Source organism: Calonectris borealis, chromosome 4, assembly GCF_964195595.1.
Source record: "Calonectris borealis chromosome 4, bCalBor7.hap1.2, whole genome shotgun sequence".
Classification (NCBI taxonomy): domain Eukaryota; kingdom Metazoa; phylum Chordata; class Aves; order Procellariiformes; family Procellariidae; genus Calonectris; species Calonectris borealis.
Genome location: NC_134315.1, coordinates 43,428,150 through 43,538,188, shown reverse-complemented (window position 1 = coordinate 43,538,188; position 110,039 = coordinate 43,428,150). Strand labels below are relative to the sequence as shown.

Here is a 110,039-nt window from a genome sequence, read left to right as displayed (position 1 = left end):
TTGTGCATTGCATATTTTGTAAGTGCTATGAGTTTCCACTAGAAACATCCAAGAGTTTTGCAGAAGTGTTTGAATAGCCATGACTGAATAACTCTCCTCCTGTTCTCTTAGAGGCAATTTACTTTTAATTGTATCTAATATACTCAATTGAGAAAATAAGCAATCTCAGGAACAGCACTTAAAAAATAGGTAAATACCATTTATAAAAGTCCACTCAAGACCTTGCATAATTTATCTTTTTTTTTTTTTCATGTATCAATGCAGTCTTAACTTCCCCCATTCTGCCTTTCATAGTACATAGTATCATCCCTTCTCCCATTCACTATATATTTATACAAGCTGCAAAATAAGATCCATGGCCAATCATTTCAAGAATTAATTTATCCTGTAACAATTTGTTTGGAAATTATTACAATTGCTGGTGAAAAAAAGAAGAGTATTTTTGAGAAGTATTTATCAGCAGACGTAGCTGGGGTTTAGCCCATAAACATGAAGAAAACTGCTCTCAGCATTAAGACTAACAGCAAAAAGCTCTAAACAGCCAACATTTCCTTCATGTTATGATGGAGCAAGTGCCAGGGTTTTCCTGCTCTCGTACATCACTAATCACAGTCTCAGGTTTTGAACCTCCACAAATGGTATGGACAACTCCAAATTGTCGCCCACTTTGGCCCTGTGATGCAGCCTTCTGGAAAGTTACTGCATCTACTCATATTTACATTTAGGACACTGTATTTACGGTGTCTTAAAGTTTGTTTTGTTGGGGAAAGGGAAGAAAGTGGGATGTTGGGAGAAGATGACAAGAAGGGGCCAAAGTCAGAAAGAAGGCGGGGGCGAATAAAGATGGAAAGATTCTACCTAATGATTTGGACTCATTAGGGTAAGAAAATTCAGCTAAAGGACTATACTGCAGGAGTAGTAAAACATGGCTAATAAGCAACATGAGTTGGTCCTTCACTTCCCTTCTCATGAGAAGCTCTAAGAACTTATACAAGCAAAGTCTTTGTTTTATAAACACAGTAATTACCCCCCAGGAAATAGCAGACCTGAGAGACATGGAAGTGAAATACTTCTATGATTCCTCCTAATATCTACTTTGAAATCCATAACATTTATGAAGAGACCAAAAGCTGTTTGAAGCAGGAAACTGAAGGCATATCCACAAGCATTAAACCGTTTTTATAGCCTCACCTATTTTAGCATATGTTCATTATGTGACCATGAGTATGTTTTCAAGGTTAGCCCTAATGAGGCACAGATTTACTGAGTACAGGAATACCAACTTAATGTAGCACATCTACCTACAGAAAGCAGCAAGTCAAGGGACCGTGTAGTCACCCCCGATAATTGCAAATAGCTGTGATCCTAAACATAAGGACATACACTGGCAAAACTTCAGCTGATGATTTGCCAGCAATGAGTGTTGAACACAGTCCATAATAAATGGCCACTGTGATAGTGATAGTGACAATCACTCATATCTCATAGACTGTTCACCTCCTTTATCTTCACCAGTATTACAGGAAATGTCAAAACCAATATTCTTTACAGCTGTTACCCATTTTGCAGCCTGAAACACATACAGTAATACTTGGAGAGCTTTCAAGGAACTAAATTCCCAGCATTCAATTTTCTCTATCAGATTGTCCTAAATAAATCTAGTTTCATATCGCATCTCCTCGCAGGAATACTTTGCTGTCATTTCATCCTGCTCATGTACCTAACTGAGCAGCTGAAGGCTTCATCTTCTTGTAACATACGGAAGCCCTTACTGTTGTATGTCCTTCCAATGATTGAGCATTAAAGTAGTAAATCATAATAATACCCAATCAGCTGGCCTAATGAGGTAGGAAGTAGGTTATTAAAGATAAGAAGAGGTATTTTTAGATGATTGCTTACACCATTTTTTAATTTATCTATCACAGTGAATATTTTCCTTCAAAAATTATCACAAGTGATTAGCATCCTTGGACAGAATTAACTGTTGCTCACGCCAGACTATGTCAGATCAAGTAATGTTTGATTATAGAAAATGCATACCTTATTTCAACAGTTTTACTTTTTAATCATTCCTCATAGGTTTGGATTTTCAAGAGCACAGTTCATGATGAGATTCTACTGGAAGTCAAACATTTTTCTAGCTCCCCGTAAGAGGTCTGGTAACCGCTCCTGCCCGACCACACACCATTAATAATGTGGCTTACAGAAACCCAGGATGGCACAAGCTACTGTCTCTGAACTCTGGAAGGGAATTTTGTTATGAATCTTATATACTTACTTTATAGAAAAGACTATTAAATATTTACTGCCAAGGGGGTAAAAAAGAGCAATTTAGAGGATCAGTCGAGGTGTGTATTTTACCACACTATGACTATATTGGCTATGAAAATGCAAAAGTGATGAACAACTCTCCTGATTCAAAGCCACATGATGCAGGTTCATACAGCTGTAGGGTGCTACAGGAGCCTGTTTTGAGTTTCTTTTTCCCAGAACAGGAAAAATTCACATATATATTTTAAGTACACTTTTTTGGTTTTATCCTCACTTGCCTAAATCTTCTCTCTAAGGTTATGTATCGTTTCTATACTGAACATACAGAATATACTGTATTCTGCACATTGCAGTGGTAGATTATCCCCAGCCTGCTGTGGACAAGCTCCCCTTTCTGTCAGAGTTCAGCCTTTCTTTATCCAGTTTCTACATATCATGTTCTTTTTTCTTGACAAAAGAAACACTGTCTCCCTCTCCCCATCCAAGTTCTTTCAACAGACGCGAAACTCATACACCATCGCTTGAGCAGGGTCCTTATTTTTTTTTTTAGGGAACCTATACATTTGCCAAAAATATCAGTTCTGAAGAGCACTGAAAATTACACAGAAAAAAATAACGAGTAAAATTTAGGAATGAAGTACACCTGTCCATGTTTGAAATTTTTTTGAAGAAAAGCTAGAGATTAAATTTTCAGAGAGTTATTTAACTGAAACACTGAATATTCTGAAAAGATTCAAGCTAGTATTTCCCTCCTAATTTTCACAGTTTACCTGCTAAACTGGAGAAGATGTGTAAGTGCAGACCACGCATTTATCAAAGACCCTGCTATTTTCCCAAAACCAGATAGCTGGCTTCTCCTCCCTGCTGACTCTCTGCAGCAAGAGGTTCATTAGGCATGACTTTTTAAGCTGTACCTGCAGCTCCAACCCAATCTTAACTAGAATAGTAGGGTCTGTTGCTTTTATGTCTTTTCCTTCTTCTACACAGTTATTCCCTTCATGTTTTTCTCTCTTCCTAGTAGACAAAAGGAGAAAGAATGCTTCTCTCTTTCCATCTTACAGGAAAAAGAAAGTAATCTTTATTGTCTCCAGCCATAGCCTTTTGCATAATATGGCCCACAGACTGAAGATTTTGAAGCAAAATTGCCTGAATCTGGACTTCAGTGACTATCATTGCACAATACCACACTGCATCATGTATTTCAGATCATAATTATTTTAGGCAACCTATACAAGCGGGTAACATTTCTGCAGTGTGCAGTGTTTACATAGCAGAATTCATTTCTCTTTACTTCATCAAATCATTGTTGAATTTGAGGATGCCTTTCATAAACAATTATTCTGCATTAATAGTAACAAGTAACACATTTGCTTTACAGACCCCTCAGTGAAGCACTCCTGTCAACATGAGTTGTCTCTCGCGTACTTTAAAATGTTTTGAAAAAAATATGGTATGCCATCTGGCTCCCAAACGCTCATTAAATCCATTGGAATATGAGCGTTTAAGGAAGCTAACATCACATGATGCCCACCACTTCAAAAAAAAGAAAGAAAGAAAGGAAGAAGAAGAAAGAAAGAGAGAACGAAAGAATGTATTTATAGATGATACAAACAAAAAAAAAGGAAGTGGTTAAAATTGAGTTTATAATTTAATTTCCTACAACTAAGAACATGCCAGCCATTTCAAAGAATAAAGACAGGTGACAGCTCTTGTTCCCAGGAGTTTATGGTCCAAGTTTATTTTCCAAGTGACATGAAGAATAGAAAAAAACCTAGCAGGGGAATGGGATGCTAAAGCCATAGACTATTCAGGTTTCTCAGGGGAAGGATGTCCCTATGAACTGAGATTCAGAGGGCATGCTCCAAGTTTCTTTTAAGGCTTGCCAAATCACTTAGTTTTTCCCCTCCAAATGTTAGTTCTCCAGTCTTTAATTGAGGCTAATGGTTGTCAACTTCCGCTGTTGACACAGCCCTAGGGAAGGATCTCCTACTCTACAGTTACTGTTTTTCTGTGGAAGCACTTTTAGGCCTTAATGTAGAAAGAGGACTGCACCTGAAAAAACTGCATTACCAGATACAGGCCTTAAACCCCATTTGGAAAGGCATCATCTTTTATTAGGGGAGTCGCTCAATTCATTTTTCATGGGAAACTTAAAAATAAATAAATTAGGGAAGGATGGGGGAGTTTCCAAAAAAATCTGAGTGTTTAATTTAAAAAAACAGGTTTGACATTAACTCTGTATTCCCTGTAATTTTTCAAATAAGATTTATCCTATTTACTAAAAACTGCTAGACTTTCATTTGCTGGAATAAGCAAGTGCTTTACAAAACAGAGGCTTTTTGTGGTAACGTGCATTTAGATTCAAAAGCTGTTAAAAATATGTAAATAAAAAATCTGATAAGTACATGTTAAGCAATTCTACTTATGACACATTGGTCGTTGCCTGATGACAATGACGTAAGAGAAAAGAACAAGCTGCAATCCTGCAGAAAATAGCCCAGGGAATAAAGGGAAGGAGAACAAAAGATAACCACATGGGATAAGAAGGAAAAAAACAGTAAGGCCTCATCCAGTAGACAGCAGGACACCATCTCCTGGATAACATGGACTAACGGTAGGTGTATTTTGTCCATTGTAAGAACCTGGTAATGTTGTGCCGACTGACCTTATCCAGCCTCTCTGCATTTTCTCAACTCAATGCATAGCTATTTTTAGCAGCAGAACTCTGCAAAATGTTTTATAACCCATTTTGGCTGTAACGCTGCACCCAGTTGCAACATCCTTCATAGCTTTAACTAATCTAGGCTTGGTATTTTGTTAGGCAGCTGAGGAAAAAGGATACACTGGGAAATAAATAAGGCACTGAGCTCCACTATTTGGCTGTAAAAGGAAGGCTTTTGCTCTCAGACTTCTGTACCTGCCACACTCAGAAATGATGATGACAAAGACAAGTCCGTCAATGAAGGGTGGAGGCTGTAAACAAATACACTTGCTGCCATGCTCTTGTGTTTTGCCATCTGGAACTTTACAACACAGCAGGAGGTTTCAAAACAAGATTCTTGTAAGTCAATAAATCTGTTATGCTGACAAGAGGGTCATTCTGGTTTTGATAAGACAGACTGCTCCCTGAGGGATGAGAAAACCCATGTAAGTGGAATTAGTGTGCACTGTCTGTGCTGGCAAATTTATGAGAACGCGAGACAAGCCATTGCTAGCTAGCAGTTCCTAATGAGCCTCCCTTGGCATGTGCAGGGCAGCCATGCAGAGATTCATTTGATGATAAAATGGATATGCTATAAAGAGCAGGATGCAGTAGGTATTCCACTCATGGTAACTCAAAAAGCAGCACACATTTGAAGATCTTTATACCAGCTGAGAAATCACAGCTGTCACTAATTCTAACTATTTCTGTGTACTTTATCTGCCTAGCAAGTAAATTAGTAGTTCATTTCTTCTGTCAAAAGTAAAAAACATACAGGACAGTATGCTACCTAATGGTATCAGCATTCCAAGTATTTCCAAACTTGGGAGAGTTACACTCGTGTAAATGACAAATGCAAAACAAAGCCCAGTTCTACCATCTGACTAAAGCTCTCTCACAGTAACACTACTGTTTGCATCTCTCATGCCTCTAAATATAATTGTTTCATAAGTAAGAATTTTCTGGGTTTATCTGTAACATATATATGCATTATGCAAAGCACACACAAGTTGATAGAAGAATTTTTAGGTAAAACAAATGTATCATCAGCCTGGATCACAGCTCCATCTATAGCTCTCTTTCCTATAATAAAATCAGCTCTGTTTTCTATCATAATATCTATTTATTCTGCTACAGCATGTTTCAGTTCTTTCAGAAGAACACCCACATTAACACATAAATGGCAACTGCAGTCATGCAAATACTAATGGCATAGTATTCACCCATGTATCCTCCTTTGGAGGACAAGGCGTTGTAATGCTACAGGTCCCAATTTCTTTTTACAGCATCATTTGAAAGGCATGTCTTTTTTGCAGACATTAACAAACACAAGTTACACGTTTGCCTTAATTTTCATACCTGTACCACATCCTGTCACCATAAATTTTTTAGTTAATAGTGTGCAGCCATTCAATTTCTAGGCACAGTAATTTTGTCAAATTATTGCAGTCCTTCCTGCCGCTGCTATCTAGCATTGGTACCAGTACCAAGCCCAGAATTAGTGCTCACCCTCACTGATACACTTCCAGTTCTAGTTTGCCTGTAAGGCAAGGAATCAGAGTTACCCCACTCCTTCCTTTCCCCAAAGCGAATGCTTTGCTTTTTAAAAAGAGCAAAGAAAGGAAGAAAGAAAAGCATATGCACTAGTGCCACACCCTCCAACCCTTTGAACATATTACCCTGAACTAGAGAGCTTTCCACATCTGTTTTAGAAAAAGACGCCCCTCTCCCACCTTCCACTTTTGAACATTCGTTGTTCAAATTGTCAGCACAGATAACTTCCGACTTACTTTTCCTTCACAGCTGGGGTAAGTAGTTCTCCCAGGTACCACAGATGTTGCCTTCCTGCCACCAAAACCAAACCTATGCACCTATACTACATATGCCTGATCCAATGTCTAGCTTACACCTAGCATTTTATTTCCTTTCCTCAAAGAGAAAGCATTTGCTCTTTTAATTTCTAACTCTGCATCTACAGATTTCTCATCCTAGACTTCAGCAGTTTTCCAGCAGTAGTGAGAGGAGACTCCACGTGACTAACCTTGGACAAGCATTAGCAGATCAATTTTTTTTGTCAGCATTGCCAGGATTTCTTGGAACAAATCTCGATCCATGTGCTGAGCTGCCCAATTACAGCAACTGAAGGCCTTTGCTCTGTACTTGTTTTCAGTGGAGACATGCACTGGTCCCAGTGTCTATGTCAGCAGACTTGTTTAAAATACCCACTTGGTGAAGTCTCTGGGATTATTTGCTTAAGCATGGTCCAAGGCATAATTTAAGTCCCTGATTCAGCAAAACTCACAAGCACCTGAAACTCCCACTGAGGTCAGTAGTGCATGCACCAAAGGACTATACCAAATCACAGCCATGGTGACTAATGCACAATGTGGGAGGAAGGGAGAGAGAGTATTCTAGGCCAACTCAGTGAACCATGACCATTAAATCTCAAACTAGAAAACAGAAAACGTTACCCAAGCTCTCCAAAGTGCTGTACTTTCCCCTCATATCTACGTGTTACAGCACCCAAGAAATCAATTTCAGGTTTAAAATACCAATTTCATTTATTTTTGTTGGATTAGAAAAGTATAAATAACTTCTATTTGTAAGTAACGTTGCTTTTTTTTACCTAGAACCACGCCACTTTATTTGCAGGATGGTCTAGTGGGGAAAAAAACCCTATGATTCAGCAAAACACCTCATCACACATTTAACTTTTAAGATCATGTTTAAATCCATTCCTGTTCTGTAAAGTGCTCAACAACATTTTTTTTGCTTTTTTGTTTAGTAAGATCCAATGCACTTAATCCTTTGTGAAATGAAGGCCTAGGAGGTTAAATGGTGCTTGTGAGAAAGACAGAGAAGGAGGTGGTTGGGCATAGCATCAGGCTACATTATAATTAGCCACTAGACATGCTAGTTCTAGCTATAAAAAAGTAATTTAAAGTTATAAGCAAGACATTACATTCATGCCTCAGGGACCTCTTTTATATTTGGAATCACTATTTCAGCATCTAATATCTCTTCCAAAAGCATTCTGATGTGTTACTAAATATAGCAGAAAGATAACATAAGCCAGCTAGAAGCTATTGTAGATTTGTCAATAGCGCTTTTAGTTATAAGAACATGGGCTTTCTATTTGTGTTTTTTCCAATGCCAGACACACTGACAGCTTTAGGAAAAAATATCAACCAGAAGTTGACCAGAATCTAGTATTTGCCCTTGAAAAAAATACTATTTCATTAAAAAACATTGCTTTTGACTGAGAAAATCATGCAGACAGATACATGCAGACAGATGTTCAGACACACACAAACAGCTAGGAAGAGTCCCAGCCTCTGCTTGCATTATCTGATGATGAAGTCCAAAAAGCTCAAAAGTATGTGTTTGCTAATTTTTCCCCAAACTAGCTCCTGTACTTGACAGAAGATACTTCTTGTATTGGTGAGTTTAGCCATTACTGAATAAAAACAGGGCTGTGGGCTAATTAAATCACAGTTGCACGAGTCTGCTCTGTTACTGTCAGCTGTGAGAGTGTGATACTTCACAGTCAAAACCAAACCTGTTACGCAGATCAGCAAAAGTACTAACAGAGCAGACAAAAAAATTCCCACATCATCTCGTTCATCAGCAACACACTTAGGCAGAGTCCACACAACAAAGGTTTGCCAACATAAATATATTACAGAGCAAAGACAGACACATCCTACTGATTGATCTTTTTCCACCAGCGTGACCTCTGAAGAGGTGCAACTGCCCTGGGAGCAGACAGCTTTCACAGCTTGGTTGAGCTGTCTGAGGCTGTTGTGCCGCTCCGATGGCAGTTCCGGCCATCAGCCTAGACTGTGCCTGCGCTTGGGGGCACCGGCAACACAGCTGCCACCGCAGAGGCCCCGCAGACATTTAGCTAGCTAAGTTCTGTTGTGGTCCTCATCTCCCAGACATCCAAACACTTGGTCACATCCAGTAACCTCACCAACCTACTGCGGGACAGGAGCATTAGCATCATTTACTAAGGGATAGCTTAGTGTCAAAAAAAGAAATAGCTGTGGTTGGACCAGACAATGTTTCACTGTTCTCTTTAATTACAGGGCTGTTTCTCCTCCCACCCATTCCCCACGGGCACATTCACTGCTGACATGTCAATCTTCACTAAGAGAAATGCAGCAACTTTCCCAGACTCAGAAACTGATGTTCAAGCCTGACTGATCCTGTGCTGTGGAGAACAGTTGAGAAATGTTACCCACAGAATTTTGTATTTTAATTTATATTTTTATATTTTTATTTAATTTTTCTTGGATCATCGAAGTGTTCACTAACACTGCCAAGTCAGAGAAACCAAAGTACAAGAGCACTGTTGGGTTTTGCAGTTATGGCCAAATTTTATCTGACACCAGGTTAACGTGGATTTCCTTATCAAGAAGTATTCTAGGTAAGAAAAAGAACAAATGAGAAATACTGTCTGCCGTTTTCTTGAGCGCAGCTGTAGCACACCTCCAAATAGCCATAAGGTTGTGACATGCACAACAACAAAAAATGCTTTTACAAGTATATTAATGACAAAAGGAGAGCCAAGGAGAATCTCCATCCTCTATTGGATGCGGGGGGGGGAGAACGTTGCCAGCAAGGATGAGGATAAGGCTGAGGTACTCAATGCCTTCTTTGCGTCAGTCTTTAATAGTCAGACCAGTTATCCTCAGGGTACTCAGCCCCCTGAGCTGGAAGACAGGGACGGCGAGCAGGATAAACCCCCCATAATCCAAGGGGAAGCAGTTAACGACCTGCTATGCCACCTGGACGTTCACAAGTCTATGGGGCCGGATGGGATCCACCCGAGGGTACTGAGGGAGCTGGCGGAGGAGCTTGCCAAGCCGCTCTCCATCATTTACCAGCAGTCCTGGTTAACTGGGGAGGTCCCGGACGACTGGAGGCTTGCCAATGTGACGCCCATCTATAAGAAGGGCCAGAAGGAGGATCCGGGGAACTACAGGCCGGTCAGCCTGACCTCGGTGCCGGGGAAGATCATGGAGCGGTTCGTTTTGAGGGTGCTCACGAGCCATGTGCGGGACAACCAGGGGATCAGGCCCAGCCAGCACAGGCTCATGGAAGGCAGGTCCTGCTTGACCAACCTGATCTCCTTCTATGACCAGGTGACCCGCCTAGTGGGGGAGGGAAAGGCTGTGGATGTGGTCTACCTGGACTTCAGTAAAGCCTTTGACACTGTCTCCCACAGCATTCTCCTAGAGAAGCTGGCGGCTCACAGCCTAGACAGGTGCACTCTTCGCTGGGTAAAAAACTGGCTGGACGGCCGAGCCCAGATTGTTGTGGTGAACGGAGTTAAATCCAGTTGGCGGCCGGTCACGAGCGGTGTTCCCCAGGGCTCAGTTTTGGGGCTGGTCCTGTTCAATATCTTCATCAATGATCTGGACGAGGGGATCGAGTGCTCCCTCAGTAAGTTTGCAGACGACACCAAGTTGGGTGGGAGTGTTGATCTGCTGGAGGGTAGGAAGGCTCTGCAGAGGGACCTGGACAGGCTGGATCGATGGGCCGAGGCCAACTGTATGAGGTTCAACAAGGCCAAGTGCCAGGTCCTGCACTTCGGCCACAACAACCCCATGCAACGCTACAGGCTTGGGGAAGAATGGCTGGAAAGCTGCCCAGAGGAAAAGGACCTGGGGGTGCTGGTTGACAGCCGGCTGAACATGAGCCGGCAGTGTGCCCAGGTGGCCAAGAAGGCCAACGGCATCCTGGCCTGTATCAGAAATAGTGTGGCCAGCAGGAGCAGGGAGGTGATCGTGCCCCTGTACTCGGCACTGGTGAGGCCGCACCTCGAATCCTGTGTTCAGTTTTGGGCCCCTCACTACAAGAAGGACATGGAGGTGCTGGAGCGTGTCCAGAGGAGGGCAACGAAGCTGGTGAAGGGCCTGGAGCACAAGTCTTATGAGGAGCGGCTGAGGGAACTGGGACTGTTTATTCTGGAGAAGAGGAGGCTGACGGGAGACCTCATCGCGCTCTACAACTACCTGAAAGGAGGTTGTAGCGAGGTGGGTGTTGGTCTCTTCTCCCAAGAAACTAGCAATAGGACGAGAGGAAATGGCCTCAAGTTGCGCCAAGGGAGGTTTAAGCTGGACATGAGAAGAAATTTCTTTACTGAAAGAGTGGTCAGGCCTTGGACCAGGCTGCCCAGGGAAGTGGTGGAGTCACCATCCCTGGAGGTATTTAAAAGACGTGTAGATGAGGCGCTTAGGGACATGGTGTAGTGGGCATGGTGGTGTTGGGTTGACGGTTGGACTCGATGATCTTAGAGGTCTTTTCCAACCTTAATGATTCTATGATTCTAACTGGACCACTAAAAGCTGGTCCTGATCCAGTCTCTGGTTCTTCAGACAGAATTCAAAGGTCATCTCATTCTTGCTCTCTTTCTATTTACTGGAGACATTTTCAACAGAAACACTCCACCTTTCTGAGAATTATGTCTAGCAGTCTGTGGCAGAAATCACCAATTCAGTATTAAGGAATATGAATTTGGTGCAAGTAGTCAAGAATACTGAATGTCTAGGCAGGATAAGTACCCATTTTTTTAAGAGTTTTAAAATGTTTATCTCTTTGCATGTGTTCTTATCCTCCATGGAAAGGCTGATCTTTACAAAGCCCAGTAGTATTTTATTTTAAAAAGTTATTAAATTTTATCCTTGTAAAAAAGCTATAGTGTGTATCAGAGATCCTAAATTATTGAATGCAGAGAATTTCAGTGATATGCAGGGGAAAAGAGTTACTTGTGTACTATAAACTTAGAAGTTGGACAGAGGCATAGAGTATACCTTTGATAAGGAGCAAAAAAAAAAAAAAAAGCAGATTTTCCTGATCTGTGTGTATTCAAAAGACACACTGAGATTGCCTACCAAAGAGGAGTGGAGGAAAATTCTTTGAACTGTAAACTTTTTAGAGCTAGCATTCTTCACTTATTGAGAAGTTCAGCCAGCTGAAATAAGAAATTTGACCTAGGGCACGTCCCTTGTTGTGGAGAACAAAGTCAATGACCACTTTAAAGTCATTCTGCTGCTGACTCATCTTCTCTCCCAAGCATCCACGGATATACTATGAGAAAATACGGCAGCAACTAACCACAAAAGATTTTGGGCTAGCAGCTGTTAGCAAACCAAACCCTACACTGCAATTGTGGATCTGAAAATTTATAGGTTTGATTGAAAAGTGAACAAGTCTCCCATGCTTTACAGTGCTGCTAAATGGCATCATCTTTGATCTAGTGCCTCAGCCGTACCAGTGGGACAAACATTTTTTGAGAAAAGGATAACACAGCCCAAATAGCTCTGTATTTTCCAAATATGAAAATCATCCAGCTCAGTTTCTTTCAGACATATTCATTCCTCTAGGGCAGATGAGATATTTTCTTTCACTATTTAACAGTAGGGGGCATATTCAGTGTATGCCAGCAAAGTTTAATGAAATCAATGAAGTGGCACTGATTTGCAGTAATTGAGAGTCCAACCATGTGTTCTAATGCCAAAGAATCTGGATATTTTAAAAGCTTATTTTGCCTTCCTTTCTGGGAAGGGGTGTGTGTGGGGGAAATCAGAGTCCATTTGCTTTGTGGAATGGGGTTCCATCTAAGATAGCAGGGACGACAAAACACCTGTACAGATATTTTAAAATCCTCACATTTTTCTTTCTGCCTTTGCAATTAAAGTGTATTTTTTCATGCTGTGCTGGCCAAATTTCCACTCTCTAACTCCTGTACAGGCTGTTCCCACCACTCTGAAATTAGAATGTAGCTAGTGTTTGGACACATCTTGTGAATTGGTTTTGATCTAAATGACTACTAGATGCAAACATCAGAAGGCCTTTGGGTTCTGCATGCTAGAACCCAACAGAACCGTTTGGTGAACAGAACCATAATACAGGCACTAGAGTTGGCTCCAGAGTGCAGCCGAGTGCTATTCATTTACATGTGCTAAGAGGAATTTTTACAAGCTAGTTATAACTGTGAATAATTGAAATCTGGGGCTAACATTACTGTGTTTAAATTTACTCCACTGAGTATGAATGGCAGAGAAGTTAAGAACTGATTTTGCCACTTCTCTTTTCAGCAAAATAATACAGCTGACAAGAGAGAATACAGTGGAAGGAACAGATAAATAGTAATTTCTGACATCTACTAATATATTCAGTGTAACCGCTATGATTTGATAGGCATGCATGAAATGCTCATTATGGTACATTTTGAATGGCTTTTGCACATTGCAGATTGGATATAGAAAATTCATTTTTTATTTGTTCCTTTTATCAGGCTGATTCTGATCAAAGTGCTCTTCAGCTGTTAAAATGGATCAGCTAAGTCTCTCACCCACAGAAATCAGCTTCTAGGAGACTTCTTTAGGGGAAGGGTTTAGATGTTCCAGCTGTTGACTGTATTTGGAGGCAGGTCTAATCCATCAGAATCTATCTGCAAATTCATGAAAACCAGTCAGCCTTCACTTTCAAAACAAGTTTTACATCCCATATCTAGCAAGAACAGGCATTGTCAGTTTGGCAAATGAGGAAACTGAGGCTGAAAAAGGTGAGACCTCAGGTTTTCAAGAGCAGCTGCTAACTTCAAGACTCTCTACAAATTTGTCTCCTAGAAAGTAAGAGTAATTTGGATAACACTGTGGAAGGAGAATGCATTGCATCCGTACCATTTCCCAAGAGAGCCCTCTAATACTAGTGTTACTGCATAGACTATGTGGAAAGTGGACACTACCCCTGTTTATTAACGCAAACCTGCAACTCCTGTTGTGTTTTTTATTTAACTCAGTACTCAGTGTGAGAGATATATATTCTCAAAGCACACCCATCGTATCAAGCCTTTCAGGTAATTCAGGAATACAGATGCCTAGTTTTGGATTTCAGATGTGTTTTGATATGAGAACAACGATGCAGCTTGGGCCTACTGCAACAGCAGTTGTTCTAGACACAAGCAGCAAACATATACAACCTTAAGAGACTAGGTAAAGACTGAGGGCTGCATTTTCAGCCCTAAACATTCAAGTTCCTCTTAGGTCCTTTCACAGAGCTGGACTCTGGTAACTGAGGTAAGATCACAAATAAGTTAGATAAGATTCAGCTCCCATATACAGGTCTTCCAAATCCTTTTCTCTTTCCCATTTTTTCCCCACATTTAATGTCCACGTCCTCACCATCCACCATCACCATTCTCAGCTCTTTTGTTTCTATATACAAATATTTCAAGTATGCCAGCTTATGAATGATTAAGTCATTCAAAAGAATTATGACACTGGTTTTGCTCAAGTCAAACTTCAAATCTGCTGTAAGATTTACCATTAACCATTTATTGAAGTGCAGGGAAAGAGCACCTGAGAGTGATTTGAGAAGTATCATATTGCAGATTCGTGATAAGAATCCAAAGGTGATGGGTGCTTTGGCACGTCCTACACAAACCAGTGGCATCGTTATTTATTGTGCAAAACGTATGAAAGACTATACCGTAGGAGTTTTAGTAATGCCAGACACAAATCTTTTTACCTAGACAAGTGCATTCTTGTGTTTCATTAAAGTCAATATACATCTTTAAACACATTTGCTTAAAGCTACTGGAAAGAACAATCCAGTTAAAACATTTTGCCAGCCCTGTGAAAAAAGCCAGAATGCTCAGAAGCCCTGTTTTTAAGCCTATGCAAAACTATCATAATTGTCCTTACTGCTATAAGGCAGAGGTAGTGAAGTGAACATGAACAGGATTTCAGGCACCTTTGGCAAGCCAAAGGCTAAACACATATTAGAATTACTTGATAATTACAATATCAAAAAACCCCAACCCAAAGAAATAGTCTTACTTCTACCGCACAGCCATGATGTTTGTGTGTACTTTTCTCCTATGGACGCACTGATGTCAGATCACAATTCTGAAAAACAAATAAAGCTGCTTTTCTATATTCTCTGTTCTGCATTTCTACAAATCATGTTGCCTCCCCCCCTTAATTAAGGAAAGTTAGACTAGATACTCCTTCTTTACAGAGAGGACTTAATGCTGCGCCATTCACTTCTAGCAGAATCTAGGTCTTGGTCAGTTTTAACTAACAAGCAGTCTACCTCAGAGTAGCTGAAACATTTACAGAGTTTACACATCTTTGCAAAAACTTTTAGGATTAACTTTCTACCATTTTCCCAGCAGCCACGTGTATATAGTAGACATGTAACGGCGTTCAAATCAAGAAGATCTCCTAGTTAGGCAGTTCCTGTCTGACTGCTGTGCACAGGAATCTTCTTCAGGGCAAATGAGTCTCTTACCACCAAACATTTTTGCCCTCAGTGAAAGTTCAGGTAGATGCTTCACCCTCAGGGTTGGGGACTATCTCTCAATATACACACAGCAGATCCACTACGCTAGACACTTCTTCCTCTAGGGAGAGCACTTTGTAACTATTATGCACCTGATACGCTGTTGACAAGACCAAACCAGTCAGTCATGATCAGATTGAGATGGAAGTTACCTACCTCTTCTGACGTTACTTGCAGAAATAAGGAGACGGAAAAGATCAGCCAGATCCTCAGTTCTCTCTACAATTTTTGCATTATATTCATCATTCCAAACTTCTTACATGATGGAATCTAAAGACTTTTTCTCTATGAGCAGAAATATCCTCCTATGAATTCTGAAATTAAGTTCTGGTAATTTTATTGTCAAATTCTTTACAAGTAATTTATGTTTAATATTTGCATACACATTTTGATTTAGCTGTTTGCTAAGAAAATATTTATTGGGATTGGAAGTTTAACATAGTAAATCAAACACGTAACATTCACTGGACTTCAAACATAGATATAAAATACCTTACAAAATTTTTTATGGAATTACACAAAGCAAATGCACAGGGTTTGTCTGTTTCTACACTGAATTAATCCCAAGCCAAAACCAAAAAACAACCCCTAAAAGATCACAAAAAAGGCATGATAAACTGCATTTTTGTCATTGTTGCACTGCTATGTAATAAGCCCTTTTTACAAACATTTACTTAATGTTAAAAAAAATCAATTAAAAATGTATTCCATCTAACAGAACTATTGGATTAACAGCTGATTTTTAACTGACTTTACACCATGAAATTCTATTAATAGAGGTACCTTAGTCACTTAGTTTAAAATATGGAGAATAGAGATAGAAAAAAATTAACCTTTAGTAGTCTTTAATATAAAACATACTAAATTTTCCAAAATAAGAATATTATGACACACTAGTGCCAATTTATGCTGACAAAAGCCGATACCAGCTTCTTTCTAACTAAAATTCATTTCACAAAACCTTTATATATTACATGAATATTCAAGTAAACTATTTAAAAATATTTAAAAACACAAAAACTGAATTATACAGTGTTTCAGAGAAATGGTTAATTTGGGAATGCTGTCATGTCCAACTATATATATTTATAGATATATTTTTTCTTACTTTTAAGACCATCATGATACTACCTGATATTGCAAGAAATCCTTGTCATTAACATTTGATATTTTTCAATGTATAACTTCAAAAAAAAAATTATAAGGATTTAACACATCACTGTGTACTTTTTCATCACTGTTTCTGTATACTGTGCGACACTGAATCACACTACTGGCTTCCCTTTGTAAAGTGCTGAGTAACAGCCAAATTACATCAGATTTAACTGGCGATGACGGTGCTCAGTGCCTTGCAAAAAATCACCATTAAACCATGAAACAATAAAATAAAAAAAACCAAGTTCAGCTGAGTAGCGTGTGTGTTCACCAGTGTCAAATCTCTAACAAAACCCTGAAAGACTAACAACATTTTTCTTGCAGGCTGCATTCTTTATATCCAACAGCTGCAAGGACATTAAAATATTTTATTAATGATTCAAACACTGGACACCTTCTCTGGTTGAAGGTGAGTTGCTCACTAGTTTTGGTCATGTGGCTTTTGGGAAACTTTCAGAGCAAAATAACCCAGCAACAGGAAATTGGAATGGAAAACGCCAACCATGCACAGTTACATTACTGGAAGAATTGAGTAACACATGCAAGACAAAGAAAAGGTCAGAACATACCAAAGTAGCAATGGTTAAGAAGTTAGTAAAGTTTTCACAGTGTTTCATACAGCCTTTTACTTTAACACAAGTGCATCACTTACCACCACTATTGCTCAGACATTTTAAAACATCTCTTGGCCATGCAGATCAGTTTGAGAAGAAAACATAGCAAATTACACTTCTTAGGCATTTTTAGACATTAAGTACAACTTATAATTTTATTTTTATATTTAGTCTTATCAAACAGATGTTTTCAAGATACAATCATTCTAAGTGTTGGGCTTTAACATTCCTTCCAATTTTGTTGGAGCCTGAGCGCTAAATGCCCAAAGAACTGGCCAAATATACAAAGCTAAGCTTTGTTCAAACAGCCAAGTTATTACATAAACAGAAGGTACAGGGAATTTCTTATTGGCACTCCTAAATTTCTTCCTTCCTAACCTTGAGATGATCCTAACCTTGAGATGGTTGAATTTTACTCAGTTGTTCACATACATCTTTGCCTCCTGGAAACATTACTCTACTTGGGTGATTTATGAAGAAGTAGAACTAGACTCAAGAACACCACTGACTTTTTTTTTTTTCTCTGTCCAAAGAATAAAATATACATTTTTTCCCCACTTGGCAAATTCTATTTGACGCCACATCACCACCACTCAACATTAACTCATAAAACAGAGACTTACTCCACTGTTAGACACAGCAGGGGAAAAATGTCCAGAGGATAAACGGGAGGCTCTTTATCAGATATAATTGCTTGCTCATAAGGAGAGAATCCAGCTTCCCCTTAGTTATTCTTTCATAAATTAATAATTTGTTAAAATCATAGTCACAAGAATTTTAGCTATTACACAAAATTCAAGTTTAAAAAAACAAGAATAAATTAGTTACAGCCTTGTAAACAATTGTTCATTTATGTAACATACTTGGGGAAAAAAAAGTTCCTCTATATAATAAATCAGACAGTACAAGGCACACATCACACTTAAGAATCCAAAGTGATAAAACCAGCAGATGCCTTCATCTTCTTTGTTCGCTGGTGTAATTGTGCTATAGACACTGTAAAAATATGTAGATTTTTGTTTACGTTACAGTCATTTGAAAAGATTTCATGACTGTGCTTTTTCTGGTAAAATATTTGTGCTATTTTACAGTACAGTATGATTTGAAGGTCTTGGAATGAATCTTCTCAAATGTTCTCTACAAAGCTGCCAGGGAAAAGGCCAGTTTTTCCATTTCGTTGCAGAGTGCCTTTGAACCAGCCATCCTCACGTTTTTTGTGTACAAAAACAATGTCACCTTCCTTAAGTTCAAGTTCTGCTTCACTCTGAGGAGGATAGGATACCACAACCCTGTACCTGTGTAATTAGAAAAAAAACCACTTTAGTTTAGATTCTTTTTTTTTTTAAACCAATGCTTTTAAAAATATTCCTCTGCGTGTTAAAACTTATCAAAACAGGAAACTCCCTAGAACTGTTTGCTGAGTAATTAACAACTTAAAAGTTAAGTACATCTTGAACAGAAAATAACAACAGCAATGTAATGAATTTAAGTCAAATGTATACATCTCCTATCAAGTTTTTTTCACGAAGATCCCTGTAAAAATACATAACATGGTTAACTAACAAGAGAAAATTTTAAACATATTTTTGGATATAAATTTGCAGACTCTTCCAGCCAAAAATAATCAAAGTATTCACAGCAGTAACTGGGCATAATTTTACAACTGTATGTTTAATATGATGTTATCCCAGGGAAGGCTCTTATAGAATCATTAAGGTTGCAAAAGACCTCTAAGATCATCGAGTCCAACCGTCAACCCAACACCACCATACCCACTACACCATGTCCCTAAGCACCTCATCTACACGTTTTTTAAATACTTCCAGGGATGGTGACTCAACCACTTCCCTGGGCAGCCTGGTCCAAGGCCTGACCACTCTTTCAGTAAAGAAATTTCTCCTCATGTCCAGTCTAAACCTCCCTTGGCGCAACTTGAGGCCATTTCCTCTTGTCCTATCGCTAGTTTCTTGGGAGAAGAGACCAACACCCACCTCGCTACAACCTCCTTTCAGGTAGTTGTAGAGCGCGATGAGGTCTCCCCTCAGCCTCCTCTTCTCCAGGCTAAACAGTCCCAGTTCCCTCAGCCGCTCCTCATAAGACTTGTGCTCCAGGCCCTTCACCAGCTTCGTTGCCCTTCTCTGGACACGCTCCAGCACCTCCATGTCCTTCTTGGAGTGAGGGGCCCAAAACTGAACACAGGATTCGAGGTGCGGCCTCACCAGTGCCGAGTACAGGGGCACGATCACCTCCCTGCTCCTGCTGGCCACACTATTTCTGATACAGGCCAGGATGCCGTTGGCCTTCTTGGCCACCTGGGCACACTGCCGGCTCGTGTTCAGCCGGCTGTCAACCAGCACCCCCAGGTCCTTTTCCTCTGGGCAGCTTTCCAGCCACTCTTCCCCAAGCCTGTAGCGTTGCATTGGGTTGTTGTGGCCGAAGTGCAGGACCTGGCACTTGGCCTTGTTGAACCTCACACAGTTGGCCTCGGCCCATCGATCCAGCCTGTCCAGGTCCCTCTGCAGAGCCTTCCTACCCTCCAGCAGATCAACACTCTCGCCCAACTTGGTGTCGTCTGCAAACTTACTGAGGGAGCACTCGATCCCCTCATCCAGATCGTTGATAAAGATACTGAACAAGACCAGCCCCAATACTGAGGCTTGGGGAACACCGCTCGTGACCGGCCGCCAACTGGATTTAACTCCGTTCACCCCAACTCTCTGGGCTCGGCCGTCCAGCCAGTTTTTTACCCAGCGAAGAGTGCACCTGTCTAGGCCGTGAGCCGCCAGCTTCTCTAGGAGAATGCTGTGGGAGACAGTGTCAAAGGCTTTACTGAAGTCCAAGTAGACCACATCTTCAGGAAAGGCAAAGAACAAAAAGAAGCAACTAACACAATCTATTAATTTGCGTTGTTGTTTTAAATTATTTTTGTTTATCTTAGAAGCTTTTCGGGATAGAATGCATGCATCTTATTTGGACACAGTTGCACAATTTTTGTACTACTGCAATAAAAATAAACATTTTTAGAAGTGTTCAACTCAACAATTTTTTTAAGCACCTGATACAAAAAAAAGTGTATTTTTTCAGTTTTTTTACAGTAAAATCACGTTTCAAATATGAGGACATTAAAAAGAGTCTATACTCTTCTATCTCTATTTTAAACATGCATAACACCACTAACTCTTCTACCATGGTTTGAGTTCACATCAACCTAAAATTTAAGTGTTACAGCTCTGCAGACAATTGTGTAAACTTCTTGATCAAGTTTTCTGATAGATATTGTAACTCAGTTTCTAGTTACACAACCAATAATATCTGCATGTTGAAATCAAACAGAATCCATGGCTGACTATAGAATTCAAAAGCTTCTAAGCTTAAGAGCCTTAAATGCAGTGCTAGGAGATTTGTTGGACAAAATCTAATTTCCAGTTAATCAGAACACTTTGCACTCATGAAGATTACATATTACTTAATACGTTAAGAAAATTATTATCTTAATAATCTTAAAATAATTTATTAACTTAATAGATTAAGAAAATAAATTAACAATCTGATGAAAATGCAACATTACAGGATACTTGTAGTAAAGGATGGAATACCAACTATAGCTCAATACACACATAATACTACAAGTTAATTCTGTAATACTGAAATGGAGGAAGATATTATATTATAGTGGTACATTTTGCTTAAGAACATATAAACCAAAAAAGAAGTCTGTACCTATAGTTAAAAGTATTCAGAAAAGAGTAGCAGCACTGTGTAAATAATTAAAGTCTCTTGGGAAATCTATGTATAGCAAATAATATTAGGACTTAATCAGTTGTCAAATGTTATTTATTAGTGACTTATAAACTATGACTTTGTTTCAGTTATGACCATCCCCAGATTTCAGAGTACTGGAATTATTAGAATCATGCTTCACAGAAGTTACCAAGCCAATTAGAAGATATCTCAGCTTCAGAATGCTCCTCATCCAACCTAGGCAGCATGGCAGATGCCTGTACTAACTTCTGCTATGGGCAACTTGGATTTTAATGCTGACTTACGACATAAGAAGCAAACATTTTTAATAGAATGCAAGTTTAATTAAGACTGTAAACTGCTTGAGATAAAAAATAGCCTCTACTCAGGCAGGACAAGATAGTAAAGGATAAAGAACTGAATGAAGCTATGAAGAAATTCTTCTGTTGTAATAAACAGGTTGCTTTCAGGCTGAAAATTAATCAGCACACTACATAACATGCACACAGCACTAGTTTTATCCAAAAGAAAGCCCGTTAAAAAATGGGTTTCAGGAAAGAATACCTGCCTTCCTTACCTTGCATTCTGTCAAATGCTGCTCTGTAAACACTGGACTTGAAATACACTTGCTTTCAGTTTCTAATGCTGTCCGTCAGTAATCTCTGTGGGAGATTACTCTCCTAAATTGATAGACTTGTCTGTTCTTTCCCTACTTTCTGCTGCTGCCTCCTGAGTGTTAAAACCAACAGCTTTGCAAAAACCTATCTTCTCTTTGCCCTCCCTAGAGGATCACTAACTTGCACAGAAATACTGTTCTCCTGAGCTTTCCAAACAGTTTTGAACTTCCTCAACTCTGCAGCAATTTAGTACTTCTTGTCAACTTTTAGCTTCCCGACTACTTTGGTATCCATCTTGCACAACACTCCTGGTGTTAAAATGCTATTTTACTATATTTTTCAATGTTAATGAGAAGAAACCCATCAGGCTTTGCACCTTTAAATCCCATATCCTCCTTCTTTTGTTACCACAAGCCATCAAATTTTATGCCACATTTTACAAATTCTATTTGCCCAAATAGAGGTGATTAGATCCAGACTCGTCACACATTCACACAGCTGTCTTTTCAGATCACCTTCGATCAGATATGGAACAAAGCCTATTTTTCCATTACCTATTTCATCATCTACAACATACTGCCAAAACTACCGATTTCATGCAGAGTAAAAAGCTTATGCTTCAGCTCAAAAGTTCATTGCCAGGTCCCTGGAGAAAAATAATCACATTTACTAAGCGTGACCTATGTTTTGGAAAAACGTGTTCATTCCCACATGGTTGAATCTTCCAAAACACTTCCTTGTTTACCTCCCTATTCAGTATTTGCAAATGTTTTCAATGTCTGAAAGTCAAATTTGCAGATCTTTTATGGTCACCTAATCTATAATATTTTACATGCACTTAAGCTGCACAATATATGTTTTCTTCTTTCTATTTTCTTTGACTGTCTTACAGTATTTTTTGTTAATTTTCAAAATATTATCCTAATTCTTTTTAACCAGCTAGTGATAAAATATTAATATTCTAAAAATAAAGGTATTTTAGCTTCCCAGAAGCAGCCACTGTATTTGCCATCAGTTCTTTCCTGATATTCCTAATGTGTCTGGCTGTATCCCACAGTGCTCTTGCACTTTATATTTGTGAATTTCCTTTTTTTGAGGAGGGTGGTGGTGGTGGTCTGTCTTCACATTTCTCCATTCTACTTTTCATTTTTAATATTGGCATTTCTTACACTTTTCGGTAACATGAAAAAGATTGTATCTGTCATGTGTTTCTCCCTTTCTTCATTGCTTCTGTTTCACTAGACACAAAATACTTCCCAGCTATTTTTAATTGATTTTTGGACAATCATCTGTGGTTTTTCTGATCACCAAGTGGATAAAAATATTTTCTCATATACAGAAAATTTTAGCTGAGGAAAACACAGAAAGTTGGAATTACTATTATTACACAAGTTAAATTCATACTTATTATTCAACTTCTTGCTTTAGTTTCTTTTTCTTACATTTTTAATTTTTACTTTTCAGCTCACCTATGCCCTGCTGTTGTGCAGCTCTCCTGTCTGTAAAGTAGGTGCCTTGAATCCTACAGATAATCAACGCCCATCTAGGGCAGACTGATTCTCAGCATTTAATTAACAGCATTAAATGCTGCCAGATGCAATAAAACCTGCTGCCACTGGCCTGCTCACTCAACGGAGATGTTACACCACTCATTTTATGGTGAATAAAATGACTTAGGGTCACTTAAATCGCAGAACAAAACTACTGCTGTCCTTCACTGTAACTGGATGAAGGATTTGTATTATAGTTTAGAATATGCAGTGACGTGTATCTTGATTCAACTTTGTGTCTTTAAGACCATTGTGGGGTGCTGGGAAGTTTATTATTATAGTGCTGTATATTTACTGTAAAACTTAAGGCTATTTAATCAATGTTTCCCTCTAAAAGAGAAAGCTCATGAAAAAAGTTTGAAATACTCTTTTACCTCTTGACATGGAAAAAACTAAACCCCTCAGATAACCAAATCACTCTGTTTTCATAGCATAACATGGCCCCCTCTAGGAATTGCAGGGAGTTGGGTCTATCTTTTTAATGAAAAGACAGTGATCCTTGGCCCTGTCAGTGCTGCATCAATACAAGAAATCACAACATCCCAAGACAACTTGTGTTTTGGCTGGAGAATCAGAAGAAATGACTGAACACCACTGCGAAGTCTCGGGTGACAGGAATTCTCCAAACTGCTCCAAATTGGAAGCAAGGCTTGCTGAAATTTCTTTTTAACTTCTCTGTTCCTTCTGTACAAGGAACATATGAAGGACCGTGGACCACAGTGAGCAACCAGCCTAGTTCACAGAAGAGTGAATATAGGAATGGAACTAAATTACTGGTTTGCTACAGAGAAGACTTGCAACAGTAAGATGGAAGGGAATATCATCATCTTACCTTCCTTCAGAGAAATGGCCACCAGTATTAAGTATACACCTGCAAATCCATGCCACAAAGAGCTTGTTTGCTATCAAACAAATCAAATGCCCATCCATTTATTCTGTATGATTGGAAACAAGTTCACAATTTTTACTTCGAATTTTCTGTAGAACGTACCGGAAAAAGGTACTCTTAAGACAAACTGCAATTCTAGTGAATGGAGAAACAGTGGGATTAGAATAAGAATTTGCTATTGTGTCTTAAAGGAAGCAAGGACTTCAGGGAAAACTCTGTATCCAAACCAGGAATATTTTCAACTGCTTTCCAGAGTTGAAGCAGCTACTTTTGCTCCTAATTCACGCAGAATAATCAGCAGAACCTAAATCCTAAATCCTCTAGTCACCTTTGAAAATAAAACTTGAACACTAATAATTATACTGCAAAGCCAGAGTCAGAACAGAAACAGTACTGTTTCTTCTTCCAAACAGATCATAGCCTGTGATTGGAAATGCGATACCTAACAGCAGAATAATCTAAGCAGATTTCTCTGTTCTTCAGCTTTTTGTTGAGCTTATCCTCATGAATATTTTCCTCCTCAACCCCAAATTTTCACTGAAGATACTATTGCATCACCAGTATGTTTCTTGCCCCTTCTTACAGACTAATGAAGATTAATTGATGCTTATAAATTACTTTGAAGATATTGAGTACAATGTAAGTGGTAAGTATTATTAAGCAACTCATTTTAAGCAATTCAGTCTAAAGAAATGGAAACATGACAAGAGCACATCAGCAGGAAAAGCATTAACCCTGCCCTGAAAAGGACAAAGAGAACCCAGATGAAATTCTATTTAAATACACTGACCAAAATATGCATGAATACCACAGAGAATGATCTTGTGGTAGCACTTCTCTGGTAGCAATTACTTAAATAACAGTAAGGATACAGAGGTATATTAAAAAGAATGTTTGAGTATGTTATTACTAGATCAATAAAAATATACAGCACCATTTTCTGTAAGTGGTTCTGAGAAAAAAAATCTCCACCACAGAATTGAAAAAATTATTTTTTGTGAAGACGTAAATAGCTTTACACGAATATCCACTGGTCATGCCAGAATGAATTTGATATTATTTTCACATTCAAAGCATAAAAACGTATTACTATGCCAAACAGACTTACAATAATGTGAAAATAAATTATGTTATTCTTAAAGAAAAGTCTTTCAGTTTTTATTTTCCATCTGTAAGTGTCAATCTACTTCAGAAATTCAGTATGAAACAGAAATTTCCTGTAAGGAAATTGCATAGAAACAGTAATAACCTTTTAAAAAATATTAAAGGTATGACAGAAGTCAAATAAAAGACAAAGTAGAAACTTAAACACTGTCTGGCTCTTAATACATAGATATAGCTTAAGATCAATGGGCCTCTGGAAATACAACAGTATGCCCACACACCATGAGTTAATAGTATAAGAAAAAAGTCTACAATAGCCAGCATGAATCAGTTCAGTCCTAGAGCTCTCAACATTGCAACTCCACTATTTTTTTTCTGTATGCCACACAATCCTGTAGCTACTTCAAAAGAAATCCTATGACACTTCACATTGCTTGTCTACTACCAGGAATAATAAAAAGAGACAGTAGTTAGAAAACTGCCACTTCATTCACAGTCCATGCAATCTCCTGAGGACTTTGAAAATAATAGGCGGACACAAAAGAAAAGTGACAGAACTTTAAAGCAACTGTCTGGCCGTTTCAGAGTCCAGACAACTATGTGTTTTTCAGGCTCACCTGCCAGGACACAGAGGCTGCCCTAGAGCTTGCTGTGTGGACTGCACAGTAACAGGGCATTAAGGTAGTAAAAATATCCTTGCAACATCTCAAGAAATCATATATTGAGTCTACTCATAGATAAGGATCTCATTCACTATATATTTAGGTTGGCAGTTATGCGCTGCTAATAATCTTAAAGGACTAACCTGATATTCGTAAATGCAGTATTATAATGTGTTCATGTTTTGCAAAATAGGAGGCCTATTTTACCTACCTCAGTTCTCATACCAGACCTGTGATCACCATATTTGAGTATCTATTCATTCCAAAACTTCAAAGTTACACAAAAAGTAAACAAACATAAACGTAAGTGTTGGTTGATAAGCATGTAAAGCATTGTTAAAAAAGTAAGTTTCATTTTGCTATAAAATCTCAGCATTTTGAAGCAGTTCTAGTATACACTGCAAGTGTCAGAGTAGATTTTTTCTTGGTTTGCCTCAGCCTAGCTGCGTAGGATAACTTACCTTTCACAGACAAGAGGCCTAGATTCATTCAGGACTGGACCCAGGGATGAGCAAGGCTGTCGAGGTGGTGGCGCTACTGGAATAGAGGAATCCAGGGAACTTGTTTTCCGATGCAGCGTCTCCTGTGCCAGTCCAGAGACCTCGCTGTCAGTGGGACAGGATCCAGCTTTGCTGTGACCGCCTGCTGACGGAAGCTCTGGCCCGACTGCACCTTGCAGGGCTAACTCTGCGGCTGCTTGCTCAGCCTCCAGCGTTGGCGATGCTGGAGGTGACAATCGGGGCTTGCGTTTCGTGGATGCTCCAGAAAGCAGTTTCAGCAAACCTTTTTTTTCTTTCTGTAAACCAAAAGCAGTGCCTCATTTTAGAACAAAAGTCTCCTGTGAAGAGCTGAACACTTCCTTCTGAGAGATGCCACCGTGATCAGAGAGGACTCGGTAAATTATGAGGAGATACTTGAGATTGTACAAATTACAAAAGATAATTACGAAAATTGTAAGAGAGAAAGATAATTATTAAAATTCTAAAGACAAAAACGGTAAGTCATTTAGAGCATAAACCGGCTAAGTCCTTTCGCTTAGTTAGTTAAGTTAAGGCTTACCTTAAAAGCCAATGGCAATGGCCCAAAAGGTTGTCTAGAAAAAGGAGTAAGGAGTTAGATTCCCACAATGGGAATCTAAGAAGTAAAACATTTCATTAACATGGAATTTTCTAGGAAGGCATAACGAGTCATTTCAAACCAAGCAGGGAGAAAAGTCTGCCCTGGAGGCTGCTGTTTAGATAAGTGTCTTTTATTTATCCTCCCTCAGTAAGGGAAGACCTTGATTTAACAGAAATTTGCCACAAGGGGAATGTTTTGTGTTTTGCTGCTCTGCTAGAGGGGAGAATTGTAAACATTCTTTTTGCTTGTCCAGACAGGAATCCCTGAGGACTATTATTTACCCTGAAGAGAATTATTTAAGTAGCTTTTGTGTTTCTTGTCTTTTTTTTTAAGGGGTGTGGTGGTGATCTTCTTACCAACCCTTTGACTGAGTGAATTTAGTGCTTATGAGAGGTGCCAGATTGTAAGCCCTGGAGACAAAAATAAGCTATTTAACCACAGAAAGAGAAAAGCATGAGCAATGTGAGATTTTTATTATAGCTTGGGATGCAGTGGAATTGGTGAGCTGTGAATCAAAAATTCTCTGTCCTTCTTCCAAGTCTCCAATAACTTAAAGCTATTGCAGCAAAGAACTGCTGTCTAGCAAATGGGAAAGAAAAAGAGAAACTCAAAGAAATTAACATAGTCCAAATATGTTAGCATCTTTAACCTTAAACTATAAATAAGTTTTCTAAAAGCCCTGCCTAAGGGCACCTCAGTCTGATTTCAGTGGCTATGGCTAAAGTAATTTTAAAACAAAGTTCTAGGTACCGCCATTCAACAATAATCAACAAAAATAATTACAGAGTGGGTAAGATTAGTGTACAGCCTATGATTAAAACCTTCATAAACTTCATTAAGGAGTGCATGTGGGTGAAAAGTAATAAGGTAAAGCCTAAAACATTTGAGATGTAAAGAAAGTTGTCAAAAAGAGAAAAAAAATTCTAACTACACCACAATTATAAACCAAAACCAGTTAGAAAGTTGGAGGAATGTTTCTGCCTACCATATAACATAATCACATGGCTTGCTGGGCAGTGAGAATGAGTTTAGACACAGAGGAAAATACTTCAAATAGAAGGAAGGAGAGCAGAATCACTACACCCTCTACTGATCTACATTTAGAAAAGACAGAGTTACATAGCTTTTTTTCTTTGTCCAAGAAATGTTGCTGGTAATGTGTTTTTCATAATCTCTCGGTGTGTCTGCTTAATAAGGAAAGCAACCTAGAAGAATACTGATTTTCACTAAATATTAGGTTTATTTTATTAGACTGAACTTTTTATGTTCCGCAGGTTCTTTTTTTTTTTTTCTTTTTAGTGCATTACAGGCTTATTAGTTTACAGATGCCTTCTGATACTGACTGGTAACATTTGCTAACTATACAACTTTCTAAAGTATTCAGGAAACTGACTGCAGGTAAAGAAAAACAAAATACTTAAAATTCCTACAGTCAATCTAATAGTTCTTCTGAACTTTATCAATGTTACAATGCTGCTATTTGGCAAATGTAAGAAAAAAATACGGATGTCTTAAAAGTTTGCATGATGAAAATGGGAGAATTCAAGGGAGTGATTTTATTCTCTACCCACCTTGCCATCCTTGTCTGCTTTACTGACAGCAGCATTTCCACCGGCTGCTAGAGCACTCTCTGGAGATACAGGAGCTCCAGGGTGATTGTTTACAGTTCTCCCACTGATATCTCCCTCCAAAGATGAAGCAGCAACGCTGGGAGAATTCAAAGAAGCTGCTGCACATGCCAGTGGGATGGTTGAGCGGTTCACATTCACAGCCGTGACGTAAGCAGCAGTATTTGGAAGCTGGGGCTGGAGCTGCTGGGAGGCAACAGAGTGGTGGGGAATGATCACAGCTGCAGGAATAAGGCATGTTGGACTCTGTGCTTGTATGGGTGTGACTGCTGCCGTAGGTCTTTCTTGACTGTGTGCGGCAACTAGAACAAAAGAATAAAATGTGAGAGAGTTCATCGTTTCACAAGACACGCAAAGTGAGGTACAGTCACTGTGTTATAACTCATCAGTCATAAAAAGCTTCTTTCCTACCCTTGTAACTTCCATTTGTATTACTATAATGACATCTTACACAGCATCAAATTTATCTCACCAGAATAAAGAAGTAGCATATGCTACCCTACTTGCACCAGTATGCGACAGAAGAATAACAGCACTGCAACTATTGTGGAGAAATCCAAGTTGCTAAGTAAAATGCTTCACATACAGACAGAGATGCAAAGTGAAGATTACATTTTAGTTCACAAGAGCTAGCTAAATCCTGCCTGGAACTTGTTTGTTCCTTTTAATATGCTGCGTAGTTGTCAGGGCACATAAAACAAAGTAGGAAGAAAGACTGCTTATAGAAGCTGCTAAAAATATAATTGGATTGTTTTCCCTAAACTATTCACAAAATCCACAACAGATTTAGTGGGTCTTAAACAATAAGTACAGTGGCAATTACTGCTATGAGTGGTTTCTCTGAAAACGTAAGCTATTGTCTCTCGGGATGTTTAAATACAGAAGTGGATTTACTCATACCCCTGTGAAATAAAAGGAACATCTACACTGGAAGTTGGAGAATAGCACAGGGCTGAATATACTAACCTGGGCTGCAGCCTAGCTGCAAAGCACAGAGCTCTGCATGAACTAATTTATCCTTTCCAAGAAGCAACATTGCTATTATAGTTATATGGTCAACCATACGTGCTTTTGGGTCATTTCAACAGCTTGAGTACCTCTGCATCACTGGGTGGTATGAAGCGCAGACGTCTTACCCAAATAATATGAGGCAAAATGCAGCATCCCAGTGCTGCACAGCCACTTTCCTTCAAATATTCTGAAACTTAGTATCTAACGAGGCATCATCCCTCTAGCCTGGTGCATGTACATCTCAAATGTATCAGTTCACCATGATTTTTCAGATACTAATTAAAGATTCGGGCTTGTTATAAGTGATACTCTAGAATCAAGCCTCCAGCACCTGCTCTCTTTATTCTGTTCTCTACAAATTCCCCCGTAATTTGGTTAGATTGCATCAACAGTATATTAGGGAAGACTGACAAAGTTCACAAATTTGATGTAACAATCCTACAGTATTATACCCAACTACTATCTCTAAGATAAGAAACACAAGTTCTTTCTTAAAAAAGAAAGCAACTAAATGCTATGTCTATTTTTTGATATGTAACCTCTTCCCCTGTAGCAGACCCTTCCTAACTCTAAGTACCATGAACATTTCAAAAAGGAAGATAAGGACAGTGCAGCAAGATTTTTTGTAAAAAACAATTATTACCGCTGCCTTTTGTTCTTGAGACAAAGTCAGTTTTCTTACAAGTAGCTGCTATTCTTCAAGATATATCTATACTTACATGCAATCAATGGGGTACAAGCATGGAATAGCTTTCTGGTTTTGTTTTCTTATCCCTGATGGAATCCGTAGGAAAAATGCTTCAAGTCACCCTATTTTCATACAGTTCATCCTTTAATGAAATGGGCAGAGTATACATTTTCTTCCCGGTTCCTTTCAATCAAAGAATGCATACCTCCTCAGCAAGGGTGATGTCAAGCAATGTCTTACTAAGATCATTCGAAGAAGCGTTCTTGAAGTCCTGAGCTAAACTGAAACTGAAGAACAGCCCTGCAAAATGCAGCATTGATCTGTGAAGCCTCATCAAGAGAGTAACACTCAGCAAAGGTGCTAGGGAAAGTTCAAGATGATCACGTTTCAGATGCTGACTACAAAGTTCTCTGTAACATTTGAACATAAAGCAGCCATTATTGCTTCAGTTATCAGGCCCTTATAAGGGACAGATCTGTATTTGTGGCTGAACAGTACACCTTTACACCGCAATCCAATGTTAAGTTCTCTGTGAAGAGAGTGCCTTTGATTTTTCCATTTTGGACCTGAAAAGTTGGTAGGAAGTATGTTGTCATGATTTCCAGCTGAATGGAACTGTAAGAGCTTATTCATCTTGACAGCGGTGCAGAGATGCAGGGACAGAGAGGCCTCTGGAGCCCACAGGAGCTTTCTTCTTTGTGCTGTCACTTGCAAGCTCCTAGGCAGCTCAAAAGAAGGATTTAGAGTAGAAACTTCCTATACCTGAGAGGCAGGAAAGTACAGATGCTTTGCTTAGTTTCTCTTACCAGCTGCCAACCAGCACCTGGTTATTTTAATTTAAAGGTAAAGAATAAAGTTATTACAGAAGACTATTGCATCTGTTCCAGCCTAGGATCAGACTGGAGGAAGATGCAGCCAATTAAGGAAATAAAATATCTAAAGACGTATGTACATATCCTACCTCCAAAAGCAAACCTGGTGCTGACATCTGAACATGCATAGGGTGTTTTAGGAGATGCATGACTCTGAAGAGCGGGTGGCCTAATTCATGGGTCTTGAGACCATAAGAAACAATCATCCTTAAGGGGATAACAGATAATACCATTTGCATCTTTTGCTTTCTCTTCTGCTCTGCCAATAAGAATCTCGTGATTAAAAAAAAACTTTGGTCACGACTCTCTCAGCCAAGAGATCTTAGGCCCCAAATTCAAGGCTGAAAGAGGAACACCAGGATAGTCTGAAATGGAGAGGTTTTTTTTTGGTTTTTCATTTGAGGCCCTAGGAGCAACTGGAACAGATTAGGCTCCAGTTGTGTGGTATTCTCCTAGCCTGGCAAATCCACAGAGGAGCGCATGGATTTGGTAAACAAAAACTCCTGAAAACACCACTAACAATGTTTTTGGATCTGGGTTTAAATAACAAGAAGGCATGTTTCACTAGATGTGCCCCAGACGGTAAAGGCAGAGTTATACCCATCAGAAATACAGAATTTTATGACATAGATGGTATGGATCTTGAAGCCAGTATAGCCTAGTGTTTCAGAGTCAAAGCTGAAAGAAGTTGCAGTCAAGTTTAGAGAACAAACTGGAATGCCTAAGGACCAAGCCTGAGCCAGAGCCCTGAAAAAGAAGGAATGAATGCTAAAGGTCTTCAAAGACGTTAGGAGAGAATTTAAAAGTGAATGCTAAATTATCATAGAATCACAGAATCATAGAATGGTTTGGGTTGGAAGGAACCTCAAAGACCATCTAGTTCCAACCCCCCTGCCGTGGGCAGGGACACCTTCCACTAGACCAGGTTGCTCAAAGCTGCATCCAACCTGGCCTTGAACACTTTCAGGGATGGGGCATCCACGACTTCTCTGGGCAACCTGTTCCAGTGCCTCACCACCCTCATAGTGAAGAATTTCTTCCTTATATCTAATCTAAATCTACCCTCTTTCAGTTTAAAGCCATTACCCTTTGTCCTATCGCTACATGTCTTTGTAAAAAGTCCCTCTCCAGCTTTCTTGTAGGCCCCCTTTAAGTACTGGAAGGCTGCTATAAGGTCTCCCCGGAGCCTTCTCTTCTCCAGGCTGAACAACCCCAGCTCTCTCAGCCTTTCTTCATAGGAGAGGTGCTCCAGCCCTCTGATCATCTTCATGGCCCTCCTCTGGACTTGCTCCAACAGGTCCATGTCCTTCTTATATTGGGGACTGGATGCAGTACTCCAGGTGGGGTCTCACCAGAGTGGAGCAGAGGGGGAAGATCACCTCCCTTGACCTGCTGGTCACGCTTCTTTTGATGCAGCCCAGGATACGGTTGGCTTTCTGGGCTGCAAGCGCACATTGCTGGGTCATGTCAACCAACACCCCCAAGTCCTTCCCCTCAGGGCTGCTCTCAAGCCATTCTCTGCCCACCGTGTATTTGTGCTTAGGATTGCCCCGACACATGTGCAGGATCTTGCACTTGGCCTTGTTGAACTTCACGAGGTTCGCATGGGTGTGTCAAGGTCCCTCTGGATGGCATCCCTTCCCTCCAGTGTGTCGACTGTACCACACAGCTTGGTGGTGTTGGCAAACTCGCTGAGGGTGCAGTCAAATTCCACTGTCCATGTCACTGACAAAGATGTTAAACAGTGCTGGTCCCAATATCAACCCCCGAGGAAGGCCACCATCACTGGTCTCCACTTGGATATCGAGACATTGACTGCAACTCTTTGAATGCGACCATCCAGCCAATTCCTTATCTACCAAGTGGTCCATCCGTCAAATCCGTATCTCTCCAAATTAGAGACAAGGATGTCGTGTGGGACAGTGTCAAATGCTTTGCACAAGTCCAGGTAGATGACATCAGTTGCTCTTCCCTTATCCACCAATGCTGTAAGCCTGTCATAGAAGGCCACCAAATTTGTCAGGCATGACTTGCCCTTAGTGAAGCCATGCTGGCTGTCACCAATCACCTCCTTATTTTCCATGTGCCTTAGCACAGTTTCCAGGAGGATCTACTCCATGATCTGGCCAGGCACAGAGGTGAGACTGACTGGGCTGTAGTTCCCCGGGTCTCCTTTTTTCTCTTTTTAAAAATGAGGGTTATGTTTCCCCTTTTCCAGTTAATGGGAACTTCACCGGATTGCCACGACTTCTCAAATCTGATGGATAGTGGCTTAGCAACTTCATCCTCCAGTTCCCTCAGGACCCGCGGATGCATCTCATCAGGTCCCATGGATTTGTGCACCTTCAGATTCCTTAGATGGTCTCGAACCTGATCTTCTCCTACAGTGGGTGGGTCTTCATTCTCCCAGTCCCTGCCTTTGCCTTCTGCGACTTGGGCGGTTAGGCTTGAGCACCTGCCGGTGAAGACCGACGCAAAAAAGTCATTGAGTACCTCAGCATTCTCCATATTCCGGGTAACCAGGTCTCTCGTTTCCTTCCGGAGAGGGCCCACATTTTCCTTAGTCTTCATTTTATCACCACCGTAGCTACAGAAGCTTTTCTTGTTGCCCTTGACATCCCTGGCCAGATTTAATTCTATCAGGGCCTTAGCTTTCCTAACCTGATCCCCGGCTGCTCAGACAATTTCTCTGTATTCCTCCGAGGCTACCTGTCCTTGCTTCCACCCTCTGTAGGCTTCCTTTCTGTGTTTGAGTTTGTCCAGGAGCTCCTTGTTCATCCATGCAGGCCTCCTGGTGTTTTTGCCTGACTTCCTCTTTGTTGGGATGCATTGCTCCTGAGCTTGGAGGAGGTGATCCTTGAATATTAACTAGCTTTCCTGGGCCCCTCTTCCCTCCCAGGCTTTATCCCATGGTACTCTACCAATGTCCTGGTTCCAGCTGGGACAGGGTTAACTTTCTTCCCGCAGATCCCTGAAGAGGCCAAAGTCTGCTCTCCTGAAGTCCAGGGTAGTGAGCTTGCTGTGCGCCCTCCTCGGTGCCTAAAGGATCTTGAACTCCACCATTGCATGTCACTGCAACCAAGGCTGCCCTGGAGCTTCACATTCCCCACCTTGTTGCCCCTCCTTGTTGGTGAGAACAAGGTCCAGCATACCACCTCTCCTCGTTGGCTCCTCTATCACTTGGAGAAGGAATTTATCATCAACGCATTCCAGGAACCTCCCGGATCGCTTATGCCCTATTGTGTTGTCCCTCCAACAGATATTGGGGTGGTTGAAGTCCCCCATGAGGACCAGGGCTTGTGAACGTGAGGCTGCTCCTATCTGTCTATAGAGGGCCTCATCCGCTCGGTCTTCCTGGTCGGGTGGCCTGTGGCAGACCCCCACTATAATGTCACCTGTCCCTGCCCTCCCTTTAATCCTGACCCATAAGCTTTCAGTTGGCTCCTCATCCATCCCCAGGTGGAGCTCCATGCACTCCAGCTGGTCATTGACATAGAGGGTGACACCCCCTCCTCGTCTCCCCTGCTTGTCCTTCCTAAAGAGCCTATATCCTTCCATTCCACTCCAGTCATAGGAGCCATCCCACCACGTCTCCATGATGCCAATAAGAGGCCTGCAGGCACGCGCATGTCTCTAACTCCTCTTGTTTATTCCCTATGCTACGGGCGTTTGCATAGAGGCATTTAAGTTGGGCCCCTGATGAAGCTGACTTACTGGCTGGAGTGGCTGGAATTCCTTTGTGCTGCTCTTCAGGTGTTCTCCTGCTGACCTGTGATCCTTCTCCAGGCTCTGGGCATCTATTGCTGGCACTGGCATCAAACCGGTAGGCGTAGGATGGATTGAGGTTCCCCTCCCCCGGAAACTTTAGTTTAAAGCCCTCTTCACAATTAGAGCAATCTGTAGCTGCTACGCAGTTAACATGAAAAAATAAGCTATGACTCAGATGTTCTTATCACTTGTATTACTATATGAATTGCATACAAGTGGGGAAGCTCAAAGAATGCCCCCATCCCAGATACTGCTGGAATAAAAAAAATTCCACCTAAAGTACTCGCATATAAATTCCCAACAATAGGAGTATGTACCTACACACAGTTGCTTAGAGGAGAATAATAAAAGATTCAACAATTCAGAGAGATATATTGTCATTTCAGAAAGCATTCAACTCTCAAAAACGACATTAAAAATGCCTTAAAAAACCAAACACATATTTACACATACCCTGACTCCAGCCACTTGCCCAGACAGACCCTACAGTCTACCACACATAAAAAGCTTTTTCTAAATTTTTTTTTTTTTTACCTGTTCTGACTGCATTGCGAGCCTGGTTGACTGTCATTTGTCCTGTCACATGCATAAGGACCTTGGTTTGTGGACTAGTTTGGATATGCGCTGCAGAAACCACAGCTGTGGGTACTGTGCTGGAGTTCACTGCCACACCATTCCCCTGGAGCTTCTGAGATGTTCCACTAGCAGTGGAAGGGCTGACCATAGTTACCACTCGTCCCGTTTGGCCAGCGGTAGACATGGGAACTTTTGTTTGTGATGCACTTGTCGCTGTCCTGCCAAAATTAAAAGCAAAACACTAAAACACAATTGAAAAATGAGCTAGTTACAAACACACGCAGCTCTTCCATTATCCAATTTTAGCATTAAATACAAGAACAGAATATTTTTGGACTTGAAACTAGATAAACTATTTAGACACTTGTATAAAAATATACCTTGTAACTGGAGCCACATAATTTCCAGGAAAAACACCAATCTTGCTTGTATGCATGGAAGTTCCCTTGAACCAGCCATCTTGACAGCGTTCAAACACTAAGAACATTTCTCCCTTCCGCAGTTCCAGTTCATCTTCTTTTCGAGGAGTGTAAGGGTATATAGCAATATACCTAAAAGACAGGAAAGTAGATGCAATGGATAAACCTAAAACAATTGAAAACATCACTTGTGTTTTCTGGCAGAGAGAGTTCAGTCAGAGATGAGAAGACATGGCAAAAAGGGTTATGTGTTAGTCGATCCATCATACTGTTGCAATATTAAAACAGAAGTTATGGTGGTATTAAGGGAAACAATGACCATCCTCCTAACTGCACTTTAATGTAATGTACAATACTTCTAATAAGATTGTCCAGTTTCTTAAGTTAGTGAAATTAATTAAATAGGTGTTTATCAGCTACAGATCCCAGCATATCCCACTTCTCTCTCCCTACACCTGCTTCTAGTATCTCTTACACTTTGTGACATGCCAACTTCCTTTTTTTTTGGAGGGGTGGGGAGCACGGAGAAGTTCCGTTAGTTGGGAGTGAAAGACTAGTATCAGAACTACTTTTCAAATTGCAAAAGTGGAGTCTCCCTGTGCAACTGCAGTGCCAAAAAAAGATACATTACTAGAACTTGAAGTCTATGGGTAAGGTAGCTACCAGTTATCCACTTGTAAAGGTTATTTCCTTTTTTTCCTTCTAAGCAACATTAATGCATAATACAGCGCATCTGAAATCACAGTGAGAGTTCACAAGCATTTCGGCGTTTTTCCTTTTTAAAAAGACATTCTTAGGAAAAAAAAAAGTAAAAATAAAACTGAAGCTCCTGCAGTTGCATGCTGGAATATTCCTAGAGAAGTCTTCAAATAAGATTGCACAATTTCCTATTATCACATTAAAAAGCGATACTGTTTTAACCACCACAGTGTTCTATTTTCTGCCACAGTTTGAACATAAGAAAACTGTTTAAACCGTTTATATAATTATGGATCCAGACCTATGGGAAATAGCATTCTAATAAATGACATTTTCTCAAAAAGAATATATTTTTCACAAGAGGTAGCCAATTGGGGTAGATGGGTAGAATATCCCTTTTTTGGAAAAAGGATCCACAATTACTTGCAGTGCTAGTCTTTCCCACTCCCCTTGTTACCCCAAGGGTAAAAAAGCAGCTTTACAGAACATTCTCTTGTCAAAATTGTCTCTTGTGCACAGTAATAATAGCATTAACTGTATCCTTCTCCTTTTTGCATTATATTTTTGTTCCTTGCTGACCACCTAGGAAACTTTGCATTATCTGCAAAAATGCTTTAAAGGCAATATAGGTACCTGGTAAAGCAAGTCCAAAATAGGCTTTAAAGGCAACATATGACACACTGGCAACAAAAGGCTTCACTTCACATGATTTAGGGTTGATCTACAAAGCCACATACTGAAGCTCTATGGGAAAGCAACTGATGTGCTTTAATTGCTGTTCATTATCTTCCCTATTAGTTAAATCATTCCAAATTTCATTAGTATCCTCCTATAGAGCAACCCTTTGAAGGTGGAGGATGGGAATAAATGAGATGGGAACTTGATTAACTGCACTAAGCACAATAATCCATAAGAAGCAGTGTTAAAATGCTTGACACCAAAGGAACAGCCCAAATCCAGATGCACCTGCTATACAAGAAGGGTGCTCTTTTGGAGTGGGAGGAAACCTGGTGGGAAGATAAAAATAAAGACACAGAACAAAAGCAGTCCTTGCATTATTCAAATGTGTCCTATTAGGTGGTTCAGCCACTCCTGAATTTTATTTTTTCTTCTATCGTTTTTATTCTCCAAGCTGCACACAAAGAAGTTTCCAAGAAGAAATATGTTGTCAGCAGCACATGTTAATATACAAAATATTTTCACCCAGAAGGATGACGCACATTTGCTTGTATTACAAGTGTGAAGACATAATGCTAACTAGCAGCTTTCTGCCTTCATTCCAAATTGCCACCCACTAATTAAGTGAACTCCAGAATCTTCAATCAAATTTCAATCGCAACTTACACAAGCAGTCTGACAATGACATGCTAATATAACAGTCTAAATGAAATACAGCGCTTTCTGTGTTTTGGCATAAGTTATTCCATACGAGAACAGCCTTTTCATTCCATACATAACAGAAAACATTGAATAAATTCACTCCAGAGTTTATCACTTGCGAGTTATGCAGTCTTCATCACTAACTCAAGGATTCATTCATCTTCTGCATTGTAAATACTTTATATTTTTGAAGTGAGTCCTTTCTATACGCAGCACCAGCTGATTATATTTACCTAAGACATAAATAATCCTCAGTATGAAGGGGATATCACCTTTATGTATGTTTTGCTGCTTTTGTTCTGAGTTGTATGCTTGGCTTTCTGGGAATTCTAGCAGAACATAGCCAGCTGGCATGATATAAGTACATGTGAAGTTATTGATCTTGTTCCATGTTTCTGACTGGCGAGAAGTTTCAATTTTACTTACACACTTGGACGAGTTTGTGGTCGCAAATGTGCTATTTGGTCAGCTGATCCTGATGTAGGCCTTTGTATTACACCGGCAGACTGAGGTCCAGAAGACGCCGATGCAATGATTGCAGCAGACAAGAGAGGTGGTGGCGGAAGTGGGGGATTCATATTCTGATTTTATGAGAACAAAAAAAATAGCAACAGATGATCAATATTGTTTGATGAGTTGAATCAGCTGCAAAAAAACCCTATGATATTCTAAGGAAATGGGAAAAAACCAGCCGAGTTCAGTATTCCTTTACCTACTGGTATGATATAACTCGAGAGTTAGGTTTGTGTGTATTTCTCTTTTTCCAATTTAAAATCTTGAAGTCTTGGCAGCTAATTAAGCAAATGACAAGCAATGTCTCAGCACAGGAAAAATGGAAAGCATTGTTTCTAATTATAACATCTTTAGGATAGGTCTCGACAAAAATTCAGAAGCCTTCCAGGAGGTAGATTTTGCATCCTACTGCTGACTGTACTTCAAAACATGATTGTTTTTGTACCCTGAAGCTGAAACATAATACACAATTCAGCAGCAGTGCACCCAAAACCACCCCTTCAGGGGGAAATTTTCTTTTGATGTATGGGTTACAAAAGCGAGCACAATATGAGACCACAGTCACTGAGCTATTGTTACCACTTTCTCCTATTCTTCCAGTTTAAAGAGTTAGCTTTTGAAATTCAGTATTATCAAGATTGGTAATCTTTAACAAACACCCCAGTAAAAAGGCACAGTTCCTTTACAGGCAGATCGTAATGGGGGTCCTGCCTACAGGCTTCTATGCCTTTTGAGAATCAATGGAGCAATTGTTACCTTCTGCTCTGTAAAGCCTCAGACAATTCTTTAGGACCTTGTGTACTGAACACTCCTGGGAAAAGTCTCTCACAAAAGGAGAACGCTTCCTTCCCCCCTTCCAAAAATAATTATTTGTGTTACAACGCACACAAAAAGAGTAATAAAAAACCTCCAACATTTGAAAATGTAAAACTGAATTAATTTCAAACATGATCTTTGACTTAATGCAATCCTTTAATACTGAAACAAAACTAAACCATGCCACTTCAGGATTAAAGACCATGTAACAAAAATATAAATTAACAAAATGTCCTGAAATACTGCCTGGCTCTTCCAGTACATCAGCATATAAATGCACAGCATTACATTATCAGTTTGGAAAATATATAATTGAACGTCATTTTAATTCCCCTCAAACAGCCTACTTATAAAGGTTTTTTTGTTTGTTTTTCTAAACAAAAACCTATAAGGAAAATAAGTTTTAGTTCTACACTGTGTGATTATTACCTCGCTGCATTTGGTGAAAGTGTTAATAAAAAGACAGCTCGCTGAACTAGTCTTACGCTGTCAAGACAAGTAAAGAACTGCATGATTAAAAGCTTTCAAATCTAGAGAAAACTGATTAACTCATATAGTTTTTCAGTCGAAATTCTTATGCTTAGTTATGATATAAATTGCATGGTATATTGTGAAATATTCCTATTTCATTTAAAGCTTTTTTTCTGATTGTACATTAACAATTTCTTATGACCAAATAGGTCTCCTGTATCTAACACAAAGCAGACATGACCTGCAGGAGAAACACCATTGTGAGCTTTGATGCTAATAGTTGAGTTATTTACAAGAATGGCAATTGCATTTCCTTCACATTCTAGATCCCCATCCATCCAACAATCTTTTTAAAATATCTTGATAATTCATATTGAAATACCAACATTTCTCTTTCAGTTGCTTTACAGCAGAAGTTATTTCCCCCTCCCAGTCAGCTTCAACAAATGTCTTAGCTGAAGCCAAGCTAAACGTGAGCATCTAACTTTTAGGCAACCTGTCTATAGAATATAAATTCAAATCTTATTTTAGGCATCTAAATTCCTTTATACGTGGTAGAACCTGTAAACCCACATTAGGATGGAAATCTTTAAAATTAAACCTATTCATGCACAATATCAAGGTTGTCATGATTCCACACTTCCTGCATCTCTAAAGGTATAAATGCTGGGTGTTGCATTTTTTAATATGAACGCACAATATACATTGAATTTGTAGCTGCAATAAAGGCACTATTTTAAGCTCTATTTTATTTAAAAATTATTAAAAATTATTAAAATTATTTTAAAAAGCTCTGTTTTATTCTGCTTTATTCTGCTCCTCTTCCCATGTCTATTACTATGGTAATGAAATCTGCAGTAAGCCACAGCCCAATTAAACTCCTAAAGACTTGGCAAGTACTTAGAAATCTAAATCAACTACCTGATAGGCTTTAGAGGACTAACGCTCCTCAGCTTGCACTGCTACAACTCGATAAAATAGATCCAAATGCTCTAACCAAGTTCTCAAGATGATTTCTGGGCAAGTAACCATTTTTCTACCTATTGAGAAACATACCTACCTCTAGAGCACAAGCTAGTTTTGATGGTTCCCATATTCAACATTCAGTGAAAAAATATATGCAAACCCCACGTGATTTAATAAAATATCCTTATCAAAATAATTAGAGTATTTTTATTTTAGGTAGTTGAGGGGGAAAAATTGAAAGTTTCTGCAACTACTTTTCAGACAATAAATGTACTTTCAAGCATATAAAACAGCAAATAAGTGATAATTTTTTTATTAATTGGAAGATGAAACATTAAATAATTTGATACTTAATTTATGTAAAAGCTTCAAATAGTACCTATACTCATGCTGTAGAAACTCATACATACTTCTAGGTTTAAATATAATTAGGCTGCATTCCCATATCAGTCAACTGAAGATCAATAATCAACTCACCCAAAGAACAACAAAAGGCACAGCTGTGGAAAAAAACATTCATTAACTGTCTTTGCTCCCACAAGGTCTAGGAAAAAATACATGACTTGCAAAATCCCCTGAGGGCTAACAAATTAAGGCTCATGTTTAACAAAATTCCTAAATTATAAATACATGTTATCAAGAACAAGCCTCTAATACAAAACCTCATCGTTTCTTTCAGCTGCTTCCTCTTCCCAACAAAAGTTGATTTGAATTTTTGTTGGTTAAAACTCAGACAGTTCTTACTTAAACCTCCTCCTGACTGACTTACACTATTGAATCAGCTGGAACTACATGAGAGAGCACTAAATGCCATCAGTACACTATAACCCTCACAGCTTGTGCCTCATTAATAATAATTCAGGCTACCTTATATACTTCGACATACAGGGGCATTTTTTTTGTGTGTGAGGGCAAGAGAACAGGACCAGAAAAAACAGGGATTTTTTTAAGTTTTGAAACCTTCAGCACGTAAGTGAATGTAAACCATCCAAATATAAACCATCTATTTCTGCTAGTTAAGTGCACATGCCAAGACACCATTTCAAAGTCAACATATTCAATCTGCCGAAGTAGCAATATGGATATCTAGGTGGATTGCAGTCCAAAATACTTTTAACTTTGCAAGAGACTGTAAAGGCAGAATGAAAGGAAGGTTAAGTTATCTGTTGTTGCTACATTCTGTTTTTCTTCTGCTGCTTTTGAATGTAACTCTAACTTTGCTGTGGTATATTTTGTCTCTGTTTTTCCCATATCATGGTTCAAATCACATACTTCCTTTAAGAGTTTTTTCAGCAAAATCTATGGCAACTAGATCTCCTCCATTAGATAACTACCTTATAAATTACATCCAAGAATTTCCTCCCAAGTAAATGAGCCCTAAGATAATTGTATGTGCATATTTTCACCCAACAACTATTGAACTTGACATCTGCTATTTATATTTTTATAAAGAACTTCAAATATACTAAGCACCTACAAGGTTCAAAAATGCCAGTGGCCAAGAAGAGCAGACCAATTAATGCCCCCATTAAGGGCAAAGTTGTGGTTTGAAGTCCCAGAGAACAGTGTAAGTGATGATATCACAGTCAAAAGCCTCAGCTGTGAGAAGTTTGTCTCAGTTCACAGCTTCTTCAATTTCAAAGAATCAAACCTCAAAACACAAAACAAGAATTAATGCTGCTGGCTAAAAAACTAGGCTAAAGAACTGCTGCTGTAAAATAAAACTTTAAAATAAATTATCACAGGTTTTCTGAACGCTAATTAAAATTTGCTTAAGTGATACAAGCACCAGATAGTGTATATGGTCACTCAACAAAAGCACTCTCATTCCTAAGTCTTGTTTGCGTCAATTTTGGCTGCAAATTTGTAAATTACTTACTTCATACAACATTTGGTACCAAATAGCATCTACAAAAGATTATTATGGACAAAATAAAATTAATACAATTGGCATTTTTTGAACCAACATAATATTTCCCAAAGTAACAATGTAACAAATTAAAATGTGATCCTATACAAGTACACAGGTAAAAGACTCACAGCCTCCTTTGGGCTAGGAATTAATCTCAACTGTCTTAGAGAAACTTGCTACCCAAAAAGACAGCTCAAAGTATCTCCTCTTAACAATAAAAATGCCATCTTTCTTACAGAAGATAAGAGAAGACACTAGCTTTTCTTTGCTTCTAGATTCAGGATAGATAAATGTAGCAAATATGCATAAATTCAGGATTTCTGTAAAGGAATATATCCTTCTCCTCTTCACTGTTGGGGAATCACGCTCATCCTCTCTGATGTCTTATTCCTCCCTTAATCTGAGTTTGGCGTGAAGTAAAAGAAGTTGCATAAACAGCTTGCTCTCAAAGAACAATCAATTACTTTAAATAGTGTTATAAACACCAAAACGATTGACAGGACGAAGATCCAATTAAACCATCTCCATGCTAATGAGAAACTCTCCCTGTTCCTATCAACTCCCTTGTCATTTGCTTAGTATTCAGAAATGAAAAAAAAACTCAAGGGAGAAGCTTAGAGAAATGCAGGAGTTTATACTTACAAAAGTAAAAAATACAAAAGCAAAAGGACTCAAGCCAACCACTTCTGATGTATTAAATAATACAATCACAATTGTTCTGCAGCTTAAAATTAATCCTCAGAATGTCAGGGAGGATATTTCCAGAAGGGAAACATCTAAAGAGACAAGAACATCACTTCCTCTCTTAACCGGTCACAACTGTTTTGCACATTTCTAAAATTAAAACCAGAGTTTATGAAGCAAGAGGAAAAGTAGACGTAAAAGACACACTTCACAGTCTGTGACTATAAACTGCATCATCATCTAATATCATCTATAGCAAAAGAACATAGGAACGACTTGACTGTAGCCTGAGCTGCCAGCCTGTATTTTAGTCATGCTGAAAACAAGTCAAGAAGAAACAGAACATTATGTACAGAAGGTTATCGACTTTTTTAAAGAGGGTGGCAGAGAATAACTCAGATTCTCAATGGGAATTATATGCCTAACTGGAAACATAACCAGGAACATGGTTATCACAAAGAGAAAGTAGCACTCCAGGATACAGGACGATCATGTGGCAGGAGTTTCACTCCATGCTGCATTTAGCACTGTAATTTAATTCCTGTGGGTACCAATGGTGAGATCGCTTTTGAACAAGCTTATGCAACTAAAGCACCCGAGGTGGTTTAATGACTTTGCACCAGCACCAAAATAAAGTATTTTTCCATGTTGGCATCAAAGAAAGAACTACTGATGCTTAATAATAAAAAAAGTGTTTGTTATCGAGAGGAAAAAAAAAGAGCAACTTCTGACAGAACTTTTGAAATTACGCTTTGAATCCTGCCTACCCCATCTTCTCCAAAATATATCTCATCCACAAATCAAATAAATTACTCAATGTTTGCAGCATATATGTTAGCTAGACTTGTATTCTGCCTAACAGCACAAATGATAACAAAACTGATTTTGTTTGCTCAGTTCTCACAGGTATTTTCTGAAGGACAGGATGAAAGAAGTGTAAAAGATGACATGGATTAGTACATAAACAGCTAATTGTTTCTAGTATTAGATACACCTTGTATGCAGAAAAAGGACCTGGGGATCCTTCCTGGTTGAACATGAGCCAACAATGTGCCCCTGTGGCAAAGAAGGGTAACGGTACCCTGGGCTTCATTAGGAGGAGTCTTACCAGCAGGTCAAGGGAGGTGATCCTTCCCCTCTCCTCAGCGCTGATGAGGCCAAACCTGGAGCACTGTGTCTAGTTCCGGGCTCCCCAATAGAAGAGACACATGGACATACTGGAGAGTCCAGTGAAGGGCCACTAAGATAATGAAGGGACTGGAGCATCTCTCCTATAAGGAAAGGCTGAGAGGGCTGGGACTGTTCAGCCTAGAGAAGGCTCAGGGGGATCTCATCAATGTATATAAGTACCTGAAGGGAAGGTACAAAGATGACAGAGCCATGCTCTTTTCAGTGGTGCCCAGTGAAACAGAAACTGAAGGTTCAGTCTGAGTATCAGAAACAGTTTTTCACTGTGAAGATGACCGAGCACTGGCACAGGTGGTCCAGAGAGGTTGTGGAGTCTCCATCCTTGGAGACATTCAAAAGCTATCTGGACACCGTCCTGGACAACTGGCTCTAGGTGGCCCTGCTTGAGCAGGGAGGTTAGACTAGATGACCTCCTAGAGGTCCCTTCCAACCTCAACCACTCTGTGACATTAAAATATGAATCTAAATATAAGGAGATTATTAATTGGTTGGAGATTAACATACATTTAACAGTAGGATTGCACAGATGATCCACAGATTGAAGGAGTTGTTAACAATAAAAGGACAGCGCAACCTCCATTATTCAGTAAGACAGGGCAAAAGCACACTCTTTGTATAACTGTCAATAAGAAGGTCATCTGTCTGAAGAACAAAGAATGTAAAATACATTTACTTGGATGACAGCAATTATTACATCATTATTGACGATGAAAATTTGTGGGATCATGGTGGATATTTAGCTGAACGTAAACTTTGTGCTACACTCAGGCCAAATGAATGGATGCAAATTCTCAAGATATAAACATCAGACTAACAGGATAAAAGTAAAAGGGTCATACTATCAATATTTTCATCACTGAAAATGACTGTGCAGTACTGTACCCAGTTCTGGAATGAGCTTACCATGTGCTTACCATGCCAGAAGGAAGTACTGGAGATAATTCAGAGAACAACAGCATCATAATTTTAAGGACTGAAAAATGTAGGAGTCCCAAAGAATGTTGTCAAAATGCAGCCTCTCAGCTGTGACCAAGCCACACCTAAGCATTTACTTAACAAAAAGTTGATAATAGAAGACAGACAATTCTGCCTTCAATTTTGCAGACAAATGTGTAAAATGATCCAAGTGCCAAAAGTTGAAAACAAAACCAGACAAATTTAGCAGCAAGGCTATTCATCATGTTTTACTTGCTTTAAAAGACTGCAAGCATAATTAGACACCTAAACAAGATCAAGCCTTGGGTTTTTTTGTTTGGGTTGTTTGTTGGGGGTTTTTTTAGTGGTTTGGTTTTTGTTTGTTTTTTTTTTTAAACTAAGTGGAGATTTATTATTCAACTGTGCCCCCCCCAAAGGTTAGGGGCACGATTTTTGGACTTGAAACAAGAATTAAATTTCAAGAATTCCTATGATCAAAATCAAGGCTTATTAAGTTCCCTTGAATATCTCTGAAAACTGGTATCCACTGGTATCCTCTACTGCAGTCAAGGTCAGGCTCTGATAAGTGCGGTATGATATAGGACATTCCAGAGCTTCTCCACCACAAACATAGCAAGATAAAGAATTTCAGTTGGTTTTGGAATGAAATCCTGCACTTTTTGAAGACAATGTCATTTTCTTTGTCCAAAGGAAACAGCACTGCAATCTATTCCTTCCTCTAAAAGATGGCCATTTGCAACAGTTTTTCATATTGATCTCCAGGAACCTAACTTGGACATGCTAGATATGTTCTTCATCTGCCACAGGCATACACACAACAAAAATCATCTTATTTAATTAGGAGAAAGCAGAGGTTTGAAACTTATTTCAGGGAATCTTGATAATATTGAGTTAAGCAAGACAGAAATACCTGGCAGCTGTGGTCTCAAGTTGATGTTTTTTTGTAAGATCTTGCTTGTTTCCCCTAACCTCCCCCCCCAGCATAATCTCTTTCCTACTCATGCTGGAAAGAAACACTGTTCTAGAAGGAAGTATGCTTCTTGTGTTTACTACAGAGAAATGACAGAGGAAAGCTGGAGAAATGGATATGTATGACAGGATGCAAACATTATTGTATCAATAATGATTTTGCTGTAGTTCAATTTATTCCATTGTTTATCACATAGACAATCATTATAAAATCATCATTTCAAATCAGTGTATCAGAACTTGAGGAAAAAAAAAAAAGACTGTACAGACCAAAAATAAATGGGAAGGCTGAGTTTTCTTACACAGTACTTACACCAAGAGCAGCTTGGTAGGTAACTTCTGATGGGAAGGTAAATGAAGGCCCTGTTGTGACTGGGCTGCTAGGAGGAGGAGTCACAATTAGTCCCGTAGTACCGATATGAACCTGTCAAAGAAAAAAAAACCAGCAGAGTCAGTTCTGAGTAGTTTAATAAGAGCTGGTTTTGACACAGCTGTAAGCTTCATGGTCAAAATCACCAGTACTCTACTATCTGTAACTTTAGACTAGAACTAATTTTTTATTAGATACTCATACAAACAGTATTGGATCACACTGCTCACTCTTTTTTTCCCCTGACATTTCAGAAACTTTGGAGATATATTGAACTAGCAACGTGAAACACACTTTTACCAATGTCAGTTTTCTTTTTTTCCATAAAAGGTTGTCAGATCCCAAAGACATGCAAATAAAACATATTTACTAGCTCATGTAAAATGACACCAACACTTATTAGTCTCCATTGCTATCTCTTCTCCCAAAATGTAATCTCTATGTGAAACAGACAATTGTTCACAAACTAGTGTAGCTTGTAACTAAAAGCTTTGAAGAAACAGGAGATTACAAATAAATAAAGCCAGATAAATATTTCTACTTATCACAATAAGATTAATATGGTACATTCCTGGAATTCATGTAATTTTCAAGTTGAATTTACCTTTTACTTGCATGCGCTTTATTAATATCCAATATTATATTCCATTCAGAAAAAACCCAAGAAATTAAATCACTCCAGTTTCTAGTTTCCACAGTTTAATAAAAATCTTTGTGGCACTTAAGAAATTAACAACTATGAAAAAAAATTAGCTTACAAGACCAAAAATATTTGCTATCATTGTATAAGAAGTGTTGTAAAATGTTTTCCTTAAATGCTGTCATGTTGGAAGATAAACTTCGTGAAAGTGTACATGAATGTTAATTACATATAATTAATAATTTGAAGTAAGTAATCTGACAAGATCAGAAGCCTCTATAGTTATTTAAAAAAAAATACACACATTATTTATATTTGATTTCATGTAAATTACCTGAGAAGGGGCGCTACAGGAAAGTCCCGTCAGCTCACTTATGCGGGCTGCTGCGGTTGGGTTGCTGGAGCTAATGAGGACAGGAGGACTAATTTCCATTGAGTGGCGATTCTGAGAAGATTGTGAAGACTTGTTGGACATAGTGAGGGAGGTAAAAGAGTGCCGTTTTTTGGTGTTTTTCTTAGTATCGGTGTGCTTTTGGGTTGAATTGTTGTGGGCTGTCCCAGAGGTACCTTCTCCAGAGTCAACAGCAGAACCTGAGGGCTTATCCAATTCTATCAGCTGTTTGGCTGCTGTGTTAAACTACAAAAGATAGTCACACATGAGTATTTTTTTATTTATAAAAGTCACCTGAATATAACAAAAAAAAATCTTTCCTTTTATTCATAATATCATAGAATTTAAACCATGCAACTTAAAACTGTGACATACTGACCTACTCTACAAATTAGTCATTACACAGTGACAAGTTTTTCACTACAAACGTAACACACTTACTGTTGGGCTGGTGTGGAGGTAAGATTTCAATGAAGAAAGGACATTATGCTCTAGTCCAGCCATGGATTAATTCAGCAATATCCACTGCCTGTGTTATCTAGAAGTCAGACTAAATCACAGTGGTCCCCTTTGACCTTATAATATAAAAATCAGTATTGCAAAATTTCTTGAATGTTCATTTCATTTTACGCCTTTTTTGTTCTGTTTGTGAGTACAACATAAGCCCACACTTTTGCATGTGGGCTCTTGAAGACATTCCTCCTCGTATCCCTGGTTATTTATGCACATATCTTTAACACTACCAGTAGTAAAAAACAGGCTTCCTAAATGCAGGTTTAAGAACATAGCAGGACAGACTAAAGACCCAGCTAGATCAGTATACTGCCTGACAACAAGTAGCTATTCAAGTATAAGACAGTATAAGGAGAAAAGAAACGTATTGGCAATTTTGTGGAAATATCTTCTCAGCTTCTGAATTTTCTAATGCAGAGGTAGCATCTCTGTGCCTAAGAGCTTGCAAATGGATTTTTCTTTTTTTAAGCTTAGCTAATGAATTTTTGTTCACAATGAAATTTTCTATTTGTTAATTTGTTACAACAATATTATATTAAATGCAAAAAAATCCTTCCTTTCCAATGAAGAAATATGGAATCCCACACATTTTCTTCTTACAATGAAATGCAAGCTATGTAAGAGAGGGGAAAACAAACAAACAAACGAAAACTCCTACATTTTTCACAAACCCTTTATTTCCAGAAAATCTTACTTATATTTTAGAGCTATTGGAAATAATAATGTCAGAACTCTCATTTATTCATGAGCTGAAATAACACCAGCACCAGTTTTCTGAACAAGTTAACTAATGTTAATATGTACCACTAAATATGAATACTGTTACTTGGATAAGTGTAGCCAATTACGAAGAGGGGAAAAATCTTTTCTGAAGAACATCAGGATGAAGGAACAGTACTATTTCTGTTCTTCAGCATATTATTTCTTCTATTTATTTTACCCATTTTTCCACAAGAATTAAGATACCTACTATGCTCATGAAGAGTTTTAAAGCAGTATTTTACCCCATCAAAACTTTACTAGACAATAACACATCATTAATCTGATAGCATCAACACCGATTTAAATGCAGCTCCCACAAATGATAACAAGTTATACCCTGAACACTTTCGTATCTCTGAGGACAAGTAGCTATATATAAAGTGGTACAAAAGAATAAAGAATATATATTTTTTTAATATGGAAAAGGTTTTCAAGTGGTACTTGAAAGATGAGATCTGGAAGGAAATTCCATGCATATACAGAAGAAATAGACAAAGTTCAAAACTAGAACTACTGGAACAATGAGGAATTGACATAAAAACCTACTAGGATGTAACAGCAGGAAAATTATTAAATGCCTGAAGAGGAAGAACTACCTAGAACATACTGCAGTGGAAGAGGGGCATAACGGGGGATTTGAAAAAGGATACGAAGATGAGAATGTAGAATTTTTTCCTAAATGTTCTTATTGTTGGTCCTTTAGAAGGCGGCTGAAGAGAACAGGAAGGATAAGAGAAGACAAGGTCACAGTAGTAAACATTCCTAAGAAAAAGGTGGACATTAGATTTTCCTTCCTGCTAATACTGGACGTGGATCATACGGACAAAATAATTTTGTACCACTTGTATAGTACAGAAGACATAACCATACAGCTTTCTCCAATTAACTTGCAAGTCCATTATATAGATAATTTTTTTTTTATTTATTAAATTTTAAATTTTGAGCGAACGTACTTTTAACAGACCGGTGAAAACAACATTATTTTATCACAGAACACTAATATGAGGCTAAGGATACGAAACAAGTAGAAAATAAACCAAAAAAAGCCTACTCTGCTACTTATCTTGTCAGGGTCTTATCCTTCATCATGGAAGAACACGTAGGCTTTTCAAAGACTAATCATTTTATGTATTTTGCACATTTTATTTTTTCCAACTCAGATTGAAATTCTTCATATTCTTCCTGAGAATCTGTGTATTCCATATTGTCTTATACAATGGCTGCAACCACTTCTATTCTTACCTAATCTACTCCCTTATTTAGCAAAGAGCCTGTTCACAAATTACACAGATCAGAGAAAGAAAAGCAGTACTCATTTCTAAAACAAGAACTACCTAATAAGAATAGTTAAGGGATCATCCAGGAGTAAAAACCAAAACCAAAAGCCACGCTGCTAAAAGTACCCCGAGGTACCTGTTACACCTAATTATGTTTGTTTACCTCCTGAAGCTATTAATGCCTGCAGAATCTGATTACTTCTATACAGTGAACAACCTATTAGAGAAAAGTTAAGGCTCGCCCATGGGATTGATTCAAGACTGATTCAAATATAAGCAACGTACTGAGCTTTCTCATGTAGAGAAGAAAGCACAGGACAGTAGCATGAACCTTAACATGGAAGTGAACTGATTACTGGCCTTTTCATAGAAGCAACCTGAGGACAGTAATAGTGGCAAAATACTTTGCAGAGTACAGTTTACTTCTTCCTTGAGAAAAGAAATGAAGAACTTGCATGCATTCTCTAATGAAATGGCTAGCAACCATTCAAGGTCACCATGGGAATGCATCCCACTCATGCTATAAAGCGTTTCAATACAGCATTCCTTTCTGCAACAGATACCCCTGTATCTATTCCCACATTTTCTGCATCAGTTGTTTTCCCGAACAGATGTATTTGAACTGAAGCTTCTTTACTTTAACTTTTACATTCACTCTTACTTGTTTTTCCCATTCAGCAAAATCTTTGCTGTAACAGGTAGCCTGAAATCCAATTCCCCTTCCTGCCAAAACCCAGGAAACAGAACAACTTTCCAAATGGGGCAAGACAGAGGCAGCCGGCTGAGCCGCGTCTCAGTGCTGCAGCAGGGGTCAAGGCTAGCAGACAGGTTTCTGCCTGCTTGCAGCCGTCTGGAGAAATTATCAAGTAGACTACCATGCAACACTTCTTTCAAGGTCTCTTATAGTTGTGCTTTACTATACTTACTTTACAAACGAATTCAGGTGTTCTTCACTCACACGTAGGTAGTTAGAATTTAAATAGCATCACTTTCTGAAGTGATCCCTTCTCCCTCAAATGATCTTTCTATTCATATTCATCCAAAATTTTTATTTATGCAATTTTACTACATCACCGTACGTCAAGGAGTTATTTTTCCACAGGACCAACACTATTATTAGTCAAATTTCTAGACAACATTTCACTTTCACATATATTTGGAAACAAAGGAGTAAAGTATAAGTGGAACTAAGGTAAACATTGTCCTTATTTGACATTATTATTTTTTGCTAAGCATCATCCTGGAGGATAGGCAATAGCTTAGAAACCTAAATTCAGCTTTGCAATTAAAGTTTCGGAACAAATGTATTTTGTCCAAACCAGTGGAAGAATAATTTCACAAATGTTGAACAGATCACAATCATGAGCAAAGATGCGTTTATGCTAATTTTTTAAACAAATGAAATAGTTCTGCATTGCAGTTTTTGTTAGGGAAATTAATCAAAACTATGATGCTCAGAAATTGTCATTGGAATGATAACATTGAGATTATCACATTCAAATATACTGGGGACTAGACTATAATTTTCTACTCAAAATTAACAATCTCGGTTTTCAGGCATAATATACAACATTCACTTTTTACATAAATTTTCTGTTTTAAGGTCCAGTCAGGCAAAACAGTCAAAAAGTAGAGGAAAGTTCCCATAAAAGGTTTTATCTTATTCTTCTGAGTTAGTATTGTTACAAAAGTCTGATTTTTTTTTCTAAGCACTTTAAATCAGATCACATCATTTAACAGTGATAGACAAAGTTTAGCCTATTAAGTACAACGTTAAAAAGACCATGCTAGAAATCCAGCCTAAAATCCAATCTAAAATGTATAGACACAACAAAAAATAAATATGTTTTGAAACACTCCTGTTTGGTACAGGAGAGGCTAATAAAAAACCCCAACCTCACACACCAGATACATAAAATTGTATGTTCCCATTGATTAAAATGTCATGTTAACTGATGGATGCAGTAGTATAACATGCCAATGAACTTAAAATTCTAATACAGTGAATGTTTAGATCGTTTGGGGTTTTTTTCCCCCTACATTTCTATAAGATTGTTTATAAATAAAGCTAGAAGAGCTGGATTAATACAAAGGTGTTTGCCAGTTGTTCATGTTAACTTGGGAAAACAAAAGCTGTCATTATTTTCTACTGACATTTTGATTGAAAAGTGATTCCTTTTCCCTGATTTTTCTTTTTCTACTCTGGGCGTTTGTATTTTTCTAGTTGTTCTGTATAAGTGCTGAATAACTTGTAAAAATTGAAATCCTTTTTAGATTTGGAGTGTGTTTACTAACTGCTAAACCACCAAAAAATGTCAAATTTTAGGTCTTTCTAAGAAATGTATATTGTACCCAGAAATGTACTCCACATAGAAAAATCCTAATACTATCTGTTTAGTTCTGATTAATCTTTCTTTTTGGAACAGAGATAAACATAAGTGTTATGAACTTAATCATATGAGTTTCTAGACTCACTGCATTTTAATTCGTCACTGTGCAAGAACCTGGTTGACCTGCTTTTAATGCAAGCACGTTGAAATTCAATCAGTCAAAAGTCTAGTAATTTAGATATGCTAATCAGGTCTTACTTTAGTAAGAGGGTTTGTTTGGTTTTAGCACTTCTTAGAAAGTAGAATTTCATTTTTTACTATGTTTTGCATTATTTATTTTTCATTTGCAGATAGAAGTAATTTTTTCACACTGCTATGTGTCTACAGATAAACACATAATGTTTTGTGACTCAGTTAACAAACTATACTTTTAATGGAATCACTATTAAAATTCCTCTCAAAATGTTTTCAGTCTTAGCTTTTATTATTACCACAAATTCAGTAAGTGAAAGCGATATAAAAGAATAGAGCAGACTAGCAATCATTGAATCATAAACTGTTCCTCCAGGTAAAAAGTTGTCCTCAAATATAATCAGAATTTTTCATGGACTTCAACATACGTAAGGTTTATGCTGTGACCTCATCGTACAAGAAACATCGCAAGTGTCAGACCTATACAAAATAAACATTGCAGACTACACTCATTTTAAAGTTAACGATTTCAGAAAATCTCCAGTAAATGCAGCTACTAATTCACATTTTTAAAAGAAAAAAAAAAAGAGGTTGTGGACTAACATACACAAGGCAAAGATATGTCTGTCATTACGACAAAAATAGGCAATAATTACAGGATTGGGAAATATAACTAAAAATGCCATATAAAAAAAAATACCTAGAAAATATGAATTACTTCTCATCTTCGGTGTCTTTAATAATATCATACGTAACAATGGTTTGATATACTTGTTATACTTGTTATCAACTGTCTGCATATTTTCCAGAACAATAGTTATATAATCTCAGAAAACAGGTATTTCAAAATTCAAATTGATAGTTTTCTGCATACCTCACTGCTCTTCACCACAGCATGTGTTTCGGTTTAGTATATAATAAAAAAAACCCCACCTGTCTGATCTGAAGTATCTCTTTGGATATTATTTATCATTCTAGATTTCCCATATCATTTTAGTGGGGATTTGCGAGTGTGTACATAAGTGCTTGTGCCTGTTCTAAAAGGTTTAATTGAAGATACATTTTCTTAGTTGATGGAATTTGTCTGAAAACATCAACAGTGAAGTACATTTTGTGACCGACTATCACTTTTACATAATTTTTTTCAGGAGTGTATCTCCATTTTGCAAACTTTTGTAGAGATGGAAACAGAGCTGTTAGCTAAATAGTTAGCCCAAGTGGCAGCCCTAGGAAAGGGCTTTTTCTAACTTGGCTAAGTGATTTAGTTTTAAAAAGCACCACAAAAACCTTTACTGGCTGAACTGACGGGGCAGTTAACTGCAAGGAGCTAGGAAGAGCCAGGGGCAAGAACTTCTTAAACTGGCTTTTAAAAACTTCTTAAACTGAAGCCAGAATTGCACTAAGCAGGTTGAAACTCTTTTGGTTTTGTTGTTGTTTTTTTCAGTCATGTGAAAGTTTCTATCCCCAGATATACAGATCCTTATATCAACTTGATCCTTACATCAACCTATAAAAATGAATATACAGGTTTTTCCTTTAAAAAAAAAAAAAATTCTATGTTGGTTGAACACAATCATTTTTTAAAAATTTCCCATCACATCAGGGCATTCAGAAATTGAATAAATAAAACCTGACTTGATTCTGAGTATGGTTACACATTTCTTCTGTGACCTGAGGTACATATTTCTCATCCCACAGGTAATGTGAAAATACTTTTTGCTTTCATCGATCTGCCTCACTTATTTAAATAAAATCTCTTCAGTGGGAGAAGTGTATCTTACCAAGTATCCATAGCATACCTATCAGAAAAAGACAAACATTATTCCAAACCTCTGTATCTTTCTGTAATGCAAATTTTAATAATCATTGTTGCAGCTGTACACACTGTTCTTAATCACATACGTTCTTCTAGATAGAAGATATAGCTTTCAACTGTTAAAAGGTTGGGGAAACTTTCTCAACTGCTACCCCTCATTGTAAATTATCATATCACATATGAGAAATGCAGGAAGATACAGAAGATTTTATATAAGGGTCTTTTGGATGTAAAAGTCAATCCTTTAGCTGCTGAACAACAGCCTATATTCTCTGACTTTCTAGTTGTGCAATTTGGTTTTGAGAGGCAGGTATTAGGGACAGCGCAAAGCTTACTATTTCTCCGACTTGCTGATTGCTTTCATTTTGCGGTTAAGTGTGGTTTGTGATTGACTGCATGACTTCAGTATTAAGAAGAAAATACAGTGACTGCCTCCAAGTACTTTCACTCCAATTCCATTCAGTGAAAACAGGTATCAAATAGCTAAGTAAAAATCACTGGTTCAACTGCTGAAGGAATTAACTTTCTCAAAATAAGCACACAGATCTTAGATTATTTTAGGTCTGAGACTATTTACATCTCAGGTTATTTTAGACTCATCACCGGTACTGATTATTTTTCCTCTTAGAAAATGAAATACACAACCTTACTGAGGGCCCAACTTTACTCACCTCAACATATGAAATTGGAAATATTCCTATCTTGTCAGCCAGCATTCCTTCTGCCCAGTTTTCATCCACGCGGCGAATTACAGTCAGAACATCATCCTGTGTGAACATGCAGTGATTATGTCTCCCAGCTCTAATTAAACTTCTAATTTAATTTCCCTCCATAACGCATGGCTAATCAGAGAAGGCGGTACATGGACAAGAACCGCAGAAAAGGCCCTCTGTAACAAGAACATGCCGCTTTTGGGGTTGAAGTCGGTTCCAGCAGTTCCTTTTCCTATTTTGTCAGAGGTCAGCTAACTGTCCGCAGCTAATCTCAGCCAACTGAAATCTGTCCTTACTGCCAGACTTCCTGCCCTGTTCAGTCCATGGTATTCATCAGCCCCCCTTTAAGTCCTTGGCATTAATCAACAGAACCTCAATCTTCGTCCTTCTCAACTGACTCATTACCTAATCTTCCCTAGATCTTGCTTTTCTACTTAAGAACACTGGTAAGTGATACGATTTCTTTCACATCTACACGGAGCATTTGGATTAAATATGGTTTTGAGAATGTTACATAAAAAAAGGATGTACGTGCACATTAAACATTGCTCTCGCTTATACTGAGATACCTAATTGTTTCATATGCAAGTTAAAATATTTGGAAACATATATGCTTACTCAAGTGAGACTGCAGATTTAAAAAAAAAAAAAGTTTGCCAGCAAGTTAATCAAAATATGCACGCTAACGCCAATCATTCTCCAGTATTGCTGTTCTGTGTTGTAATAAGCATTGTCTGTCCACATGTTAATATCTTTCCTTTTTAGAATTTTAGCCATCCTTTTCATTTTTAATAGGCAAGGGTAGAAAAGTGATTAGCTCACATTTGATGTTGCAACATTTCTGTGCAATCTGATAAACTAAAGAATCAGAAACTGAAAAAAAGGAACAGCTCTGATTCATGTTAAAACTCTTTATCATTATGTGCCTTGCAAGACAGAAAATTAATTACAGTAGAAACAATATAAGAAGAAACATCATATTTTCCAAAAGGCAATTAGTAATATTTCAGAACGACAAAGTTTAGTAGTACTTTGTGTCTCGTATCTAGATCCTAAAAATGTTGCTTACTAAATGCAAAGCTGAAAATAGTACCAACTTCAACAATTTAAAATGAGTGTTTCTTTAGAAGATGGAACACTTTTAATTCATTACATAGGTTATGTCTCATAAATTAAGAACATTACTACTGCAATTATGAAAAATTGCATTCTCAAAAATAAAACCTCAGAGAAATTATATGTAATTTAGGAAGAGAAGGAAAGCAAAACTAATCAACATAGGAGAAATACCTGCAGAATTACTTGCCCTTTCCATATTTGTGCAGCTCCATTAAAAAAATGCAGACAAGACTACAGAACAGTCTTATTATTTCTTATCCAAGAGTATGAAATTATTAAACGAAAATAATAATTTTATTCTGTTTTTACCTTTGCAAATGGTAAACAGTCTTTATCTGCTTCCTTGTCTTTTACTTCAAAGTCATAAAGTGCTTTGCACTGAGGCGGAGGTTGAGGTAAAGGTTTAATAATCTGAACAAAATTGGTAGGAAAAAAGCCATGGATGCCATTGACTTCTCCATGATACCAATTTTCATCCACCTGTCGACGCAAAATGATGATGTCTCCTTTACTGAATTTAAGATCTCCAGGTTCTTTCCCCTCGTAGTTATACAATGCTTTGGCACATGGTAACTGAGGTACACCCTAAAGAAGAAGAAGAAAAAAAATCACTAGAATTAGATGAGTATAACCAAATAGAATTTACATTACATTCTTTGGGAGACTATGAATGAAACTGTATAAAATTGCAAAGTAAAATTATATACAATATAATTATTTTATTGCAATGATTTTACTGATTTTACCCAAATGTGTAGGAACAGCTTCAGTTCTATCCAGTCTTAATATCCCCCTAAATTTCATTATGATTTTCAGTAATGCTACAACATGGCTAGACACAAGCGAGGCAAAAAACCATAATACTTTAACCCTCATGTACTAATTCACTAAGCTTAAACATTAAAAAAAACCCAAACTGCAAAGTATCCTGACCACTTGAGAGATCTGACAGAAAAATGCTGCAAGAAAATACAGCACTAGAATAAAAAATTTGCTATAAGACCTTTAAGGCATGTTTTCTGCCTGACTTTCTTATTATTTTCCTCACCCTATTTATTTCACGGGCACAGAATCCGAAGGATGAGGACGTAAGGGAGGTGTTTTTCAGCTTCAAAAACAAATCTCACTTTATTAGAGGTGAGATATTTCATCCTGGAACAACCCTTTTACTTTAATTATTTATTTAAAAACACAGCTAAAGAGAATTACTGGAAAAAAATCTGTTGAAGGTGTGTACCCTTGGGTTTTCTTCACTTGATTCCTCCATAATATCTGAAAACTACACGTCATTGGTGCTGCTCTTGAATGCACGTCAGAAGGGTTACAATATAATACTGTGTCATCCTCCCTTATATACACTGCAGGTATTATTTTTCACTTGCCCCGTCTGTGCCTCCACATTTTGCAAGAGTGAGCCATAAAACTGCCTTCAAAACTCTCTTTTCCCTCCAACTTTAAATACCTACAGGGGAGCTTACCCCCTCAATGATGCAAACAGCAGTAACCTGCATTACTAAGACAGTCTTTTCATAGCAAAGACACCATTTATAGTCAACTAGAGCACAGTATTTCACATCTTTAATGCCATCCCTTATGGAATAGGCAAATTTTAATGAAATTCAATGTTGGTGATATTAGTCGCCACATCTATCCCATGGTATGTCTCTCCTCTCAAGTCTTCTCCAGCTCAGATTGTAAATTGGAGTTGCTCTTGCAACATCTCAAGAGGTACACACACAATGCAAGGAAATTCTCAGAAGGAACTACCACTTCGAGTCTGTCTCATTGGTCAGAAGGCAGAGTGCTTGATAATTTATTTCCATTTAACACTTAAAATTTTGTCTTTCAATACAATCCAATTTGTTTGGAAATCTTTAATTTTTGTGTATGATTTTAGAAACAAATTAATAATTTAATGAATGGATAAATAATATCTTAAAGATTAGCTTATTTAATAATTTTCTTTCTATACCAAACAGTCAAGGGACAACTGTATGTACATACATAGGTACAGATGAGTATGATTTACCTATGAATACAGGAAAATCACAGTTCCTTCTACTGCACCTGGGATGGGTACTAAAACTATTATATTAGCAGGATCCATGCAATTGTTCACAAAAACTGGTGATCTTCAGACTGAAGCAAACAATATTTTTCTTTATGATCGCACTTAACTGCATCAGTGCAGAATGTAAACACCACTGGCATACTCTGTATAAACCGGGATAGGGAAAAAGACTAAGACATCAACTAGAGAATTTGTGGGCCCCAACTGATTGAGGGGGAAATTCATGGCCACAACAGAAGAATTAAAAAATACTGTATGTATGTATTTTTTAGTCCTACGTGCTCTCTGCAGAGTAAACAGACAGAATGAAGGAAGCAGTCAGTGTAGATGCAGTAAGAACAACTGCAGAGAGAGAGCTGGGGGGGAGAGGGCAGGTTGGAAGCAAAAAGAAACACACCTCTACACAAGAGAGGAAACGCTGCTTGCTATCCATTTCCATCCCAATAATAAACAAACAAACAAAAAAAATTACAGCCCTTCAGTGATTATGAGCCAAGGAATTACTTGGTAGAAAATGGGCCCCAAGTGATTATGGCTACTACAAGACATACACATCTCTCTTGCACTGGAGGGAATAGCTGGAGTTCTCCCAGGAATCACCCCGTTGTCCGGGGAGAAAGCTTTCTATGTCTCTGTACTGAGAAAGAACTTGAATATTAGTTGTGTGTATAAAATACAGTTGGGAAAAAGTATCTTTTTAAAAACATCATGTCAAAGTGATCAAACTCATCAATTAGTCATCATTTAATTGTTAGAACTCGATATTGCATTTATGCAGTTTAGCACAAAGCCTCCCACGAACAAACCTTTGCTCAAATGCACAAACATCTGTTTATATTTTATAGGAAGCTCCTTTCCCAGCGTATAGGTTGAGTTTCTGCAAAGCTTGTTTCCCACATTAAATAAAAATGGTTCCAGTCCGTAATTTCAAACAGAACAAAGTTCAACAAATCACACACTTCGTTCTCAGTCAAACTGCCAGGGATGAAAGAGAAACGGCTGAACGACTCGCGAGAGAAGTAAAGCGAATGCCTTTTCCTTCTGTCCCGGGGGAGGATGAAGTGAGAAGGAGCGGGTGCGATGGGGAGCGCCGTTCTCAGGGGTACGGTATCAAGGGCCCTCGAGCACCATCTTCACGTTCCTCCTCCTCCGAGCAACCTGGGAGCCGCGGCTCATGGCCGGTGCCTTCCGGGCCTTGCGGTTAGCAGCCTCGGGCAGCTTCAGCCCCCTTCTGCCCCTCTGGCTGTTCACCAGGCGAGAAGGCCATGCGGATACGCTGAGACGGAGTTTACATTTCACTCCGTGTCTCTCACTTGGCTAAACATGAAAGGAAGGCTTTGGAAGAAAAACTTTGCAGCCTACCCTTAGGTTTACAGCTGCCAGCTCTTTGAGAAAGCAACAAAAAAAAACCCAGACAAAAACCATTTTAGGAAATTAAAATATAAAATTCAGAAAAACTCCACACAAAATAGGTTTCTTAGAATTATCCCCTCAGTCCTTATGCAAAATCCTATGCAAAAATATTTGAACTTCTAATGCTACTGCTAATATACAAACTGTTTAAATTCATTTTTAGCTAAGGCTAATGTATGTATGGATATACATAAATTTCACGTCAGATTCCTTTAAAGAAAATAAAATTAATAATATATGATGACATCACAACAAACAGCTTAACAAGAATATGAAAAAATGCATATTCATATATATGAGGATCGGGCCCCTCAGATTTCTTCTTCTAACCCAGATATTTTGTCTTAGAAACCTACAGAATTCGCTTACAATTTTCCTCTTTGGATTTACGCTTTGTCTTCAGTCACCTTATTTCGAACTTTACTCTTATTTTTTTAGCGGACAATATGCAACTGTATGTATTTTTCATGAGCTTAAGCCAAGAGAAACTTATGCCTGCACAGAAACACGAGATCTGATTTCCTTTTAAAAAGGAGTTTCTGTGGCAGAAGCCCAAATATAAATATGCTTACACTGGCATAAAACAGTGTTCATTGTATAACTTACTGCATTTGGAGAACCAGCATAAGCTAAAGTAGCAAAAATAGTAAATCCCCTCCCAAGGAAATGAATGGACCACATACGGGGTCATCTGCATCTCTGTTTTCTTCCAAGCCTCCCCCGCTGCAGTGCTGCTGGTTGTCCTTTTTCCAAGCACGGCATTCCCTGTTCTCCGGCTGCGAGACTGGGATGTGGCCTGGGCTTCCCTGTGAACCAGGTGAATTTACCCAGAATATCTATGCCGTTTTCACCTGTTTGAGGTTCTCAGACACTGAGTGCCTTCAAGAGGCCACGAAGTCTTCTTTTTACAGAAGTACTGTTTATGCTAGTAGTAGCACAGACAACAAAGATTTCTGAAACTGTCTACATGCACAACCAAAGCGCTACCAACCTCCGAAAAAGCTGGCCTGCTTGGACACCTCAGCAGCAGTTTTTATGCCTAGCTTTCCTAAACAACTTTTGCCTTTCTTTACAGAAAATTTAAAAACTGGAAGTTACTATCATTTTGACCCATATTATAAGAGGATCTTTAATAATCATCAGTTATTTGCAATTTTCTTACAAGTAAAGACAGAAAAACGATTTTTCTTCACCTATCTTTTTATTTCTTTCCATGCAGTTCCTAAATCAAACCAAGAGTCACATTAATAACCAAGACAAGATGAGAAACTATTATGAAAAATCTCCAATTACACAGCAATTGTAAGTCTAGTGCTACAGAGGTGCTTTTATCAGTCTAACTTTTGTTCTCCCAAAGAACTAGTATTGTAAGACATACTTGGTTGCCAATAAAAGTTGCCTTTACATAAGACAAGGAGCTTGTTAATATGCTCCAGCCAACTTGTTTGCAAGGCAGATTTGGGTCGAGTGGGTTCTTTACGTGTACATTCTCCAGTAGGTACAGGTATACCTGAGATTTCCCCTTCAGATTCCTAGTCATTCAAACCTTTTGAACGACAATATTGCTTCTTTTAATCTTCTAGTCCATTCTCTTTCATATTGTTGCCTTCTTGACTCAACTCTTTCAAATGCATCTTTTTAATTATTTTTTTTAATGTATATTTTTGCTTTCTTGCCTTCTTTGGCCTTTACCAAGCTGTCCAGTCCCACATGCAAGAACATCCCATTTTGCACCTATAGTTTTTCCATGTCTCTTTTCATCTTGCTGGCTCCAATACCTGTTTTCAAGTGTTAATTTAAAGCCATCTGATCTGTCTAGTTCCATTTTCTTTGTTTCAGCCTCCTTTGTTCCTTCTGTACCTGCATTTAAATTTTCACGTATTTTGAGACACACAGCTTATAAGAATACTTCACTGAAGACCTTCTTAAACTGCTTATATTAAAAGATGTGTTTCCTTCAGTAGCATTTCCTTTTAAAGGAAGGAAACATGCTCCCTATGTTAAGCTATAGGTATACTGCTTTCACCTGAACAAATTAAATACTCAGTTTTACAGAACGCACCAACCTTGAGGCGATAACATTTGAAACTAAGTCTCCCCATTTCTTTTCGAGTTCCGGAACACAAAGTGTCTCCATAATCCAAGAAGAATGTTAAAAGCTGGCTCCCCGCATTTATTTTTCTCATCTAAGGATCAATACAAACGAGGTCAGATTTGCTCAAAGAATGGCCAACTCAAGCATTATTAATCTGTACCTGCCACTAAATTGTTAGTGGAATCAATTTTACATACTTCTACCATCAGAACTATCTTGGAAGACTGCAGAGGTCATCAGTGCAAATGAAATTATTTCTAGTTAAAGCGCCTCTGAGGTTCCTGCTATCCGAATGATAAAAATGTAAGATATTTTTATGTCAGGAGGCTGTATCAAGTTGCCAGTATGCTGTAATAACCATAAAAACAAACCTTTGGTATCATCTGATACAAATTACTATTGCTCTACTGAATGCAGTGAAACAGTAGTTTTTATATGACAGTTCACTAGATCAAGGAAGTGAGCAATATTAATGTTGGTAAGTATATTCATTTCTACTAGTTTCTGATGATATAGTTGTACTAAATCCCATTTTTCTCAGCACATATAAAATAAATAACCAAACATTTGACTTAAAACAGTAAAAAATTTGTAGTTGTTTTGAAATGCCATATTCAAATATGGTTAGTCACAGCTTGGTAAAGTTTTTGATTTTAATAAAAGTAGAAGTTGTGCATTGAGAGGAAACTAGCTAGCCAGGTTACCCTGATTAAAGAGACCAGGTTTGAAACCCATCTGTGTGTAACTTAACCATGACCTACATAACAATAATCATTTTGAAGAAAGATTACTTTAGGAAAAAAATAGGATGCAGGAAAAAAATACAATCAAGCCAACATATTTGTTATACTTTTGGAAAGGCTGAACAACTGCAGTCAGTAAAAATTTTAGGTTCTTGATAAATGAAGAAATGGGATGATATTTTTACAATTACTTAACTCAACCATAAAGTTAAAATTTATTTAGTAGACCTGCAAAGCTTCTCTGCTACTAGCTAACTATTACAGAATATGGCAAATTTTCTCTAATGCTTATACATGATAACTAACACCAGCACTAGCTCTAGATGTAATAGTGACATACCAGAATAATTTTTTTTTTAATTTCCAGGTTTCAGCCATCTAACGCAGGTTGAAATGCCAAGCACTCCTAGAGTCCTTTGCCTGACTCTACTGAGGACTTTATCAGTTAACTTTGCTCTTGGTAACTTGCAGAAAAACTTCACAGCACAGGCTCAGAGAAACCCTCTATTTTGTAATAGAAGGGTAGCTCCTCTCCTCATGTAAACAATTTTTATGTGTTCTTTTGGGGTAAACTATCAATGACCTACTTAAAGTAGCCAGTTTATGAAAGTCCTTTTTGCTTCCTCTGTCTTAACAGCTTTTAGAAGAAAACATTTTGGCATTTTTTCTTGTCTGATGTCAAGAAATAAACATAAGGTTGTTTAATATAAGTATGAGCAACTCTCTCCCACAAAGTTGTTTTGAAATTAAAAGCTGGAATACAGGAGAATGAAAGGAATTTAAAAATGTTGCCTTAAGGCCTAAGCAATCAGACTAATAATATGGAAGGTTAGAAAGAGACATTTATAAAGCTTTCCAAAGGCACTTAGCCCAGTCCCCTTCTGTGCAATACCTATGTTTTTGAAAACTTTTTCCCAAATCAAAAGGTGTCTTCAGAATGACGCCTTCTTTCCTTTGTCTATCCAAAATGCAAAGTTCTCAGCTACTTACTTTTCCGAGGTTTGTTAAGTAAAGAAAATTTTGAACACTTTCCACTAAACTAAGCTCTCAAAATAACCAAACAAGTAAGAAAAAAATAGGAAAAAGTGGAGAGGAGAAAATAATTATATCCTGCACACTGCATGTCCCCAAATATTTTAACTATATCCACTTGACAGGTTAAAGATTGCTTCTTTCCACGGGCAAAAAAAAAGAAGTGTGAGGAAACTGCTCTACACAGGAAAAACTGAGAAGGTAACTTTCAAGATGCAGAAAAGAATTTGGGTCTGTATTCCCACTGATTTTGAAAAGGAAAGCCAATGCTTATCAAACAATTTCATTCCGAGTCTTTAAAAATCTTTTGATTAATTGTTTACTGCAAAACTACTTTGCTTTAAAAAACAAACAGATTCTTGTAAGAATCGAAACAAAACTTTAAAGTGTGCACTACGTAGAGCTAAGATGTTTATATAAAATGGTTCTTTCCAAAAGCAATGATTTGCTTTAAAGATCTGCTCTTACAAGCTGTTATACCAACCTTTCGTAACTATTCGCTCCCCATCCAAAATCTGTTATAAGTGTGACAACTTTCTTGTGCCAATACAGGTTCTTGAATATCACTTGCTTTTTTTGCTTGTTTGTTATATGAACATAAAATCACAAAACAGTAACTACAGAAGAGGCAAAAATCCCTCCTCTGAAAACTACCAAAATACAGACCACATCCGAGTGTTAAATTCTTTCTCTAAATTCATTCTTACCTGGCTATTGTGTGGCCTTCCCTTTCCGCTCTTCATTTTAGTTTCCACATAAAATGGAAATTACACATCTTTGGCATCCTTTTGCTGCTGCCTAAATTCATACTTATCCTTCTAATACAGTTACCTGGAATTTACTCTCCCTGTCAAAAGCCATATATGCAATTGCTTAAACAGCCAAATAATTAATTCCCAAGCAAGATGTGTGCCATTCTGAGCTCCAAGTCCAGTTTAAATAGAAATTTTCATGTAAACTCAGAATACTCTTCTTTCCCATTGGCTTAATGGGAGGCAGCTAGAGATGCCACAGACCTTCGTATACCCTTCCACAAACAAATAAAGCATCAGTAACTGCAACTTTTATCATTCGAAATCTGCCGTACTAACTGAGCCGCCATCTAACCTTATAACAACTTTTATCAGTCACCAGAAAGAAAAAAAAAATATTAATTCAACAAAACATTCACAAAACAACATCTTGCTATAATCTGTATAGTCAGTATGGCACACATACTGTACATAACAGCTGGTGAGAATTTCTGCAGCATATGTAGTAGTTAACAAAGATATAGGGACACAGTCAACAGCAATCTCGGAGAAAGGAACCATCTTGCAGTGCTAAGAAACTCCTCTCTTCTTTTGTTTAATACAGTCGTCTTTTTTTTTTTTTAATACAATAACACAAAACCTCGCTGCATTAGGAAGAAATAAAAGGGAGCCTATATAAGCCCACAGGGTATTGCTAACACCTAGAAAAAATTCCATTATTAACGTGGTACCACTAGGTTGTGCTATGCTGGAGTGGTGGTAAGAAACAAATAGAAGTATCTATGTCGTTTACCAGTCTTAACATGGCTAATCAGAATACATATCTTCTCTTTTATTTTTGCATTAAACATAAGCCATCAATATTGGAAAAGTAGATCTATCTTACTGACCACATTTAAAAATCTCTCACAAATCTGCATATTGTAACACCACTTTACAAATCACTTTACAAAACACATTCTGTTTGCTCACTTTAAAAAGAAGTTAATCTACTTAGTGCAGAAGATTGGAACATTTGGTTTATCAACGAAGCACTGGAACACAGGAGGCCCTGTCCCTACTTCAGGGAGGTGATGTTTTAACACAAGTATTAAAAGCTCCAGAGGGTTTATCAACAATGTAAAAATTTAAGAGTAATGCTCTGTATTGTTCTAAAGGTTTTTACGCTTTGAAAATGAACGTAAACAAGCTTCCCTCACTGTGATGTGAAAATGAGTATGTTTACTTGTTGCACTGAGAAAAGGAGAGGGAATTCCAGGTGAGAAGACAGATTGAAAAAAATTGAAAAGAATAAATGAGAAATGAGATTGCCAAGAGCAAACTCTTACTGCGCTTTGAAGGTGAGGAGTTTGAACATGATACAGAAGGAGCAAAGCCAGCAAATGACTGAACAAGGGAGTGACTTGGTAAGATTACTCTTGGTGAGATCAGCATGAAGAAACGTTCCTTTAATCTCTCAAATACTTTGCTGCCAAAAATTGGGCAATGGGAAAACAGAGTTGCAAATGAAGAGGTTGCTGCATTTTTTGATTAAAACCTATCAAGGCTGACAGGCGTGACTTTTTATCTGAGCATGCTTTGCTTTCCATTATTAATCAGTGTTAATGTATTCCCCGCCAAAACAGTGCAAGGTCTAAAATTAAAATCCCTGTTAATGATATTTTAAAAAGAGAGTAACCACACACAGCTCTCCTACCTGAATTTCATTTTAAAAATCTGAGATAGCATCTGACATTCCACTACCTGCTGAGAAAATGTTTTTAGGTTTATTTTCTGTCATTTCCAGTATTTTGTAAATGTTCAGGTGCTTGTCCAACCTTCTGGATGAACACAACATCACTGTCACACATCCTTCTCGGGTATTCCCTCTTGTTGCCAGGATCTGGAGGGACTTTCGCTAAGCTTGATTTGGGACCGGTACAGTGTCCTCCTTCTCCTGAAACCCCCTCACTCCCTTGAAATTCTTTTGGAATCAATTTAATTCCTTTAATATCCTGACTTCAAACAGCCCCTTGCCTATTGCGGAAAAGAAAAGGTGCTAATTTTAGCTGTCACTGTAGCATACACAAATATACGTCCGCTGCATGCAGAGAGTAAATAACAAACTCCATTTGCTATTTATTTTTACTTATCCTTTAAATTTTTCATGCCTCAAAGCTTCCTGGAATATGTATTTTTTTTCCAAAACATTTTTATGGTACTCTACTTGAAGCAGCTGGTCAGCCTTCTGAAAAGGCAACTAATTCTAGCTAAAATTATGCATTTTTTTGCAAGATGAATGTTCCTGTATGCTCTTTATTATAACAAAAGAGCTGAGTGAGCCAGAAGAACACTACGTTAACATTTATCTCTTGTGCAGTGACAAGCTGGAGTTCGTACCTCCCGGTTATTTCAGCCAGACTGTAAAAGTAGACAAACAACCTGGCGCAAATGAGCCTTCTGCCAAGTGTAGTACTGCTGGAGCAGGCTTGAACCCATAATGCCTACAGAGAGTATGGCTTCACATTTCATATTGCTCAAATGAATACATTTTAGCATAAAAGTATTAGTGCAGAAAACAAAACCGATCCACGTCTTGGGTTTATCGGGTCTGAATTGGTACGTAGACATTTCCTAGCCATACCTTGCATCCCCACGCTCCCCTCTGCTGTCACTGTACCTTTACAAGCCCTTCCCACTGGCCTCCATAACCTCCATGGCCTCCGTTCTGCCTGAGCTTTGCCCTTCTTAATACCATACTACATGCTCAGTGTTTCTACATTCCTCCGGCATCATCCATCCCCACTTCCACCTTCCCTACACTTCCTTTCTACAAGGGAGCTCAGTGAGGAGCTCCCCACTCGGCCGTCCCGTGCAAGCCCACCCCACCACCCCCCACCTCCGGCTGCCCCTGACCCTGAAGATGAATTGGCTCTCCTGGGGCCCGACATTACTCTGCTCCTTAACCGGCAAACAAATTTCCAGCAATACGTGACAACTTCTCTGTAAAGTAGTGCAGAAAACCATATTCCACTTATTTATGTTAATTAGCCCCTTATTCCATTAAGAGTAAGAGCTGCCACTGGTTTTAGGTGGGAGCTAATACTTAAGCAAGCTGTCAAACTCAGTTACTCCAGCAGATCTTGGCCAAGTTTTCTCCCAAGTTGCCCAGCTCTAGACTGTCCTTCACTGTACAGGAGTGCTTAATTTTTACAAAAACTATCAGCTCAAATATAGCAAAATCTCTCATTATTGTAATTCCACTGTCAGAGGCATGGAGAGTTGCATAAGGAGTACACAAAGTAGAACTAGATATTTCAGGATAGCCAGGAAAGGATTTTCCATTTTGCTCTCAAATGCAGTTGTTTATCCAAGAGGTTTGTTTTGTTTTGTTTTTAAGCATGACAGGTGAACAAGGGTTAGAAATGCTAGGCAATAAGAGGCTTACATTGAAAGGATAACCTGTTTACCTCTCAGTATTTTACCGCAGAAAAACTACCAAAAGTTAGGTCCAGGAAGGTCTAGTTTGCTCACAGCAGTTCTGCTCCTCTAGTCCGCTTGCATTGTTGACATTGTATTATTAGTTGGTTACAACAAACCGAACAGATTTCACTGTGCCACAGAAACTAGAAGCATTTAAACTACTTAAATGAATGGTCTTTCAGCAACTGCGTTTGCGTTCACTACGGAAAGAAGAGGAAATTTGAAAGTAACAAGTTGATCATTATTATGCTGTCGTAACACAGTTTAAATCTCTCTGTTTACAGATGATTACCATCAGGAAATCTTCCCCCATCTTTTTTGTTTTTGGTAGACACTGCCTCAAAATGGTAAGCTTTGAGTATTATATGCAGAAAGTTGCTTCTTGAAAGTAGTCCTCTATTTCAAAATACACATCCTTTCTACTTCAAACAACAATTTAATTCTATCCTGTTGTCATATGCATTTTCCTAAAAACCCTCCAAAAGCCTCTCCAAATGTTAGGAGAACTTTGTAGTCATTTTGTAAAACATCATCTGAAGTATCTCTTAGACTTGTACCACAATTTACCAGTCCCTGTATCTATGAAAAACAAGTTTATACAAGGTTTGGTTTTTTTTTTTTACTCTCAAGTATTTGGAAGAGTTAAGGAAGGTAATTTTTTCCATTTGTATATGATATAAACACAAAAGAAACAATCCATTCCCCAGTTCAATGAAAATGTCCATTTTCCTTCTCCAACAAAGGGGGATTATTTATGTTTTATACTATTGACTGTCTCAGATCTGCTCATATTTTTCATTTATGTGTTCATGCCATAAATGAAAATAAATACTTCTATATAACGATTTTAATCAAGTAACTATATGTATGACAAAGTTTAATAAGTAGTATATTCCTGTACATATTTCTTCCATTTTGGAGCAGTCTTAAAGTATATGAACTGCACTACTTTTTGATGAAACCAAAATGGAAGATGTGCTCCAACAGTGATTTACTGTTCCAACATTCCCTGGAATCAGAGTAGAGTCCGCTCAAAGTATTACCTCTGAAAAAACATAGGCTGTGGCCACGAAGTCCTCAGCACCCACTGTTTTTTTTCTATGGATCCATTCCCACTGCAGATTACTTGCTAATATAGATATAGCCAAAGTTTTCCCAACCTAAAGAAGTTTTTAGTCCTCTGGTTGTAAAATGTGATACATGCCATGATCTCAATGTTTTCTTTGAAATAATTAAAACAGTTCTCACTCCAGCCAGGTTAATCCCACTACAAGTTTTTTCCATGAAAGTTAATTCCATGATATCCAGACAGATTTTTTCCAAAACCTACCTCCCAAGGATAGTAAAACTGCTCAGATAAAATCACTAACAACAAGAGGGCACTAGATATCAGAAACTCTTTCGTAGGAGTTACTAAGCTCTTCCATGGGGCTGAGACCATGCACTTGAGCAATTTTAACTTCTAAAACTTTAAGGAGCCTGTAAGTTCCTACCGCATAAGGACCTCCTGCCTTTGAGACTCCACAGCAAGCAAATTAATAACCACCTACTTACATTAACAGGGAATGCACAGAATAATTATGTTCCACAAATAAATTCTCAAAAACAACTTACAAGAAGTACAACTTTCTCATTTAGATAAAAAGTATTTTAATTACGCGGTTCAATCGTAATGCATTATTATGGGAAAGCACTGCTTTGGAGCCAGGAGTTTAGAATCAGATAGGATAATGAAAGGCTGACGGCTCTTTAATTCCCTCTCTTAACTATTCATGCTCCTAAACTGGTCGAAATATATTTGGAAAGCAGAATTCAGTTGTCCTGCTTCAGAGTTCTCTGATACAGACTCCAGCAAGGCCTGATGGAAGACAACTCCTCGAGCAGGATACTCAAATAAACTGAAATCCCACCACTTTTTGTCACCTTGGTAGGAAAGCTTGCACCTTAAGGCCCACCACTAAAGCCGTTAGTTTTTCTCAGCTCTTGTATGAGATTGTACCTTATTTATATAGAATCAAACTGATCAACTACTCTTAAAAGACACACAAACGTATAGTAAAACCTCTGCAAATTGCAACTGCATTAACACAGCCCTCAGCTTTGTAATTGTTCCACTCAGCACATTTGTGTGAATTGGTGCTGACACAGAAATAGTGTCCTGAATAAAAAGCCTTAAACATATATTCATGTAGTTACAAAACTTGCATATGGTACATATTGCCAATGCTGATGTTAGGCCACTGTACATGCCGTTGTTGCACGCATTCAACTTTCCTGCAAGGTAAACACTCTTCAACCCACTGACTTTAGCTCAAAGTGAAACAAATTATCTTGTAAGCAACAAACCCCCCACGTTTCTCCCAACTGTCCTTCCTGTCAAGTTCTGTTGACATTCCAATTTTTCTCTTTATTCCCTCAACTCTGTTCTCTCTTTGTAGGACGGCTGAGGTTTAGGATTTGATGTGACCCCAGACACAGTTTTGGAAAGTGCAGTACAGAAATACTGATGTATACCATGACACATTCTGTCCAAAATTTGCTGCCTTCAACAGAGCTGGCTTGTAAGTCTGTCCCTGCGCTGCCTCAAAGTCTGTTTCTAAAAAGCCCATTAAGCCTGTGATGCAGAAAATCACTTTTTCCAGAAAGGCACCAGGTCTTAAACTGAAAACATCGACAGATGACCAATTTATCCCTTCCATTAGGAGGTTTCCACCGGCTTACCATGCTACAAAGATTTAGATGCTTCTTAAAGTACTTGTGTAACTCACGGTAACTTTAGCCCATTATTTACCATCACTTTTCTGATTACGTAAAGCTGTAATTTGTATTAATTGCTATTCCTTCTTTCCGCCACTTGTTATTTGAGACTATTTTTGCTAAATTTGTTATTTTTCTTCAGCTTTGGGAAAGTAGCCCTTTTGAATCACCAAACATATATATCAGGGGTTGCTTATACTGAACATAATTTCCTATTTTTCTAAGCAACCAATACTTTGTCTCGAACTTCATTATGACAGCCCAGAATGACTGAATTCCCAGACTAGGAAATTATACTTCATATTTTATGTTTCAGTACATTCTGTAAAGTAAAATAATTATCTATATTTTTAGAAACTTAACATTATGTTAATACAAGCTGCATAAGATCTTCAGAATAAGACTACTGTACTGAAGAATTTCAGTTAGAGACACTTCTTCCTTTATATTACATTAAGTGCTTAAGGAGTAAATAATTCTTTTATCTTTTAAGCTTTTTTAAAGATTTTATTTAAAGAGTTGACAGCTAATTACATAGAATCTCTCTTTGCTCTCTTCTTCCTCCCAATACTATGTAAGGTCTTCTCACATTTCCCAATAGATGAACTTTTCTCAAGTACAATACCGATCCTATTTCATCATCTATATCAGTTATGAATCCTGGAGCAGACAGAAGCCAGACTGTAAGAATAAATACAGAAAGCCTGTGAAGGTTTATTCCTAAATGCATTAAAAATCCTTCCAATACAACAAGCTGTTGTTTACAGCTATCTGCAGGTAACTCCAGTTAAAGAAATGTATTTCCAGTATTCTCTATATTGGAAGCAAACTCTGAGAAGGTATTTTCAAATCTGGGATTTGCCAAATGAGAATGGTTACATTAATGTTACCATCAATATCGCTGCACTGCACCAAAGTAAGATCTCCTCAATATCAAAGAAGTATCAAGTCACATGAGCAGAACCGGCATATGAGTAATGACGCTTGTGCCAATTTTCATGTGCTTCCATAATTCGGTCACATTATTCCAGTTTCTGTGACTTTCAGTCTTCTGATTTTAGTATTTATTTCAAAACTCTAGGCTTTACAGTTACTTAAATATACACCCCGATGTATTCACAAAAAAATTTAAAACTCTTCTAGCTACGGAAAAAGGCCAAAAAGGTAATGCTGCAGTTTCAAAATCTGAAAGTTAAATTAAAGTTATCTCCAAACATGACTTTTTTCTTTTCTTAAACATGAGTTTGGAAGGCCCCCCCCAAGATCCTGAATGCTTTGAGTTGCTGGTAACAAAGACTAAGTAGTCTTTAACATTATTTATGAGACCTGGAGTACAAGAAAGAAACAAGCAAACCACATACTGCCACATACCTTTCAAAGCATGCTTTCTCTCCTCTACAGGCAACTCAAATCTTCCCCACTAATAGACTTGACTGAAGTATCCTCTGGATCCCTTAACAGTCTTCATATAATTTAGGAAGGAAAGGCCAAAGGAATAACTTTCTGTGATAATGATTGTAACAGGAATCCTTATTTACTAAAATTGTAAGACCTTCCACATGAAACTACTTTTTTCAGTTCCTTGGATTCAACTCGCAAACTTTGCAGACTGAGGAGGAAATCTAAACACAAAAAAAGAAGCCATGGATTTTCTATTTAAACACAGCTTAAGATGCAAAAGCAAGACTACTACAGCTCTTTTTCCAAAGTATCAAATAAAATACAAAGGAACAGAAGAATTTTTTTAATAGTATGTTGATTATCCATCATAAATTCTTGATAATGTTAAAAAAATTAAGAATATATAAGGTCCGTATAGAATAAAACTAAAATAATTTCTAAATCATGTCTTAATTTTATATTTACAGTTTTTTGAGAACCTCAAGAAAAGTCTCTCGTGGTACATATCAGGGCGCTTTCCTTGTAACATGTCTCCATTTGGTTTAGGGATTAGCGTGATCATCCTGTAGTACAAACAAAATTCTACTCTTCAGAAAAAATGAGTATGACACCATGCTGCTTCTAAGTATTCTGCTGTGTTGCATGCACACACTTCTGCAAACCTCATTTATCATCCATGCATCAAACAAAATATGTTGCAAATTTATTACATTGCCTAAAGGAAATCAAACCTATTATCTCATTATTCAAGTGTTCAAATTTAATTTCCTTACATTTTTAAGTCTACATTAGCAGCTTATATTTAGTTTAAACTTCCAGATGAACAGTAAATAATTAGCTCTACATAAAAATGGCCAACCTTCGCAAGATGGTGTCTCCAGTGCTCCTTGCATTATAGTATTTTTGTGCTTCCCAAACTTTCAGTTGGGAGTGCTAAATACATGTTCCCATTTGTTTTTGCAGAGCTATACTGCTCAACAGTTTAGTAACATAAGGTTTGACAGCTGGCTTTTCCAATTAAACTATTTGGATGTTACGACAGGTCAGACATTGCCTCACCTCCCCCCTGCTTAAATAAAAAAAAAAAAGACATTTCTAGGAATGTACTTAAATTGTTTTGTGTGGGTAGACACAGTGGTGGCTTAAATGGCCTCTGCAAATACACCACTAACCAGTTACAAGTAAAAGCCTCTCCAGATGTGTAAAACATAGTACAGTTTGGTTTCCTAAATTCTCTTTGCAGCTGATGAAAGCTTCTGTATTAAATGCTATTTAAATGCAAGAAACGATTAAAAAATACTCCTTAGCAAACATTGCCCCTAAAATTAAATATACACAAAAGTCTTATGTTTAAATTCAACATGAGTCTTTGAACATTGTACAGAGGAGCTTAACATAAAAACATATCAGAAGGAACTGTATTTTACAAATCAGCATTGTCATCAGCATTGTCATCATTACAAATCAGCATGTATTTCAAAAGCTTGTAATTGATTTTCTTTTAAAATATTAAAAACAACAATAATAAAAGCCACACATACTTTGGAATCTTGTTCTAAACAATAATTGCTATTGTTAACATCTGCTCTAAACATGAGCTAGAATATAAATCTTAATAACGTGGATGAAAATTCCAAGATCCAATCATGACTTTACAAAAAAAATCCAATTTGTATGAAGTGTTCCATGTCTGCTATGGAGCCAAAGGCAATTTTTAGCTTGGTTACATTTGAAAAGGAATCCCTGCGGTCTTGGCCAGCTCCACCCCTCTATCAAGCTGCATTAAAACAAGCAGGCACGTAAAAAGGCAGAGTGCCATGTTAGTGCCATCCTCCGCTTGGTTCTTTGTGGCTGCTGGCTGCTCACTGAGGACATGTTTAATGTGACACCAGCTAGAGGCGTCCCTTTTCCAGCTGGCTGGTAGGGGACATGAGAGCGATACGGGACACAGGCAAACCCCAAATACTGTGGGACCAGTTAACACAGAGGACATGAAGAGGCATCACAGGTCACTGCAGTGTTGGTACAGGCCTAAATCTTAGTCTAATGAAAATAAGCAGGCTTCTTAACCACAGGAGACTTCAAGTTGAAATCCCTTTCAAGAAAGTTACATGCGCACAAATTGGAGAAATAACGTAGATGGTCTTCTACACTCCCCCTAGCCAAAGGAGCAAGGGAACAAAACCAGTTCTTTCTTTTGCTTGGGTTCAGTGGTTTGGCTGTTGCAGCTTATCATTAGCTAATATTCAACATATTGAACAACGACCAATCAGCCAGTAAAGGGAAAATTGCTAGAAAGCAAACATTGAGGCAGGGTACCAAACCATCAATTACAGCATAACCACAGCTTCAGCAACACACAAACTGAGGTGAGGGGATTCATCGTGTCTCTCCAGTAAAAGAAGAGACCTGTGCTTCCAGATTACCCCAGCACACACTGACCACTTCGCTTCATTCACTGATGAATGTCCATGATCTTATACTTGCTTTGTTAAAGAAAATTATCTGCCTTGATAGGGAGTTACAAATCCAGCCTCCCTAAAAAAAGCTCCTAGCTGAGAGGGGAAGAGGACAGTAACAGGCAGACCCAACTGCACAAGACAACCATCAAAATCCAGACTGCAGCAGCCCTGCGGCTACCCGAGCAATGACTGCTTCACTTCCCTACAAAGGGGATAAAACACACGTCCCCTGTCTTAACGCGTAACTCGCTCGCCACACAAAAATAAAGCAAGTCTCAATTTGTGAAATGTGTTACAGGGCGACCATTGAGCATAAGGACTTCTGACAGGCTGCTCTGCTCAGATTAGGGGAGCCTAGCTTTCAAACCCCATCCTGCACAGTGCCAGGGAGCCTCAACACCCCTGCGGCTCAGAAAAACTAGGAGCAACTCATTATTTAGCTGGCTCTTAGTAAGGACCAGGACTACCCACGCACTGCCATGTAAAAGCTCACCTTACAGTTTCTGGTACAAACCACATTGTATTGACTTTAGCTTAGTATGTTTTCTCAAGCTGTATCTAACGACTTTAAATTTGTCAGTCATTCACCTGAAATAATTTACTGCTTCTTCCGAATTGTTACTTTCTGTTACGTCAACGTGGCTTCGCAGTCAGTGAAGCAGGTTTATGTCTTAAAAATACCAGACAGACGTAATGGCCACTTCTAAAACAACATGTCTTATCATGCCAATGAACTTCAAGAACAAGCACAGAAAAAAAAATACTTAAAAACTTATATATAAGATATACTTAAAGCCTTCTACAAGAATTGACTATTTTCTCCCACTCAAATTGCCCCTTTAAAGAAAGATCTCACACCAAGAGAAGGAAGGCAAAGGATCCCAGCCTAGTTTATCTTCAAAGAGGTCACCATCCATCAGGTCATCCACAAGACAAATTTTAGATTTTCCAATAATGCAGCTGACGTTTTGGAACACCCAATGTACTTAACTACTTGCTTTACCTAATCATAGATACATTATTCTCCCATTACATCTCCCTTAAAAGATCACTTTAATGATACTTCCTTATGCATCATATCGCATTAACAAAGGTTCAACTAAAAAGGCTACTAAAGTTAGCTTTTTTCCTCCTTTTACGAGATTTTTACATCCAAGTTAGCCCAGTAAATAAGAACTTAAAGTTGAATTATTGAGCCTTGTTTCACTGTACACACAAATGAAATTATGCTAATATATATAATGCTAATATATTTTCTCAACTTTAATTCTCTGAGATTATATCAACAAAATACAGTCTCAAAAGAAAAATGAGTCAGAACAACTTTGAATATATTTGGACTGCATAAAATAAAACAGAACATAGTTCTATCTATCTCCAGCCAGTTTACCAACATGTTAATTTTTTTGATTTTTTTTTTTTTATTTACCCATACACAGAGGTCATAATACAAAAAGACTTGCTTGTAAATCTGAATGTAGCAGTTGAGAAATGAAGTTTTGTCTTTTAACTTTAGGAATTGAAAAAATCTGCACTTTTTCAAGAGTTTTAAAACTCCACAAATAATTTCAAGCAAGAAGATTCTTCTCATATGGCTGTTTGGTGCTTAGTAGACAAAAAATTATATTTAGCTGTAGCTCTATTTAAGTACCTATACTATCATTGTGACTGCAAGTACAAGCCAAACCCTCCCCCTCTCATGTCTTTCCTACAAATGGTTATCCCTGGCATAGTTAATTACTTTACAGGTTAAGTTAAGGGTTTTCTACTTCTCCAGTCTTCAATTTTATCTTCTACTCTTCATAAAATTAATAGCTGTTTCCAAAGTCTTCTAGTAAGAATAACTTTTCTTTATACCCCATCCTGATAAAGCTTCCTAAATATGCAACATAATAATAATAAAAAAAACTATTAAACTTCTAAAACTATTAGCTTAACCCTCTACATTTTAAGGGGGTGCATAAACCCCCATTTTTTTTTTCTGTAGCATTTGCCAAACAAATTCTTAAAGTGAACTTCTAGGGTTTTTTTTACTATGTCCAGCAATTAGTTTATTCCAGCAAAGACACCAATTCTGCATCATCAACTCTCCAAATATTAGCTGATCCCTATTGCCTTGCATTTACTATTACCCACAACTATTACGTATTTAAATCCCTTGAAACCTCATTTGTTACCACATACAGAGTGGGGAAAGGTTTGGAGACTAGAACAAGAGGCCTCTGAAGAGGCTTCCATAGCACAAGCGCTCCATACCCAGGTGTATACCTCCCACATCAGCTGAGCAACAACCCATCTCCTCAGGGAGTTCAGCAATTCCTCTGATCAAGTAGGTGACAGATACTAGTCTGCTCAACTGGTCCCTTCCAGAAGCATTAAAAGCTCGATTTTGTTACGTTTTGTCCAAAGATGAAGCAGCAGTGATGCCACAGAGCCACAGAAACCTTTATGCCCATCAGAATTTTAATTCATTTGATTAAAATATTTATCAAATAAGGAACTTAATCCAGCACTTGAGTAAAGAAATTAAGGATGGGAACGGAAGTATGGAAAATGAGAGGGTGAGGACAGGAAAGGTATGCACTGTGCAAGCTAGGAGATCCCTCCACAAAGTTAATACACCATTTTTATATTTAAGAGGAAGGCTAATGATAAGACACATTGCAATACAAATTAGGATTTGAATCTAAAGACAACTTTTCTCATTAGCTTCAGAAGGTGTTAGTATTTGCCTTGGTTACAGATTGAAATACAAATCACACAAAGGTTTAATAATTTTCATAAACCGGACTGCTAAGATCCCAGATTTCTGACAGCCGAGTAACTGGCTCAACAAGTATCATCCCATGGAGGCTCGCAGTAGCTCTCCTCCCCCACCCCCTTTTTACCAAAGGGATAAAAAAACCAACAGAAATCTGTAAGATATTCTGCTTAACTTCATCTACCCAGACAACAGTGGAAAACTTATCATCCAAAAAAAGCCCCTTCTCTGGAGACAGAGAAAAAGCAGATAGTGCGGAGATTGTACTTTATCTACTGATGTCATACAGGGATCTGAAGATGAAAGGCATTTTAGTCGAACAACAAAGCAACCCTTCCAACAATACAGAAAAGCTAGTCTCATTAGTTCGTTACTGGGACCAACTTACACTTAGACACAAGGTAGCCCTTCTACTGTCTCTCCCTTTCAAATACAACTTATGTTAAAAGCCAGTAACATTACACACTCAGTCCTCAAAGTTAGTAAATGCTGAGCTGAAATTGCCTGCAGAACTTTACATTATCCCCCTATATGTGCACTATAATACAGTCTCTAATTACATGGTCACTGTTTTAACTTTGTAGAGAAGAGACTCCATTATATTGTTTTCTTATCATTAATCAGTGATCTTAAGTCTCCATGTCTTATTCATTTGACCAACCTGGAATACTAAATTCTCAGTTTCCCTTACTAAGGCTTTAATTACGTTAAGCACAATAAAGTTATTCATAAATATTCAAAATTGCTTCAATGAGATGAGGGAGTGGTGTAACTTTCATTTTACAGATAGAAGCAAAAAGTTAACAACCAAAAGTCCTCATTCTCTTTAGCTGACTTGTTTTGTTCCTTTCTCTCTAGCTCTCCTTTCCATGATACAGGACACTTAGTTTTGTACTTCAGAGATTCGTAAAATAGGTACCAGTGATGGCAACTCAAACATCAAAATGCTAAAACACACACACACTTTTCCATACAGGAAACTACTGCATACTTATGAACGGATACCATGTTACGAGTTAGTATTGAAATTTGTTTGATTACGAAGTCTGGGGAAAAGAAAGACATCAAGCAACCGCTACTTTAGATAGAATACCTTAAGTTCTCAGCTGGCCACCAAAGGACCAAATGATGCTATATCCGTAGGTGAACAGAAGGAATGCTTTTCCTTTCCAAACATTCAAGAGCAAAAAAGGTGAGGAGAGCCGTTTTTTATCCAGAATGCTTGAGACAGTATTTTGTTGGGGCCCGCACTAAGTAGTATTGCCATATCAACCTTTGTGCTGTGGTTGTCCAAGGTCAACCAGCTACTAGACTCTGTCTTCTTTGACAATAGAGAGAGGCAAAAGTATTGGCCTTTGCAGGAAAAAAACATGGTCCCTTCCTGGCATTTCTGGTTTGCTGCATTTTCCTGGCCCTGCCTGCCTGAGTGGACCCAGCTAAATTAACACTTAAATACCTTGGAGAAGGAGGAAAGAAGGCTTACAAGCAATTGCATGATTAAAGTAACTTAAACACAAGTTTATAGAACAAAGCATCATTTATATCCCATAGGCACATATCAGATTACAGAATTTGTTCCTTGCTTTAAGACCTATAACATCTATTCTCTCCTGACTTAGACTTTATTTTTAGGTGGCTATAGATAACCTCGTCTAAATACATCTTAGCCCAGGAGAAACCGGCTGCAATATGCAACTTGTACCAACCTAAATTTTTTTTGCTCTTATTCTCTACCCTCCCCTTCCCCAACGAAGATTCTTCATTTTCTCTCATGGGCAATCTCACTCTTTCCTTTCTCAAAATAGACTGAGCTCCACTCCCTCATGTGGGCAACTGAGACTTGATTCAAATACCGTGATCGGGCTTATACGTTGTCATTATCTGTACTTCCATCACTTTAAAGTCTAAGCACAAAAAGTTAAAAACTTTGTCACTGTGGTACACTTCCTAGTCGTCAATAATAGTAAAAAAAAAATAAACGTATGCATTTCTCCCCTCATCCTCCACATCCTACTTGAAGGCAAGTATCATTGAAAAACTATGCTCTGCAGATGTATTTTCCAGTGTTGAATAATCAACAAACTCCAGAAAACTCCTGCAGTTAATGTTATTAAAAAAAAAGTTCTATTAAATGGACCATTTAAATTCATTGTGTTAAATACTTTCTCATTCTGACAGAGGATTTTGAAGTCTGACTCATAGTTAGGATTACAGTATTTGAGGCAGGCAACTGAAAATGGAAAAACTAATGCCCATCAGCCTAGCTATTTTCTATATACTGTTTGTATATACATTTCAAAGGAACTATGAATTAGAAATCAGCCATCTCCAGATGTACAGTGGGACTCCCGTTACTCCAAAAAAATGACAAGTTATGTCAGGAAATCCAAGAAAAACTAATCAGTATTAAAAAAAAAAAATAGTTAATGACTATGTTATTACAGCCTGCAAAATGCTTTTTAAAATCACAAGTGGTGATTTAAAAATGCTCACACACATTTACATTTACGGCAACGCACACAGACTCATCTTAGAAACTGCTTGTTATTACATGGGTAGTCAGCATCCCTACTACAGCAGATTTTGTGCATTTTAATATACCCATACAAAAAAAACCAAACCACCACCTAACTCTTATTCTTTTGTTTCTCAAAACAAATAAGCAATCTAAGGTTACAGTTTAGAAGTTAGCCGGTGTTACCAGCAGCCAGACAGAACATTCATTTCTAGGTGAAAAGTGTTAGTACTCATTCATATTTTGGCATAAGCTAGTTCATTAGCAGCTTGATAGTAAAAGCAGAACAGTAGCTTTCTGCAATAAAGACCTACTATGCTATCTGAATATGAAGCATGTTTTGGACACGGCATAAAAAGGGAGTATTTTAACATGAGTTAGAAAATGCACAATTTTCCATTCTGATCCCTCAAAACATGTAGTCGAATACATTAGAGAAACAAATTTACACAGTTAAAATGTAACTAACTTCCTTGGGAATAGGTTTTGCAGATGCATTAAGAGCTTTGAGTCTTGGAAAGCAGCACTTGGAGAATGCTGAAGGTTAGAGTTTGTTTTGTTTTCTCTGAATATCTGTTGCAGGGAATATAGGCTCTTTAGAAGAAATATGCTTTTTTGTTGGCCCTCATTTTTCCCAGCAGACAATAGCTGCTACTGTCCAGCATTTAAATGACCTTTGCCCTGCCCTCCTACTTTGTTTCCCTTAGGAATGTCATTCATCCTTTCGTAACACATTGCAACTCATTATTGCCTTATTTTTTCCTGCCACTTTTGTTCTGGTCTTTAAAAGAAAACATATACACTCTTTCGGTCTACGGAAAGAAAAAAAAAGAGAAGGAAATCGTTAGGACTTGGGAGAATACTCAGAGACAAATATTCATGTTGTACTCCAACGTAATCTTAAAGAGTTTTTACCCACAAACTTACCAAAAGTAGTTAGTGACTTCTTGAACTAACCATAGACACAATGAAATACTACATTAAAATACAAAATTTAAGGATATTTCTATTTTCTCTCATTATTTCTTCTTTCTCATTGTTCCCATATCTTCATCAACATTTCATCATATGTTCTTAAGGGAAATGGGATTGCTCCCCCCGCCCATCTCAGACCAACCTATATGTGATCTTCATATACTCACACCTTTCCTTAGGAACTCTGAATTTATTTAGTAGAGGCATAACCCTTATCTACACTAACAGAGTTTTCACAATGTATCTGCACTGTTGCCATTGGTACTTGTGAAACACTGGCACTGGAGGAAAAAAGCAGACCTCCTGCTTCCATGACATACTGATGCAGCTGAGCTAGTATTAGCAAAGACTGAACTTTTTTTAATAACCACTCCTCTCGTACACAGAGGTACAGTATGTTTCTTTGAAAATTTCTTTGAAAAAGTACCTGAAAAGAATAATTTTAACTTAGGAGTCTAAAATACAAATGACCTTCAATTTCCTCAACTATTATACAATAATGGCATTTTCAAAGCAATAAAATTTTCTTTGACCACAGTTCTTTGCCCGAGTAATAAAGATATTAGTAATAAAATACAAAAACTTCCAAAGACTACAGGAGAATGGCAGCTGCAAAATCTCAAAATTTTAAACTACCCTAGAACTCCTACATATTAAAATATACTTTTGTAATCAAACCTAACTCTCAGAAATATACTGAGTGGGGATACAAAGATTAAAATAAGTGTTGTGAATATTCCTTTTTAAAAAGAAACATTACATGCAAACAGTTACAAAAAACTTACTGTTACAAAAATGATACAAAACATAAAAATGATACACAACATTATTAACAACACTGTCCACATTGAGAGTTTGGTCAACCCAGTGAGAAAGGCACAATTTAAATCTCCGCTAAAAAAAAAAAAAAAAAAGGTTTCTAGAGGATGTGGATGAGGAGATGCTGAAAGGATTCAAGACTACAACTATCTACTGTGAACCGCAACCCTGGAGGGAAAGATGTTTCTTCTCCTTTTCTTTTAGTTCACCAGATATTTCTCCCCATGTCTGTGCTACACGCTAGCAAGAAAAATACAAGTCTTTGTTTCCTCTTTTCCTTTTATTTATAGTTCTGTGGCTCCAAAAGCTCGCAGTCTCATGCAATGAAAACTGCCACTGGAAACATTACAACATCCCATCATGTCAAATCACAGAACGAGGCACTTCCATATCACATCAAACTGCTTGCTGTGGAAAACCAGAAGCCTCTCTTATAAAAGGATAGCTGCTATGTTGAACACGGTATTTCGTTCTTTATCCTTTTCCTTTTCTGCTTTTTTCAATCCCACTTAATATCCCAGCTGCCAGTCACCGTACCAGAGTCACCAGTGAGAGGGCTTCACACAACCGTGTTAGCTGGTTCCTGCCGCTGAAGATAACATTGGGATTTAAAATGGGCCCCCCGCAACCCATCCCTCAATTCAGAACATCTCAACTTTTGCAAACAAATAGGTGCAAAGATCAGCCCAAATAATTTACAGCTTTGCCAACTGGATCCTCATTCCTCAGGCTGAAACCCTTGGCAGTTTAGCAGAGCTGCTCGTCTTGTCTGCCTTCCAGCTGCCTGCTGGGATGAGCAATATTTACCAACTTACTCTTCAATCAGAGGGCAACAAATAACAGCACGAGTTAAAAGGGGACCAATTCCCATTCTGACAGGAGCATTTGAACTACTGTCTTCAGGGGGAAATTCAAATAGCCTCCTACATACTCACCAAAACTCGACGTAAGAGTAGCTTTAATCTTTCAGATGCAACAGTGAAAAGCTCCAGCCACTTCAGAGGAGAAGCAGTCAGCCTAACAGCGTGCGTCTTCTCTACAGCCCAGCTGCTAGCAGCACAGAAACCTGCTCTGCCGCGAGTTTTCTTTCTGGAAAACTGTTCGGCATTTTAATGCTGTAATACAACAATGTGAGTCACTCTCTTCGAGGGCATCGTTTCATTTCAGATTAATAGGAACCAAGCAAAAATTACATTTTACAGTTACAGTCTTAAATTTTATGTTCATATGTGAACATTTGGGATGAGAGGCACGCAGGCCTGAATGCCTGCAAAACAGTGTAACGGATGTGTAGGAGGAAGGTTCGGATGTGATTATATCCACTCCTGCATCTAAAGACAACTCTGCCTAATAAAAATTAAAGTTTTAGTCCTTCTTCCAGCATGGAGGTGAGGGAGGACTAAATTCCTTTTAAATAATACTGCTTTTACAAGTCGATATGGCTTACATGTTGTGATCGCCTTCAATCGAAAATGATTTTTGAAAAAAAATTATAAATTCTTTTCTGCACAACCCCACGTGTAAGGTAACATACACACAAACCATCAGACAAAGAGTAATTCTAATCATATTTAGTGTGATTTGAACTGCACTCAATTTTTAGATTGCAAGAACTATAAAAAATTAATAGTTTTCTCTCCTTAAAGTATCACATCTCTTCTAACTACCTCTAACAAAAGGCTTTTGGCTACTACCAGATGACAAATAATGTAAACTAAAACCACAAGAACGTCTAATGAAGAAGAATTGGAAAATGAAGGAACTCGCTTCAGTTTGCTTTATTCCTTTACTAAAACTGGTACTTTTTTGAAGCAAAACACTGGGCAGAAGTAAAAACTAAGTGTCTTGTGTCAGAACATTTTACAATAATTAACAAATCGAAACTTCAAAAAAGAACGTAAAAAGTCAACATACTTTAAACTTGCCTGCTGGAAGTCCCCATTACTTCGGAAACAAGCCTGCTTTTGAAGGACAAGATGATAGTATGAGGCATAGAGCTGATAGACTGTACACTTTTCCCATGTTTCAATGAAGAATAATTAAGAAAAAACCCTTAATTTTTAAATTCCTTTATTCAAAAGTGAAATTTACCTAAAAAAATGTAGTCAAAGGTGGGGGTCATTTAAAAGGTTCTCATGTAATACAGGAATTTCTGATTTTGGTGATTTAGGGGCTTTACCTCAAGGAGCAAACGAGCTAAAAAAACCCCCACCCTCACTTTAAACAAAAATATTGGATGCCACAGCTCATGGTTTATATCTTCTGGATCAAAATTTGCCTAGAGCAACCCAAAACATTCACTCCTATTCCTATTTTAGATATTTGTAGTTATTCATAATAGCATGAGATGATAATAGTTAGACTTCAAATGAGGAGAGCAAAACCTTTGAATTTTATCAGTCTCACGATCACTAGCAGCGACGGGGCATAAGGTTTCTTGTGCTTTCTCTGATCGCTTGAGCGAAATTTGATAGTATCTTTAGCACCATACTCTGAAACAATGCATACATACTGACTTTTAGGAAAGATTATACTACAGAATTTTTACAACTAACATGGTAATGTACACAATTGGTTATTTCAACTCTTTCTGTTCCATAGGATAAATCTTTCTGTACTTATCCTCCAGATTGCATTAACTAGTCCAAAATAAAGCATCAAGCTCTGTGGGTAAATCATGCTTATTACTGATTAATTTAAGAATATCTGACCTTCAAAAAAGCACTGTGCCAATGAAAAAAAATCCTATTTCTACAAATGGTAGCAAACCAGTTAGAAAAACCTATTTATCTACCACATATCTTAGGAAACACTCAATATAAAGTTAAATTTGTAAAGCTAAATTCTCAAAAAATTAAAAAAAAAAAAATCAATATATTAACCAGGCAAAGAAGTTTGATTCTTTTTTTATTATGTATTATAACATACAGAAAACTTTATGTTGAAACTTGGATAATCTCTGTTTTCAAATTTTTACTACTACTGTAAGGTACTATACTTAATCCACAGCATGCTCTGCAGTGATTTACTATGTATTTGTCATGTGATTGATTGAAGTTTTATCAATCTAAGCACAGTAAATCAGAACACACATGTATCCAAGGTTTTAAAAATTGTATTATAAGATGAGATAATTCAGAATTGCACATGAAAAACGCTAAAGACAAGACCATATGCTAGTTTAATTATATCTTTCTGAGGTGAATACTCAACCGCATATTAGTAAAGCTGTACACACACAGCTAGAATAAGAAAAAGACCATTTTTCTGTTTACTGAATGTATAATAGAAATACTTAAACATTAATTAAAAAAACATTCACAAACACAGCACTCTAAACAGTTAATCTAATTTATGCTAAAAAAATCTGATTTATATTGCTATAATCTACAGGGGTTTTATAACCAATTTTGCCAAGACTTGCCTACGTTCTTTTAATACTCTGCTTGCCATTGGGAAATTTCTATTCATTCCTTTTCATCAGTACAATGATTTCCATTTCAACAAGCATGTAGATACAATCTTTAAAAACTCCTTTAGTAAGCAAGCTTAATTTTTTGTGTTACGGAGTTCAAGAGCAAGATATATCATCTGAAAAATACCACACAATATTCTAGCATAAACATCATCAATATGCAGTACTTCCATGTTTGAGATTTCTTATCTATTACACCCACAAAGGAGACATAAATGTGTTAGAAACAGAATGTTTTGTAAGTATACAAATCATACGTGCTCATTTCATTAAGAAACAGAGAGAGATATGCAGGGTTTTTTGAATGACAAATATCCAATAGAAAATAGATCTGCTCCACTTACGACTTGAAAAAATATTTTTCAAAAATCAAATTAGGCCTTAAAATACAATTAGAAAAATCATGTCAAAAAACCAGCTCTACTTCTGTTTGCTACTACTAGTTATCTCATTCATTGCTTTAATAATGCAAGTCCACTATTGCAGTCAGTAATTTACAATTTCAGTAACAAACACCTGCTTATGTAAAACTGTATTACTTTTAAGACTTGTTTTGGGTGTAATAATTTTTTGCTTAAAAATTTAGCATAAAAGAAAGCACATTTTGTGTATTTAATAAATGAAAAATAATTTACTTCAGCAAGCTTTCTGTAAATTACAACAATTGAGAGATTTAATTGCATAAGCTAGAGAAATGCATTATTTCTCTTTTAGGGAACCTGGATGTTCCCTCATTGCAATATCTAAATGCAGCGCAAAATGATTTTTGACCCCCCTCAATCTTAGGTATAAAGTAAATAAGCAGTGGACAAAGTTTTTAAAAAAAGAAAAAAAGAAAGAAAAAGATGTTACATTCATTTCACACATCAAGAAGTAAAGACTAATTCATCCTCTGGAAGACCTTACTACAGCATCTAAAATGTTATTGCCTCTATTTTCTACTCCACTTTCCTGCTGAAGATTATTGTCCATTTGGCAAGGACAACAGGAAAAAAAAACCCATGTGCTAGCTCATCAGCAGGCATAGTTCATAACCTGCCGATTAGCCTAAACTGACTTTGTCAGTAACCTTCAGCAGAAGGCAGGAGTGATAACAGTTTAAATTGCCACAGATAAACCTGTCAAAGATCATGATTCAGCTCACAGAGAGACTAAGAGATTTGCCCAATGTCATATATTCAACTTAAGAGCTGGAACTTAACAGTATCTCATAGTCTTAACTACAAGATAGCATTCATTAATGCATGTTATTATTGAAGGCAAAAAATGAAGTTTCTGAATTCATCCTGTAATTTTCAGATTTTTGTAAGTGCTTCTGGTCTTTCTTTCTTTTCCGTAATGTACAACTCCACCCAAGCCTACAAAAAGCTACAAAAGCTCCACAGCTTACCTAGAATACTCCCTCTTGTAAGATACAAATTTTATCAAATTCATGCACTGCCACATTTTCGTATGGCTGGGCTAGGGAGCAACCTTGACCACGTGAACCTGAACTGAAAGAACATCGTTAGATTCACTCTAGAGCTGTGATACAAGGTCATCTCATTCAGCAAATTCAGTTGGAGCTGATTCTTTTTCCCCAAAATAATATGTTTATTTTGCCTTTCTTTTCAAAAGTACAGTCCATCAGCAAAGGAAAAAAAAAACCCTGATAAATAGAAACCAAAAAAGAAGCAATAACCTTAGCTGTGAATAAACAGAACTAAGTTATACAACCACTCTGAAGTAGTTTGTTGGATATAGCATTGGACAGAGATTAACTTTGCTCAATATTTCTCTTTTCATTTGCCCATGAAATAAAAAATGCAATTGTTTTCAATAAACAGATCAAACTATCTAATGTCATGACAATAATATTCCATGATTTCCTCCAAAAATAAACCATACTTATTCAATGTGTACTTGAGCTTACCACAGCAAAAAGTACACTGGAGATGGTAATTTGTCTATATTGGTTTCTCAAACAGTGAAAGAACACAAGAAAAAAGCCCCATATAAAGATCCCAACCACAGTGTGTAGCACTAGAAAGGTCCCTACACGTATGTAAAACCAAAGCATGGAAGAAAACTGCCAATATGGTAGGAAATACAAGTGTACAGGACAGACAATGGATTAAGAGGTTAAGAGGTACCTTGTATATGTAACATTGGCTGAACACATAAATATACCAATATTTATGAATGTATGAAGACCCTGACTACTGAATATAGGAGTATACTGATAGTGTTGCTGTGCCTCCACCTTCACACACACACTGAAGTGAAAAAAACTTTGCAGTACAACCTATTAATTGTTTGGAAGGAAATAATGGGCTTCAATCAAAAAACAACATGTTATTTTCACTTGCTATACTTGTATATTTCAGCTTGCTATACTTATTGCAATGGACAGTAAGATAAACTACTCTGGTAAGTAATTTTAGCAGAGAAGGAAAGTTTAAAACCAAACGAGTGGTATGTAAAATGCATCTTGCTTATGGGAGACAGTGTCTTGTGAATCAGAATCAATCTAACTCTCTTTATTCCATTCCAATGTACTTGTTGAGAATTACGGGCCTCATCCCCCCATCTGCTGGAAACAGGATCTAAATGGCAATCCAATTCATTAAATATATTTTATAAAGTATTTTGGTATCATAATATAATCTTTCTACTAAGGGCTCAGACTCAAATGAAGAATCCAATGGCAAGAAAAAAAGACACCAGGAAAAAATGGTGATTGTTAAAATGCAGATATAGTCTTAGGTGAAACTAATAAAAGATTATTTCTTGTCTCTCTTCCCCAAAAAAACCTAGGAATACTCGCATCACCTCTTTTATAAAGAAATGTAACTTGCCATAAGTTTATCCACCAAGTGAATTGCTAATAAGAAAATAAAAATTCTTATTTGATAATACCTTATTGTGCCAGGAACTACAGAATAGCTCATAGCTCATGACCCAGTAATTTCCCAAATAATTACTGAGTCAGAAATATTACTAAAAGAAATAATTTCTACAGTAGCTTGGAATCCTAAGCTCTCTAAGCATCTGACACATCAGGTTTTCTTTTACGAGGAATTTCTCCCCCACATAATTTGTAAGGAAGCTGAATAGTAGCATAGAACGTCTTCTCTTTAATTTCACATTATTTTATATTATCCGGTATTGATTTTTAAAAGGTTTATAGTAAAATAGGCTTTAAGTCAATTTTGAATATTGAAACTAAAAATTGCTGTTGAATACACAGTATCTGAAAGCACATATAAGTTATCTTAAAAAACTAAGATGGTAAGGTGACTAGAGGCGACTCTTGTTCACCCAGTCAGCATGCTGACACCTCTTTCCCTTCCACCTCCTATCTGAGTTACTCAAATAGACTGATTTTCATTTGGGAAATCCAGATTAATCCAAGTACCATCAGGCATTCATTTAAAATTAGTTTTCTTAAAACTGTGCCCTCTAAAGTCACTGAGATGTTTTTTAAGAAGCAAAAAAGATATAAACAAAAAACCCAAAACTTTAAAAACCCAACAAAAATACTTTTCTCACTGTGAGTGAAGACCTGCTTAACATGCAAGTGATTTGATAACATTTGACCTACAATGCAATATTCAGTCTGCAGCCGATCTTTAGCTATGGCTGTTTCACGGTTTTGTGCCTGATTAAAAATTTCACTTTTTACTACCTTGTATCTATTTCAACTGTATTATATCAGAATTTTAGCATATTGCCACCAGTGGCACTTACTACGCTCACCACATCGAGCATTAAAGCAAACTTCAATTTTACCTTTGAGAAATTAAGGAGAGACTACCATCCCCTGTGCTGATTTGGAGGTATTTGTTATCAAGTAATACTAAATGTATCAGATCTTCTTGAATCAGAGCCACGTATCAGCCCTGGTAGCTGCCTCTGTTCATTTTCTACGGATGTTTTGCAATTGAGTTAATCAATTTTTTTTTTCTGGCACGACCTGAACAAGAGGGTGGAGACGCCTTACAGCTCTTCAGCCTCTAGGTGGGTGGTCGGTGCCCACCCTCCAGAAGCAGGAGCAGAAGAGTCTACAGCTCCACAAACTGAGAATAAAAGATGGGAAGTACTCAAGTCACCGAAATACTGGGTAGGTTTTTTTGCTGTTGTTGTTTTAAGTGACTGCCCTATTTTGGGGGAAGTTTTTTGTTTTTAAAGAAAAAATAACTTTTGATGGAATCATCAACATAACCATTTAACTCTAGGAGAGGATTTCAAACTGAATACCAATGAAATAGCCCTCTACAATTCAGAATTAGCTCACTCAGCTGTGGAGACGCAGGATTTCAGACACGTGCTGCTTTTCAGTGCTACCTATGGGCTACCTGCAGTGGGTCCCTTTTGGAATACCGGTCGCTGGGAAACCTAAAACAAAGCTCAGCTTTGTGTGATCAAAGCTGCAGTATCTAGCATCTCAACAGCCAAGTTTTTGTCAGTCTAGCAAAAGACCGTGAGAATATAAACACAATTGGGTCAGAGAGCTAAATTTGATGTCACCCACCTGACTGCAAACAACAGGTTTCCACAGAACAGCATGTGGGATAAACATCTGCCTGCTGCCAAAAACGTGCCTAAAATCAGTTTCACAAAATAGCATTTAAATTAAGATCTCTCACCAATAATTGTCATGGAAAGCACGCTGAATTTCAACAAGAGCAAGGCTTCCATTAATAAACTTTATCATTAAATCTACTACTATTCAGTCTATACTCACAAAAACTCTACTGCTTATTAACAGTTCTTTCTTATCTCAGCAACATATTAGATTAAGAGATAAATGAACAGCTTACTTTTACTGTTAAAGTGCTAGAGGCTACATTTAGTTCTAGACAGTCACAGCAGTTTTGATATGCCTTGGTGGCCCATTTCATTGCAGTGTTATCGTTACAAACTGAAAAATCCAAACACTAAAGCACACACAGGAAAACGCTCGTGGATAGGTTTAGCATTTAATGGCCTTGTCCATTCGAGGATGATTCACTTCAGAGAAGTTTCCAGCACAACTTCACTTACAGTAAGAATTTCTCCTAATTTTGCCACCCTTGGTCTAAGCAACATCTAAAGCAGAGTACTGATATAAGCTAGACTCCAGTGTTTTGGGTTCCGCCCCCAGCCAAGAACAGCCTGTGTCATACACTGGTAATAACCTTGGCAGCACGCTCCTCTGCTTCCATCACTGCCAATACTAATGAAACAAAACTGGATGCAAGAGGTTTCTTAGAAACTTGGTGTTAATGCTGCCTGGCTGGAACTATCTGTAATGCTTGTACTAATTATTCCTGAGGAGATTAGACCAGAGAGTGCCAAGCCAGCCCAGCGGTCCTTTCTGTGCACACACTGCTGGGTGACCACATTTCTAAATTCAAAATTAGAGTAAATGGTTGACACCAACACAAATTGCAAAGAAGCTGGGAGTTTAAGAATCGTTATAGCTATGTTAAGATAATCATCACTGAAGCACCTTGAACACAAGAGATTAAAAAAAATAAACTCAAGCAATACATAACAGTAATGTACATAAATAAAAAATAATCAAGTGATACATAAAAAAGTAGTTTTATTTAAAAAAAGGCAAACAGTAAAATACACCCATAAAAATCCCAGTTTTGTTTTTCATTTGAAATATTGCACAGAGTAAATGAAGAACGTGGAAAGAGAACAAAGGGATGATTTCTACACACCAGCAGTTAAGCTTTCTAGTGCCAACATTTTATATAGCACATTACAGTCACTTTTATGCCCTCATCTGCATGCATCAAGTAGAACAGTTAGTCTTCATCTACAGCCATAACATGAGCATGTACTTGTACTTCTCAATAATACTACATTTGTACAGCCTCAGTTGTTCTCTCTCCTAGGAAGTAGCAGACTGTGGTTCTATTTTCCTTTTTTAAAAAAGGAAACAAAGGAATATTACACTTCTCAGTGATTCTTTTTAAATACAGATTCACTACTCAGGCTTTCAAACACTTTGTGCTGTAACATAAAGCACACAAAATTTAATAATTTTTTTCTACCACCTAGAAAGAATATACCTGACACTCATTTCTTATTAAGAGAAGAACATTGAATTGGAAAAAGTGAAAGGCTAGATACAATGTGCAAGGTTATATGAAAAACTGAAGTCCACATACATCTCAATGCAATTTGCTGATTATTATTATTTTTAAGGGAATAACATTACACTGAAATTACTGTTTTTGTTATTTTTCCTTCAAATTCAATAGCAGCCATATAATCCCCACAAGATCATAGAGATATAGCTAACTTGAAACATAATATTCAAAGTTATGTATGCTTTTAAAACTCTTTTCAAAAGTGATTTAACTTGTGAAAAAAACTTAATTTATGCTTTGATGAATATTAGTTTCTTTCAAAACAATAATGTTCCAGCATCTGAAAGTTTATCCCAAGAGATACTATTTTCTCATTAAAAACAGAAGTCAGAAACAAACTGTTTTATCCTAAATTAATCTCATCTTTACGTTACAGAGGAAAATGAGAAGAGAAATATCACAGCTAAGCCAACACAAACAACAAATGTTATATTCCCCATCTGATAGTCAAAAAATAGAGGAAAACCACACTTCAAGCCATACTTAATTTTGTGCTTTCTAGACAAAATATACAATCAGAATTATTTTATCTCACCAAATAATTCATTGGGGACACAAACAAGGAGATTAAGAAAAAAAGAAAAAGGTGCTATTTCCATAAAAAGTGCCATTAGCACCTGCAATATATGATCCAAGATGACATGAGATCCAACCACCAAACCACAGATGTCTTGGCATGGATTCCCCTTAAACTCTATTACAGCACTGAAAGGGACGGCAAAACAATTCTCTGGCCCAATGACCCAAGCACTCACCTGGGATGTGGGCAGTTGGGTTTTAATCCTTTTTCCAGTGGTTATTTTATTTTCACTGGGCGGAACAACTTCAGTTTTAGACAGGGGGCCAAAAGTCTACATGATTAAGCCACTACAATCACCAGTATCAATCTTCACAGTATGTTAAATACTGAACCAAAGGCTAAATTACCTTAATTAAGGTGATTCACTTACGGCAGATTTAAGGCATACTGACAAAATGACAAAACAGAAAAAACATGGGATTTCTGTATCCAATGCTATTTTTTCCCAGTGTCTTTTTAAAAAAGTTGTGTGCAAAGACAAACAAAAAGCATAGATATAAAATACAAAGTATTTGTTAGCCCTTGATCTGAACGGCTAGCCAACATTCGTAGGTCCTTGCTGGCTCACCTGCATTAGAAAGATAAAATGATAATTCAAAATAGTATTTACTGAGAACATTCATAAAATCATGATTCTCCAAAAATACCATGACCAAGAAACAGCACCCACATACTTTGCAATTGTTAGTGCTGCCAGCAAGTCCTGTGCTCTCTAGAGTGTTGTCTGTTGCCTTGATGGTTCATACACAGCTCTGCTTCTTTTTTCCTTCTTCCTTTCCTTCCCTCTCTCAGAAAACCCATTTTTCCTTAGGCACTAACCAGTGATGCAGCTCCAGTATTTATGGTCGGTTTTATCAGTCCTCCTAGGGTAGTCTCCCCTGTTCCAGATTTATTACGTCGATCAGCACCTTTAGCAGCAGCTTCTATTGCTTCAGCTACCACAGGAACAAGATACCTACTGCACTTGTTGATTTTTACCAGATCTGTTTTCATGGAAGCCATTAACGCTCTTCTGTATTCCAACAGAATATTTTCCAATGTATATTTTAATAGCAAAGTTCAAAACTGTAATTTTATTTCAATAGCTACAAGACCTTGAAAAATATAAACACAGTGAGTGTTTACATAAGACCACTTTGGACAAATTTCTTCAATTAAACTTAATATGCTGAATAGAAGAAAGAAATCTGCAAAAAGTATTCTTTTTTCAAAACACAGGACAAATCAAATGCTATTTCATCCACTGAGTACTGCTACTAAGACATTTAGATCCATTTATCCTAATAAAAATCAACTACCTTCTCCAAAAACAAAACACAGTTTGGCATCTAATGGTGTGTTCAGCCTAGCAGTGATTGGAGTCTGCACCTAAAACCAGAGCTCTGTGGTGCTGACAAAGCCCTGCCATTTCAATTGTTTGGTGCTGAGTGTGGTCTGCCTTTGTACAAAGCAATGGGTTTTCCCTAAGTCAGAAAGCCACAGTCTACCAAAACTTTTTACCTCTTTCCCCAAAATGAAACACGTGGAACGAATGTGAGTCTGAGTTTTTAAACATATTCATGCATTCAAACCTAGAAAATAAGTGCATAACTTGATTTCGGCTTATCTGAAATCTTACAAATTCTTACTAATGTTCTAGCTTTGAGAACCAGAGATATTTGACTTCCCAAGAATTAGATGCTGTTTCTAGGAAGATGTGGGGTCCTAACCTTACATTGCAAATAGCAATCAGAAGAGAGAGCGCCATGATTTCCTAAAATGGGACTGCAGCAAACGTCCCGATCTGAGGGTGAGGTTATCTGTTTAAGCATGAAGAGGATTTATCCAACATTATAAGGTATCTTACACAAACAAAACTTATGAATTACTGGAGGCAAACATTTAACATTTGCTTGAAACACATGATTTGGAATACTTTGCTTTCCGTTTACTATAGGCGAGACTAACCAAGCCCAGCCATCAAATAGGCTGTGGTAACTGCATACTGGGCTACAAGATTTTTTGAGCTGTAAGACATACCCAATTAAACGACCAAGTTAGTGCTTCTGTTTGATTCAGATAAACTACCTTGAACTTCGATTTTTCTGTGTAGGACTGGGCTTCAATCTGACCACATCTAAGCGAAGCTGCACTGAAATCCCCTTGTAAGCAGATGAAAAATTTTACACACATGGATTTCTTCTGAGGACTGTGCCCCTGAATATTATAAATCCATACCCTTCCATTACTGTAAGTCTAAAATACTTCTATTTCTTCCTTTTTAACCATTTCTAATCTAAACTCTTTTTTTGTGAACTGAGCAGTACACTCCAGACAAAAACATACACCCACTCAGACAACCACAGCCTACAAAAAACAACAAACAAGGGCATAAATTTAATCAACCAATCTATCTCATTAACTCTCATAACTCCCATTAACATCAAAAAATAAGAAATTGTGTGGTATAGCCTAACTGCATGTGCACTGCAGACATTTCAAAAGCTTTAAAAGGATTAAGGATACATACACGTTACATAAAATTTTACTCAGAGAATATTTTTTAAATGGCATCTGAGTTTGCACGTAAAATTCTGTGATTGCTGCAGGAAAAAAAGGGCACAAACACTTCCCGACAGTTGTGCTTTTTTTGTACCCCCTTTTTTCTTGGATTCTTTTAGTGCAAACTCAGAAAATTTGAAACAACAGCATTACACTAAAAAAAAAGTCTCCCTCTCAATCGCTAGGTATGCAATTATGAATATTTCCTATTTAACTGCATCAGGCATAGCATTTAATATTTTATTATTTTTAAAGAAATAAAACCACACAACCTTTGTACAGAATGTGTAGAATAATCAGTTCCTCTTCTATGCTGTTTAAAATAAATTTTGACCTCTTTTATGCTGTTCCTTTTAAAGGTAGGGAGCTGGTAAAATAACAAATAGGGAAGCATAAATGACATCAGCTCCCTGTTGCAAGCAACAAAATTCTGAACTGAATATATGAAAAAGTATGATTTCCTGAGTAAAGAGGATATACCCACAACAGGAGCTGAAGTCAGAAATAAGCTTTCATTGACCTTATGTTTCTTCCTGCGTTCGGAGGTTTCAGTATGAGAAGATAAACATTTCTTGACACTGTAAACTGCTTTGGGAATCTGTTTCCAGAAACAGCCCACTAGCTATTCTATTTCTCCACTGAAAACCCAATTCCACTTGTTAGTGAAAGTAGAGATAAACACAAATCCCCCTTACTGAACAAAAATCATGTATTTTGAAAACATAATTCTAGGAAGATAGTTCTCCTTTTAACCATATTACAGAAAGGTGAGCTGCTCCAAGGGACTGAAAACATACTGAAAACATTGGGTTATTTTGCTTGGAGAACCTACCCCACAAAATTCATTCTTCTTATCTGTCATGGCTAAATTCAAAAGAACAGTGTGTAAGATTGTAGCCATGCTCTTAATGCTGGTAGGATGTTTACAGCCTTATTTTCAGCTATTACTAACTGAAGGACTACACAAAAGACTGAGGAAACATAGAAGCAAGTTGAAAGAAAATGCCACCAAATCAGAATAGTCACAAATGCTTGTTTTTTTCCTTCCTTCTTTGAGAATCTTTTCCGATTTCCAAACAACCCCTAGGACGCTAGCCCACCTTTTCCTATATTCTTTGTGAGTTAATTGAATGGAAGATTTAAATTTGTAGCTTTATGGTTCTATAAGAACTATGAGAATAGTTTATTAGTAATAAAATTGACATTTTTAGAATCCTGTGAAGAATCTCAAAGTGCTTGAGAGATATGCCAGAAATAATCCTCACAGTTCCTGAATAGGAAGTTCTTCAACCATTCTGGAACGGAAATATTCTAAATGTCATATAGTACCTGACACACTATTTCAAATAAACAATGAAAAATAAAATACACAGTATTTTAAAATTAAAATACACACATACTGGAGGAAAATAGATGTCATGTGAGCCAACACACTTAATTCTTGTTCTCACCTCTTGTCTAGCCAACTCCTCCAATTTTTCATTTTGATGCTCTCCAAAACCTTCCTCAAACATCAAGCTACCTCTTCAACTGGTTCCTCCAGCACCTCCTCCACACCAGGTCTCTAATTCAATTCCAGTGAGCAAAGAGTCATTTGCTCAATCATACTTCCTCCTTCGTCATTTTTTATCCAATCTGTCTATTGCTATGTTCCAAATCTACTACCATAGTTTGTTTTCTTTCAACATAATTTACTATCCCTCCTCTCCCTTGTTACTTGACCTTTTGGGTCTTTATCACCCATCAGTATTGAAGTTTCTCTGCTTTTCAGTCATCTCCTCCCAGAGGCCTTCTCCCATCCTTTCAACAAGATGAGTGATTGCTTTCACGCCTCATACTCACTGTGTGCTCAGCTCTTCTGCCACCCTCTCCAAATGCAAGAACATCCTTAGCATCTCCTGGAACTCGCTTGCACCCCACATCCACTTCCTCTGCTCCTACTCTGGTGCTGCGTGAACATGTCTGGCAGGGATCCTCATGTTAGGCAGAATTCTTCTGCTATAAACTGGGTTTTTTTCCTTCCTCCAGCTCCATTACGTCAGGAGCTCTGCTCAGGAGATGGGCACAGCTTAAGTTCAGTAGGGCTAGAAGAGCCAAAACTGAACAGAAGTAATATGGAGACTGCAGTGGTGGCCAATACCACATTGTCTGCGTGTTTTTTAAATTCTGGTCCACAGACTACTGATAGCCTTTCAAAGATAGCTTGTGAAACAACCACAAAGAAGCCTTTAATCTGCATATGCATAATGGCAAGGAAACACTTATTTTTATTTACCTCATTCTATATTTAAAATCTAACCTAATTTTATTGGGCTGTAAACCAGGAATTAATGCATTAAAAAAAAAAGATCCTTTATTCCGCCCCCCCAACAAAACAAAGTGATAGTCCTTTCAACTTTTTCCTCAAGTTGTAGGTACTCTGGTAGTGTGTCTTATACTCAATGGAAGTTCAGATCAGCATTTCTCAACCTTTTAAAACTCAGTGTAGATATTAACACTTATTTCTGGAAGACCTATATTTCTTCTGACAGATTATCTATTCATCTACTTATTGACTATCCCTGCCCTGCTTAGACTGAAGATCTAAGAGGATTACAGAACCTGGTGGCAAGGCTGACGGCTTGTTAACTTAATAAGGCTGTGGATTTAAAACTGTGTTAAATTAAACAGGTTTTGAAAATGGCTTAACTCTGCTAGTGTGGATAAGATTTAAGAGTCTCCTCTCAGATCTTTATCTAGCTCATGAAAAAGAAGACCATGTGAGATAGTAGGGCACTGGCATACATGAACAAGTGAAGGTCCACGAGACGTTGATTTTCTTTTAGCAAGCTCTCAGCTTCAGAAAAAAAGCTTCATCTTTACTCAGAGGCACACTACCACAGCACACTGAATTCATCTTTATTGGATTTGTTTAAAATAAGCTTCTAGAAGAGCTATGCCCTATATATGCCAGCTCAGATCGTCATCTGATTATCTTTGAATACTTTTTATCTTAACACTTTTTAATCAGAAGTGCCTCATTCTTGCCCAGTTTTTTTATATAAATAAAATGCAGACTATCACCTAAAGAATTAAGATAGCATGCTAATAAAGAATAATTGAAGAAACTTGCTTCAAATTATTCAGTATTGATCCTCTCACTCCTCTGTGCAAGTTCCTTTTCTTGTGTTCAGAAGCTTGGAAGTCTGGTAGGAGTGAGTACTTTTGTCTTTAACCAGAGCTTTTCAAAAGCTTGTCTTGTAAAATTGTAGTTCACACAAGATAAAACAGTGCTTCAGTTCTTTAAAAACCTTTTTATGTACATGTATATTTTGAAAGTTTAGGAGCTGAGAAGAGGAATTCAAGAGAGGCAATATGCACGTCTTTCCTTTATAAAAAGGAGAGCAGAGTTACCTCACCTTACTGCAACACTAATGTCATGAAACAAAATCAGTTTTATTAACAAAGGAACACTAAAGACTGAGGAGGGCTTCAGGCATTATGAAGTCGAACAGGACACACTGATGCCTGCTTATCTTCTGTGCAACACTGGCAGCACTCCTTCACTTCAGGGAGGAGGAGAATGGTATCTGTATTAATTTTTAAGCAACATTGAAATGCTTACCTTTGATCAAAATGCATTTATGATTAATAGCATACTTGGCAGCTAGAAACTGTAAAATTATACTTTGCACATTTACAAAAAATAAAACCGGACAATCTATATTCAACTCTGAAGAATCACGCCAACTTGGAAGATAGAAAGAACAGTTAAGCACCAGACCAGAGCTTTTCGTTCAAATAAGAAAAAAACCACACAAATTTACACCATATTTTAAAAATTGTATGTGGAAGGCTGAGCATAACAGCACCATTTCAAACAAAATTACTGTGTGAGAGAGACAGCGCACATACATGTGCACAAGAGAATCTTGTTCTCATTTGAGGAGATCAGACACATTCTTGCAGGTTTTGGCTTTTTATACTTGAGAGTTTAAATGCTTATTCTATAGGTGCTGGTGGTGGTAAATTAATCAGGGGCCAAATAAGGTAGGAACAAAGACCTAGACAAGAAATTCAGTTCCTTAAAATTCTTAAGTGTTCATACTCTTATGCTACAAAAACTTAACTATGGATAACAAATCAAATGCCTGAGTGCCACAACAAGTGTCAAATGAGTGTCAACAGTCCTAAGCTTCTAAGGTATGAATTATTTCCATGGTGGATTGCTCATATGCAAAGTTGACTTTCATGTACCTAGCAGGCTCAGATTCTGAGACACTTTGGCAACAGTGTCTGTAAAAGAAACATGAAGAGTTGAGTTTTGACTTCTGTGTTTCATTTTCCCCCCAACTGGAGAATCCAAACCTGTATGTTTCTAGGAAACACTGAATGACATTTTAAAGATATGCATATAAGCATCACATGTCAAAGAATTCCAAATACTGGACTCAGTTTCTCTCTTTGGAGTGATTGTCCTTATCTCCAGAGCATCCTCCTGAGTCCCAATGATTTCCTGACATTTAAGAGCATGCAGAAGAGAAAACAGACTTAACTGTTGCCTCTGTGCTGACTAAGACCAGCTTTGTGCCCGAACAGCACGGCAGCCCTGGCAGTATCTATGGGTCGAGAATACACGAAAGCAGTTATTCAGTGCAGCACTCAGCGCAGCACTCTCAGTGCAGCAAGGCTCTAACTAGGCCTAGTCCCACTGTTCAGTCTGACAGTCGGAGGACAGTGCTGCCATCTCCCCCTCTATACCCAGGAAAGGTAAGAAGTGCAGAAAAGAGCACTTGGATGTGTGACTCTCCCACCTCAGGGCCACTCGGCTTCCTAAAATTAATCCAGCTCACCTCAAAGCAGCCATTCTCAGTCCAAAAAAACCTGCTCTCTGAAAAGAATCCAATTTAGTGATGTGAAAAGAAAAGCAAAGAAACTGATCTAGTGCAACTGACCCAAGAATTCACTGCTGATTTTCTATCTTCTAACAAAGAGGCATCTGACAGGAATTGAGACGTAACAGATGCACACTTTTTCTTCCTGCATGCAGTAACGAGGTGTATGTATGAACAGGGCTGACCAGATGATAATTCAGCTTTAATTACTGAGACACATTCTTGCCCACACTAGGATGTGGATATAGGCAATGATTTAAAGGAGAAGAAAAAAACCAGAAACTTTCAAACCAAAGGAGACTAAGCAATACAGTAATATTAACCTACACTTTATGCTCTTCATTCATTTAGCAGATTTAATCCTAAATACCACGAGTATCTGTAGTCCAAATACTTCCAACAGAGCATTTTCCTTCTTATTGCTTATTTTATGTTCCCTACGTTTGACACATTCAAGGACAAATTGGACACAAGAGGGAAGAAAAATATATGTTTTCTTTTTCTTGGAAGTAGTACACTAAGATCAGAGGCGAGAGAACGTTTGTATAAAGGACAACGATGGAGCCAAAGAAAAGACCAAGGAAGGTATTAAGCACATCATAAGGAGAAGGCGAAATGCACTGCAAGGGGAAGTCCACCAAAAGAAAGACAAACAATTGAACATAACAAGTTTCCAGTTTTATTATCACAGCTGCAGTTTCAAGCTTGCTGTTTTCCACAGCTCCTATCCATGCACTAAACACAGGGGTAAGAAGAGGAATTACCATGTGAAAACCATCTCACTCAGGTAAAGGAGAGGGGAGGAGAAGGGTTTCTAGCTGACCCCATCCCAGTCAGCCCCTTCAGCTCTTCCTACCGCACAGGCTGTCTATTAAGCCACCGAACAAGAGGTACCCATTGCAGAAAGCCAGACACTATGCATACAGAAACACAGCAACAGCAGACTGACTTTTCTAACCAGACCCTGGACCACCTATGTAAAGCAATTTTATTGGTATTTGATTTCTGTGGTAATAAGAGAAAAATTAAAAGATTTTTATTCTCTTTAAAAAAACCTGCTCCCCTTCACTAGCCCGTTAAAAGTAAGGGCTTTAGACTTCCTTTTTATGCAGAAGTTTAAATTTTCTGAATGATCAAAGCTTTCTGAGCAGAGCAATAACCTGTAACTCACCGGCCAAATTAAAGTGGAGAAAAAAAGATACCATTTTATTTCAGGTAAGCAGTTCTAAATGAATCTACAGAAATGCAGGAATATTAAATTGGATAATGAAGAGAAATAAAGACAGCCCCCTCTTCCACCTGAAAACAAAACAATCATACAACAGTATCTTCCACTAATACACAAAAAAAGGGTATCAGAAACAAAATAAAAAGAAATTTAAGTATCACACTTAAATACTGTGGATTTGTTTTTTAATTTATAAATCAACTTACTTCAAAACCTAATTATTTTCCAAATAAAGGGATTACATTTGTTTCACAGCTATTTTATCAAGCAGATTAATGTTAGATAATTAAAGATTGCTATCAAGGTCCTAAGTATGGAATTAAATATTTCTGTACTTCCAACACCATTCACATTAGAAATTCTCTTTTTATTCTTTTCAAAACACCAGCTTCCACAGATTTTTTAAGTGTCTGGCTTTTCCTCACTGAGATATTTGTGATTCCCTATTAAACATCCAAACAAAACAAAATCCTTTTAACAACGTAACACTAGGCACTGGACCATCTTTGGTACAGGAAATGGATTATGAACAGCTCTCCAGTAATGTGGAAGTCAATGATTTAAAGAGTGAACAGCAGTATCTACTGACCTCAACTGAGACTGTGGACCCATTGTAAAACATCCTATAGATACATCCAAAATAAAAAAGTCAATCTCTGCCCTAGAGAGTATACAGTTTAAATAGCGAGTCAAACAAAGGAAGTATTATCAGTCATATCTGCAGATGGGAAACAGAGGCACAAAGAGCTTTGAATGAGTCTGTGCAAGGTTATAAAGGATGTCTGTGGCAGAGCCAGGAACTGAGCCCGGAAGCTCTCAATCCTAGCCCAATGCCCTTGGTACTGAGACAATTCTTCCGTTTGCTTATCCCCCCCTCTCTTTACTTAATTACTTATCTCTGAGAGGAAACACATTAACACCATGAGAGACAGTCTATTTTCCCTTTATATTTATAATCTCCATTAAATTTTCTCTAGCTTAACATAGGACACAAAAGTGTTACAAGGAAGGAATTAAAATTGTACAAGCATTGTAAATGTAAAAGTAGAATCTGGTATTTCAGAAAGCATGAGAGGAAACAAAAATGTGCGTATATGATTTAGAGAGACTTCCCAAAATGTTTTCTAATGATCACTCCAGAGTATGAATAGGCGCCTATCTCCACATTCTCAAATTACGGTATTTCACATGCTAAAGTTGCACCTCGACACTCCTTACTTTTATAGGATGGAATACATGCAGGAACACGTAATTAAAACTACACAGACAACAAGAAGATACACTTTTGTTTTGTGTTTTTTTTTTTTAATAAGGAGGAAAGTAGATTTTGTACAAATTTGTACAAACACAATCCTCAAAATCAGGTATCATCAAGTAATGATTCTCCAGCCTACCATCACAAATACCAATCATGAAATTAACTGCATTAGCCACTGTTTCTTGCATATTTCTACAACGACTTTTTCCCCCAAAGTGGCATACTTTACAATCTGATCTATTACCACAATGTGAACCTCTTCTAAGACTACCTGACCAGCAGATGTTTACTGAGATGACATTTCTGTGTACTGTTTTATTCTGCTAACTCTTGTTCATAGATGATTTAAACATCTGTTCCAATCTACACCTGCTGCTATGCTTGGTGATCCCCACATTTAATTTCAATCCTTTAATAAAGTTACTGATCTATGAACTCACATTTTCAGTCCCATTGTTGTTTTCTAATCATTAGAAGTTTTCTAATCTGAGAAGTTTCCTTTGACAACTAAGTTCTGCCAGGATCTCAGTAGGCCAGCGACTGCCGTGGCTACAACAGCAGCACTTGTTTCAGCTCCTATCAGGTTTTTGAATCCTGCTAAATAGTCAAACTGTGCGAACTGCCACCCTGAGCTCTCTTCTCCAGGGTGGTTAGGATAAAAGAAAACCAATTGCTAACATCATACACTGAGTCTAACAGACAGAGAAGCCTGACCTGCGTAAGTCCTCACAGACCAGAAGGTGGCCTGTCGCCCCTACTGCTCCAAGTTGTGTGCAGAGTTCAAATGCCACGGCTGGGGGAAGAGAACCTGGCTCCATTTATTTTCCTTTTTGGCATTAAAGCTGCTTCAGCAGTTCCCAGGCAAGCCTACTGGATCACAAATGACCGCTGCTGTGGCAGTATGGATGTGGGAATTTAAAATTTTACTGTTGCTCTCCTGTGTTAGACAAGCATGAGAATGGACGTGTGGGTTTATACTACAACCCAACACAGCAGAGCATTAGCAGTAACTCACGGAACAACCTCCTGTTTGTGTCTTTTTCTTTCCTCCTCAGTTTAAAAGAATTTATTGCAAACGTCTCGGGCGTTAGTGGTTCTGAACAGAACAACAGTGATGAGATTTCAGACTATCTAGACAACTCCACTCTAGGTTCTGCTGAGAAGACAGCCCTAACTTCAGAAACCTGGACTATAAAGAAACTAGCAGGAGAACTGATATGTCTTAGGCATGTACAAATTCAAGGGAAAAGTTAAATGTGTATTATCTTAAATCTATCGTCTAGTAGAGAAATTAGAACAGCTCTCCAACATCTATCAACTTATGCACACAGCTACGTTTAAGAATCCTGCAATAAGCATACCCTTGTAAAACTATCATAAGGAACTTAAGATAATACCTGTTTGACATACTTTGTGAAAATGACAAGATGAATAACATGAGCATAAATTTGAAAGTAAGTACCCTAAAATTTTCATATGCTCTTTTGAAGGAAATAAGGCTCATGTGATCATGCAGTCCCTCAACAGCCCTCAATAACTTGCTCCTGATGACCAGTCCCAAGCAGATTTGACAGCAGGCTGCGGTTCTTAAGCTCTTCCAAGCTGTCAACCTAGCTGAAGGTTTTCACTTAAAAAAAAAAAAAAAAAAAAGAAAGAGAAAAGCATTAAATTAGCATCCATACCAGAGAGGAAGCTGCAGCATGAGCGTAACTATTATTTATTCTCCCAGGCAAGCTGGCTGCTCAGAACAGAAGAGCTGGGCAGTCAGCAAACAGAGGTTTCCATCAGGTACAGCAGTATGCTGCCTTTTTCCAACCAGTACCCTGGGAAAGGCGCAGAAGGCTTTATGTATCAAAATAGCAGGGAATAGAAAGAGGTTAAGAACTCGCAGGAAGAAATTGCAGTTGTTACAGCAGTGAAAGATTATAGAGGTTACGGAAAGAAACAGGGTTATTGCAGCGGGGGAGATACAAGGCACAAGATTTGTTAATCCCCACCACCCACCCAGCTTCATTAGTTTTAAGACTCAAGGAACCATTTGTTTGTTTATTGCCATGTGTCACCACATACATACAGAGAATGCAATATACATAGTACTGTGCAATAACAGGGCTGGCAACTCCATAGTCATTGATACAGTTCAGGAAATCACGCTGCAGTACATGCTGTATTAACCTTTTCTGAAAATTATGGCAACCTCTGAAAGGGCATTTATGAGCTTAGTATTACTTCAGGGTATAAGCAGAATGTTTATGACTTGACAGCCTTCATCCACGTTCACTTCATTTAACATAACAGCAACTTTCATTTACTAGTTCCCCTTCAGCAAAATTAGTTTAGGAAATCTGACTCTGCCACTCATCTAGAAACAGATTTTCCTCTCCAATTCCCAGAGAGGAACTGTATTTGCAACCATCTTCAAGTTATAGTTAGCAAAACAAATAGGGCATTCACTTCAACATTGCCCATTAAATTGGCATTTTGCTTTCTGGACTTTTTTTTAAAAAACACTTTTCATATAGAAAAAGAAGTTCTTATCTCCCCCTTTCTTATACCTCAGAGTCAGCTCATGTTCTTAAAAGTACTGCCTTCCTAGTAAAAAAGACTTCGGACAAAGTGGACAAAAGATGAGAAGATCATCATGTCTCCCGAAAGAAAGAAGACACAAGAATGCCTGTGAAACCCTAGAAACAAACATGTATTCAGACTTACTGTAAAATGTCAAAATTTATCACTAATATACACTAAGTATCAGTTAATTGCATGAGGAATGCACATGGTCACAATTTCAATGGCACATGGTACAGTATAACTAATAAACTGAAGCAACATTCCATATGTTATCACTTTCTACTCTGTGCAACATCTGGAAATGCAAATGTTGCACAACAGGATATTATGGAACATTAAAAAAAGAGAGAGAATATTCCATATTCAAGTTATTTTTTCTAATAAGGCTTTGAGAAACTCTGAAGCGCAGTCATTCGCATATGCAGTACACTGCTGCACCAGAAGCCTTTATGGAGGAGAAGCAGTCTCTGAAAATACAGTTATTTACAAAGGTCAACACGAAAATATAAAAACAAGTTATATGAGTATTTTGCTTCGTTTTAAGTTGAAGAGCTTTTGCAAATGCACGATATCATGGTAAACACCTTAAGGTTCTGGAGAAGACCAGACTGGTTTTGATACTGCTGAAGCTTTTTTGCAGTATTTTTTAAGGTTTACCTTCTGAAAGGAAGCAAAAAAAAACACAACACAACAACAAACAACTACCACACATCATCATCTCTCCTCCCACACCAATTAATCTATATATGGAACAAAACTCATTAACAGGGAGTGGCATGATATTATTATTTTTATATTCTAAAGTAAAGAACCTAATGAGAGTCTCTACTAAGCAGAGAAAACAATACAATCTAATGAAAGAACACCTATATTTTAAATCCTCATGCAAACTTAAGAGATGTATCTAACATGTTTTAGAGAGATTCCAATCATGTAAGCACAACTGAGGACAAATCAGTGTAAGGCTTCCTTCACTGGGCAAGTAAACTAAATCATTCAGCTATACTTTAAAATAAAGACTAGCCCTACCAAGTAAATGTTTAAGCCCTCTCCTTTGACTCCTTAACACATTTCTTAAAAATAAAATAAACTTCACAAGAAGGAAACCACCTAAACCATTCCGAAACTCCACTTCAAACACAGGAAATCTGAATATGCAAGCATCACAAAGTAGACACCAAGACCTTTCAGAGCAGCTGTTCTGCCTTGTCATTAGATAAAACAGAGCAAGGTCAGTCACCTCATAAAATTATATTTCCCAATACAGGCTCTAGAATGGATAATCATAAATGAGGCTACTGAGTCTTGATTATAAGGTATGACAGGCTACAGGTTGCATAGATCGTAAGAAGGAACAGGATTACAGTCAGAAGGCAATGTCTGACTTGTATCACAGTACATAGATTTTCCAAATCACTTAGAAAAAACACTGTGAGGAAAAACTAATTAAAGAAGGAGTGAGGACTGAGACTACAAATAACTTACCAGACCACAGTAATTCAAAGGTTTCTTTTTCAAGGAAGAGAAGTAAAAATGTAGCTCCTTAGAAGCCAATGGCTTCATCGACAAAAACCTTCATCAACTTCAACAAGAACATAACTTCCCTGCTCATGTTTAACATTCGTTATACCTAACTCAAAGGAAATTTACTGATAGTCAGGATCATTACAGAAAGCTCAAGAGCCAAAATCAAATCTCTAATCTTGCAGTTGACAAACCAAGAAGAATTTCAAGTGTTCTTCACAAGATGTTTATCCTTAACAATTACTTAAGCTTTCCACATAAATTATCTTGTTCTATTTGACTTCCTTTTAATAAGACAGTTAAGGTATTGAGATGCTTTTCTTCTCCTTACCTCAACAACTGAGAGTTTTAATAAGGAAGTATTATTACTGGTATTTACATAACAGTAAACCAATACTGATAAGAACACTGATGTGTTTTGCTAGAAATGTACAACAATTCTCAAAAATACTTTGTTTTGCTGTATTTACTATCTGACTGCCCTTATCCTGAAGCAGAGGCCATCAATTGTTTTTAAATAGTGAAGGAAAAGATACGATTGCAACAAAATACCGTCACCACACAGTACTTACCCTAACAGGAGGGCTCCGTGCTTGCACCCTTTGCTGCTGTCCAACTTGAGAGCTCTGCAGGTCCTTTGATCCGCAATTAGCTACAGTGTTGATGGGGACCCTTAAAGCATTTGTGCTACCAGTCCCACCACCGGCACCAGGTTTTCGAGGCCTCTGTTTGATGCCATCCAGTAGTCTAACAAGCAAAATATTACTGGGAAGTTCGTCAACACTGCAGTCCACTAAAGTCCTGCACTCTGGGCATCGAAGCTCATTTCGAGAGCTCACAATGCCCAGCAGACAGCGTTTACAAAACGTGTGTTGGCAAGGCAAGACTTTCGCAGAAGCATCAAGGCGTTCTAAGCAAACAGGACACTCCAACAGATCCAGCAAAGCTGATTCATCCATTTTCTTTGTATTACTTAACCAAAAAACAAATCTTTGCAGAATTTGTGTGTTTTGAGCACTCCAAGGATATCATGTTACATCCATTCCTCTTCTGACCATGTTCTGAAATTTTTTGAGGGAAAAAGGTATTAATAAGCTGGAAAAAGAGTCAGCAAGACTATTTTATATGAAAATGTTCATACAAAGAGCAAAATAAAAGATCCCTAGAGTAATTCAGTAAATATTTTTAATATATGAACGAAACATCAAAATAGCAATAAGTAATATTAGCAACCTACATTAATGTATCTATTTAGTTAAAATATAACAAATGCTAACAGCTAAGGTTTTTAAATTGAAGTCCCCATAAATTTTAATCTTGAGTGATTCTATTTTCTCAAATTATTCCAGAATGAAGAGCTATCTCCAGTACAGCACTATAATAAAGCTTACTTTTCATAGTTCTTGCTTAATACACCTGTATTTACGAACATTTATTTGAAATTAGCATTTTTCACAATAAGAAGACGGCGAAGGTAACTACAACTGGCTCCAAAACAACAGAGCATGCACCAGTAGGGCACAGCAAGAGGAATTACATTTATGCCAAGACTAAGCCAATAGCAGACTACATTTCTACCACTTCTGTCAAAAGTAATGGCAGCACATTACACACATCAGTCTTGAAAACAGCCTTTAGCTCACAAGGTTTTAAGCTTACCACAGGCGCCGACAAGAGGGTTCATTACAGTGCCGCCTTCAAGAAGCGCTTCAAAAACTATCGCGAAGTGATTTACAGCAGGAAGTGCTACTGCCATATCGTTAGGACAACACGAGTGCTGCGTGTGCAGCCACAGAGGCAGAGGCAATCCTTCAGCCAGCTTAAGTGTATGCAGCGAAGGGCTGGAAAAAGGGAGGGAAAAAAATCCCACCTCCAAAAAGCCCCCTAAAAAATATCATTCTGCGGGAAGTCACACCAGGCTGCTCCACAGGGGAGAAAATGGCTTGTTGAGCTCGGCAGTCCCCGCCGCTGCGCGCCCGCGTTACTTGGCGCGGCAAGGCAGCCCCAGCCCGGGCCCGGGCCGCTGCCCCAGCGATTCCCGCGGCGACACGGCGGGGGCCCGGCCGGCCGCGCAGCCCCGTCCTACCCCTCGGGGGCTGCCAAGGCCAGGCTCCGGGCGAAGTTGAGCGCCTCCACCCAGCCCCCGCCGCCGGCCTGCGGAAGCGGCTCGCTCGGCTCCCCGGGCGCCGGACGCGTGCCGAGGCGCTCGTCCCGCACCTACCTGCTTTCGGGCTCCGCGCCCACACCGGCTCCTTTATTTATTTATGTTTCCCCACTCCCCCCTTTAAAAGCGATTCGCAGGCAGGCAGACTCCGCGGCAGGCGGTACGCACCCCTCCGCGGGCCCTCCGGGGAAAAGGGGTGAGCGGGGCCGGCACCCCCAGGAGGTGCATCCCGCGGCGGGGCGGGGGGCAGGAGGCGGGCGGGGGGCAGGCCCAGGGCACAGGGCTGTCACCCCGCCCCGCGGCAGTGAGGGGAAGGGGGGGGTCGGGCCTGCGGCCCCTCCTCCGCGCCGAGCCGAGCCGAGCCGCCCCTCAGGGGGCGCGGGAGGGTCCCCGGGGAGGGTCCCCGGGGAGGCCGAGCACCGCCCCCCTCCCCGTCCCTCACCCGACTCTCACCGTGTGGCGCCGCAGCGGGCCGGAGGGGCTGCACCGCCCCCGCTTTGTTCCCGTGAGGAGCCGCCGCCGGCCCCGCCGGTGCCTCTCCCGCCGCGGCAACGCCGAGGCTCCCGTCCCCTCCCCGCCCGCCGCGCAGGGCTGACGCGAGGGGCGGCACCGCCACGCCCGGCACGGCACGGCACGGCACGGCACGGCACGGCACCGCCCCGCCGAGGGGGCCGCGGGGAGGGCGGCCCCCGACCCGGCCCGGGCCACCTCCCCTCAGCGGCAGCACCGCCCCTCACGGGAGGGGTCGGGGGGCGGTGGCCGCCCCTTTCTCCCTACCGCCCCCTCGCCAGGTGCCCTGGGGTGGCGGTTGGGGCGGGCGGCGCTTGCTGGGACGGGGGATCCGCCGCCGCGTCGCGGGGAGTTGCTCCCCGCCCGGTTTGTGAGGTGCGGGGGCCCGGCCAGGCACGTGGGGCCGGCAGCGAGGGGGCGGCGGTGGAGAAAGGGGGCGGGTGGTCGGAGGGCGCCCCCCGCTCTCTGTGGTAAACCGCCAGCCCGCGGCTGCCTAGGCCCCACGGGAGGAGTCGGGGTGCCCAGAGCCTGCGGCGGCCCGGCGAAGGAAACGCTCCTCGGGCTTGTGTGGGGCGAGGGGGCCTCTGCGGGCGGGGCACTCCGGCCTGTCCCCCGGCTGTACGCCCTCCGCTCCCGGCGCGAAGGGCGCAGCATCTCGGTGGGAAGGGGTGAGGCCGGGGCGCGGGGGAGCCGCGGCGTTTCCCGCCTCTGGGCGGTGGTCAGGCGCCGTGGTGGTGAGTAGGAGCAGGGAAGGGAGGCAGGTGGGAGCCTTGGCACATCAGGGGCTGCCTTCGGGTGCAGCAGTGCTCTCAGGCCCTCGCAGACTGCTCTGTGGTAAGGTCGAATGCAGCGTAAAGCATTAATTTGGGGTGTGCGTGCTCTCTCCCAGGATGACACAAAGTTATTTGTTAGTGTTGCTCAATTAAATAATCAAGTGAGGTCAGAAACTGCCCCAAATTGGTGTGTGTCTCTCTTGACACACGCACTTGTGTTCAGGAGATGAAGTGCTTGTTTTGGAGGCATTTTATGTGAAATAGTTCTCTGCAAGACTCTGGGAATGAAGGAGGAAGTAAACCCTAAGGTACATACAAATTATCATAAAAGAAAACAGCAAAAAGGAATTTAAAACCCACACTTTTTAAATCAGATGAGGCACCTTGTCTATGTGTGGTGAAAAAATCTAGAGAAATGTGTAAGTTCCAGTTAATCATCTTGTCAGCTGCAACTCAAACAGGAAGCAATCCGAAAGCTTCCTTCTTATGTGTAGTTTTGAGCTATTCAAGTTTGTTGTCATGCTTACTGAACTCTGGGTGCGTATAAAAAGCTTTCTTTTTTCCATGGGTTGCGTAGGTTTGTGTAAGTTGGTAACGTCACAGGCTTTTCTGTCTTGCTTTCGGGATTTGTTAGCTTGGTTGTTTCCTGCGGTAATGATATTCTGTGATTATTAGGATTTCCAAATAAGTGCTCACACTGAATGCATCTCTGATTTTTTAATTTTTTTTTTATTAGTAGTAGTAGAAGTATTGAAAG

The 110,039-nt window shown here is 38.3% G+C and overlaps 1 protein-coding gene across 1 annotated transcript; it reads right to left on the bottom strand.

The window, feature by feature from the left end:
• Window positions 1-15,644: 15,644 nt before the first annotated feature.
• On the bottom strand, window positions 15,645-108,597 carry SH3RF1 (SH3 domain containing ring finger 1). Its single transcript, XM_075149358.1, has 12 exons — window positions 108,453-108,597; window positions 106,408-106,896; window positions 56,708-56,983; window positions 55,238-55,333; window positions 47,620-47,922; window positions 46,589-46,699; window positions 38,247-38,401; window positions 35,703-35,873; window positions 35,281-35,540; window positions 28,351-28,709; window positions 26,122-26,456; window positions 15,645-18,392 (listed from the first exon to the last, which is right to left on the bottom strand). The coding sequence occupies exons 2-12, from the start codon at window positions 106,792-106,794 to the stop codon at window positions 18,224-18,226; spliced, it is 2,622 nt and encodes an 873-aa protein (XP_075005459.1). The 5' UTR covers window positions 106,795-106,896; window positions 108,453-108,597; the 3' UTR covers window positions 15,645-18,223.
• Between the last annotated feature and the right edge of the window lie 1,442 nt (window positions 108,598-110,039).

Coding starts and splice junctions, on each gene's coding strand:
- SH3RF1 (XM_075149358.1), bottom strand. CDS start 106,794: ATGGATGAATCAGCTTTGCTGGATCTGTTGGAGTGTCCTGTTTGCTTA. Junction 46,700..47,619: donor CCTGTAGCGCCCCTTCTCAG/GTAATTTACATG, acceptor TTTCTTTGACAG/GTTCATATCGGTACTACGGG. Junction 18,393..26,121: donor AGGCCTCTTGTCTGTGAAAG/GTAAGTTATCCT, acceptor CTAATTACACAG/GTACAGGGTTGTGGTATCCT.